We start from the raw sequence: 126,463 nt of genomic DNA, 5'->3' as shown, positions 1-126,463 counted from the left end.
GCAACTCCGGTAATGGTCCCGACCGCGTAGCCGACGAGAAGGCGACCGATGATCACTTGAAATACCGGCTCATCAGCGTATGTTGACATCATGAGACAAGGGAACTTACACATGGCAACATGGGCAGCGCCGGCCATGAGTGCGCCTCCAAGTACGCCCCATATACACCCAAAAGCGATGGCCTTTCGCCTACCCAACCTGTCACTTGTCACACCAACTGACGCACTGCCCAACCAAGCTCCAGCTTGATACACAGACACAATGGCACCGCGAAGCGGCGCGTCGGGCTTGTCAAAGTATGTCACGAACGAACCCAACGCCAAACTCGGGGTGATGATTCCAGAGTCGCTGAAGGGAAGTCAGTCCGCATTACTTTAAGAGACCCAGATCATCAGACTCACTATCCATAAAGAAACCCCCCTATCCCCAAAAAGAGGGAGGCTAGGAAGGGCTTAGTTAACCACGCCGGTCTTGGCAACATGGCGAGCAGAGAAATCGTTACGGTTGTGTTGAAGAGATGGAGTCGATCCAACGAGCGAGGTTGAGTATTGAGGCACCACGAACATTATCATCTATTTCAATGTAACCGGCTCCCACTCTCAGAGTTGAACTGCCGGTGGGGAGCTGTGGGCTAAGGCGAGCTAGTGTGCGGAGAAGACCCTGGATTGTAGGTAATCCATTGCCGGATTCAGGCCTCGTGAGGTTATTCCCGGGCGGTTCGCTTCCGTGTCGGTGGTGCTGGGTACTCTTTTCCCCACGGTGTACCCTGTCCTTGGGATCCCGATCCATGCTCTGCACTTCCCTTGTTCTTGAAGATGAAATCATATCATCTCGGACCGAAGTTGGTTTGCTCACCGCTCAAACTTGTTATGGATCAGTTAGGTCTCCAGATGTCCGTGCCGGAGAGTGCTGCCGCCGTTGCTTTGTTTGTTTGACTTGAAAATGGGACCATCAACTGTTGAGTTCGCTGGCGTTTTGGGGGCCTAACAACTCGAGTTGTTTTGTTAGTCTTGTTCGTTCTTAGAAGCCATCGATCTGTGCAGCAAGCTGATATGGACTGAAAGAAAAAACGTGGCACAGATAAGTTCCGTTCCTATGGTTGGTTCATGAGTCCTGCAGCGTCCCCTGCATGTGTTTTCCAGATCTTGGGAAGCAAAGACAGGGGAGCACAGTCCCTGACAATCGTGCTTCCTGCAACTAATGTATGGTTCCTTCAGGAAAGTGGCTTGCTGCCCCCGCTTAGAGCGCCACACTAGCTCAGTGCCAGGTGGTCCCCGCAGCTTGGTTCAAACATCCTCGGCCCGAAACCTGGGGTCGGGTACTACCCCCCAGCTTGAATGATCTGTCACTCGTTTATCTGATCGGGAATTGTGGCCCGGTGCTATATTTGCTGTTAATTGGGTGTCGATTGTGAGAACGGATGAGGCAAGTATGGACTGTCAGAGAAGACACAATTCCGTTGAAAAAAAGGGGAGAGATCTGAGTCCAAACCACAATCATCTTTTGCTTTTTGCACCTTGTTACTTGCCTGCTTTATTCAGGGTACCGGGTGAGCGTGACGAGCGAATAATCATGCTATATACACCCAGGAGCCTATGACAAGCCATCGAGCAATGCTCCTTTCAATGAACCAACTCATATTGTCATACTAGACACCAAAGGTATTCACTGAACCAAATGCCGGGCTATGAATGTGCCTGGACCTGCCGGGTCTCCATATTGTAGAAAGTAAAAGACTCTGCTTACTCGAGAGATTTGTGCAGGCAGAAATGAGTCAAAGTGAAAGAAGTAAATTCATCTACTAGACAAAGGAAATCTCAGTAAAAAAGACCGTAGAAATCCCACCAATATATTCACACTCCAAAGATCCAAATAGCACTAGAATATCTATAACAAGGCCGAAGGCTGAGTCCCGAGCTCTCACAAAGCCATACCGACTACCAGCCTACTTAGGCAGGTAATCATCGAATCTACCAAACATCCAAATATCACGGTACCGCCTTCGCCACATAAGTCGCCTTGGAGAATTCCTCAAACTTCGAGCCATTCTTTGGAAGTTTGTTGGGATCGTGGTAAATCACATCCACTACGGCTCTATTCGTGTCGTTGTAGACTGCCCGGTGTGCTCCAGGCTTAGTCCCTGGTACATATGGAGTCAAACTCCCAGGTTCGATTGGAGTATGTGTCAGGGGCTTCGAAGCTGCCAAAGGAAGGCCAGCTTTGTCGCCGAAATATGATGGGTATCTCCATCCCCGTGGATGTTGTGGCTGCTCAGCGGCGACCTGCGCCCTGACATCCCTAGCATAATGCCATGACTTGGAACTTGGATAGTTCTTGTTAGCCACTACGCCATCGCAGTCGTACTTTATTCCAGTTAGCCTTTAACATGAAGGGAAACTCTTCGCGATGCTGCGGACGGGGGGTTTTTACATAGGATGAGTCCGTTGGACTGCGTCTCGGTGCGCTTTGTGGTGGATTCGTCGAGTCCGACATGAAGGAGGGATGCCAAGGTAAGGTGGAGATCTAAACTAAAGACTCAAAGCAAGTGATGGCTTCCACAGTTTACCATGATTTATGTGCAAACGGAGACTAGAGATTGGAAATGTCAACCAAAGATATGAGGACTAACGTCTCTATTTATTGTCCTTTACCTCAGTGAGGCTTTGCATACAGCCTGGACACTGCAGCACATGATGACTGGGCTGGTGCCCTCAGCGCCGGTCAGATGGTCCACCAGTAAAGCTGTATGCTCAGTTGATGAGTACGTATCTGTTCCACGTGGGTTTCATTCATCAGACATAATACATTGAATCAAGGCCATTGTGAACAAAGAAAGTGTTGCGGATAGCACCAGATTGCCAGTGCCTTTGTATTCAAGGGGGTATTTATGCGCCAAGCCTCGCAAGGCTTGTTACAGGTAGGTGAGTTGTTGGTGTACTTGGCCCTTACCACCCAGTTGCTGCTACGAGTCCCGGTCTAGGCTAAGTGATGCGGGTGGTTCAAACAAAGCAAGTCTCGCCCTGACGCGGGTCAAAATCAACTCAATTCACATATAGCAGTCGGTGTGGTTGCACGGCGTTGTTCCAAGCCCTTTGATCTGAAGATGGGACGAAAATGCGACCTGTTCTTTGTTCCAGCAGGCGGCGTCAAACAGTAATAACAGCTTATCAAACGCCGTTCTTGGACGTAGTCTGTTCGGGCCCCCAGCTCACAGCGGCCTGGCCTTATTGGCAACTGCTGTTTCCATCTTTCCCATGGCACCCACCATTACTTCCTCCTCATCCTCTTCCTCCTCCTCCCCCCCCCCTTTTCCCCCACGCATCCTCGCCCTCCATCTCCACAACACACACTACTTTCTCTTGACAGTCAATTTTGTCCGACAAACTACCATATGCTCACATCTTCTTCTCGCACATTGAACCACGATGCCAAACATAGATCTCCAGGTTCTAAAGGAACCCAGCATGCCCCAGGGCGAAGCAGATGTTCTCGACACATTGGCCAAAGCATTAAACTCCAGCGATGATTCTGCAGTCGTCGCGGCCAACCTGGAAGACGAGCTACGACAGTTAATTGCCTTAAGCAAGTCAACAAAGGCTGCAGACACCCTGCTTTGGAATCTGTGGGTGATGCTGTTGGAGGTGGTGAGAATCGTGCCCATCGAACATCCATGGCACGCCGCGCTCGCCGCTGGCATGAACAACTTGCGCTCGAGAGGCGGGCTTGTGGTTGAGCTCGAGGTGAGCGGAAACTTGTTCATTATCATCGCATCAGCAGGATATCTGACAGCTTTCTTTTCCATCTAGGGTTGCACGCTGAACTGGGCGGACCTGCCCGATCTGAGCATGTATGTCTTCGATAAGTGGTTTGACGCTACCGAGTTGGACGACTACACCTCGGAGGACATAGACGCCTGGAAACGCTGGAACTCATTTGCGTCACAGCTCCTGAATGAAGAGTACATGAACTGGATTATTTTTCCCTACTTGGAGATACGCTCGGCGCTGGAATTTCCCCCGCCGGAGGACCCAACTATATTCGAGTGCAGACTTTGGATAGCAACTCAGTGGCTGACCCAATGCGCCGAACTTGTGTACAGCGAGATGACTTGTGGGGTAGACTTGGAGGAGAAAACAAAGTCGGCAATCAAACCCGGCCCGCTGTGCGAGGGTGTCTACCCGCGCAGTCTGCAGCGGTGGGAGTTTTGGCGGGAAAGACTTGAAGCGCTGGCGGGAGAGAAGGGTCTGGAGCAGGAGACGGATTCGGGGGATGGCGGTGCAGGGCGGACCATCCCCAGTGCATCGTTATCCCGAATTCAACAGGCGATCAATGCTATGGACGCTGCGAGCAACAACGCCCGAGTCTAGTTAGACAATCTTCTTGTATTACTACTTCCTTTCCAATACTAGATGTTACACTGCAACCAGGTATCAAGATTCGCCCTTGTCTCTCCACCTACAGAGCAACCAAACCCCCAACCCCAACCACAACCCCCATACCCACCCCAACCAACCCCGTACACCTCGCCCCCAACCCCCCATTCGTAGAAGTAGGCCCCACCCCTCCCTGATTAACAACAACACTCCTCGTCACACTAACCGTCGGGTCGGTCCTCGTAACCGTCTCTGTCAAAGGACAAGAAACCGTACAAGGCAAGAACTCCGTCCACGGCGTCGGCGCCCCTGTCCCCGTCACCGTCTCCGTACCCACCACCCTGAAAGCCGGACTCTGCACCACAGCCTCTACATCCGGCCCCTTGGTCCCATTATTCCCCCCCTTCGGATTCAACACATTATCCACCAAATGTACCGCCCCATTTGCAACAAGAATATCAGCCTGCAAAACTTGCGCAGCATCAACAAATATAAAATTGCTGTGCCTCAGTACACGAATCGAGTGCTTATCCTCCGCAGTAACAAGACTAGACTCGTTCCGCAGTTCCCATATCTGAGACACCTGCCCGGGAACGATGTGATACCGGAGCACAGATTTAAGCTCGTCTTTCGACAGGGCAGGGAGCGTGCTCGCCAGTTTTTGAAAGGCAGCGTTGGTGGGGGCAAAGATTGTGACCTCTTTGGCCGGGAGGATGACCTCGTCGTAGAGACCGGTTGCAAAGAGAGCGCCGAGAAAGGAGGTCATGTCATGGTAGGCGTTGCGGGCTGTGGACTCGAGCCCTTCAGGGACGCGCATGACCGAGTCGGTTACCTGGATGAGGCCCTTGGCCCATTCAACGTCTTCCACGACGACGGTGCCGCGGTTGGCGAAGCCAGATGTCAAGACGACCTCCCCGCCGGGTTGCTTGGTCAGGATGATGCGTTGGCCGCCTTTCATGGGGGAGAATTTCGGGTCGGTCAGGAGTGTGGGTGCCCAGATCGAGTCGCCTTTGATGATGGAGGGCATAGAGACTATCGAGGTCATGACGTGGTATTTCAGGATGGCCTCGACGTGGGTTTTGTTTTCGCGCCATTCGTCATAGTTGCCGAGTTTGTCGAAGGCGTCGTCGTTGGGGGCGGCGATGGTGACGCCTGAGGGGAGGTTGACGAAGATGTCGGGGTGGTCCTGATGAGATTGATCAGTGCTGACATTTGAGGATGGAGAGCAAATCGAGGCACACCTTGACTAGCTCACGAAACGTGGTGAGATTTGTTTGTCCAGCGAGGGCACTGTCCAAGTCCGCTGCTCTGACGCCCGACACAGATCCCAAGACAGATATGATGGCGAGAAGGGCGGTTGAAAGGCGTGATGCCGGCCGGAATGATGACAGTCCAAGGACCATCTTGTAAATAGATGCAACTAGCAATGGGAAAATACGTTAATTGCCAATGTCACAAAAGGAAACAATAGCACAAAGTCAATCGTCATCACCACACGTGGGTGATGTGGAAGAGAGTGTCCGGACTCCAACACGGAGGCGGACACGAGGTGGCATTTTAGCTGCCGCCATCTACGCCCTCCCCCAACGCCATCTATGCCACCTTACCCACACCAAATTCATGATGAAATTTGAGCTCTGGACATTTCGGGACACGCGCGACGTTGTCTTCGCTAGCGACCTTCCCCGCGATTGGGCGGTCCAGCTGGCGAGCCACGACGCTGGGGCAATCTGCACCCCTGTTTCCCGATGCACCGGTGCAGGCTGAGCCGCTCAACGGCAGGTGCTCATTAGTCTCGATCTGGGCCGTGTCAGCAACAATTCTTTCCCGTCGGGGCGTCATGGCGACAACCTGGAAATTTATTGTTTTCAGGCATCGCTCAGCCTTGGAGTGGAGGGTCGTACTTTAGCATGGGAAGCCGCTGACCGACGTGGTTTCTTCCAGAACCTAAATTCGACACCATGATATCCACCAGCTGGGTCCGGGGATCGGCCCGCTCATTTGGTCTTGGGATATCAAGACTGGGCAGGCGGATTGGAATAAGGAGCACCAGGAGCTGGTCGACGGTGCATCTCTTTGGAAGGAAGGGCTCCAGAAGCATACACGGACCCTGGGTCTTCAGCTGCCCATCTGTGCCTTGACTGCCCCGGTGAGACGACATGGCAGGATCTCATCAACCATGCCGCCCATTTGCATGCAATGAGGCTTGGTTTAGCGTGAAGCATGTGCCACTGAGCAACCACCCAAAACGGACTTTGCTGGTGGGGTTGGCATCGGGCTGGCTACAAATAGTTAATGTTTAAAGAAAAAGAATTTCTCTAAATTGAGTGCAGCATTAAAGGTGAAGCGTTAACATTTCAGATGTAATCTCGTTCCATTATCTGTCTGAGCTTTACCTTTTACCTTTAAGGCTGGGACTGTTGAACAAAGCTGATCCCTTGGTGATTCTAGAGTGGATGGCACTTAACTCTTCAATCTCACACTGACTAAATATCATAGGCTAGAAATATATATGTGCGTACCTCATGGGCGCAATAAAAAGCCTCGCGACACATCAGACACTAGAGGCTATGTGGCCGTGGACAAAGAATTAGTTACCGCAATATGGTGACAAGCTCACCCCGAAATATGGTTATGAGGCATGACTGTTGAGTTCTTCCTCGAACAGTAGTCAATTAGGCTTATTTTCCGGTTCAAAACATGCAAATCAACAGTTATTACACGGCATGTGCCCATTATGTTGTCAGCGACAGACACCAATCCCTTGGCGAAAACGCTCAATGCCATTAAACTCACTATCCAACCCCACCCCTCAGCTCTCCGTCAAGTTATAAATCTTCTGAATATCCTTCAACATGCCCTCAAAATCAATCTGCAAATCCCTCAACAACCCATCATTAAACCCGAACACCCATCCATGCACAATCGGAAAGCTATTCTCGGCATAACTTTGCTGCACCCCCGCCGTCTTGACCACATTCTTGCACTGTTCAATCACATTCAGCTCCACCAACCGGTTATACCTCTCCTCCTCGTTCGGAATCGCATCCAGCTCCTTCTCATGCAGCCTGTACACATCTCTGATATTTCTCAACCAGGGGTTCAAAATCCCCAGATCCTTGGCCGACATGGCAGCCTTTACACCGCCGCAGCCATAGTGCCCGCACACAACAATGTGCTTCACCTTCAAGTGGCGGACAGCGTAGTTGATGACGGCCATGACGTTAAGATCGGTGTTGCAGACCAGGTTGGCGATGTTGCGGTGGACAAACGCGTCACCGGGTTCGAGGCCGGTGATTTGCTCGGCGGGAATGCGGGAATCGGAACATCCTATCCAGAGGTACTCTGGTGTTTGGCCGGCGGAGAGGTTGGCGAAGAAGTCGGGGTCGGCCTTCTTCTTCTCGGCGGCCCAGGCACGGTTGTGCTCGAACACGCGGTCGTGGGTTTGGCGGAGGTAGCGGCTGATGTCCTTTTCGGCCATGGCGCGCCAGGTGGATTTGTCCGATGAGGGGTTGGCGTTGGGGAGTTTGGACTTTGGGTTTGATGATAATGACGAAGAGTGGGAGTCAGAGGAGCAATGACGCAGGAGGGAAGGGGTTGTGGCTGTTGGTGTGGGAAAGCGCAACGGTCCGGACCTGACAAAAGGAGAAGAGAGAAAAGAGGAGGAAGGGGAGCTGGAACTGGAGATAAAAGCGCGTCGGATAGCGGCGGAGGTTGGATGCTGCAAGAGCGACGTGGTGACACGTGAGTTGAGCATGACCAAGGTTTTTGGGCGGGTTGTCCGGTGTTTTTTTTTTTTTTTTTCCCTCTGGTCTTCCCCTCTTTCCGTCCTTTCTCCCCTCACTTGTCCGGCGGCCGATGGAATGTTGAGCGAGACTAAAAATGCGGTGTGGGTGGGCTCCGTCAGCCTCTAATCCTCATTTTTTTGGGGCTGGGAATTGGTCCCATTCTGTGACGTAGGGAAGCGGAGTTGTGCATCTCTTCATGCAGATGAGAGAAATGTTGTGATGTTTTTGATAGGAGCCCTAACCCCGTTTGCGATTCCGGCGAGTGGGGGGCGTGGGGATCGGATATTGAAGGGATCGACGATCGTGAGCTTGGCGGGAGCTGCAATTCCCTCAACATTTTTGGTCAAGAAGATGGCATTTGTCCATGAATTTGCAAGCTCTTTGGGACATTTTGATCCGAAATCGCATGTCTCAGCACCTTGGCATTAGTTGACTGTGCTAACGTACTGCACTCGACCTGCCAGAACGGGCTTTTTCGGCTGTCAGAATGGATCTGCCAGTGTTGCTAGGCCCGGCAATTGGCGAGTTTTCCCCGCAACCCAGTCCGACCTTGTTTCAACGTCGGTGATAGAAACTTTGTTCACACGACGTGCCAAATCCAAGATTACTTGTTAGGCCTTCAAAATCGGCACTTTGACCAGGCTCCTACCTAGTTAGGTTCCTGAATTCACAAATTCCGGTTGATTCCCAAAGAGTGATTCTTGGCCGCTAACCCTAACCCGGATTTAACGCATATACCACATTTGCAGCTAAAAGGATATTTTACGAAACAACCAGAATTTACGAATTAAGGAACCGAACCATAGTAGAAGCTATAGTTAGTGCTAGTTTTAAAGGCCTAATAAATAGACAGCTTAGCCAGATATTTTATGATAGTTTTCTTAAAATTATAAAGTTAATAAACCTTTGCTTGTTTACCTATCTATTCCTATTAAATTAGGTAATTGCGGGGGAAAATTTAAGCGGTTTTTTTAGTTTATTATCGGATAGCTAAAAGCCTACTCCGTTATATTTACCCAATATATTACGATAGCCTTTTACTAAATACAAAAAAGTAATAAAGCTTTATTAATATAAAATATAGATTAAAACCGAAAAACTATTTAATATATAAAGTGCTCTCGATAATAGACCATTACTCTCTCTATTACTTTTTAAAAGTAAGAAAGCAGACGCTCATAATACTATCTATCTTTCTCCTATAATAGGATATAGAACCTACCCAATCGACTCTAAATAATTAAAACGCTTAGGGTTTCTTCTCTTTCTTTCTACTCTTGCCCTTCCCCTTTTCCTACTTATTATCCTTCTCCGGCTTTTAACTTATCGAGGTTAAGCTAGCAGAAATAATTAATCGGGTAATAATAGTAGGAGCCTCGTTTAAGTAAAAGTCTAGTATAGATCGGACAATTATATCTAAGGTAGTTCTATATATTAATATTAGTAAGTAATAGTATATATACTAGTAAAGTCGTTATTAACGTAGCGATATACTTACGTAACGGTAGTCGAAACCTATAAGGAGTTAGAGCTTATTAATATAATGCTAGCGACGAGAAATATATTTAAAAATAAATAGTATCTCGGATCTTCTAAAAATAGTTTTTAGTATTTATTTTATAATAGAGTATAGAATTATATTTATTTATAAGAGTAGCGGGAATATATAGCCTTTTTATATTCCGAACTCGCTTAAAACATTTTTTCCCATTAAAAGTATTTAGTATATTAAGGCAAGATAATAGGCACTCGCATATAGCCGTTACCTCGATAGGTAAAAGTATACCTATATCGGTTTTAATTAGGTACTTAACTAACTTAACTAAATAAAAGTTATATTTAGCACTACTAACCGGTTACGCACTTACAGCTTATTAGTATAAATATACTAAGTAGGGGTTTATACTATCCTACGTATATACAGCTATATACGTATACCTAACCGGTTAATACTAATATACTCAAAAGGTATATATATATTATACGAGACCTTATATAGGGTTTAAACCACTCTTTTCTATAGATCTTAGGATAAGTTAATACAAACAAACTTCTTTATTCTCCTTCCTTAAATATAGTAATAAGAGGTTAATAATACTATACTTTAGTATCGTAAAATTTAACTTACTTTATATAACCCTCTTAGTTTTATTACCTACCTACTTATATATTAGTTTAGGGTGCGGCTACAGGCCTAAGGGTTTAAGTAAGGAAGTAGGGCTCTCGGAGGATTCGGAGGTTTAGGGGTTATATATATAAGCGGTCTGCTTCGGACATTCTATTTTAGACAGGACATCGACTTTTATTTCTTTATATTTTTGTGCCTTACACGCGTGTAGGCAATTCTGGCCCCCTAATCAGGCCGATTAGGTGCTTATTATATAGTCTGCGAGCCTATAAAGTCTTTTCTTTGTCCTATATAGAGTGCGGCCTACGAGCGAGCTACTATTACGGAAGTGCGTTTATTTATATACTTTATTAAAGGTATATTTATAGTATTATAATTAGTTTATATATTTTTTTATTATTTTAAATAGAGGTTATACCCGGATTAAGTAAAAGCTTAAAGTCTAAACTAAACTTAAAAGCCCTAAGTACTAAAGGAAATACAAAACTATAAACGATAATAAATATTAATAACTTTATTAAACCCCGCGAGGTTCGGTAAAAATAATTTATATCCGTTTAATTAAATATATATTTTTTATTATAAATTAAATACCGAGCTTTTTACCTATATATAAAGAGTTAAATATATAATCTAAGTAGGACTTAGTAATAAACTAAAAGTATTAGTCAAGATTAGTTCGTTAGCGGATTTTATTTCAATAATAATTATTAAAGTTCTCTTTTATTTTTAATTAAGAGGAATCCTCTTAATATATTATTTAACGGTAATAAGTAATTAAGGGGGTTTCTAAATTAATTTAACTTAGAATAACGGAGACTTAAAAGTAAAGAAAGAAAAATATTTTCTTTTTAATTTAAATAAAAGTAATTTATTTTTACTTACTAAAGTTATAAAGGATAACTATCTTTTTATTTCTAATAATATATATAAGGAAAAAACTATATTACTAACGTAAATATAATAATAATTATTAATTATTAATATATTCGATAATATCTTACCTATCGCCTTAACTAGCTTTCCTAATAATAACTAAATATACTAAACTCTTACGGTTCGTTCCGTAGTAAAAACGGTTAGCCTAGTAATTAAGTTCGCGGAATTATCGCTATTTATCTTTTTTTTAAATATAAACTATATTTACTATAAAAATACTAAAACCCTTTACTTTTTTTTTAATTAAGGTAACTTAATTATAAACCTTAATACTTTTAATATATTAAGTAAACTTTATACTAACTTAAATCCTATTATTAAAAACTATATAGCGGCTTCTACTCGGTATACTAAATATCTCGCTCTTTTTCCTAAATTCGTATATTAATTTTAATAACCTAAATACTTTTATCCTATAAAAGCTTACCTTGATTACCGTTACTTCCAGAGGTCCCCTATATTTAATCGGCTAACCTTTTATCCTATAATATTTATATATTTTCTTTAATATAAATTCTTTAATCTAAAGAAAATCGGTTTTAAAAATAATTTTAAAAATAAATATTTTACAGAATATTTAAAGTATTTTAAAAATACTTATAAAGAGTATTAGGTTATAAAATTTACTTTTTACATTTATAAATTTAAATTTTAATATAATTCCGACGTAAAAAAATAAATTAATAAATATATAAACCTATTTATATTTATTAATACTTAGCCTATCTTAATTATCCGCCTTAAATACTTTTTTAAAATATATAACTTTCAGTAAAATAAAGATATTTATAGGAAATTAAATAATTTTTATATTAAAGTTATCCTTAAGGGGGTAAGCGAGTTAAGGAAGGTTATTTTTAATTATTTTAAACTACTTTTTCGAGTACCGACTAAAAAAAAAAAAGTAATAAAAGTTAAAGTTATTAACCGCTTTTAAATAAAATTTTTTAAATTTATAAAAATAATTTTTATTAACCGAGGAGGATCCGAACGTCGTTTAAGATCTATAAATTTTATTACTTAAAGTAATTAAATTAATAATATAATTAAAGATAGGTATAACGTAGGAAGAAAAATCTATAAAGAAAATAAATTAATTATTATACTTTCCTTTACTACTTTTAATTAAGCGGCGGAGGTACTCGATTAATATATAACGGTTAATACTATAGTACATAGAGAGATAATACTATAGTATTTAAAGGCGAATATTTATAGCGGTTTTTCTATACTAAAAAATAATAAATTTAAGGTAATAAAGACCTATATTTAATATTTAAAAGACTAAATACTTTACTTTTTAAATTTCGGTATTAGCTTTAATAGAGAAATAAATTTATTTTTTAATACTTTCTTTATAGTTAATATTAAAACTTAGTTCGGAAAATTAAAAAAGTAATACCGCGATAGTCCTTTACTATTAAGAAGGTACTTTTAATACAGTAAGTTTAATTATTATATTAAATCGACGGAGTATTTAAAAAAGGAATATAATAAAGCTTAAAGATTATACTATATTAAAAAAAGTAAAGTATATATTGGTAAGAAAGAGTAACCGGATAATAAAAAAGCGTAATTTAATTAAAAGGATATAAAGAAGGTATAGTATAAAGGGAAGGTTAGCGATTTAGTTTATACTATAATTTCGCTAAAACTAAAATTAAATAAGGCTTATAAAGCTTATACGAAATAGGTTAAATATTAGGAAGCTTATAAGGGTAAAAAATATAGGTTTAAAATCTTTTTAATTAAAAGGAGGGAATAAATAATTATTTAGATAGTTAGGGCTATAAATATTAAGTTAAATAGGATTTATAAGTACTTTAAACTTTATAAACTATTTAACGAAAATTCGGTTAGTAACTATATTATTAAAAAAATTTTATAACGTTATTTAAAAAAAAAATAATTATTTAAAAATATTTTAAAGCGCTTTAATAAAGTCCTAATAGTTATTTATAATTAAAAGGTAAAAATAAAAGTAAGCGCGTAGGGAGCGAAGAGAGTAAGGATTAAAAATATTTTAAAAAAAAAATATAAATAACTTAGCTTTAGTTAAAAATTCGAAAGTAATACTTATTTTTACGTAGGAGAAGCCGAAGGTAATTAAAGAAGAAGTTTCGTTCGATTAGGAGGATAGAATTTAGAGTAACTTAAAGTTATTTAATAATAAAGTAAAGGACTTTAAAAATTATATTACCGAAAAAGCTAAAAAGTATATTTATAATTAAATTAAATTTATATTAGAAAAGTATTATAAAGTTTTACCTATATTTATTTACTAATTAATAAATTATATAAAGAGTATAGCCGAAGATATTAAAGTAATTAAGTAATATAGATCTTTTAGGAATACCCTAAATAGAAAGAAAGAAATATAAAAAGGAAAAGCTTTACTATTAATAGTCTAAATAAATTTTTAAATAATTAAATATAGCGAGACTTTTTTATTTAATTAAAGGAAAATAATTTCCGTTTTATATAATATTATAACGGATAATAAATATAATATAATTAAAGAAAGTATTTAAAAAAGAATTATCGAGGGTAAGGTTTAACCGGGTAATAGTTTAGAAAAGCGATTATAGACTTTACTATTTACGTTTATTAACCGGCTTTCCGGTAATAAGCGAAATCTCTTAAGAGCCGTTATTTATATTTATAACGTTTTATTACTATATTATAACTTCGTTTTATTAATTTTAAAAAAATTATTAATAATATTAAATATAAATTCTAAATATAATTTAATTAATAAAACTATAGTTAAAAGGTTTTATTTATCGATAATATTAATTAACTTATAATTTAAAAGCCTTTATAGGGATCCGGTTACGTTTATAGGTAAAACCTAAACTCTAATAGTACTAATTAAAGTTTTAATTTTATATTATTTCTTTATTATTAATAATATTAAAGCTTTAGATTTCTATAACCTATTATTAAAGATCCCGTTCTTTACGGATATAAACCTTATCCTTAATTTTATAAAAGGCGGTATAATTAACGCGAATATATTATATAAAGGAAAGCTAATTAAAGCTTATATAGTAAAGAAAGAAATAATTAATAAAATAAAGGTAGAATATAAGAGTAAGGATCGAGGTAATACTTTTCCCGCTAATTAACCTTTATAAGTATTTAAAGGATTAATTAATAATAAAGTACTTATCCTTAAATAAGTAATAGAGGAGCTAGAAAAAGGGAATAAAGTAATTAAAAGACTAAATAAAAAAGCTAAACGTTTTTTACTTAATTTTATTTTAAAAAAATTAAGTTTATTATTATTAAATTATTATTTAACGTTTAATATTATTTTTTATAAAAATAAAGAAAAGGGGAATATTAAAAGTAAGGAAAAAAAGAATATTAGTAATTAAAGGGAAAGAAAAAAAAGATATTAGAAAGAAAAGTCTTTATTTTAGTTTAAAAAAATAAAAATTACGATAAAAACTTTAATTTTAAATAAAATTTTTAAGAAAAAACGACTATTACCGCCGATCTTTATAATAGGTCTATATTTAATATTATTAATACTACCGTCGCTACCGCTATTAAAAATATCGTTACTATCTAATTAAATAACTAATATAATAACCTTATTTAAGCCTAATATTATATCTATATATTTAAAGATATTTAATTAGTTCCTTATTTAATTAGGTTAACGTAGCCTCTTTGCTATATAGCTATATAAACGTCGCTTACTTTTATTTCCTTCTAAAAAAAAAATAATATTAAGATTAGCCTAATTATTATTTTTAAAAAAGCTTAACTAACGCTTATAAAAATTATTATTACTATAATAATATATAAGAAAGTAAATAAAAAGGTAAAATTAATTAATAATATTAAATTAAATAGTAGTATTTTTAAGGAAAACCCGAATTAGAAAGTAAGGAGATAAGCGGTAATTAAGAAATCTCTATAATACGGTTTAAAATTTAATAATATTATAGTTTTTAAGTTTTTTAAAGTAATTAAAGGGTTACGCTTTATTTCGGAACGGTTAGCCGATTTAATTAAATAAATTATTAATTTTTTAATAAACTAAAAAGTTAAGGTATTTATAGTAATTTTATTTATAAAAGAAGCTACTTTAGTTTAAAATTTTACCGAATATAAATAGATTTTTAAAAAGGTTTTCCCTATTTAATATATTAAGATTATCCTTTATAATATATAATAAAGTAAGTTTATTTTAATCCTAAAACTACTTATAAAAAGAATTATCAAACTTTTTAGGAAACGGGTTAAGAAAAATATTATTAAGGAAGCGTATAGTCTTTATTATAATAATTAGTTTTTAATAAAGAAAAAGGATAATAATCTTCGTTTAATTAATAATATTTAAAAATATACTAAAATTATATAATAAAATACCTTTATTCTTTTAAATATTAAGGAGTTTAGCGAAAACTTTAGAGGGTACTTTATTACTTCTTTACTCGACTTTTTTTTTTAAATATAATTAAGTTAAATTAGTTTTAACGAGCCGGAACTTTATTACTTTCGTAATACTTATTAACTTATTTAGAATATATACTTTATTTTAAAAAGCTATTAACTCGGTAGCTTAATTCTAAAGAGCTATAACTAAAGTTTTTTAAAATTTTATTCTATAGGTATATTAACTATACTTAAATAATATTATAATAAAAGGGCTAAGATAAGACTATAATAATAAAGAAAAGAAGTTAGAAGTTAAGAAGTAGGTCCTAAAGTATTTAAAGAATATCGATATAGTTTTACTTAACTATAAGTTTATAGGAACTACTATTATAGCTATAAAATCCTTTTAATATAAACGAAAAACTATTATCTTTAATTATTTTTATATATTAAACAGATATTATTTTAATTAAATAAAAATAGCTAAAATAAAGGAATAGTAAACTTACTATAATTTAAAGGATATTTATACCTTTTTAGGGAATACCGGTTACTATCGATTATAGGTACCGCTTTTTAATTTAATTATAGTCCTATTATATTTTTTAATAAGGAAAGATATAAGATAGAAATAAATAAAAGTTTAATAAAGTACGATAAAGTAGTTTACTTTTTTAATTATAGAAATACTATATTTAACTTCTTTAACGTTTAATAATAACCGTTTTAATAAAATTTTTATTATTTTTAATATAAGCTTAATAAGGTAAGGAACGGTAATTAAATAAGTAAGACTTAATAGAAAACAGTACCTTTATCGGTTTAAAAATAGTATTTAAAGCCCGACTAAATAAAAGTATAATACTATTAAAAGAGAGTTAAGAGGATTATTATATATTTTAAAGAAATTTAAAAGGTATTTTTTCGGGGTATATTTTACGGTAAAAACGGATATTTAAATAGTAATTTATTATTATTTATATCCTTAAAAGTAAAAACTTTATAATAAACGTATTATTAAAAAAGTTATTTAGCCTTTTTAATTTAAAGGAGAAGGAGTTAAAATTAAATATTAATAATAAGGTTAACGTAAGGATTTAGAAAAACGATATTTAGGAAATAAGTATTTAGTAGGTAAATATTAAAAAGAAAAAAAAAATTATTAAGTAAGGCCCCTACTTAAACGGACTATAGTCTCCTTACTTTTATACTATCGCTAAATTCCTCGCGACTAGTACGGAGTTAAAGGCTAAAACGAACTTTAACGTTTAAACTATTAAAAATAATACTTTAAAAATAATTTTCGAAAATAGAATTTTATTTTTTAAATTAAATAAAAAAGGCTTTTCCTTTAAAAAAATTATTAATTCTTTAATCGAGCGAGAAAAAGTTTTTAATACGTATTATAACGAGATAGGCTATAAAGGACGAGAAGCTACTTACGCCCGAGTAGTAGAAAACTATTATTAAAAAGGTATATATATTAATATCGAGGTTTAAATTAAAATATATAAGTAATATTAATAATAAAGCCCGAAACGTTAAAAAGACTAATATTTATATATTAAACCTTTAATTACCTTATTTATAAAATAGTATTTAAACGTTTAATTTTTATTAACGGCTTCCGGAGAAAAAGCTTACTTTTTAGAGGCGAAGGATAACTTAATTAAGTATTTAAAAATTAAGGTTTTAAATTTAAGTAAGGCTTTTAAAGTTAAGAATTTTATTTTATATAATATTATTCTTAAATAGGGTTACCTTTTAATCGTAATAATAAACGGAGGATCGGAATTTAGAAAAGAAGTTATAGAGATTTTAAAGAAGTTAAAAGTTTTCCGGATAATAATCTTACTTTATAACGTAAAAGTAAATAAAGTAATAAAGTTTAATTATATTTTAATTATATTAATATTAATAAAAATAATAGATAGGATAGAAAAGAATTAAAAATAGTAGCTCCTTTATATATTATTTATTAATAGGATTACGATATAAGGTATTTATAAGTATAATACTTTCTATTTAATATATAGGTTTAACCCTATTACGTTAATCGAAAAGAATATATTATTATAAAGAGTTATTTAGTAGGAAAAGATTAGCTTCGATAGATTAAAGAGAGACTAAAAGGAAAAAGCGGCTATAAATTTAATAAACGTAAGGGCGAAACTATTAAAATTATAGGAAATAAATTTAACTTTAGTAATTAAAAAGATTAATATAATAAAATAAAAAGCTATAGCGAAAAAAAATAAAAAAGGGATTTATAATATTAGGCCTAAAAGTAGTATAATTAAAAGGAAAGATTTAGTATTAGTATATAAAATAGATAGAAAGTTAAATATAAATATAGTAAGGAAGTTATAGTACCGCTAAGACGGCCCTTTTAAAATAAAAAAAGTTAAACTAAATAATATTTATTATTTTTTAAAAACGTTAAATAAAGTACCGTTATAAACTTTTTATACGCTAAATAAAGTAAAAAGGTTTTTTAGGTTAAAAAGTATATATATAAATAAAGAGGATATAGATATATAGCTAGGACTAGAGAGAGTTAAGTAAGTATCTAGAAATAAAGTAAAGGAAGGTATAAATATTGTAGAAAATAAAGATAAAGAAAAAAGATAATAGAAGAAATATTAAGGAAGATAATAATTAGAGGGAAGATTAAGATAGAACGGAAGAATATTAAAATATAAAGGAGATTTAAGAAAAGTAAAAGTATAAAGATAGTCTTAAAGAAAAGTAAATTAAAGGACTTTTTAAGTAATTAAAAGGAAACGATAACGAAAACGTTATAATTATTATTCTTTAAAAAAGTATTAAAGTTTATATTATAAAAATAGAGTTATTAAAGCTATTTATTTTTAAAGGAAGGAAAGATATTAAAGGAAATAACTATTTAAAGTAAAGATTATTATATTATATTTTTTTAGTTTTTATTTTTTTTTTATTATTTTTTTTTCCTATTTCTTTTTTTCTTTATACTTCTCCCTCTAATTAAAGGTAAAGGAAGATTATTCCTTTTCTTTTTTTTCTTTTTTTTTATTTAATTATTATTTTTTAAGCGCTTTATACTTAGCCCGCTATTTTTCTTACTCCTAGTCCTAATTAACTTTCTTACTATTAGGAATTAAGCTTATAGTATTATAATTTAATTTCGATAATTTACCATTACCAAGATCCTCGAAGTAATAATTATCTTTATTAATATTAAATTATAAATAATAAATATTTTTATATTAATAATTTTTATATTTTTAATTAAAGTCTTTTCTTCTTACGTAATTAAAGTATAATTATATTACTTTAGTTTTAGTCCTATTAAAAAACGTTACGAAATATTAATAATAACTTTAATCGCACTTATTATAAGGATTAATATAATTAAATTTCGTATATTAATATCGGTTAAAGTTTAATTAAAAAGGCAGTACTTATAATAACCCGGTAGCTTAAATAAATAAGCCTTTAAAATAATAAGCCTATTTAACGATTTCGAAGAGCTAATGCCTAAAGAACTATCTATTAAACCGTTCGATAAAAACCTATTTAACTAAATTACTCGATAATATTTTAAAGATATAATTAGTAATAGTCCTATCCGTATTAATATCTTTAAAAAATATTTACTATTTTTTTTTACCTCCTTTCTTCAATAAATTAAGGAGGAACTACTTAAAATAAAGGGGAGCCGCTACGTAGTTAGGATTTAAAAAGGAAATTTTAAAGTATTAAAAAGTAGTTTAATAAGGGAAAAAGATATTAGAATAAATATTAGCTTTTTTAAATATAATAAAGTTATAAACGTAAGTAAAATATCGGACCTAAACGTACTTTTTATAAATAACGCTTTAATTATTAAGAGCGCGGGTAAAGTTAGTAAAATAATAAATAAAGGTAGTAAGTAAAGGCTCTTAAGGAAAGTTAATAGTAACCTTAAACTAATCGTATACTATAAGGTCGAAGACTCCTTTAATTTAATTAAAAAGTTTTTTAATAAAAGAAATTATAAATATTTAAATAGTAAAATCGTTAACTACTTAATTAAACGGAATAGTAAGTTCTTTAAAAAAAAAGCTATTATAAGGAAGTAATTAATAAATATTAAAAAAAAATAAGGAGTAAGTAAGAGTAAGGAAAATTAATATAGGTATTTATAATTAAAGGATAGAACTATATAACCGGTCTTATAGGCTTTAATAGGAAAGAGATTTAATAAAGTATTTTTTTTTTAAACGGCTTACGTAAATATCGGATAATCGTGCTTTATAAGTTAAGTAAATAGCGAAGAATAAAGATTTACTTTTTACGTAGCTTAAAGTAGGAAAAGGAACGCTAGCTTTTTTTCCTTCTTACTTCCCTCTCGATAACCCTTTAATTATAAATCGTATTATATATTACTTTTTTTTAATTTCTTATAAAATAATATTATTAATATTTTTTTTAAAATCTATTTACGATATATTATGAAAAAAATTTATTATTAATAAAGAATTCGGCCCTCTTAATAATCTCGTTAAGGAAATTATACGGAAAGCGCGCCTTTAAAGTATCAATAAGGTTTATAGCTTTAGTCCCCCGTATAATATCTTCCTTCCTTAAAATAATAATATTCTTTAATTTATTTACTTCGGCTTTAATTTAATTACCGACCTAAAAGATTATATTATAGGAAGACGGCCTAACTAAATTAATATTACTTTCGTAAAATAATTTTCGATTAATATTATTAAATATCTTTTTTTTAGTTTAAAAATAATAATATCCCTTAATCGGACTTATATTTATAATATTTATATAACCTCCCTTACTTATATAATATATAACTTTTAAAATTAATTAAAAATTAAATAGTAGCTTATTAGTTCGGTCCTTACTTATGCTTTTCAGTATTTTTTTTAAGGAATCTTCGAGCGTTATATATAAATCTCTAAAGAACCTTTAAACCTTATTATAATAAAGTCGTCGATATACTTTTTCCTACCTAATAATAATTATAATATCTTTAACCGATAATATTAAGTCTTTCTTAATTATATTAATACCGGAAGTTACTAGATAATAAGTATTTATAATATTATTATTAGTATTTTAATTTATATAGATTCGTTGAAAGATTAAAAGGGGTATTAAGCGGATATTATTTTTTATTTAATATTTTATATCCGTTATACTTTTTAATATAATTTTAACGTAAAAGTAAAAAGGCTAGCCTACGGTAAATAGGGTAGGGTATAGAAATATAGTCTTTAGGTTTTAAAGTCTTACCGTACTTACTTTTAAAAAGGTATTTCGTATAGTAAAGAAAAGGATTTAACGGTAGTAAAGGCTTAAAGAGAGGATCGTTATTATAAAGACTATAAAACTATAGGCGTTATAGGAAAGAAAATAATAAGGTTATAAATAGTTTATATAAAAAGGTTTTTAAAGTATAAATTTAATTAAAAAATATATAATAAAAAATAAAGGAGGAAGGGTTTAAAGGACCTAATAGATATAAAAGGATTTTACTTACTAAGCACCCTCTTATTACTATTTAAATCTCTATTATTTCCCTAATTTACTTTATTTCTTAATTCTTCGTTAACTTTAATTATTATTATTAAGGGAAATAAATATATTATAGGTTTTCCCTTTAATTATAAAGAGTTTAAACTATATAACGTATTAAACGATTTTTAATAATTAAATAGGGTAGTAACTCCTTTTAAGCTCCGTACACCTATAACGATAAACTCGCCGCTTCTTTTTAAGTTAATAATTATTTAGCTCTTTATTTATAATTATTTAAGGTCGTTAATAATATACTTTTCGCTTAATTATATATTTTATTTTATAGGATAGGAGTGGGCTTTTAAAGTTTTTTAAAGACGAAAGGAGGAAATCGTTAAATCGCTAATTATAATAGCTCGATAGGGACGGAAGTATACTTTAAAATCCGAAAAGTAAGGGTACTCCTTTCTCTAATTAAAGGAAAATAAATAAAGGAGTAATAAAATTAAATTATTTTCTTTTTTTTTATTAAATAATATTTTTTTTTCGTTTAGAAAGAATATTTTTTTATATATATATTTACCTACTAATTTATAATAGTTAAATGCGAAAGGAGGTTTGGTTTAAGGTACGGCTATAGGCCTAAGGGTTTAAGTAAAGAAGTAAGGCTCTCGGAAGATTCGGAGGTTCAGGGGTTATATATATAAGCGGTCTACTTCGGATATTCTATTTTAAATAGGATATCGACTTTTATTTCTTTATATTTTTATGCTTTACACGTATATAGGCAATTCTAGCCCCTTAATTAGGCCGATTAGGTGCTTATTATATAGTCTGCAAGCCTATAGAGTCTTTTTTTTATCCTACGTGGAGTGCGGCCTACGAGCGAGCTACTGTTACGGAGGTGCGTTTATTTATATATCCTGTTGAGGGTATATTTGTGGTGTTGTGGTTAGTTTATGTATTTTCTTACTATTTTAATATATATAGCACTTCCTTACTAAGTTATAAATCTTAATAAAAGTAAGCTATTTTAATTATATATTATTTACTTTCCTACCAATCTATTTATTAATAATACTATAGGTAAGTTCTTTTTAATAGACCCGCAAATATATCGATAGAACTTTAGTCTTCGCTAAAATAAACTAATTTTATTATTAAACTTTAATATTCTATATAATGTCCGGCCGCTATCGCTTTAGGTAAATTATCTCTAAATATATTAAAATTATAATAACTGCTATAACCCATAGAGCCCACTATAATATATACTTTAGGATTTAGTAAGTAAGTAAAAAGAGATTTAACATTAGTATAAGGCTGTATTACTTATATATACTAAAATTCTAGAACCAATAGCTAATAATATAGCCCTTTCGACTATTTCGAGACGTATATTTATTACTCCAAACGCCTCAATTAATCTCTTAAAACTATATTAAAGCCGGAGACGCCAGTAAGTAAAGGATAATAAAATATTCGCTTACCCCTTAAATAAATATAATCTGATTAAGTATAAATATTTTTTCGGTTATATTTACGGGGAATTTAATAAATTAAATACTATATTTTACGAACTAAGCCCCTCCCCTATTTCGCTATTTTATAATATTTAAAGTAGTTTAAGTAAAGGTAAAGGAGGAATACCTTAAAAGTAAAGTAGTTTACGGTTTAAAATATTTTATTCGACAGTAAAAATCGTTTAAGATCCCCTTACGTTACAATATAGCTCTCTGTAAACTTATATAATTATACTTCCTTTTTAAAATTTAAGGGAAAGGTTAATTAACTACCGTACTACACAAATATTTTCTAGGAATCTAAAGGAAATATCTTATTTAAACTATAAATTATAAATTTTTAAATACCCTTAACTTAATTATAAACGACTAAGTAGTAGAACATAAGGCTATATATACGGAGGTTAGGATAAAAAATAATATTAGCCTATAACTATATTCCCCTACCGTTACTAGCTCTATAGCCCCGACACCTTCGAATATAATAATATTTATAAAATTAAAAAGTATAAAGTATAAGCTTACTAAAATAGTGAGAAAATATATAAATTAACTACAATACCTTAAATATATCCTTAACAGGGTCTCTAAATAAATATACCTGTAATAGTAGCTTACTTGCAGGCCGCACTCTACGTAGGACAAAGAAAAGACTTTATAGGCTTGCAGGCTATATAATAAGTACCTAATCGGCCTAATTAGAGGGCTAAAATTACTTGCACGCGTGTAAGGCACAAAAATATAAAGAAAAAAAAGTCGATATCCTATTTAAAATAGAATGCCCGAAGTCGACCGCTTATATATATAACCTCTGAACCCCTGAATCCTCCGAGAGCCCCACTTCCTTACTTAAACCTTTAGGCCTGTGGCCGTACTTTAAACTATTACTTATAACTAAGCTATAAAGTAAGCCTCCGGGGTTAGGTAAGTTAATACTTTTAATATCGTATAAACTAAATTTACTTTAGAACCTTAGCCTCTCGTTCTCCTATAATACGTTAGCCCGTCGGATTCTTTAATAATAAAAGGCATTTCTACCGTATTACTAGCGTTTAGTATAGTCGATCTATATTTCCTTCTACATTTTTTATTATTAAACTAAAATTTATTTTTTTAACGGTTACCGAAAACTTAACAGGCGACTTAATACTAGCTCCTAATCTTATATCTATATTATTTCCCTATTTAATAAGTAACCTAGGGACCGTATATAATTAAAGTAGTATTAGTAATTTTATCGATTATTTCTTTAGTTTGGTTTTATACCGCCTAGCCTTTACTAATAACTATCGTTTATAACGCCTAACGTCTCCTTCCCCTAAGTATTTAATAGTACTATAGACTTTATATAACTTTAATAGCTAGGGCTATCCGAAGGTCTTAATACTTTAGCTTATCGTAACTAAAGTAACGTTAGTTATTTTTAAACTACTTTATTTACTACGTTTATTAACTCGAGCTTCTTATTATTTTACCCCTCCCTTCATTAAGCTACTTATTTATAGACCGGCTAGTATATAAGACTTATTATATATATATCTACTAGATAGGTTTACTATTAAAATTACTTTATAGTTTTAATATATGAACCGATAATACCGTTGTAATTTATTTAACGTTAAGGGTACGTCGTTTATATAATAGAGAAGGAAGAGAGCAGGCAATTTAGATACCTTACTTAGTAAGATAGTAAAGTTTATAAAGCGGTTAAGGTTTTATATGAAAAATATATAGGTAGTTAATCTATATAATTTATAGTTAATACTTAATTTATGTAAAAGTACGATATTATTTAGATTTTCACGCTTTAGTCGCCCTAGGCTCTTCTTATATAATTATAATAGCTGCCTTAGAAATAACTTAGCCCTACGTAGTTTAATAAGTATAAGCTTACTTAAATATACTATATAAAGGTTATTAGTATAAAGCTTTATTATATAGTAGTTACACGGCTATACGTAACTATATATATATCTATATACCGAAGTAAATAAGCGTACTATAGGCGGTAGCTAAATATAAGTTATTAAAATATAGCTTTTATTTGTGGATTTTACAGTGTATCTAAGCCCTATATATTATAAGGCCTTAGAGGCAATACGATAGCTTAAATCAGTAGTGTTTAGAGACTGCGGTTGCCGGAGCGGAGGCTCGGCCTCCGGAAGTAATCCGAAGTCCCGGAAGGCCGAGCGCTAAGGCCGGTGCCCTGCAGTGGTTAAACGGTAGCGGTAACGTGGCCTGCAGTAGTTAAAACGGTAGCGGCAACGTGGCCTGTAACTTTATATTTAGCTAGCGCACTTAGCGGGCGTTCGGGCCCGGGAAACGTACGTTTAAGCCCGGAAATAAAATTACCCTCGGGGAGTAAGTAAGAGGCCGATAGCTTATAAGACCTCTACCTCACACCCTATTTACTATAGTATTTTTTAGTCTATAAAGTTCAATTAATATATTAGTTTACTATACTTATTAGTGCCTTACAAGCCTATATTACAGTAATTCTCTTTTATATATTATAGGACGCCGCCCCTATAATCCTCTTTCCTTTAGTGCTACGGCAACTGTCGAATGCTACAGTTAAAGTCTTCTTCGCTCTTAGTATACTACGCTAATAGCTATTTAAGCCTATATTTACAGGCCTTAATAGCACCTATTTTAACATAAGTATATTGCCGCTTATCTACGTAACTTAGGCATTAAAAACTACTTTAATAATTTTTAATTAAAATACCTAACGGAATCGGGGGTTTAAGCACGGGCTATATAATACTAGATATTTTGCCCTGCACTCGACGATATCCTAACATTTACCCCTCGCGACTCCAGCCTAGCCACCTTCCAAATATAAACGCGTTAAGTAATAGTCTTTTAGCGATATAATATAAAGGTATAATACTTATATTTCTCTTATCTTAACGTTCTTACTATTACTCTATAATAATATTAATAACCTATATAGCGACTAAAAGACTAGCTTATCCGCGCGCTCTCGAAAGTTCTACCTTTAGCAATTAATAAAAAATACGTAATAAAAGCGGTTAACTATATTTAAAACGCAGCGGGATAAGTTTTATAGCGGTCCATTATATATACTAGCGCGATCTCGAAGTTAAGCACTAACTGTTTACTATAACAAGTAGAAAAAAACTATTATTTAAAAGCCTAACGCGACCCCAGGAACTAAGCTATAAAGTAAACCTTAAACTAAAGAAAACGTAGTACAGTCGGTTACGCGTCCACTTTTACCCCAGTTATAGTCGCGTTCCGTAAAGTTATTATCAAGCTATTATATTATATCCTTAAATTGGTTCCGGATATTTTAAGTCGATCTTACTACTCGGTATATTAAATTTAATATCTATAATTTAGCGCTAGGTTATTAACGGAGACTAAAGCCTCCTGCGTAAAAGATTAAAAGAGTCTCTCGTTACCTATAACACATTAACTACCTACCTTCTCTATTTTATAAAGCCGAATATAATCCTTAATTCGGAGCTTAAGGCATACCTAATATAAGTTTACAGGAGTCTTACCGTAGTAATAATTAATATAATTAATAAAATAATAGTCTTCGATATAATATCGTATATCTCAAATTATTTTGGAGATTTATTTTTATTAGTGGTAGCTAAATCGGCTCAAAGGGTTCTTTTTAGCCGTAAGGAAGGATATTCAAGGGGCTGCTTAGACTGGAATCCAATAAAGATTAATAAATTACTGTAAAAGTAAGTAATGCGGTACCCGTCTCGGATTCTTCTTTAGAATGAGGCTAATTTACTTATTCTTCAGGTTAACCACCTCCGACATTATGAGGCGGTTTCCTCATTCTTTTACGGCCCTCGTCTTTCCTGAACGTATCGACAACACAACCAGCACACGGAATGAGGGGATCGTGCCGAAATCGATAGCGACAGGCGAGTACACAATTGCCCTGTCGGTACGACAACTTGAAGTCGACAAGAAAGATTGTAATCATCCGCTCTATCACGACGCCATCGCTCATATCGAAGACTTCGACAGCCCTGTCATTCAACTTTACCTCGGTTCCCTGAAAGCTGTGGGAGTGAAATTGCGTAAAGAGGAGGATCATCCTTGGCTGAGGAAGCAGGAATGGACAATGATCACTGTTCCAATCACGGACCGTGAAGAGGACCTTGTCATGGCGTTGGGCAGCCTGACTCGCAGCCAGCATTACCTTGGGCAACCTAAGCTTCGAGAGATGGAAAGGTGCAAAAAAAACCGGGTAGCGCGTTTGTTAACAAGATGCCGTCGTTGGAGGGCAACGCCAGCTGAGAGCCAAGCCTGGCAACCCAATTTCATCGATTTGATGAAGATCATCAAATCCTCGACGATCCAAGTGGGCCAGGGAGACCTTGGCGACATACAGCAAGGCATAAGTAAGACCTGCAACCTCGCGTTTTGGCTAGTTGGCTGTTGCTCGGGCGACGTTGTTACCAAAAGCAAGCAAATGGGGGAACTGCCCGCTATCGGTACGCCAAAGCGCTGTTGCTACCATTCGGATGCTTGTAGTGCCGAAATTGAGGTTCTTGAAGTTGCAAAGCAAGCTGGCTTATACCTTATACGGCGGTGCAACACACGTCGGCAGTTTTCCAGCAATCAGGAGCCCGAAGACATCATAATGCAAAGGCCTTGGAAAAAGTTTCAGCCATCTGCAACCAATTCAGTTCGTCCATTTTGCAATATTGGGTCTCGCATGCATAATGGGAAAAGGGTTGGAATTCGGCCGGATAACTGGGAAGAGTTTGTACAGTGTCCTTGCATGGGAGGTGATGGCATGACTATTCCTGACGGTCCTTCACTGTCATGCATTTTGTCGGAAAGTCATGATACATGTCGCGAATGGATCAACAGCTCTTCGCGTCAGATTCATCAAAGGAGGAAATGTCATGTGTGTTGGATCATGTGGGCAAGTGGCGATAAAAACTTGAAAGCCACCTGCCTAGGCCTATTTCATCGACTGTGCGCGGTTGGTCTGCATCAGGACGTCGACGCAGCAATCGGAAGTAACATAGCCCGGCCAGCTAGTTTTGCTCTACTCAAGGCTGGCCACCTAAACCACAAAATGGGGCTTAAGTCAGAGTCAAGGCTAAGGAACAACAAGCAGCTGACGGATTTCAAAGCAGAACCCGAGGGAAGCATCGCAAGGAATGATTGCTTAGTCCGAAACGCCTTTGGGAGGAATTGGACATCTTTCCTTGATGACAACTCGGTCCTGCATTTGGGAATTCTTCTTGGTCTGGCACAAATCAATCGCTCAATAGTATACTACATGGAGGATGGTTTCAGACATACAGGGACCCAACCCGATGGAGATACCACCGGCACTGCGTCTCCATACCAATCGCCAAAGATGCGGTCGACTGCTGTTGCCAATAAACAGCCTTTTAGTGGCGGAAGGGGCAAAAGATCGGACATGGACGAAGACGATGACGAAGACGGGATGGAGCACAACAGACCTCGTAAACGACCTGCTATTGGCGTTTCAAATCCTGAGCGCACTGGTCGACTGGCGTGCCACTTCTGGAAGTTCAATCCAGTGCAGCATAGAAAATGTTTTCCACTCAATCTTCAGAATGTTTCTCGGATTAAACAACACCTCCGAAGAGCGCACTACCACGAATTCTACTGCGACTTTTGCAACACCACATTTCCTTCTGAGGAGGCTTTAATCGAACATGTCAAGGAGCGACGTTGCGAATATCAAGTGCATCAGCGCGGCTTCCTGACCCATTCTCAAATGAACAGATTGTCAAAAAAGTCCAAAGCTGTTTCGGAGATGGAAAAATGGTACGATGTCTGGGATATTCTATTCCCAACTCACAGCAGGCCAGACTCACCATATGTTGATCGCGCCTTGTCTGAGGACGTCAGTGGTTTGGTTGAGTTTGTGAGGAATCGAGGCCCAAGTCTAATCTCAAACAAACTGCAAGGTCTTACACATGATGCAATTTCTTCATCGGGCGAGGAAGGTTCAAATCTCGAGCAGGCAATCTCTGAAGGGTTAAGCTCTCTTTTGGATGCATGGATGAATACAATAACCGAGACCTCACCTTCACCTGGGTTGGTGTTCGAATCAGAGTTCATTGCAACCCACTCTGAAGATAGTGTCGGCATACCAGGCAACGGAAGGGCTAAATCTGTAGTGCCTGAGCAAAGTGCCTGGCCATCAGTCTTGAGGTCCATTTCAGGATCAGACATACGCTCTCCATAATTATTTATATTCTAAGTGTTAGTGTGGGGGTGCTTGTAATACATAAACGAGGGGTGTATCTTGCATCTTCTCATTATCGTAAAGGCATTGATTTCGGGGGAATATGCTCACATACGTTAGGGTTAGGTGTGAATGGATTGGTTTTACTGCGGCAACGTTTGCTAGTCCGAGAATGCTCTATTCTACAAGGTTCCCGGTGTGTTAAGTTCCCAGAGCAAGCTTTCCCATAGGGATGTAGTTTCAATTAGGATTGATTTACGTATAGCAGTCAAATGTTCGTGGTTCTACGATTTGACCTGTGTCTTTGATTTTCTTGAAGCGAATTGATATAGCGAACGCATCGTGATTCGCAGCTTTTCTGTAGGCCCAGCAACTAACAATACACTTTCAGCCAAGGTAGGTAAGTGATTGTATACATGAAAAGAAGCCAGGAGGCTTGGAAGTTTCCATTATTAAGTCATCTATTGGAAGTCTTCCGTTGTGCGACTGGGGATTTGTCAATGGCATTGGAGTTGGCAACCTCCATCAACCACCCGAAGGGCTGTTGGCTATGATGTGGAGGCTGATAGGTAAGTCACCTACAGGATAAGCTGTTGTTGAGATTGAGTCGACGGTATTACTCAATGCGGCCATATTTAGTGCAGGATCCATATTACAGAAGAACGAGTGCAATGTCACAGCCTCTTTACATAGGATGGAAATTGCGCTCAACAAAACCCGACAAGGCTCTAGCTATGACATGAATGGTCGTCATGTTCGGAGAATGGAGTGAGCTTCTAAGCGACTTGTCAGCCCCATGGTGCAATGTAGACTCAAGTGATTAGCTCCGGGTCCCAAAGCCTCGAAACATCGAGTTAAGCGCCTGCCTAAGACACAGACAACAAGTATCACGTCCAGGACCTCGAGTTCACAATCTGACGAAATTCAGAGGTAGTACTAGGAGACAATTGTTATTCAGGGGTATTAAGGGGCATTATGTATACCGTACCGGGTGTGGGCCAGGGCAATTAGACTCTGCCTATCAAATAGATACATTTAAGTCAACAGAGTCTGCAATAAAACCAGAGTCTACAGGACAGGCCCACTTTCTGACCAAAAGCTACAGTGGTCAGCCCAGTGGTCTTCCACTGAGCCGGCCTCTATTGGATTCCACTGGTGACTGGGCCCAGTGGGTGAGCCAGTGGGTGGTGGTGGGTGGGTGTGAGCCGTGGAAGCGCTGCAAAAGAAGAAGGTTAATGGGTGCGCACCTGGGATCGGACGCAGGGCCTATTTAACAGTGGAAGACTTACTGGGTTGTTGGACGGCCGCGAGGATTTGTTAATGTTGATGGTATTGTTAAGTACTCGAATAAACAACTCCGGAGAGCAAAACCTTTCCTTATCATTTTCCATATTTGTGGGCCCAAGGCCAAAGCCCTAGAGCAACCTGACTGCCAATCCCACAGGAGTATTGCTCCCACATGGGTGGACGGCAGGGTCGTCCATTGAGCCAATGAAGCAGTAGCTAATTGAACGAGCCAAGCGCGAGAAATAGGGACCGTATAGGGGGGTGTACGGCAGGTGCCCCCTATATCTTCAGTGACGATATGTGGGCCTGCCCTGTAGACTTTGTTGGCCTCCTGAAGACTCTGGTGGCCCACTGCAGACTCTATTTGACAAGTCAAATTCCCACTATGGTACCTTCAACCATCACTCTCCTCATTGTATGTCCTGGGTATCTCAACAGCCAGGTGTCATAGCTACGTTGTGTCCTGCATTGTTTAATAGGTCTAATAGAGGTACCCTGCTACTTCTACTAATTTTACCGGACTACTTATACCTCGCGAAATCCAACGGTCCTGCATCTACACATGTTCCCTACCTACACAAGGAGACAGGTTACCTCATGTAACGAACTTAACTCGATCCAAATGCTGAAGAAGATTGTCAGGACCAACTTCTCAATATACCAATCGCCTATATCGATTTAACCTTTTACCACGCGGACCTCAACCCATCAATCGAAAGACGTTACATTCCCTCGGAGCTAGGCTACGGGCGGATGAAGAGGTCATTAATTGACTTTATCCGGATCCGACCAAGTTGTATTGGTGCGGCTGCAATATGCTATCGACCAAGGCTTTTCGACTCCATAGTCACTCAGATCTTGTAATTATCCGGTCGCCCAGGCCATGAAATATGGAACCCTGTTTGATGAAGAACTCATGTCTGTATCACCCATCAAGGGGTTTTTGAGTCCCCACATATCTCCGAATTCCCAGGTAAAGGATTGCGTTTGGGTATATTAGGGCAAAGTCTCCCTCCGGGTAACCGCCATGCTTTCCGGTGCATCTCCATCTTCCGCGTTATCAGTCGCTTTGCCATACAGCCAACGAAGACGGACAAGATGAGATTCCTTCCTTCTGTTGCCCTCGCCCTTGGTGGCTTTGTCACCGCCAATCCGGTGCCCGTTGACCATGAGGCTGTGGAGTAAGTACCAGTCTCGCTGCCCCTGACATGCAGAGAGAACCTAACATCCGCTGCCACAGGCTCTTCCACCGTCAAGTAAGGACCCTCAACCAGGCCATGATTGCCGCCGGCCGCGAGTATATCGGTACCTCTCTCACGGTCCGCAACGACAACTCAGAGCAGAACATCATCCGCAGCGAGTTCGGCTCCATCACGCCGGAGAACGCCCAGAAGTGGGATGCCACCGAGCCTAACCGCGGGCAGTTCAACTGGGGCGCCGCCGATCAGCACATGAACTGGGCACGCCAGAACGGCAAGCACGTTCGCTGCCATACTCTTGTCTGGTACTCTCAGCTCCCTGGTTGGGTGTCCAACAGCCGCTTCAACAACGCCACCTTGATCCAGGTCATGACCAACCACATCAACCAGGTCATGGGACGGTACCGTGGGCAGTGCAACCACTGGGATGTCGTCAACGAAGGTAGATGTCTTGAGAAATTGTAAAAGCCAGTGACGATGCTGACATCTTTGAAGCTCTCAACGAGGACGGCACATACCGCGACAACGTCTTCCTCCGCACCATCGGTGAAGCATACATCCCCATGGCCTTCCGCATTGCCGCTGCCGCCGATCCTTCCGCCAAGCTGTACTACAACGACTACAACCTCGAGTACCTGGGACCCAAGGTCGAAGGTGCCGCTCGTATCGTGAGACTCTGCCAGCAGTACGGAGTCAGAATCGACGGTGTTGGTTACCAAGGCCACTTGGTCACCGAGAGCACCCCAACCCAATCCACCCCCACCCCCTCTGAGGCGGACCTTACTGCCGCCTTGAAGATCACCGCCGACCTTGGTGTTGACGTTGCCTACACTGAGATCGATATCCGCATGAGGACACCATCCAATGCTCAGAAGCTGCAGGCTTTGGCTGATGCTTATGGCCGTGTTGCCCGGTCGTGCATGAATGTCCCCCGCTGCGTTGGCATGACCATTTGGGTACGTCCGCTTGATATGACAAGTCTGGTTTTACAGTTGCTAACAGTGAGAAATAGGGCGTCAGTGACAGGTACTCGTGGGTTCCCCAGACTTTCCAGGGTGAAGGTGACGCGCTTCTTTGGAACAACAACTACCAAAAGAAGGCGGCGTACGACTCTTTCCTGCGGGGTATTTCTGGGCAGTAAATTCGACCTTGGTTGAAAGGATTCTTGTATATAACACCGAAGAACGGCCAGCCCGAGTCCTAGAGTGGCAAACCCACACATCCCGTTGGCGTTCACTATCAATCCGACGACGCACTCGCTGCTGCTTTATAGTATGTTTAACACGTTGCTGGCCGCTTATTTCCTCAAGTTTAGGCATATTGAAGCAGAGAGTTCGGGATAGACAGGCTACGCCGTCGCAATTCCGCCGGGCAGGAACAACTGGTTCGAGTGGATTAGGTTCCTGGATCTTGTTCTCTCTCCAAGAAAATGGTCAGTAATCAAGGAGTAGAGTGTCTTCTCCACATTGTCGACCGTCAATAGCATTGCTGTGACCCTGATGGCGTTCCAAAACACTTCGCACAGAGATGAATTGCAATCGCAAGTAATGTCCTGCCTCTCCTCGGGCATGATCAATCCAAGAAGCGCAAAGATGCTATCCCGAAGGTCAGCGCGCTCGAAATCTTTCGCCGCGTCCATCCAGAATATCAAAGGCCATTGCAGCCCAACCGGAAACGCTTGTCTCCCTGCTAACAAGTTCATCCTCAGCGCCAACAAACCCCACAGCTCAGGTTGGACGATCTGGTCTCCTGATATTCGGTCGAGCCATTCCAGATATGAACTCACAAAATGTCTGGAGCATATCTTTGTCTACAACCTCATGCCCACACAGGAACAAAAGATTTTTCGACACGATAAACTCTTGCAATATCCACATGAGCTGCCACCAAGCTCTGCTGAAGAGTGGCCGGATGGCCAGGGGTGAGTGCTTGACCTCGGGGACTATGACCTTGCGTATATCTCGCAACAACTTATCGCTCCCACCCGCCGAGGGGCCCATCCAGGCGACTGTCCAAGCGGCGTTGGAGAAGACATCGCGCATGTTGGCAACTTGCGCGGACTTTTCGATCGCATCCTGCTGATTGATACACAACGCGTCGATCCAGATTTCGGAATAGGCTAAGACGGGTAGCCAAGTCTCCCCGTGCCGTGGGAAGGGTGTGTCAGAGCCTCATAGAGACTCTCCGTGATGAGAGCTGGCTTCCCGTTGACAATGAGAGATCTCGACAATTATCTTCCTTCGTGCGACAGAGTCTCCTCATGTATATGACAGAGCAACGTATTTCCCTTGACAATCGCCCATGGACCGCTCCGTCAGCGTGCATTCAAGTTTGCGACTGACTGTGTCGCACGGGGACTGGAATTTGAGCAGTCGAATAGATTGTTCAAGCCTGAGAGGCTTGTATGTTACTCCGCAGTTGATCGAGGATACAGCTGGCCCAGCCCACGGTTGTGGGTGTTCCAAGTGCGATCCTGGGGCCACGCCCTTGACCGCGTTGCTATCGTCCGTTGGAAATCTCGTCTTGGGCAGGATTCGTCGTTGATCTGAACAATGATCGCGGCGAGCAATCACCGGAAATAGTGGTCTGACTCGAGATTGTGGATAGAACTAGGTGCCATCGACGTATTCGTAAGTCTGAGTTGCCCCGCATGATGGAAGAGAAAAGAGCTGACAGGCTTCAGCAACGCTTCTGCCTGCCGGCAGCACAATCCTCGGCTCGGACTATTCTCTGCCCGAAAACGCAGAAGTGCGAGCACCCAATAAGACCTCGTTTTTTTGGATAGTTTCATGCATACTACAGCACTCAGGTCTAGCGCAGGCATTCCAGTTCCATGGATGTGGCTCTAGACTATTGATTCAGACGACAGCCCCCAATGATGACATTTATTTCCGGAGCTAAAATGTCAACAATCGCGAGCATAAATAACATTATGCCATTTCCCAAAGTCAACATCCTACTTTTTACCCACCATCTTACCCACCGACAATGAAACTCCTCCTTGCCACCCTCGCCCTCTGGGCATCCTCAGCCCTCACCCAAACACCACCCCCCAACCCCCCCATCCGCAACATCTACACGTTCCCCCCCAACCACTTTATCGAAAACATCGCCGTCCGCTCAAACTCCCGCCTGCTGCTCACCTCCATGAGCGTGCCCCATTTATACTCCATCAACCCCCTCATCCCCAACCCCGCAGCCGACATCATCCACAGCTTCGCCAACCCCAACAACGCAACCGGCATCTCGGGGATAGCCGAGATCGCCCCGGACGTCTTTGCTGTCATCGTCGCAGATTGGGACCTCTTCGCTACCCGTGCCATCCCTGGAACGCTGGCAGTCTGGACAGTCAACTTCAACAAAGCCCCCAGTCAACGCGTCAAGTTCATCACTCAAGTCGCCAACACGACTATCTTTAATGGAATTGCTCGTCACCCTACCAATCCCACCTTGTTGCTCGCTGCGGACTCTGCCTTGGGAGCAGTGTGGAAAGTTAACCTTTTGACAGGTGCCCACAGCGTGGCATTTTCGTCACCTCTTCTCACACCTACTGCCACTGCTCATTTGGGAATTAACGGTCTTAAAGCCCAGGGGCAATACCTCTACTTTACCAACTCCGCTCAGGGGTATTTGGGCAGGGTCAAGATCGGCTGGAACGGCGAGCAAGTTGGGGCCATTGAGGTTCTGTCTAGTGCTTCCGATGCGGGGGCTGATGTGGTGTATGATGATATCGCGCTTGATTTCGGACATGGTGGTAGTGGGAAGGTTTGGATTGCTTCTCATCCCGACTATGCTGTTGGTATTACGCTCCCAGAGGGGTCGCAGTGGGTTGTGAAGAATGTGACGAAACTGTTGAACCCGACTGCGTGTGCTTTTGGGAGGGGGAGTGCAAAGGAGAGGACGACGCTTTATGTGACGAATGGGGGGGAGTTTTTGCCTGACTTTACGCTGGTGAATGAGGGGGTTGTTGCGTTGGATTTGTGAGTCAGTGCATTACAGATATCTAGACCAGAAAAAAGCCACGCGTAAAAGAAACCTGTCTATCAACCACTCTACCACATACTGTCCAAACAATCTCCCTCAACTCAAGCACCATTCCCGTTATAAGTCAACAAGTTAACACTCCCCCTTCCCGCCTCTTTCACCACTCCCTTAGTCCCCAACTCCCTAACCTTATCCACCACCGCCCCCACCAACCCCCCCTGACCTCCCCCCTCCAAACTCCTGAGATACAACACCAACCCCGCAACATGCGGACTAGCCATACTAGTCCCCTCCACCTCAAGATAATCATCATCATCCCAATTCCACGCGCTTCTCACCATCACCCCCGGAGCCCAGATATCCACCCCCGGCCCCCAGTTGCTAAAGCTAGGCCTGACATTCTCCACATCCACCGCACCCACCGCCAACGCCTCAGGAGCTGAGGCTGGACTGCCCCACCCATTGTCAGAGGAACGGCCGTCGTTCCCTGCGGCGACGACGGTGAGAATACCAGCGGAGTATGCCGCTGCAATGGCGGAGTCGACGGCGTCGGATTGGGGACCGCCGAGGGAGAGGTTGATGACTGATTTGGCGGGGGTCGTGATGTTGTTTACTGCCCATAGGTAGCCGTCGAGGACGATGGAGGTTGTCGACTGTGTGAGGTGGTGGTGTTAGCAAAGGCGGGGTAGGAAAAGGGGGAAAAGGGGTAAAAGGGGTGTCAACAAGGTCACCGTACTCCAAAAGAGGGCGTGAGAGAGCGTCACAACAAACCGGGCACTCTTGCAAAGATAGAAAGAAATAACTTACAGAACCCCAATCAAAAACCTTCACCGCCACCACCCTTGCCTTCTTCGCAACCCCGTACGTCTTCCCAGCAATCGTCCCACTGACATGCGTTCCATGTCCAATATTGTCCTCATCGCTGTCCGCGTCAGGGTAGGCATTATACCCAAAGATTGCCCTACCCCCCTCAAACTCATTGTGGGTGGTGCGGATGCCGGTGTCGACGACGTAGGCGGTGTACCCGTCCACGGCATCACCACGGCTGTCGTAGATGTAATCTGTCGAGTTGGGGGCTCGGTGGGAGATACTACCCAGCCCCCAGGGGGCGTCTTTCTGGGTGGTGAGGCCTGTTTGGCGATGGCGGGGTTGGGAGGGGAGGTGGTAGGTTAGGTGGAAGGTTTGGTCTTGTTCTACGGAGGAGACCTGGGAGGGGTTAGTGCTATGAAAAGGTAACGGAGGTGAGAAGGTGGTGGTATGTGTTGGAAGGATGTGGATATGTGTTAAGAAACACTGACATCAGGGTTGGCCCTGATCTGAGCTATGGTCTCCTCGTCAAAGGACCCTGCATAGCCATGGAAATCAAGGGCAGAGTAGACCTTCTCAATTCCAAATTCGTCACGGCGCGAGAGGCTCCGAGTATGCACGTCTCTCACCCAAGACAGGTGGGTCTCAAAAGAGGGTGCCGCTCCCGGCCTGAGGGTGATAATATATTTTCCGGCAATGGGCACTGGTGCGTTGTCCCGTTTGGCTACCGGTAGGGCTAGGGCGATGCCCACGCATAGCAGGAGGTAGGTGATTCTGACCATGTCGTAAGATTTGTATCGCAAGTAGCTGCGCAAGATGATGTTAATGACTTCAAAACACAAAGAATGAGTGAGAAATCAGGGGCTTTTATACTTGCAAAGCTCCTTATTTCGCAGCGGTGTCGGTATGCACTCCCAAGCTCGCTGGCCTAAGCAAATGAGATCAACCATCAGTCTTCCCACCATCATCGTTTAGCATCACGTATCTCCCTTGCTTCTTCTTGTCCGGTCTGACTTGCCGAGACAGTAAGGTATCTAACCACCCTGCAGTAGCAGCCACTGCACACCCTCTTCCTTTTCGTTCTCCTCAACTTCCCTTTCAGACGCAAGCTCACATAATTCCTGCCTGGGCACGACATAGAGTCGGTATCTTGCAAGCAAATGTGGATGTTTGAAGATAAGAGCTGCAAGACGAACAGGAAGGAGGTCGTGACACCTTGGGGGGTGGCCATGCAAGCACCTGAGAAATCCCCGACATGCTGAATGGTGGGTGGTAAGGTTGGCCCATGCAGCCTTGATACAAGCCACAGGTCGGTGTGAGAGAAACGTCGCACGAACCAGTCGTGTTAGACCCTTGGATTACGCTTCATGTGCATGGAAGAACTCAGGTGCAGAGTGGACAACAGTGGCTTGGCCATTACGTTAGGTTGGACGTCTTCTCCTTAAATGCTTATGTTCTAGGTAAATAGAAATCATCTTTATTTCCCGGCGTAGGATGTTCGAGTCAACATTGTCCGTCTGATAGCAAAACCATTGTAGAGGGCTATCTTCCCTCTCAATGTACAGCCTTCCGGCAGGCAGACGATTGCCTGAGTCCAAAAAAAAAAGGTAGTGAACCCAACAACAAATCCCACGCTCCCTCACCCTCCAATCCTGGGAACAAGTGAGATCAGATGGCCCGTAAATCACCTAAACCCGGCAGATCGCATCCCAGCATCCGGGTAGGAAGAGTCGTTGACTAATCCATTCGCCTCAAGACCAGTCGGAACATGCCCGGCTTTGCTGGTGACCGGGAAAGAGCGAGCTTGTGGATATTAACCGTGTGTCTGTTAATATCCCTACAGATGAAATGCAATATCGAGTTGCCATTGCTGTTGGCTTGTCGAGCGTCACATCACAGCGCGGTGGCAGATACGGTAGTATTGTTGTCAGCATACGCCAACGTGAGGAAGAATCCTTCTGGTTCCAGGACTTAGTTGCTTGGATTCATGGCGAAGGTTCGCATATGACTTGGGAAGAATGGTGGGCGAGTTATATCGCTTATCTTTGTGAGAAATGAAATCTTTTGCAAAAAGGGGGAGGGGGGTTCGACAAAGTTGGACAGTGAAGTGATAGAGTCATGATGACATCTGTGCTGGTTGATGGCCGTGTAGGTTGACGCCTCCAAGTCCTAGGCAAATGACGGCCCCAAGCGAAACTCACACGAAGTCTTATCTCTCCCCTGCCGCCGCGGTACTACCCCGCGCTTCCACGCGACGGGACGCGTCACGAGGCCACAGACGTCGATTAATATCAAGCCGGACAATATATCCCGTTCAGAAAGGTGCCGGATGCCGCCGCGGTAAGAATAGAAACCGCAACAGTTCCTACAACCGCATGCGACCTTCCTTGCCGGTTTCCACGGGCGGGTAAGGGGAGCGGGAGAAGACCACGTGGGACGGATAGGTGACATGGCCCGGTTGGGACTTGTACAGCGGGTAAAATCTCTCGGTGAGGATAGGCGAAATGTTTGGCATGATAGGCGAGGTGCAAGAGATCGAACTCAACTATAAGACTCGGGCATCCTGCGAAATGCCATACGAAGGCAAGTATCCGGAACGAAGAGGACTATTCAACGCTCGGCCCGTTTGGCTGTGTCACGGCATGTTGTAATAAATCGAGGCAAGAGATACGAGAAAGTTTGCGACGTGGATGATTGCTCGTGGTAGCGAAGATATCGGTGAGGATGAAGGTGAGGCGTAGTTCTCTTCGTACCTGAACAGCGAGATGCGGTCTCAGTCTACCTCGTGTGAGACATTCATGTCAGAACATTCGTCAGTATCACAACCAATGACAACACGCGAATACCGTATCACCTTCCAGAAAAGTCCCTCCAATGATATGGATCTCCAAGGCGGCTGCCCGTTCTGTCTTTTCTGTGTCTTTCGGTAGCATCCAACCCGACAACTGAATCGTGATTGGTATCATTTACATGCAACTTCAACTACACCACCAAATCCAACAACACCCCGTACTCATCTTCATTCTCCCTCCTGACCTCCACCGTCCCATGCGTCTTTGTCTTCACCGACATCGTGTTCCCCTTAAACCACACCAAAACACTCTTCTTGGCATCATTGCCAGAGATCTTGTACATCGGCCCTTCGGCATGAACGTTTTTCTCAGGCATAAACTGCAAATCATTCTCCTGGCACCACTCCTCCATGACCTGTCTAAACGAAACCTCCCTTGGCGGCTCCCCAACAGGCGTTTCCACCAGTGGTTCAGGTCTCCTTGTCTTATGTTCCCTATCCCGCCTTTCACTCCTGAGAGCAGGGCCATTCTCTGGTGGCTTGAGCTCATCCTTCGCCCTATCACCCAAATCAAGCGCCTTCTCAATGAGACCAGTGCCCTTCTCAAACTCAGCCGTGATGGATGGCAACACTCTAATCTCCTCGGGGAAAACCCCCCCCTGCCACCACTCAAACCACTGACCAATCTCATCATAGTTGGCATCTTCCAGCAAAAGCCATTGGTAAAGCGCCTCATGCCACATGGGGAACACCTCCGCCACCAGCACCTCCCCAATCATGGTCGGACTCACAAACTCCAACCACTCAAACACCCTATCCAACACCTTCATGTACGGCTCTTGGTCTCGCGGATCAACCTTGAAGCTCTTCCCAAGATACCTCGCCAAACCAGGCAAAAGGTGGTTCATCACCAGCGGCCCCCACTGGTCGCTCTTACTACTGCTTCCACGCAGCACTTGTTTCCAGGGTTTCAAGCCGGGAATGACACCCCTCTTGAACTCCCACGAGTCAACGAGCTGTCTGAACTTGCGCTTGACATCTGCCACCAGACCAGACGAGCTTCTTGGGTCCAGATGGACCGAAGGCAAATACGGCAACCAGGGAAAGATCCAAGTGTGAGGGAGGTGCTCGCTGTGTCGTTTTGGTTGCCACTTCCGAACAGCCTCTTCCAGCTTGCGAATGATATCTTGTAGAAGCTGAGTGCGGACAAAGCCAGGCAGGAGGTCATCCCAAGCTTCTAGCACAGCAATGAGCTGGTCTGGTTCCCGGACGTTCCATTCGCGGACTGCGCTGGTGACGGTTCGGTACCACAACTCGTACATCATTGTTTCGTAGGGGTTGGCGGTCGGTCGGCGGTACGTCTTTTTGGTTTGTTGGTCGAGACCGAGCAAGCCTCGGATAGACTTGAGACCGTCGACGAAGCTTGGTTCAGGTTCCTCGAGAGGATCCCAGAGCTGACGGTATTGATTAAAGGCCGGGTGGATGGCAGCTACGACGAGGGATGTGAGCTCTTCCTTGATCTGAGGTAACATCTTGTCGGACAGAGACGAGTAAGTATCACTGAGCCCTGAAATGATGCGACCCAGTCGATAGTTGAGATCAGCCTTGCGATCAATCTCGCCGCTCTCGGTTGGGTTGGACGCTGCAGCGCAGGCACTGGTGAGTGATTGATTGCCTTGCAACGTTGTGGCCAGCTCTTCCATCTCTTGCCTTTCTTGTTTCAACTGCAGCTCAATATATGCCTTGCGCTCTTGTAAGCTCTGCCATTCCTCAAGAATAGCCATGAAGTCGTTTTGGGCACGGCGGACGAGCTTCCGGGATTCGGCCGTTTCAGCAGACTCAACAGGCGCAGTACCACCAGTGGGGGTCATCAAGCCTGACGAGGTGGTCAGCATCTTTTTGCCGGGACCGGTCAGATCCAAGATAGGGGTAAACGCGTCGGGAATATTGAGGCCGGGGGCGGCCTTCTTGATCTCATCCATTGTCAGGTACTTTGGCTTCTGGCGTTTGGGCGTGCTTGCGCCACTACCTGTACCACTGCCCAGTCCACCAGACAGAGCCTTCTTCCTGCGCGCGGCCTTCTTTTTCTTTTCCTCCTCTTCCGAGTCAATAACCTCCTCGCCCCTGAGACGTGCTTGTCGTTTCTCTTCTTGCCTTTCCTGTTCAGTCTTTTCCTTGACAGCACCGAGACCGGCGCCTTGTGGGCGCAGGTTGGCCTCGATGACAATGTTTCGACCCTGGCCCTCTTTTCCAAGACCTTTTCCTTCCTGATAACCCATCTTGGCCATCATTCTCGCCGCGAAAGAATTGGTATTGGTCTTGATCTTCCCACCTTTGCCCTTTGTGAACGCGCTCGCCGCAGGTACACGTGGTTTCGTTGGTTCATCGTCGTCACGGTTTAGAAGAGTTGGACCTCTCGCCGACATTGGCACAAACCCAGTTCCCAGAGGGTTGCTAGGATCTACTTTTGACTTGACGAATGGCATCGGCTTCAAGACGGCGCTTTTTAGAGGCTTCTGTTGTTGCGTCGGGGGGGTCCACCCGAGACCTTGGGCAGCGGCAGCGGCCTCACCACCACCACCAAAGCCCAGGCCGAAGCCTCCCATGTCTTCGTCTTCATCGTCTTCGTCTTCGTCTCCGTCGGCGGCGGTGGCAGTTGAGGTCATCATGGTAGGTTTTCCATCGTCATCCCACTCGGCGTACTCATCATCCTTATCGTCTTCCTTGTCCTCATCATCGTCTTCGTCGTCAACCGGGCCGGGCTTCACGTTGCTCGACGATACGAAGCTAACGCCCTTGTTGCGCAATGGCTTGTGTTTCCATTTTCGACTGGGCCCTTCATCTTCGCTTTCGGATCCGAAAATTCCAAGGGCAGCGCTCTCTTTTGCATCGCGGCCGGTGCGCCTCCGTTTTCGGGGGTTGTGATCGGCGAATTCATCGTCGTGGGGGTTGGTCGAGGGTATCAAATATTCATCATCTTCAGCGTCGGACTCTGAGGAGGAATAATCGGCGGCCGTGGCCTTTGTGAATGTTGTTGGATCAAAGGGCATCTTGCCGTTATCTTGAATGAGGAGGTGTAAAAAAAATAAAAAATAAAAAAAAGGAAATGAAGCGCAACAATTCTTGTCTTGTGTTGTAGTCGGAGTTCGTTGCGCGCTGGAGCATGGAGGACCGAGGACGCATGTGGCCTGTGGCGTCAGAACTTTTGGCGCGGTTCGCTGTTCCCTACTGGGGAGTGTGGCGCGCACTGTGTTTGTCTGGGCTCCTTATCTTATCAGCCCACTGATGCCTGCTGAGCCCCACCGAGCGGGCACTGGAAAGCTTGTCCCGACCTCCTCAACCATCATCATCATCACTGTCATGTCCAGTGAAGAAAATCATTATTTATTTGCATGCAATTTAATCGAGGTTGTCTCGTGTTCTATGTTATTCTATCGAGCTGGGTATCTAGTATCTTCTTTTCGACGCTCCTCGTCCTCCATCGTCCTCCATCGTCCTCCGTTGTTCTCCGTCGCTTGATGATTGCTCGGCTCTCGCTGTCTACGGCCATTCCGACTCATTCCAGTCATGTCTCATTCATCCCGAACGCCAAGATGATCGTTTTTCCCCAATGCCGCCTGTTGCGCCCAAGAAATACATGTACAGAAAGAAACACAGAAAACTACCACCACGCATCAGCAAGCGATGGCGCTGACATTGACCACCACCCGTTGCTTCTTTGGTGCGCTGGAAGACACCATCTGGACCCCTGTCTTCTTGCGCAACCGCAGCTCCAAGAAGTGCTCAACAACATTGATCACCTGGTCCTCGTAGCTGGCAAACTTGAAGCCGAACGTCTCCTCGGTTAAACTTGCGTCGATGGGAAGAGGCGTTGTCTTGACGCTGCCACCCGTCACCAGCAGCTTTGTCTTGATGGCCTCGGGAAACTCCCGCTTGGCGATGGCGATGGCATCGTTCCACCGCGCCGACTGACTGAGAATGTAGCTCTGGTTTCCGAGAACCGTCGGGTCCAGTGCCGACACGTGCGCCCGAGCCACATCAGAGGCATGCACTGTCGCGCCCGCATACGGCCCAAACCGCTTGCCCAGCAGCAGCGCCAGTACCACCGAGTTGGTGCCCTGCATGGCTTGTCCTGCTGTGGTAGCCGTGTCGTTGCGCCCCAACACGAAGCCTGGGTGAAGGTGCACGACATCGAACGGTGGCCTCTCACGCTCCATCCACGCCTCGGCATGGTGCAGCGCTGCAACCTTGGATGCCGCATAGGCCGCAAACTCGGATTCGTACGGTCCAGGGGCAAACGGGATGCGGTCATTGGGAGACACAGGCTTGGAAGGGTCTCGCTTCCGTCTGCCCGTCAGCTCGTCCATGGGAACCAAGGCAATGAAGGAGCTGGTGATCACGACACGACGGACCGTCCCACCGAGGTTGGCTGCTTCCAGGAGGCTGATGGTACCGCGCACAGCTGGCTGGATGAAATGCGCATCGTGTTGACTGAGCGGTACGCCGTTACCACCTGAGGCCAGTGGCGAAGCAATGTGGATGATGTGTGTTGCGCCCTCGACAGCGTTATCGTAAGCACCGGGGACCGTGATATCGGGCACAATGATGAAGGAGAGTCGGTGACCTGGGTTGAGTGCCTGGATTTGTGGTCTTGCAAGAACAGCAGCAGCTTTTGCATGGGATCGAACGGCGGCCCGGACCCGATATCCCTCTCGAAGCAGTTGCACCAGAGTCCACGACCCTACATGGCCCGTGGCCCCTGTTATCAATACCAAATCTTTTGGCGAAACCATATTGTGTGTGTATGTGTGTGTGTGTTGGTGAGTTGGTTGGTATTTGTTGGAATGATGACTGATAGATGGAAGGATCTGGGAGGTATCAGACCAGACAACGAGGGTGTCCGTCGGCGGCATATATACAACAGCAACAAAACCCCCCCCCCGCCGGGGCGTGCCAAGACGATTGGGTACCCTTTCGGAGACAAGGCAGAGAGACCTGGTGTCTCGTTCCAAAGGGCGCGGCTCTCTGGCACCGCCTGTATTGCTGTGGCCAGACCCGCCAACCATGGTACTCAGCTGAGCGCTAGTGGGCGCCAACGGGACAGCCGACCAGTGGCGTGGCGTGAAATCTCAGTCGACCGCATGCTAACATGCGCACCTCAGGAACTTGTGATGATGGAGTCTAGACTCCAGCTGCTCGCCGAGTTTGACGCCTCCTCACTCGTGTCGAGTTGTCGTTATCGCTTCTCCATCCGTCCGCAACACATCAAGAGGCTAGGAGCATCGCTGACGGATCATCGCCCTCTCCTGGGACTGGCCTGCGAGCTAAACCGTCTCATGCCGTCACCGCCCATGCTGGTGGCTCCTGGCAAATTTGGGACGATGTGGCTTGCCAGCCACGCAAGCTTGACATGTGAGGGCTTCATGTCTGAGGGGGAGGGTCGTTTATCGGAGTCTGCCGCTCCGACATCCGACCTGCAAGACATTTTGGTCCCAGCCTGAGACCTCACGCGGGGTGTCAGCTTCTGGTCCCAAGACAGCCATGAGAAATATCTACGCTTCGGCCGAGAGGTGACGCAGTTGTCGCAAATCGGTTCTAGGGAGTGACTGGCCTCGTGGCGTTGGCGTTTGGGTATCTGCATGCTTGGATGAACCACAGCCCCTGTCTTGGAAGCAGCATCTTGACTATGCAAGCCCTCCGATGACTGTTTTGATCCCACAAGAGACCTCCACAGACTTTGCATCAGAGACAGGCGCGGCACCGCAGGCAAGCCCGGGCGCGAGATGTCTCCCCCGGCACCGGCTTCAAACGGCACTTGCTGACACCCACTGTCCACTGTTACACGACCTGCATCCTTCCCAATTTGACAACGGTACGTATGTGGGGGGGTAACAAGACGGGACTTTTGACGCACAGGGGTTGTCCCCCGACTGACAAGGACCACCCCCAGCTCCAAGCACACGCGCGTAAATGGAAAATGTCCGACATGAACGACATCTCTACTGGCACCACTTTGCAGCCGCCAGATCTTGTCCACCCCGATTGAAGGCTCGGTCGGTTATTTCCTCCTCCTTGGCCTCCGAATCGTGCTCTGTTTACGACTCGCAAATTCCCTTCCACACTCTGTTCGTCTTTGCCGGGAGAAATTCTAACCGCCAAAATCACATCATTCATGACTGTCCCATTCCACCTGCTCGGGACCGAAGAGGGGCACACCCCGTTCACATCCCATTCCGCTCCGTCATCGCCATCACGGCAATAGCTGTTGTACTAGACACCCCGATTCTCCTCTCCGAGACCAAGCCGCTTCAACTTTTTTTTGCACCTTCGCCCTACCGTCCAGTCCTAACCCAAGGCTGTTAAAGTCTCCGCCCCCATCAGCTCCGGTGTTAGAGTGATTGGCAGTTGGTCGCGGTCTCACAAAGATCGAGCGAGCCAGTTTGCGCTGCTTGGCGATTATGCTGTTTTGATCGTCAGGGGGGACAGGCGTCATTTGCATCAAACAGCCTCTGAACGGTTGGGCTTGCAGGGTGGCGCGACGCCAGTGGCGGTTGAGGCGTTACCGTTGACGGCCGTAAGGCAATCAATCTGCTCTGGGGGCAGGTTGTATGTTGAGATGGCGTGTGGGATTGATTGATGAATATCAAGGACGGTTGTCCAAGGTCTTCAAGTCGGTGTACGGTTGCTCCAGCCTGGCTAGAATGGGTTCCTGACAGGGCAAGCGGACGGGCCGACTGATGACGGCATCGCCGCCGAAATCACCATGTCTTTTGTTGCTTGCTGGCGTATTCGGAGAGAATGAGGCCATGGAGTGATATCATGCGAGCCCAGCTGGCTCACAGTGGACCTGTTATCAAAGAGCACTGAGGATTGGTCATCTGTCATGCCATACCAACAAGACCTCTGGCTTCCCATCATTTGACGTGCTCTTTCTTTTAACGTGCTTGCAACTCTGGTGTAATTGATACGAGTCCATAGGCAACCTGTCCTTCATGAATAATACACTCCAGGAAACTCCGTTCAGGTTAGAGTGAACCGATGAGTTCGACTGTCAATGTCGAGACTCTTGGTAGCGACTCGCTATCGCCACTAGCGAGCAAGACACCTTTCCAAGCGGAGCTGTAAAGGGGCATATCTTGTGGTACTTCAACCTTGCAGATCGCGTCTGATGTGGCGGAGATTACCTTGAGGCCCATATAGCGATGTTAAGAAACTCAGGGCCAAGCCGCAGCGCAGGGTCATGGTCTCGTCTATGGGTATGTCAGAGGCAAGCTGAGATTCAACGCTGTGTGCGCCGTGGCTTCAGCCCCTTTTGATAGGTACCTACTCGAGTCACCACTGGTGGCAAACCCACATGCTATGCAACGCCGCCCCTCCAGCACGACCCGTGCAGTGTATTCTCCTCACCCTTCAGAATATACAGCCCTTTCCTAAGACACTTGAAATTAACTCTATTTGAGGAATGGCTTGTGATGTTGCTGACGGGGACACGTATCGTGGCAAAAGGCCCACAAAATGGGTTGTTGAAACTGCGCGGAAGAACTTTTGGATTTCCCGTCTTGGATCATATCAAGCCAGGACAACTGTTAACAGGTAAAAAGCACCCTTTAGAGATATATGATGACCATGAGGGACATCAACCAGCTAGAGAAGGCAACTCTGCTCAAAAAGTCTAGGGTTTTCCACATCAAAACTCGCACTCATTTGCTCCGCATTTCATCAGCAACACATATTCTCTGACCGAGCTGTCACACTTCCTCTCCCTACCTACCCTGCACTCACTACCTATTTACACGAATAAAGCCAAATGGTTGATCCCTAAGTAGGTGAATCTGACAGGATCTATAAACGGGGTGCGTGTCTGGTTGGAATTCTGCAACTCCAAAACTGCACGTTGATAAGCCAGCCATGATCATTGGTTGGCTACCACCACAACTCCCCTCTATTTCATACCAACCTCTTGATTGTGAAGAAAAGGCCGTGCTGCAGCCAGCAACTAGTGCGCCATTTATAAACACATCAACCCCAGTTAATTCCTTCAACCCCTCGATGCCATTCCCTGGCGCCAATCGCGCCATATCAACCTTCCTCATTAGGATGGCGTAGTTTCAACGGGACAATAGTTGTGTAGAGCTTACTTCCAGGGGTAAGGCGTGACATGCATACGTAGGTATTCACCTTGGAGCTCGGCGCGGGCCGCCATTGGTATTCTAAAGCCCATAACACCAGGATGCCACACTGAATACACACATAAACACCCAGCCTCATCCATCACCACCCACCCCGTCTCCCCTTTTTCTTTTCCATCTCTTCTCCTCACCCTCTTCCTCCCCCTCGCCTTCCCAAACTAGCAAAATGCACCCCCTCATCCTCCTCCTTTCCCTTTCCCTCCCACTCACCCTCGCCCAACTCCCCTCTTCCCCCCGTTTCGACCTCACCAAACCTTCCTACGACCTCTTCCGCCACAGAACCCTCCACGACTCCACCGTCCAACAATCCTTCACCTTCGACAACACCAACGCGCGCCTCTTCGTCTCCCAGCGCCGCAACGGCGCCGACTCCTCCCTCGGCAACCTCTGCATAACCCAGCTCGACTTTTCCGGCAACCAGGTAGGGTATATGCACCTGACTGGCTTCGGCCACGGCGTGTCTTTCGGCGCGCAAGCAGTCGGAACCTCTACCTACCTCTGGACAGAAGTTGACGCCAACTCCAACGGCTACGGCACCCGCCTAGCCCGTTTCAAATTCACCTCCGGAACCTCCCTCTCAGCCTCAAGTCCCACCCTCCAAAAATTCAAACCCATCCCAGCAGCAACCGAATTCACCTGCTCAATCGACCCAGTAAACAACCGTCTAATAGTGCGTTATCACCTCTCCGGATCAGGCAAGCACATGGCCGTCTACACCCTCGCCGCCGCCACAGCAGGCGACTTTTCGTCCCCCTTGGTAAACTTCAAAATCCCAACAATCACCACGCTCGGCGGCGCGTTTCAGGGGTACGCCGCGCATGGCAGGCACTTGTACCTCTTATGGGGCGACAGCTACGACGTCACAGGGGGCGGCGTCAACTCTCAAGTGGCAACTGTCGACATGAACACTGGGTTGCTGGTGCAAGGACCGACGTTGACAAAGGCGGGAGAGAGTCTTGTTTTCAGGGAAGCAGAAGGCATGGCCGTCTATCGGACGGCAGCGGGCCAGACAAGATTATTTTTGGGCTTCGCGAGCGGTGTTGCGGGGGATAGGAGGTCGAATTTGTTTTTCAAGAATGCTACGATTGGCTAGGAAGGTGTGGCGGGGGGGAGGGTGTTGAGGGGACAAGAGATGGGGCATCATCATCATCACTGTCTATCCTTTTCGTCTTGGAGATGGGGTCGAATAATAGCAAGCTGACCAGATGGTTAACACAAGTTTCAGCTAAGTCTCTCCGACGATGGTGTGATATATCTTTTTGGCTGTGGTCATCGATCTTTTCTTCAAACATCGGGGGTTACCCAGCGTTCTGAGAAAAATAACAAGATTCCTAAATAAAAAAAAGAGAAAAAATAAAAATGCGCCGCAGTGTTAGCCTTCACTTCCCCACAACACTAGTATGCCAACTTCTCCCCCCGTGTCCCCCCATGATGTGACATCAAAGAGACAAAATTCCTGCTCAGTCACCGGCGGCAGCGACCAGTTCAAGCCCTCCAAAAGTTAACGCCATCATACTCACGTGCTCGGCAGCGAAACAAAAAAGAAGCCAGAACCAGACCGACAGCCAAAATGTCCAAAAACCAAACACGCTCGGCCTAGGGTAACTCTAAAAATTACCATGACACCCCCAGAGCCGTGCGCGCAAACATGGGCTATTCCCAGCATCTCTTGCGCGACCCCTACTTGGAAAACCAAAATCTCGGGGGGAGGAAAGTCGAAGAAGAAAAAAAACAAAGGTGGAAAATGGAGCGAGGAGTAACGAGGATGTGGAAGGAAGAGTCGAGTGGGAAATCAATGAAAATGAACAGGTCGGAACTTGGCAGTCGAGAAAGTCGAAGGACAGGATGGAGAGAAGGCCAGCAAAACAAAAAAATAAAATTAAGCAAGTATCAATGGGTGTGGTGGAGGGGTAGTGTGTGATAATGAGGGAGGAAACGAGGGAGTGGAAAACACGAAAAGAGAAAGATTGAAGAGCTCTTCGGCTTTGACAGGAAAGTGGGGGATAGTGCGGTCGTGGACAGCAGGATTGTTATTGATGTTCACATGGAATTTCCATCTCTCTAGGTACCCTTACCCCCTTCCTCGAAACAACCCAGCTGTTTGGGAAGACGCGCCCTCTGGATCAGTACATGTCTACGATTAGACGCATCTCTCCCGTGCGCTGATATGCTCATCAGGGACCCAGTCCCTGACCACGGGGGGAGCATGCCTTGTGGTTCTCGGTCTTTCAACCTCAGTGGTGCCGTTGTTTGCGGCGTTGTTGTAAATGAAATCTGCCCGCACGCAGTATCAGTCCATGTCAACGGCGGACGATGTTGAATCGCCTCGTGCTCTACTCTGCGGGTCAGGCATAACTGATGTGTTGTCGACATTGCTCTTTGTGGAGTTGTTGTGAGACATGTTGTTGATGTTGGCGTAGCATTGCATCCAAATACTTGGACCACATGATGGAGGTGAATTATGAAAGGATGAAAATGAAGAGATGGCAACGGGAGCAGAACAGGCTTGATTTTTACTTGTCTCTGCATGGCCTATGCACGCTAACAAATACTTCGAACTTTCCGGCCCAGAAGCCCGATTCCACTCAACAGAGAAACTGGTCGGCGGCCTGAGGCTCTGGAGCTGGGCACACAGACAAAACCTCGCTGATAAAACTTAAAACGCTGCAGATTTTGGTTGCTTGGATCCAGTTCGGTGCCTGGAAGACTCTGATTCCCGCCTTAACGAGTGGAGCATTGGTCGCCGGGATGGATTGCAGATGAGACGATGAAGACAGCCGCAGTCGTGTGATGGCTTGATCAAGCATTGTCTGAGCTGTTGTCTGGATATTATCGGCTCTGCCTGTTAACAAGTGGCATCAAACGCCTCTAGTTGTGAAATGACGTTTGGTGTCCTTCTGATACGGATAGTTCACGAAAGAGGCCACGAAGCAACTTGTGAGGTCATGGATATTTAAACATGGCTCACTCTATTCTAAGGCTGGTTTAGCCTTCTCCTCATCATCACCATACTCAATCCAACTCAAGAAAAAGAAGCATCATCCATCATGTGCACCATCATAGATACCACCTGCTCCGGCTGCACCAAGAAAATCGGGCAAAGCACGAAGGAATGCGACAAGCCGCTTGGGTGTAGGAAGATCACTAAAAGGAAGGAGACGAGGCTTTGCGATGAGTATAAGGATAAGGAGGAGGCTCGAGAGAGGGGGGAATAGTTACTGCCGAGGATGATGAAGAGGGTTGGGTTGTGTTTTTCGGGATAGTGCGTGGTGGGCAAGACATATCGGCTAGGACTCGGGTGAAACGAGGAGAACGCGACTCTGCTTCCCAGGTTTGTTGCCTTAATATATCAAGTTTCTGCCTTGGAATTGTTCCAGGAGTGGAAGGTGGCTGTGACTGTGACAATTAAGCGTCTCCATGATGGTGTTTGTGAAGTGCTGATCGCTACGCTTACAAGACATGTCGCATTCAGACGAGGTAGTCGATCTTGCTCATATGACACTGGCTTGGTCCATGCTTTAATACTTTTCAACCCTCTGGGTTTCAAGTCACCCACTTCGTGACCTGGACGACAGCCCACAGCCAGCTGTCTGGGTAACACTTGATAGGACACCGTTTGCACAGTCTTCTCCTTCGGCTGATCAGGATGCTTCACTTCCGGGCCCATCGCCAAATCACCCCGTCAGGTAATCCATGAGGGTCGCACGTGCTGGTTAACACCGGGCACGGACAAGCTCATGGTGGCGATATCTTGATCCCCGCTGTTGACGCGGGTGACTACGTGCAACCACAGTCGTCTTTTCCGGACCAGACCCCAAATGCCTAGCTCTATCAACATGGCGACTCCCTTGCCAAACCCACTTCCTCTTCCACAGACACAACCGTTCCGAGGATCCAAAACAAAAACGCACCTTAGACTTCGCGTACACGCCTTACCCAAGTCCTACCTATCTACACAAACGCAAAGATCGACAGTCATATGCAAATGCTGGAACGAGAGTTGCGTGGGATGCAACGTTTTTCTACGGAGACCGACCAATAGAAATGCAGTAATAGCTAACGCCAAGGCTCTAGCCCCACCATAAGGGAAATGCCCGCCGCCACATCACTCTCTCTTTCATTTTACACCACTCTTCAGCAACAACACCACTCCTCCATCGCCGCACCCCACAACCGCAACGACACCATGGACACTTCATTCTATCTGGTCACGATTTTTATCGTACTCTGGGTACCGTCCACCCCCCCGGTTGATATCCTTCTGTGCTGACATCCACGTCCAGATCCTAAAGCGACTCTTTACATCCACCACCCCCATCCCTGAAACCTCGGGCAAAGTCTACAAAATAGCCAATGCCGCCGAGTTCGACGCCCTCCTGTCCTCCGCCAAGCATGTGGTAGTAGACTTTTACGCAGACTGGTGTCCGCCTTGTCGCGCCATTGCACCACACTTCTCCGAGCTGGCCGACAAGCACTCTTCAGACGGCCAGCTTGCTTTCGCCAAGGTGAATGTCGACCACGTTGATAACATTGCCTCGCGGTATGGGGTGTCTGCGATGCCGACTTTTTTGTTCTTTGAGAATGGTGCGCCGAAGGGGGTGGCGGTTCAGGGAATGACAGCTCGCCCGTCGGTGCCTTTGACGGGTGATGGGTTGGTGGAGAGGGTACGGGGTGCTGATCGTGCGGCGTTGAAGGCTGTGGTTGAGGTTTTGGCGGGGAAGGGTGGGGGGGAGTGATGGGGTTGGGTTGGAGGGTGGCTTTGTAAGTGGGCTGGGGGAGATGGCGTGTGGGGAGAGTTTGGTGTTGTGGTGTCTATCTTCCTATAAAATGATTGGCAGGGGAAAAGTAAATTGACCAATTTTATATTGTGAACTGTGCTTCAGAAGTGAATTAAGAGGTCTTAAACTATCATCAACGGCTATTCTGTTTCCTTCAAGACATCTAAAGATAGGGGATACGCGTTCGACAGGTATGCTTTCAGCTTCCATTTACTTTTGTAAGGCCTTTAAAGATAGTCAATATGCACTCGACTATGTTTCCAACTCCTATTCAAGACCAGTAAGGCCTTCTATTTGTTTTAAAAGGCCTAAGAAATGTACTTCGAGCTACACATCACAATATAATAGAGGTTATTTTACTCTTATATGCCAGTAAATTCATAAAGCGGATGATACTCTATTCCCTTGACTTTTTGATAGCAAGTGTGAACTTTTTCCATCCCATAACTTATATTCTTCTTTCTCTGTTTGTACAAATATCTACCAAGTATTATATCTCGAAATCGTCTCAGCATAACCATATTCCCACACGAGCGAGCGTATCTCCCCTCAAGCAAACGCATCCCCATCCCCCCTCCCTCCACCCAGCCCCCGCGAGGAAACGCATCCCCCTCGCGAGGAAACGAATCCCCTCACGCGAGCAAACGAGCACCCCTCCTTGCCACCTCTTTCAAAAAACGGTTCGGGCCCTGGTAGCCCTGGTACTCATCAATGTACCCCCTCGCCGACTTGCCCCTCTCATCCACCGCCCTGTCCAAATCTACCCCCGTCCTGTTCAGAGCAACCGCGCACGCCATCCACCGCGTCAACTGGGAGAACCTCACGCCGAGGCGCGAGGTCCCAGCGACGTGGTGGTACCTGAGATCGGCGACACCGTTGCAGATATCGTGGAGGTTTTTGAGGAGGAAGATCAGGGGATCTTCCGACCTGCAGGCGGGGTTGCGGATGAGGAGGAGGAAGAGGACTTGGACGTCGAGCCTGAGGGTGGCTTCGTTGATGTAGAGGGTTGTGAGGGGGCAGGGGAGGGGGTGGCGGGAGAAGATCGTGAGGGCGGGGAGGTTGGAGGTGCAGATTGCGTATTGGAAGGGGTCGCGGCAGTGGGGGTAGCCTCGGTGACCGGCTAGGCCGCCGAGGTTGGTGTTCTTGTCTTTGGGCTTGCAGGTGGCGTGTTGGAGGAGGCCGGTGGGGGATTCGAGTCTTGGGTTCGTTGGTACAGGGCGGCAGGGAAGCGGGGTGCTTTCCTGGAGAAGCTTCTCCAGGATTGCTGAGCTGACATGGTTGGCTTTGGTTAGGGAGACTGCCATGATGAGTGTCTCTGGTCGGATGATTCCTTCAATATTCAGGTCAAGGAGAGCCGAGACGATTCTGTGCTCGGCCGCGAGGACTGCCTCCTCCAAACAAACTGTGGCTACCAGGATGCGGTGGGATCCGTAACGGGGGTGCCACCGGCGGGCATCTACCATTTCGAGGAGGTGATCCCGGTTAATCCCGAGGGACCAGATGTCCCATGCCAGCTGGGAAACGTCCCGTTGCTTCAAGCCTTTGCACGATCCTCGAAGATCATGTGATGTGGCATCAGTTCCGCTGTAGCAAAGGCAGTTGACATCGTCCGTCTCGAGGATCTTTACCGGGCTCAGAGCACACTCCCGTAGTAGTGACAAAGTCCATGCAAGCGCAATGGGGCTTCGCAGGGCCCGGAACTGTGGTTGTCCCGGCGATAACGCCAGTAGGTTCAACCAATCTGTTCGTCTGAAGTGACAAAAGATTTCCACGGGGCTGGTCATCAGCGAGTAGATCATGCCCTGAAACATCCAGAGAATGTCGGCAGCCGGTGGAACATTGCCGTAGCTCATCAAGATTTCGAACAGAGAAAAGTCTCGCGACCAGAACGCATGCTGGAGGGGCGACCAAGGCCAGGTCTCGGCCGGTCGTGTTGTGGTGGCGACGGGGGATTGCTTGCACAACAACCACGACTCATGGTGCTGCGGCAAGGGGTTTAACACCACCGTTGAGTCCGAGGTGAGGTACGGCATATTCTTCTCGATGCTCGATATCATCGGAATCCTCATTGAGCCTGATCTGAGGTTAGGATTGGCGTGACGGCTCATGAACATGTGAGCCAGGTTCTCCTTGTCTTCCTCGGCAAGATACCAGTCTCGTCTCATCCCAACCTGGGTTACTCGGCCCTTGGATTCAGCGGATCGACGGTATCTCGAGGGCATGGCAAGCCGTAACAGTGCCGAGTCGCTGCCAACAGGACAGATTCGCGCACCGCTGTCAAGGAGCAATGTGACGCATTTCTGGAGACCTCGACAGATGGGTTGGTTGTGGGGGCGCTTCGCCCCGGATGGAAATATATGAAACGGGCAGCTACAGTGGCCATATCCTAGGGTAGCAACCAGGGCTGTGATGCCGTGGGCGTCGGGTTCATCGACTGATGCCCCGCGGTCGAGCAGATAATCAAAAATATCTGGGAGGCTGGATAGGATAATTCTGTTAGCACTAGAGACTACCGCCACCAGATACAAGAGGTAGACATACTGTTCTGCCGCGGCCGCGACCAACGGCGGGGTTTTGTGTACAGATATCATACTGGCGTTCAAGTTGGCTCCAGCTTGAACCAGTCTCTGAACCAACATGAAGCGTTCGTGCTCATAACCGCGATACTCTACTTCCTTCTGGGCAGCAGTCCTGCCCGGAGGCTTCCACATAGTACTTGCTTCTTTGGTCCTGCGTTTCAAGATTCGGAAGCTGATCTTTCCCTGGTTCGGAGAGGAGGCGAGACAAATGTCGAGGGCCCGAAGGCCATAGTACGAGGTGTGATTCGGATTCGAGGCAAACATGCGCTGGGGTGGTCGAGTAATTGTGGTGGTGTTTACGTTGGCGCCGCGGTCGAGCAGCTCTTTGACAGCAGACAAATTGCCAGCAATGGCGGCATGGATTAAAGGGGTGTAACCCCTGCTGAGGTCGTCGTTGATATCGGCTCCGGCCTGTAGGAGACGATCCACGATGTCCCCTTGGAAAGATTGGTTAGCTATTCACCTGAAACTACCAGATGAAAACGGAAGGTTCGGAAGACTTACAGTGGTCTTTGAGATAGGCGTGCCAAATCGGTGTCAGGCATTGCTCGTCTAGATTTTCCACTAGGTAATTGACCTTGTCGTTTCGATTCAGTATCGAATTCAGCAACTTCAGGTGCCCATTCCTTGCCAGCAAGTGAATGGGTGAACATCCTGTCTTAACAGCCCTGGCATGGGTGGGGGGGTCTTTGACGGTCAGTTCCACGTAATAGGTGCTTCTCAATGGGCAATCCACCTCTGGCAGAAGCTTGAAGAAGAAATTGACCATGTCTTCATGACCGATGCACAAGGCCATGTGGAGCGCATTGAGCGATGGCCATGTCGCGTCACCTTGATTTGGCGTCAACCAAATCCCGGGGCCATCGATGACGCAGTGACACAGTCGGTTTGAAGTCTGGTTGTGCCATTCAAACGGGCCGTTGAGCCTGAGGGTGATGTATTTGACCAGCTCCGCGTTGCCTGACAGAATGGCGAGATGGATTGGGTATGCGGTACTATCCGTCCTTGGCTGTTCTTCATCATCCAGGTCGACGTTCGATAGAAAGAGTTTTCTGGGCTTAACCACCTCTTCGCTTGAAGGGAGAAATTACTTGGCCGTGTTTGGTGTCATAACCCAGGTATGAGGCAGACCCAAGCCATGATTCAACTCGCGGATCCGATTCCCGGTGGGTGGCCCATCGTTGAGGGCTAGAAGGCGCCGGACCACAGCCTCACGGCCATACCGACAACCCCAGTAGAAAACTTGTGGTTTCTCTGCTTGTGGATGGTGCCATAGATAGTGGTCGATGATTTCCCGAAAGCCGCGACAGGTCTGACCAAGAGCGGCTAATGATGCCAGCTTGTTGGCGTCCCGTAGCCGTCCGACGATGTCGCGGAGTAACTCGACAGGCAACTTCCGGATGGGACCCGAGGAGGACATGCTTGAACGGCTACAAAAGAGGTGTTCATCAGTACGATCTAGACCCCTGAAACGTTTTAGGCGCTCGTTACATACCTTGCACGGGCGGTCGAGGTGTTGAGGTAACCGCAGGGGAAGAGCGTGGTAAAGTTGCAATCGGATGGGACAGGTTTCTCAAGACAGAAAGTTGTAGTGGAAAAACAAGAAAGGGCGAACAGGTAAACGCGATGGGGTTAGGTCCTGCAACTGTCACGTCCAGTTTAGGTAGTGAATTTGGAAGGACAACAGAGAAGTTGTGGGTCTGCTCCGTGACCCGGGGAATCTATTAGGTTGCTCTAGCTCTGGTTTGCAAGCCCCGTAGGGGAGACGCCTTGGAATAACAGTGATTGGGCTTCCACGGAAAGCTCTGGAAACCTCACCTAGCATGACTATCTCTCAACTGATAGTTGAAAGATTTCGTCGGATAGCTGAACATTTTCTCGGAACGTCACGGTTGCTTCTGGTTCAATCTCTACCTTATTCGGTGCCGTCTATTGCATGCCCCATTTAAAGACGAAAGAGTCCCCAATACGAAGTTCGACACCGTTTTCAAATCAAACCCGGCCTTAATCACAGCTGTTATTCCATGTTGTCGAAACCTAGCTGCTCTCCAACCACCAGCTCACTCTAAACAGGTCTCCGTACCCGTTCTAACCAATACTCTCCTCAAATAGCACTGCAAGATGATACGAGACTTCATGTAGGCACCATGATAGTGATCAAGATTCTGGTCGATGCACTGTGTGAGAGGTGTGGGAAGAGGCCCACTACTAAGATCCTGCTCTTCTTTTGCCAGCCTGAACTATAGCCTGTTTCTTCCTTCCTTCCTTCCCATAAGCACCACCGACAACATCACGTTTTCGAATAAGTTGTCACAATCACTTTCCCCAAGTTTCCAGGTTGCGATCAAGTGAAGATACTGGGCAATTCACTTACAAGTGATTCATCTCCTCTTCGTGTCGGACGTTCTTCTTCGGACGCTGTCCTTCGGACTCTCAGGTGAACTAAACGCCTATCTAGGAATCTGATGACAAACTGAGCTCACGGCAAATAGCTTCAGCAGCTGACCATCCCCAGCTGAAAGCCTTGGCAACATGGACATGTTCTGCGGCTCTTTTCCATGCGTTTACCCCCTTATTCCCACAACAGATGTGTATATTAGCCTACAGACTCCTCGTACAATATGAGCGGTGCAAAAAAGATTGCCGGTGTGCACGGCCCACTCCCTACCTCCCATTTGCGCGGATCTCGCGTCGGCTGCACGATAAATTGCTTGCGCATTCACGACCACCACACCGGTCTCGGGAGTGGCCGACGGAGGAGAATTATCCGTGTAAGTGGACGTCGTGGTGATGAAGCAACAAAGTATAAAACCGGTCATTGGGTATACGATGTGCAGAAGCGCACCAACCAATGTTGTGGCAACTCTCGCACCTTCAGGGCAACATGCGTCACATCATCTGCTCCATTCTAGCAGCTGCCCATGTGGCACAGGGCACACCACTGTCAGCCCTACAGCACCACAGCCCTGAAGCGCGGCAAGATCCAGCGACCAACTTCACAGATTACCTCTACACCTATGTCCCCTCCCCCCTCTCCCCCATGTAGCTAGCCAGAAATGCTAACAGCACCCAGTTCACCGGCGAACGCCTCCCAGACGGCGAACAAGTCTACATGGCCGTCAGCAACAACAACGACCCAACCACCTGGACCACCCTCAACAAAGGTGACCCTGTCCTAACCACCTCCTTCGGCATGGGCGGCATCCGCGACCCATCCCTCATCATCGCGCCCGACCGGTCAAAATTTTGGCTCCTCGCCACAGACCTCAAAGTCTGGGGCCGCGGCTGGAACAATGGGACTTGCTACACCTGCAACGGATCGAAGTCTATCCACGTCTGGGAATCGAACGATCTCGCGAGATGGACCGGGCCGATGTTCACGACGGTGGCTCCCCCTGAAGCAGCGATGGCTTGGGCTCCGGACGCGATTTGGGATCCGGTCAAGAAAAAGTTCTTGGTTTATTTCACGAGCAAGTTGGATGGTCAGCTTGTGCTTATGAAGACGCACACGGAGGATTTCAAGACGTTTACACGGGCGGAGGAGTTTAACCGGTTGGGGATGGATGCTACTATTGCTTTGGAAGGGGAGACGGGGAAGTACTACTGGTTTAGTAAGCATGGGCCTGATGAGTTGATTCAGCAGAATGTGGCGGACAGTCCGGAGGGGCCGTGGAAGACGGTTAGCGAAAGGATCGGTGCTGATGGAGGCATGCCGGCCGGGGAGGGACCATTGGTGTTTAGGGATAACAGGGATCCGAAGAAGGTCAGTCAGTCACTGTGAGGAAGCACAGAGAGGGGGCTCTACTAACTTTGAGACAGTGGCATCTGTGGATCGACGACTACATGCGTGGTGACGGCGGCTACGTTCCATTCACAACAAACGATATTTCCAAGGGCAAGTGGACGGTCGTCAAGAACGCAAAGCTGCCAAAGAATCCCAGGCACGGATACGTAACTCCTATGTGAGTGTCCCATTCCTAGATCAGTCCGTTCCAACGTCGACTAACTGCCATAGTACCGCGACTGAGCGAGCGAGACTTGTCGCTGCCTATGGTGTATAGGTAGCCTTCTATAAACCCCCCATTAGAAATCAGTTACCACCCACCGTGGACCCCTTTCTTTCTTACAATCCCAACATTGCAACACAAACTCAACCCTCTACTGATGATCCCCAACCCAAGCAGGCAAGACCTAGAAATTTATCTTCTGATCTTGCAAGAATTCGCAAAACACCCTATGCATGGCAATCCAAATCATCCACATCCTCCGGCATCAACCTAACCCCATCATCCGCAAGCCAGCTCCGCGCTTCTTCGCTAGCTTCACAGAGAACCACAACCGCGTCCTGCATCCTTGTTCTCAGTTCCCGCCTTTCATCCGACTGGATCAATTGGTTGGCTCGTCCTTCTACATATCGCAAGGCGTAGGCGATTGGGTCGGCTGCTGTGAAGGAGTGCTTCTTGAGGACTGTGCGGGCGACTTCGGTGATCAGGACTGGCGGTTCGTGGGAGGAGTTGAACTCAAAATTAGCGTGGAGGTTTTTGACGAGGGTCATTTTGCCTGTGCATTGAGCGCCGACGATGTAGATGTTTGGTGGTTGGGACATTGTTTGGTAGGGCGCAATTCAACTGTAGGTAGTCGACTGTGCTTGATGGACTTATTCCAGGCTCTCGATGCTGGAACGACGTGGAGATAGATGTGAGGTACTCGTCTTGATGATCTTTGATGTAAGGGATGGTCGAAAATCGGCGCTTTGAGCCAGTCAGGTGAGATATGCACTGAGGCCTGCTGCAGGAGGTGCGGGCACGTATCAACTGCGAGATCCAGCTCCGACAGTTTAGCTGCTCTTGTGTGGCCTGCCCCTCCTCAAAACCCAGCACCTGTGCCCTCGACCTGCCTTCAGTAGACGCCAGTTCTTTTCTTGTTGTCGCTACATCTCCCTTCCAAGGATCTCGACTGCCATGTGTGGCAAACTTGCAAGCTTCAAACACCAACTCTAGGACTGGATGAGGTTAGATGATCAAGAATGGAGGTACACCATCCCCAACCTGCCTGGGCCCGACAAGCTCGACAATGCTCGACTCATCAAAACAGTGAGCTTGGCCATGACCGGTGGCAAGCACGAAATCAACTTCACCCTGGTCAAGGCACAAGACAATCGAGCTATCCGCGGCGAGCCATTCAACAAGCTCCTCGTCGTCTCTCTCGCCGAGCTGCGTGCTCCGCCTGGACGACGACCACCCCGCTCTGCTGCAGCAACATCCACAGACGACTCGCTTCAACCATCCACGCCCCGAGAATGTACCGACTACGCTACTCGACTCCTCAGGACTGGAATCTCCATTCAAGGTGTCCACTACAATTTCTACGGCCACAGCAACAGCCAGCTCAAATCCCAAACCTGCTTTCTCTATGCCGGTTCACCCGAGGAGATCTCCCGTAAGGTCAGCGACTTAGGCGACTTTTCGAAAATGAAGACAGTTGCCAAAAAGGCCAAGCGTATAGGTCTCCTGTTCTCTAACGGATCGGTAGCAATGCTCATCCCGCCCGAACGCGTCGAGGACATCCCCGATATCGAGAAAGCCGATTACATCTTTACCGACGGCTGCGGCCTCATCTCGCCTAGTCTCGCGCGGGAACTGGCAAGACGTGATCAAATCATCTTTTCCAACAGACGCTACACCCCGTCCGTGTTCCAAATACGCTATCGCTGTTACAAGGGCGTTGTGGAAGTCGATCAGACCATGCCGCGACGAAAGAACAAGAGCTCCGACACCCCTCCGATCTGGCTCAAGCTGCGCAAATCAATGAAGAAGTTCTCTGGTGGCGACGATTACTCCTTTTCTGTCGTCGAGTACTCCAAACCATACACCTACGGGTATCTCAACGACGAGTCCATCCTCCTTCTCTCCGCCCTTGGCATCACACACGAAACCTTTCATCAAAAGCAAAACGAACATTTCCAGTTTCTCGAAGAAGCTACCAGAGACCCCCCACTGCGTTTAGGTTCTTGTCTTATGCCAATATGCCTGAAATGGCGGAGAAAATCCTAATGGCAGACAACGTTGAGCAGGCCCAGTCCAAAGTCAAGGCGCTCGTCAAAGGCAGAATACGTCAAGATGTTGAACAAACGAGATGAGCAAAAATGTCGAATCTTGATCCCGCAGTCGAGGCTGCTATTTGGGGTATGTGATGCTTGGGATTGTCTCAAGGAGGGAGAATGCGCAGTCAAAGTCACCCTTTTCGAGGATGGCCAACCGGCGGCGCTGAAAGGGATGGAGGTGTTGTTGACGAGGAACCCGTGTTTACACCCGGGAGATATGCAAAATTTTAGGGTGGTTGAAAGACCAGAGCTGGCGCATCTGACGGATTGCATTGTCTTTTCTTCGGGGGGCAGAAGACCAGGGGCGGATCTGATGTCTGGGGGTGATTTGGATGGTGATAGTTGTATGTTTTCTTAGGTGGAGTCACCCCCCTTAACGTTGCTATGGAGACGCTAACAGGGACAACAGTCTTCGTCTGCTGGGATAAAAGTGTGATTCCCTCGACCATGTCGGAACCCGCCAAGTATCCAGGTGCCAGAGAAGCGATCAGCTTCAAAGCCATCACTGACGACGACCGGTTTGTTTATTTTGCCAAGTACAACCACATGTCTCTTGGGCGAGTCAAGAAGCTTTACTTCGCCTGGGCTCGTGCTCGGGGGCCCATGGCACCAGAGTGTCAAGAGCTGAACCGGCTTTTCTCTCAGTGTGTGGACGGGAACATCATCAGAATTCCTCCCAAGTTGGACCAGGCACCCGACCCCCCCCGGGGATGCGCCACCGTTTATTCTTGATGATTTAAATGAGGCCGCCAAGCAGATCATTCTCAATGACACAGCTCAGATTCATCGCAATGTTTTCGATGGCTATGACCATGACGTTCTGGAGCTGCTCCTCAACCAAGATGACGTCGCCATGTCCGAGTTTGAGTTTATTTGCATGACTCAAACGTGGTGTCGCAGAAACGATGCCCGTCTGGAAGACTTTCTGGACTACTTTGACTTTAATGTCTTGACAGACCATGAGAAGGCATGGGTGTTGCAGAAAATGCCACCCTCACAAGAAATTCCCGCTTTAGTCAGAAACGCGGTGACCTACTCGAGTCTGATTACGGAAGATGCTGCTCGCGGTTTCCAACTCAATCATCACAGCATCCACTGGAAGTGCATTTACAACTCTTCAACAAGAGACCGTCTGGGGACTTTCCTTGATACTACCAGCAAAGCACTGGAAACATTTAACTGATCATCCTCAAAGTCGACAAACGTTTGACCGTATCCATCTACGTTCCCCGCAAGATTGAGACATCCCAAGACTCCCTTGTCTATGACACTGTGCGGTTATATGCCTTTCCACACACCCAGGGCACTGAACGGCAGAGCCGTATGACCCTTCCCACCAAGATGACATATCGTCTGTATTGCGACGAGGGACAGTTTCAACTGTTTGAAGGCCAGCGTGGAAACACCTGGATCTTCATCAACCGCAGCCCCTCGGACGACAGTTCCTACAGGGCCGCAGATAACAAAAGCGACATGCGAAGACAACGCCAAGCGACCATCGACTCCGGAACCAATGTTGACTTCCATGCCAGTATCGCCCCCGACAAGTTCAGCAGGGGTCTGCAGCGACATATCGGCAGAATGAACTGGAATGCAGTGACGGCCGCCGAGGTCTACGTTATCAGCAACAGAGACGTCAAGCCAATGAGGAATCTCGACTTGTGGTTTGAGCATCACGACACGGATACAACACTGCCGCTGTTTGACCAGGAGGCGGAAGATACACCATTCCGACCTTGAAGGATGTTGACTGGGGCTCTGAGCCGGACTTTACTGTGGCGATTGCAAAGGATGGAAAGCTGCCTTGGATGAGGGAATTGACGTCGCGGAAGCAGTTTGAGGAATTGTTTTCCTGGTTGCTGGGCAGGGATCAAAGTCCCATTCTCTTCAAGTGCTTTGACTATCTCTTGCTGGGCATTAGTAGCAACGAACCTAGCCGCCTGACAAGAGTCTCGTCGGCGGATATTCTCCGCGTAATGCTTGGTGTCCTGCGCCTGGCGCCATCACTGACTATTGCCTTTGGCAGAATGCCGTCCATCGAGGCTGTTGACGAGAAGACAGAAGATCTGGTACACATTTTGGAAGCATACGCTCAAGACGCCCTCACCGGGTTCATTCTTTCAGCCAACGATGCCATGGAACTCGTTGTCGCGCCCCTCAAGTCATATCTCTCACGTATCAGAGTCTTATCAATGCACCAGTTCACCGAGCTTGTCAAACTTATCTCATTGAAGGTCATAATACCAGAAGTGGCAATGGATATTCTACTCGAGTGTTTCGAGCCCGAAGCATCGTGTCTCCTTCCCGGTCGGCCAGCTGCCGTCAACCACTTTGTCCAAAACTTGATCGCTACAGCGCTAGAACACATCGGAGAAGCATCAGGAAGGTCAGAGCCAAGAAAAGACCTCCTCAAGTTACACCTCCTCGACAAAGACGAAGACGGCTACCAAGTCGTCGAGGTGAGCTTCCGCATCGACTCAGACAATTCCCGGCTCGACAACGCCGCCCACGTCCGTTTAACCGCTGCCTCAGCGCCCGCAAACTCCCTCCTCGAGAAACGTTACTCCACCGACGCCCTCGTCCTCCAATCCGAGCCCGGCCGTGCAAAATTCCAGTGCTTCCACCCCTTACCGCCATACTACTCCCACTTCCAATGGAAACTCACCCTTTCACAACCGCAAAAATAGCCCTTGACGCTATCCTCCTCTTTGCCACCAAATGAGACGAGTGCTGTCCCATATCCCCCTACCTCCTCGGCCATGAATCCCAACCCTTTTCTCCCCCTCCCCCGGAAAGCGTCACCCCCTACCCCCATCTCAACCCCTCCCAGAACCTCGCCGTCTCCACCTCCCTCAACACCCCCCTTTTTTATGCCTCTGGGGACCCCCGGGAACAAGCAAAACAGAAACCATCCTCCCCATCATCCTGTCTCTCCAATCCCACTTCCCCGACTCCCGCATCCTCCTCACAGCCCCAACCCACAACGCAGTAGATAACGTTCTCCGGCGGTACCTCTCCCTTAACCCCACCCACCCCCCCTTGCGGATCTCGACCGAAATCCGTAAAGTCTCCCCCGACATCACGCCTTACACCCTCGACGCAATGGCCGGAATCGAACTCAACACCCTCCACTCTCGCGCCGAGACCACCAAAGCCAAAAGACGTGTGAAGACTGCCAAAATCGTGTTTTCGACTTGTATAGGCTCAAGTTTGGGACTATTAAGGAATGAAATGTTTGATATTGTCATCATAGACGAAGCCTCCCAGCAGACAGAGGGGTGCGCCCTCGTGCCGTTCGTAAAGGGGTGTCAAAGGGCTGTTTTGGTGGGTGATCACGTCCAACTAAGACCGTCGGTGAGGCCAGAGGTTGTGGCTCTGGGGGGTGATTGTTCCCTTTTTGAGAGGCTGTTCACCTCTTCCAGAGGGGAGGGGTTAGGGAGGTTGATGCTCGACACGCAATACCGGATGCACAGCTCGTTATGTGACGTCCCTTCTACAGAGTTTTACGGAGAGAGGTTGGTTACCGGATTGAGGGACAGTGAGAGGGGGTTGGAAAAGACGGGATTTTCGTGGCCAAAGGGGGATAAAAGGAGGGTGTGGGTTGAGTTTGCTGATCGGGAGGAGGTGAAGGGGAAAAGTAAAGTAAATAAAGGGCAGGCGGGGGTTTGTTTGGGGGTTTGTACGCTTTTGACTACTGCTGCTTATGGGGAAAAGGGGGTCAGCCAAACTGTGGCGGTTTTAACACCGTATGCGAAGCAAGTTGATTTGCTGAAACGGGTGTTGGGTCAGGTTATGGGGTCGGGGCTGGTGGAGGTGAGCAGTATTGATGCTTTTCAGGGGAGGGAGGCGGACGTGGTTGTTTTTGTGACGGTGAGGTGTAATGAGAAGAGGGAGATTGGGTTCTTGACGGATATGAGGAGGTTGAATGTCGCGCTTACGAGGGCCAGGAGGGGATTGTTTGTGATTGGGAATAGGGGGACGTTGACAAATGGGGAAGATGAGGAGAGTGCTGCTGTGTGGAAGGGGTTGGTGGGGGTGTTGGAAGTGGTGACACTGGAATAGGTGCCTTACCTTGCGGTTTCAATTGAATCCATTCTGGGCCACCGCCATCGCTTCATACAGGCACAGGCGGGTGCCATACCCAGCCAGGTTCAGGCTAGGCAAACCGGGAAGTGAGAGTCTACCTGCCAGGCGTATCATCGTACGTCTGATCGGTTACGTACTCTTTCGGCACTCGGGCGGGAAGATATGCAATGATCCGACAATAATGTGGCTGGGCCCGTATACTACATGCATGGTGTAGTGTGTTTGGATGTGGTTACACTGGATAGATACTAGTTTGGATGACAAGGAAGTGAACCACATGGATGTGGCCCAGGTAGGTTTGAACTACCCAAGCCATCTACCCACATTAAACCCTCCACAACCCTGGACCTCCGAAAGCCCCCGATATCAACACACACTTTATATTCCACCCACAAAGACCAAAAATGAAGCTTTTGTTTTACTTTTTTTGCTCCAGGTACCCACCAATGGCCAAATATACCGAGAAGGATATTAAAAATACCTAGAAAGATATTACCGCTAGTATAAGCCAGCGAAAAGCGTCCAATAAGCACAGGATTTTACGTTCTACCCTAAGGTACCGTATTAATAGTACACTACTAAAGAGCCTTACTTCTAAAAACTGATAGCGATTTTTTTCACGGTTAAGAAGACTTTATTTTTTAATAGATCCTTTGTTAGGAAAGCTTTAATTGCGTTTCTACCTATATTAATATAAAAGCTCTAGCGGCTAGTTTACTAATTAAATAAAGCGATTCTAATTACTTTGGTAAGTATTAAGTATTTTAATTTATTAACTATTATCTATATATTAAATAAAAGTTAAAAGAAATATAAATTATATTAAAGTTAACGAAATTACTATAAAGAGTATTAATAAGTTTTTTAATTTATATTTTATTATTAACTAACTTACGGTTAGCTATAGATATAAGTAAAATAAAGTAAGTATAATAAAATACTAGCGCAAAAACGTGTTACGGCTTAACACCTAATGGGGCGCGGGGCGCACTACGGACTAATCGTAGAATCAAGGGTCGAGTTAATCGATATAGGACGGTGCTAGGCTTAGCACGAGGACTATATATACGGAGGAACTGGTTAGCGTAAATAGATAGTTCCGCAGTATATAATTTAAATTATATTTACGGTATTTAGTGTTTATATTAAAATATTTTATTATATATTATTTAGCTATACCGAATTAGGATTATTTAAAAGTGCTTTTAACCGATATCCCTTTTAAAGGTTCTGGATAGAGGTTCGTTATATATTATATATTTACTTTAACTTTATTACAGATAAGTTAAAAGCGTCTTTTTACTATTATAGCCGGACTTAAGAACGTTTAAATGGAAGGCGTCCCGCCTAGCCTAGGCGCCGAAGGACCTTCCACTAAACTTATGCCCTCTACCGTAAAGTAGGTTATTAAGTGTTTTAAAAAGCTTAAGGACGAGGTTTAATAAACCCGGGAATAGATTTTTGCTATTTTAACCGCGTTTAAATCGACTATTAAGTTTCCGGTACCGGAGCGCTATAGAGGAAAAAAGGTAGAGCTTAGAGGGTTCTTAATTTAGTTTAAAATCTATTTTCGTTAATACCTAAATTAGTTTACTAACGAAAAGTCAAAAGTAATTTTCGCGGCTATTAAGCTTAAAGATAAGGCTCTCGCGTAGTTCGAGCTTATCCTCGACGATTATTACGAATAGAAGTTAAAGGACTAAAAAAAAATTATTATAAAGTACTTCGAAAGCTATTATACCTTTAAAGCTAAACTTAAAAAAAGTATTTAGGGAGTACGATAAAGTAAAGCGCGTATAAAGTAGACTTTTAAGTCTACGTTAAACGTATTTAATAACCGATTATATAGTTTAATTTAAAATTAATAATTTATATAGTATTATTAACGATAAAGGGTTAATATAGCTTTTCTATTATAGCCTTAAAGATAAGGTAAAAAATAAATTATATAAAAAGTCGAGGTCCGATACTATCGATAAATATATTATTATAATTATATAGATCGACGATCGGTAATTCGAATATTATATAAAGAAGAAAAAAAGTAACGGTAAGGATAGTTATAATAATAATTATAGGAAATACTTTAATAATAACCGCTTTAACAATAGGTATAAACGGAAATACTTTAATACTAATTACTCCGGTATTATATATTTAGGACCGATAAACGTCGATATTATATAATAGTAAAAGCCGTAAGGCCGAAATTAAAGTAAAGGTAACTTTAAATATTTTAACTATAATAAAGTAAAATACTTTAAGAAAGACTATAAGGTATTTAAACGGCTCGGATAAAAAAAAGAAATTATATTAATTATTATATTAAAGGAACTAAGAATTATAAAAATAATAATTATTAAATATTAATAAAGTAAAGCGGTAAACTCTAAAGAAAATTCTAATTAATATGCCGGATAAGAAAATAAAGAGTTTTAGAAAGTAAAGGAAGTATTAAAAAGGCTAAAGGCAAAGTATAAAGAAAAAGATTTTTAAATATAAGTATTACGGAATTAAATAGTATAGATCGCTATAGAAATTATTATAAAGGTCGCTAAAGGTAAGGGTCTCGCGTAAGGACTTACTAAGTAAACGATATTAAAAAAGTAATATAATAAATATAAAATTACTATTTTATAGGATATATTATAGTTTATAAAGCTCTTATATAAAAGCTAAGAAAAGTACTAGAAAGGCAGGAAGGTCGCTAATATCAGGATTACGAAGCTACTAAAAGATATACTAATACCTATATAATATATATCCTATAAGGGAAATACGGTATAGCTTTATTCTATATATTTAAAGTACCGGAGAGCACCTTAGTTTTAATATATTATATACAGATATATAAAATATTATTAAAGTAAGTCGCTATATAACTATTAGCCGGTATATAAAGTAAATAAAGAAGGTAAACTATAGCTAATTAAAAAGACTATAGTTTAATAGGAAAAGGCTTAATAGGAAAACTTAAATAATTATATTTTATAAAAAGTTTAAAACCCGGTTAAATTAAAGGATAGCCTTTAGGTTATATAGATCGTACTAAAGTATATAAGGTACTATATTAAATATATAAACGGTTAAAATATAAATAATAATATACGTTTATAAAAGAAAATAATATTAAAATAGTACTTAAGCCTAAACTATACTATATATCTATAGAATAAAGTTAAACGATATTATTAAGCTAAGACGTTTAAAACTAAATAAAAAAACCGCTATCGAATATAAATATAAAAAAATATTAAAGATAGAAAATAGGAGGAAGCTAAGTAAATATAATTAAAAGACTTTATATTACTAAATAACCTAAAGTAAAAAAATATTTTTAAATAATATAATTGCTTAGGAAACGACTCGCGGCCTTTCGCGGAAGCTATTAACCTTTAACGAACTATAAATAATATTTTCGAAAGTATCAGTATAAAGTAAAGGTATAAAATAATAATCTAGCGCTCGCTAGCGAGGTTACTACTATATAAAGAAAAAGTAAAAAAGATAAATACCTTTAAGTTACTATATATTAAAGGGATCTCTAAATAATAATATTAGTAAACGGTAATATAAAAATAAATTTAATTTCGTTATAATTCGTATACTAAGCCCGTATACTATAAAAAAAAAGAAGGAATAGATTATTATATAAAAACTATTTTTTACGTAAAAGGTTTATAGGGAAATATTATTTTTAAATATTATAATTAAAAGAAAAATAATATTAATTATATTCGATATTATAAATATAGGACCCTCGAAAAATATAATTTTAAAATAATTATAATATAAAGACTATAACCTAAATATCGATTAGAAGGATAGTAATTACTTATAATTAAAAGAGCTTTAAAAGTATTTAATAAACGATAAAAGATTAGAAGTATATACGGAATAAAGTATAGGATAAGTACCCTCTACGGTACTACCGTAAGGAATATTGGAAGTAATAATATATTTTATCGATATAGGTAGTAAAATCGAAGAAGTAAGGTTATCGACGTTATTAGAAATATCGGAGGTTAATAAATATACTTGTTATAATAATATAGAGAAAGGCGAGAAAAAAATAATATTAGTAAAATATCGAGGATACTTAGCCTTTATAGTTAAGTATTTAAAGAGGTTTTTAAAGCGAGGACTATAAAATTATAAAATTAAGTTAAAAGAAAGAACTAAACTACGATTATTTAAAGTTTATTATATTAATGATAAATAAAGTAAGGAGTTACGGAAATATTTAAAGGAAAATCTAAAAAAAGGATATATTAAAGAGTTTATATCGCTAGTAAAATACCCTGTATTTTTCGTATTAAAGAAGGACGGTAGCCTATAATTATATATAAACTACCGCTAACTAAATAACGAAACGATAAAAAATAACTATTTACTACCGTTAATATCTAAATTATAAAGTTAATTAGTAAAGGCGTAATACTTTATACACTTAAATATATTTATTAAATATATCTATATATAGATTAAAGAAAAAAATAAATAGAAAATAACGTTTTATATATCCTATAGTTATTTCGAGTATCTCGTAATACTATTTAAATTAATTAATATATCTATAATATTTTAATTTCTTATTAATTATATAATACGGAAGTACCTTAATAAAATAGTAATATACTATTTTAACGATATTTTTATTTATTTATATATTTTAAAAAAGTATAAATAATATATATAAAAGATACTCGACGTACTATACGGAGCCGGACTCTTAATTAATAAGGAGAAAAGCGAGTTTTATATATAAAAAATAATATATTTAGGATATTTAATATTATTAAATAAAGTCCGTATAAAGTTTAAAAAAATTGCGGTAGTTAAAGACTAACCTACGCTATAATTATAAATATATATTAAGGAATTTTTAAAGTTTACAAATTTTTATTAGATATTTATCCGGAACTATATAAGTATTATAAAGTTACTTAACTATTTAATTAAAAAAGATATAAAGTTCTGGTAGGGGTAGGAAAAGAAGTAAGCTTTTTAGGAGCTAAAAAAGGCTATTTTAAAGGACTTAATATTTAAATTACTAGACCCTAATCGATTATTTAAAGTTAAAGTAAATATATTAAATTATACGATCGGTAAATAATTAAAATAATAAAATAATAATAGTAAACTATATCCGGTAGCTTTCTTTTCAAAGAAGTTTAAAGGAGTATATTAAAATTACCCGATTTATAATAAAAAATTATTTATTATTATTAAAGCATTTAAGGAATAAAAGTTATACTTTAACGGTATTAAATATAAAATATAAGTCTATATGGATTATAAAAATCTATAATATTTTATTATTATAAACGTCCTTAACGTACGGTAAATATAATAATTAAAGTTTTTTTCGGAATTTAATTTTTAAATTAATTATAAAAAGGGCTCGGAGAACATTAAAGTAAACGTATTTAACCGGTAAGCCGATTACTATAAAGATATACTTAAAGAGTTATTATTATTATTTAAAGAAGCGCCGGATAATACTTTTAAATATTTATTATAGCTGTAAATAAAGTATTATATAGTATATCGTAAAAAAATTACTTTTAATTAATACTAAAAAAAGTTAAGTAACGATATTATAAAGTAATATTAATAAGAAAAGCTAAAGCTATAAGGTATTTAGAAAGATAATTAAGAAAAACTATAATATAGGAATCGAGCGTACGTAAAGTTAGGTAATAGAATAATATTAATAATAAAGATTTACGTATTAAAGTTTAAAGGATATATAAATATCGTTAAAACTATAGAAAAAATTAAATAATACTTTAATTAGCTAAAGATTAAAAACGACGTTAAAAAAACTATTTAATTATACTATATATATATAAAAAATAAAGGTTACGAAATATAAGCTTTATAGATTTCTAAAGCCGCTATTAATAGTAAAACGGCTATAAAGTTTAATTACGATAAACTTTATTATTAAATTATTAAAGTTTAAAAATATAGTAACTAGCGTTAAATATAATAATATATTAATAGTAGTCGATAAACTTATTAAATAAATATATTTCTTACTTTATAAGGAAACTTAATTAGTAAAATAATTAACGAATATAGTATTACGGTATATTATATTAATATATATATAATTAAAGAAATTTATTATAGACCGCGATATTAAGTTTATATCGAAGTTTTAAAAAGTATTAATAACGAAGTTAAAGGTAATAAGTAAAGTATTTTCGGTTTATTACCTTTAAATAGATAATTAAATGGAATAGCTTAATTAAATCGTAAAATAATATTTATAGAATTATATTAATTTCGAATAAAACGATTAGGTTAAATTATTATTTATAGTATAATTAATATATAATATATCGTTAACCAAAACGATTAAAGCTATATTGTTTTTTACGAATTTCGGCTACGAGGTAAACTTACGGTAAGGACCTATAATTAAAATACTTAGGGCTAAAGTTAAAGTAAATAAAATATATATATTTTATAATAAGCTTAAATAAAAACTAAAGTTTATAAGGGAAAGGATATAGAAATATTATAATATTAAAAGGCTCGAAGGACCTTACTTTAAAGGGAAAAATATAATATTTTTTTATACGTAATTTATATATTAAAAGACTTAGTAAAAAGCTAGACTATAAGAGAGTAAAACTATTTAAAGTTAAAAGGAAAATATTAAAGACGGTATTCGAATTAAAATTACCTAATATAATATATTTACGGTTATATACTTTTTATATTTTATTTTTAAAACCCGTATTATACGTAAGAAAAGCTAATATATAGGTAATAGCGAAGGACGAAAAAGAGAAGTACGATATAAAAGAAATATTAAATTTACGGTTTAATAAAAGTTAATTAAAGTATTTAGTTAGTTAATTAGGATATCCGGTTATAAATAATTTATAAGAACTATAGGTATACCTTAACTGCCTAAATAAATAAAAAAAATTCTATTAACGATATCCGGACCGACTAAAATCTAAATAAGTAAAAAGATTCGGCTCCGGTTTATAGCTAAATAGCTATAAGACGGAGCTAGAACTTTAATAGGAATCGAACCTGCACTTTCGACGTAATAGTCAACGTACTACATACTATACTACGAGGTTAAAAAGTATAAAAAGAACGAGATATAAATAGTATTACGCGTTTTAAGTACTTTAGAAAGTGGAAAGCGCACTACTAGCGGTATCTAACGCGGCTAGGAAGGAAGGACCGGCTACGCCTAAATTTAGAGAGAAGTTAGGCGGCTAGTCAAAGCTTAAAGTAGGATTTAGGAAGGAAAAGTCGGGCGGGATAAGAGCGGAAGACTCCGCTATAAAACGGCTTCGGAGATCTAGAGAAGCGGGAGCCAGAAGAGGTAAAGAGGCGTCGTTAAGTAGTAAAGTAGACTATACGGCTAGCGCGGCTTCTTTCTATTTAATACGCTCCAGCTCTTCTATATTATTAAAACTACGGAAGACAGCCGTAACTATTCGCTTAACCTATATTCGTTTTTATAGGCGTAAACGGTTAATTTTCTAATTTAAGGTAACGCGCTAGGACTTAGCCTCTACTATCTTTATCTCTATCTAATTATATTAAATAATAACCTTACGGAGCTATTAAACGGATAATCTATAAGCGTTATAAAGGAACTAATTATATTATATATAAGTAGCATAACGATCGGAAACGGAGGAAGAGATTTTATAAAAGAAATTACGTTTTTCGTAAAAGGAATAGATATGCTTTATAATAATAATAAATCGTAATATTAAAGTAAGTAGTTTATTACGATTCGTTATTTTCGGGTGCGGAGGTTTAGTACCAGGTCGCGCCTTACTTATACGGTTAAATATTATAGAGTATAGGGGAATAGGGGAAAAAGGAAAGAACTTATAAGTATTAGTAAACGTAGAAAAGTAAATTAGGCCGACGGGACTTCGGTTTAAAAAGGAAAGTATCGTATTATAGCTTAATACCTAGTAAGGCGTAAAGCGTATTATAAATTAATTATTAATATATAAGTAAGGACTAATTAAGATAGGATTATTAGGATCGAGGATCGATTTAAAAAAGTTAATTTTAAAGGGAATAATATCGATAAAATCGAGGGTCGAGTTAATTAATATAGGACGGTATTAAGCTTAGTATAAAGACTATATATACGGAGAAACTAGCTAGCGTAAATAGATAGTTCCGCAGTATATAATTTAAGTTATATTTACGGTATTTAGTATTTACATTAAGATATTTTATTATGTACTATTTAGCTACACCGAATTAAAATTATTTAGAAGTGCCTTTAACTAATATCCCTTTTAGAGGTTCTGGATAGAGGTTCGTTACAAAACGGCTTAATTATTAAGTTTTTAAAGTATAATAAAAAGTTTATATACGTTAAATAAAACTAAAAAAGGACCTAAACTACTATACTTAATTGTATTTTATAAAACACGACGGTCCTTTCCCCTAGGGTTATCTTTAAAAGTAAAGACCTTTAAAAGTAATAATTTAAGCATTAATTAAATAAAGATTAATATATAATTATATTAAAGAATAATTAAACTAGTTATATCTTTATCGTTAATTAATTTAAAATAGCTTTTATATTAAAACCTACACTTAAAGATTTATTAAAACTATATATTTTTATTTATAATAATTATAATTTATATATTAGTAGCGACTTTGTAATTCGGTACTATAGGAATAATATTTAGTTTTTTTTCCTACCCTCTTACTACTTTTATATCCTTTAACCCCTTAATAATAATTACTTTTCTAGTATAAATTAACTACGTCACGCTTAAAACTTTTGTCCGCCGCTAGTCTGGGACGCCGTCGTGGTTCGGGCAGGATAGGAATCTATATACCTACCGAGATGGTCTCTGCGAGATAATAGATAAGTTAGTGTAGGTTATGCGTAAGGCTGCTAGGGCGTTTGTGAAGTATCCTAGGTAGGTCTATTCCCCGTGACTATATGCTAGAAGAGCGCTAACTGTTAATGCTACGGGCATTGCAGTGAAGAGCAGCGCCGTCTGTGGAGCATGGACCAGGCTACTCGAGCGTGGATAGCATATATGAACGGGCACATAAGGATGCATATTAACTCTCCGCGGCGGAGTACGGCGAGTTTAAAGACCGCCGTCCAGGACAGAGAGGTATGGGTGAAGTTAAAGGCTAACATACGTAAAAACATAGGGCAGGCGCGCATATAATGCTGCTATCGGTTCCCATCATCTTTATCTTTTACACGAGTGTAAAAGCGGTATAACGAAGACTAGATACTTACCTTAGAGATTAGACCTTTAACTCCGTTTAAAATACTTATTTGGAGGCTATTTATCGTAACTATTACTTACAACAGTCTGATTATCCTTACGTTTATTGCGCTAGAGCCGCTAATATATCCCTAATAATAGTCCCAGTTATTACTATCGGTTACAGCTAATAGGTTAGGTTTAACTTTAAAAGCCTCTATATATTCCTCGTCCGAGGCTAATTAATTATAAGTATCGTTATACTTAGGGTAATATAAATCGTATTAGAGGTTCTATAGGAAATAAATGTACCCGTAAGCCTCTTTTATAGTATTAAAGCGGCCTATATTAAAAATAGCTTTAATAGAATTAATAAATTATAATAAGTAAACTCTAAACAGGAGGAGTGGGGTTAGCGCGGCGGTAATTAAAATATTTAAAGTAGGAATCGTCGATACGCTTTTTTAGCTCATTAAATATGGCCTTGGGCGACCGTTCCTGGTGTTTGTACTATGGATCTAAGAGCTGGAGGGAGGTCTGAAATGACGGGTCAATAATCGTGTAAATCTCGAACGCAAGAAACAGGTTACGCCTAGCCTTTGACCTTTGTGGGTTGCTCAGTAATGAACCGGACCGTGAGCCGTTTTATAGATTTCACATCCCGTATGTCTGTTAAGGTCCTCTGGCGCCTACTGGGTCTGGACCGCCACTCGGGCCGAATTATAACCTGAATGTGCGGCGGAAGGTCTGAGAAAGGCAAGGTTAGCTGTCGAGGGATGCCATCAACATAAGCCGTACGAAGTCTACCTAATGTAGGTGCACAGAAACTTACCACAGAATAGGTTGTTCTTAATGATAAAAGATCCGAAAATATCATGAATCTGGGAGATCAAACGAAAGTGCTACCTCTTTCCAACGAAGCGACGAATGGACGAGGGGACGTTTCGGACGTAGTTGTAGTGCATCCATTCTTCCGCAGTCTTCCTCCTGAGCCGTCTGGCTGCCAACTTTTGGTTTGGAGGTCCTTTCGTATGGAGAATTGGTCCATAAACTAGAGGAAAGACTGAGGGTGGGCACTGGCGACCAGGGCTGATAGTATTGGCTTCTCCCCATCGTTGGTATGCATTAAATGATGCGGAAAAGCTTAGACTGTTGAACGAGAAAGGAATGTTGTTGGCCGTGGGTGGGGGAATGATTACCCCTTTGCCTAGAAAATATAGAAATGGGATCTGCAATGTTTGTTGACGGTGAGGTCTATGTATGAGCCAGTTGCTTCGACTTAGATAGGTACCTTGATTGCCCCGTAAGTTTTATATTTCAGTTAAGTAATGCTTAGTCTCGTGTGTTTTCCTCAAGATACTTTAGCCGCTGCTGGCGGGTGTCTAGACGAGCTTGGAACGTTTCTCCATTCTATCCTGCTAGTCATTGTTTCTATTGCGCAAGTCTTTTCGAGCTTGTCCACCCTTGTCTTCATGGTGTTGATACACAACACTCGCAATGAAGACCGCAATGAAGACCGCAATGAAGACCGCCACGTTAAGAGGTATCACCATCCTCGTTCTCTCCTTCCTCAGTATACCATCATTGCTTCGCTTCAAAAAGCAAGCCATACACCCCAGCAAGGGCGTCTTTGTGATCAATTTCGGAAATCTCTCGAATGGGCTCGACGAACCACGCGGTTTCTTTGGGCTATGTCGTCGTTACTGACACCGCTATGCGTGTAATCGTAGTTTTCTACGTTTTTTCGCTGGCATGAAATCTTCATCACGAGGACCAACCTGGTCCACAAGCCCTTTCAGCGCCTGGCGTATTGCAACAACCACCGCTCTGTTCCCTTATCAGCCCGCATCTTGGCTTCTTCCTCGAGCCTTTCCAGCTCAGCTTTCCACCGCCAGCGATGTCTGGCTTCCTTTCTTTTCCCAATCAACTCGGTTATCAACTCGTCAAGCTGAACATCTCTGTCGGCAGAGCCATAGAAATCATGACAGACGGAGGCCTCGTTGAAACACCAAGCCCGGAGCTCCAAAGCAAGCATGTAAGCCTGCTTGAGAGAGTTCGCATGATCAATATCGGCAATCTTTCGGATTGGTTCTATGAACTTCGACATGGCGAAGCACAGGTCATCGTTGGAAATTTCGGTCTTTTTAGGCCAAAACATTTTGGTTTAAAGTGGTGACGCGACGATGGCCATGCTTTTGAGCAGTGATTTGGCTAAAGTTCGAGGGCTGGGGCGGGATACGAAGAGGTCTTGAAGGGAAGAGGGTGCATCTGATACACTCCGTCAGTTCAAAATGGTCAAGGAGAGTCAAACATGAAGTTTGGTCGTGCGTACTCGCTGCAACAAACTGCTGGTCAACAAGGCCAATAACCTGAGCAAGTTGAGCTTTTAGGAGAGCATTTTCTTCATCAAGTCTTTCATGTCCCTCGGTTCGTTTTTGTCTTGCCAAAAATCTTTGAACCGCTTCGTCTTTTCTGAGCCGGACCAGCTGCCGCGGTCCTTGAAACTGGAGTGTTCTTCGGTGCCAGCCTGTCTAGATCCATGTCTGGAGGTAGCCTGAGGCGGACTTAGTCTTGCTGATCGATCAGTGAATGTAGCTGGCTGAACAGAAAAGGAGAAGAGGGCAGCGCGGAGGGAAAATGCGAGCACATCTCATCATGTATTAAGCTTTCTCTTGGTGTGTGTTCCGCCCGATACCATGTTCAATTCAATCACCTGCCAACAAAAAAGTTGACTCAAGCCCAACTCAGTTCAGATCAGCCACCAAATCCTCATTTTCTTTCTTTGGCTTCAGCGTGACAAATCCCATTTCCACCAAGGTGAGTGCCCCCCCAGCTATTCGGGGGTGGATCTGCAAGCAAGTCCAACGCCTTGCTTTCAGGAAGCCAATCCGTAATCCCCATATCCTCACTGTCCTCTTGCCACTCACGGAAGTCCTACGCCGCTTGCCGGTACTTTAGGCCGCCGTTTTCCTGACTCGGAGTCTCCGAGTCTGCACACTTTTTGATAACTTCGGCACACAACTCATCAAGAATATGGTCTTACTTTCTGATGGACTCGGGACAGCGGCCATCATCCTCAACACTAACATCATCCTCAACACTAACATCATCCTCAACACTAACAGCTACCTCCTCCTCCACGGGCTTCTCCTCGCTGCTAATTTGAGACATGATCCGCTGAGCTGCAATTGCTGCAGACCCCGTACTAGAGCAGAGTATGTGAGGGCTTTGAAAGACTGAGCAGGTTCTGAAAGGTCAACAGGTTAGTCTGATAGGATCTGATAAGATGGCTTTGACGGTATACCTTTGGCGAGGTAATCCTCGGGACTGGACCGGGGTTCGCGTTTCTTCTTCGTCGAATCTGACATATCCATCGGCTGGGAGGGGCTGTCGTCATTGGGTTTTGTGTTTTCGGCGAGAAGGGCCATCAAGAATGCAGGGGGCGTTCTAATCGTCGTCGGTGCATGTGTGTTCCACAAGACGCGTGACCGGGGTTGTCCAAAGCAACAAGTGGCCCTCTCACCATTTTATTTTACTGTCGTGTTCCTTTGAACCGTGTCAAATGACGTCCGGTTGAGATATGTGTTGTTGGGTTGAGGGCTTTGGCTGGTTGTTGGTCAGCTGGATGCTAAGCAGGTTGGCGGCACATGAGAGCTGGAAGAGGTCATGGTCTTGGCAGGACGCTCACAGAATATATCCCATCCACTGTCATACAACTCGCAGCAAACTCAACTTTTATTCTTGAGCTAACATGGAAGATTACCTGTGAAGGTGTGGCGTATGGCTTGGCCCGCCTTGGCTCCTGCAGGCTCGCAAGAGCAGCGTGGCTTACGGGTATACCAATATAGCCTCAGACGGAGAAAGAGGTCTACGCTCTTTTATCTGGCTTTGACGCAATTTTCTGGCTCTCATAGAGTATTATAAAGCTCAAGAGAGCTTACGGAAGGCCTTTGAAGCTCTTGGAAGGATACGGTCTTTTTAGGGGTGCTCTCGGTCTATATAAGCTGCCTTTCTTACGCTCTCTAGGGTAGGCTTTTCTTCTTCAGACAGACATTAATCAATGTACTAATACAACTGGGATCTCCAAGTTCCACATTACCCAACGTGGTAGCTTACTCAGCCTCATTTCTTACTCCCAAGTCATCGCAACGACAACGGCTCAGCATAACACGCCTCATCACACCGAACCTCCCGTTCCTTTGATCGTTCCAGCAAAATAGAGTAGCACTCATGGACCTTCCAGTCACGAAGGTGATGTCCAGCTTCCATCCTCCGTCGGATGAGACTTGCTGGAAAATAATCATAGTTTTCTATTGTGCTGGTCGATAGGCAACTTTTGTCACTAGCCTCGGATATTTCACGGATCCCAGGGATGAATCGCCACGTGGCGTGTTTCAGGGTGTGGTTGTTGTACAGGCCGAACGGGTCCACCACGGGCTTCAAAGTTAAGAATTGAGAAACTCTAGGGGGGCATTACCCTAAGTATCGATGAGCAGCAATGGGAAACAAGAGAAAGTGATGCGACGCTCTGCAGATTCTAACGCCACCTCAGAACCAGGATCTTTACATCAGCCATTCGAAGCTGTCAAGCCATTGCCCACATACAATCTCAGTTATAGCGCGAGCGGCCTGACTCCGGAGAGCTCTCTAGCCTTGGAAAAACTCCACACATGATCCCCAACAGTCGCCGTGATTCGTCTAACCACGATTCTGAGGTGTGTTCCCCCAAACAGGAGACCTGTCGTGCTCGCCATTCCGCAGTCATTTTGTCCAAGTCGCCTTTCACATCCCAGCAGGGTCCCAAATTGTCTCTAACGACCGATAATCCCTCCCAGTACCTGATCAAACCAACGGACGGCCCAGTCCGAGCCACCAGACAATCGGTCAGTTTCCACCGCTTCTTCCCGGGACACCATCAGTAACCCTTCAGAACCATTGCAAACTCGTAGCTTTCTTTGTAAACATGCTCCTCCTCGAAGCTCAGAAAGAGTCTGCACAAGGGAAGTAAACTTCTCTAGCCCTTGGGTCAGAGTCGAATTGTATATACCAGCTGTTGAAGACACCCCTTCATAGAGAGGTGCTGCTGCAGCATGGATGCGCAATCTGAATTGGTTGGCAAGGGACAACGACCCAATATGTTGGCGAAGAAGCATCATGAGTCGAGGTTTTGGCGCCAGTATATCCATGCGATGTCATTAGTGATCGATGAGCAAATTGGCGGTTTATCAAGCAAGGGAGATACAGCATGCTACTACTCACATTCAATATCGTGATCCTTTTTGCAAGCTCCTTCTCACCGAGCTCCTGGAAAGAGAGTGAATAGAAGGTAGCCATACCCATGGCGTCTGCCAGGTTGCTCGGGATTTCGTCGCGCGAAAGGTTCCATTTTTTTTCGAGGCCAAGAACAGCATCAGGACCGCCCGGGCCGTGCTTTGGTGAGGCAAACGGTGGATTGTCGCTTTGGGTGACTTGTGATGTAGCGACCAGCTGTCGGTTGTCCTCGTCCTCTGATGGGTGCCCCGCCGGGCTTGTGGGTGAGGCTACTCGCTTGCTACTGCTAATGCTGAGTTATCGTCATTGAGAGAGGCTTTGCGCTTTCGGGAGTAGGGGGGGCATGATGCCGATGAAGTCACGACCAGTTGCGTCGTGTTTTGATTTGTCAAGAACGCGCCTTGCAAACGGGGACAAATAGACGGCGATCGTGCACAGGCAAAAAACAAAAAGGACGAAAACGGAGTGGATGATAGAGTGGCACTAAGCCGAATTGAACATGTATGAATCTGACTGATATGTAGTCACAGTGGGATCGCGGTGTTTCTCTACGAAGCCAACACAATTGCCCAACACTTCCTAACTGTCTTGCTACGACATCTCCTGAGGTGCAGCAAATATGCCAGTCCTTAACTGCTTGTAAATGATAAACACCATCATCCTCGTCTCACTTACACATAGACAAAACAGAACGGGCTTCCCGCAACCGTACTCATCAACTCCTTCAACTTCCTCGGCGGCTGATGAGGCAACACATCGATGCTGTCTTCCACAGTAACATTAGGACTAGGCGGGATGTTGAGCCACGTGCCAGTCCCAAAGACGTCCTGTGCGAAGCCAAGTCAGCTTTCATATCACACAACAAACGACTCCGCTCAGCAGAACTCACACTCCGACTCTCCAAATCCAACATCTGCCAAATCCAATAAACCCTATCCAACTGTCCATGCGTCAACCAAAAAGCAGGATCATACGGCGAAATCACCGGATCAGCAGCATGCCCGCCCACCCCGCCAATCGACGAATGCCCACCACCATGAACACCCATCGGCTTGGTCGGTACCCATCTCGGATCCCCTTCCTATACCACTCGGCATGTCAGCAGCACTCCCCCTTCCTGTTACCTTTCAATCCAGTCAGAAGCACTCACAGCATTGACGTGAAACTCAAAGATATCCCCACTCCCCAAAATCAACTCAGTACTATTCCTAAAACTCGCCCACCTCTCAATCCCCCCCTTGTTCAAATCCCTAATCAAACACCTCTCATTGTCCCCCCTCCCATCCTCCGGCTCGACAGGGAACGTCTCCGTCATGTTGAACGGCCCAAGTCTGACTTTATGATGGACAAACGGACCGGTCTTGACGCATCCACCTCCCGTCCCGGGTGGGATGATGATTTCCGGTGTGAGGGGGTCGATCCAAGGGATTGAAAAAGGGGGGCGGTTAGGGATGAACTCGCCGTCACCACCTAACGATGTGTCGGAACCGTCAAAGACGGGGGAGAGATGGGGCCCGGTTATGTCGAGGCCCCATTCCCAGTAGGGGAGCCCTGCGGTCCAGCCGCAGGCGGAGAGTTCCGTTTCGTAGGTGTGGAGGTAGTAGCGGTGGAAGAGGAGGAAGGTTCCCTGTGAGGATCAGTAAAGTGGGAAAAAGGGGGGCGGAGGAGAAGGGCAGCGAACGCTGTTGTGAACGAGACCGCTTCTTCGCGCATGGGCCCAGACGATATCATCGTATAATGACTTGGCGCCGGGGACTTCCCCCGGAGGGAGCGTGCTGGGTTTTGCCATGATGCACTTGACCGCGGCGATGAACTTTCTGCGGTCGGACTTGGAGATGGTGCGCCATTCGCGGCGGTATTTCACTTTGGAGGGGGTGCATGTGCCGCTGAATTTGGTGAGGGCTTTGGCGAGGGCGATACCATTGAGGGCTTTGAGGGCGACGCCGGAGTCGATTGCTTTTTGCTTGAAGTCCTCGAGCTTGGGGTGCAGGGCCGTGGCTAGGCCGGCAGTTTGGAGGAGAAGGTAGCCTGTGAGGAGCTTCATGATGGCTGTGTGTGAAGATTGGGGACGAGGTGCCGTGGAAGCTCTGTCTGAACAATTCCCGCGAGGAGCTTGTGTTATTTATGCTTGCCACAATCTCAACTTTTTCTCCTGCCGGGATGTTGGCCCGCGCATCTTTGGCACCATCCAATAGTCCATGTAAGCACATGCAAGTTCTTCATGATGCCTCCACGTTGGTTGGGTGCCACTGAGAGGTTCGGTTCTGCGAGGGTCTTGCCGCCCAGCCATCTCCAACTCGATAGTGTGTATGATAATGGGCACTCCGTGTGGCAATTCGTACTGTCGGCCCTATGAGGAGTCCATCCGATAGGACCTGCTCACTCGCTACCCGGCAGCCAATGCTGATACCGGGATTAATTTCTACGGTACATCTGCAGTCAGCAGCATTGGCAGGGTCTCTTGGCAGCCACAACGTGGGATTGAGCTCTTAGCCGGCATTTCAGTTCTGATGGTGGGTGTCACGACAGTGCCTATTGTTTCTAGACCACGCCTCAGGAGCGGGGTGGTAGGACAAATGTAGAGTTCATGAGGTTTATCTCCATGGAACTGGTGCTTTTTGGCCCGCTTATCTAATGTTGCATTTGCTGTTCTGTCAGTCTTATATGCTGATTCGTCAACACTCGGTTGACACCTTGCATAAGCTGGCGCCAGTCAGAACAAGCGCGGCCGGCGCTCAGTCAAGCTCGGCAGGTAACATCAAGGAAAATGGGGCCTGGGTTACCCCTAGAGTCCAATTTACCACGGCATCGGACGCTCAAGCTCGGGTCGGCACATCCTGCGTGACTGGCCCGGTCGGTCCCACTATACACACGGGTGATAATGACTGTGACAGTTCTCATCGTTAAGCAGATCTCATCATTAGGTTCTTATATACAATGTTGCACAAATCCCCCTTTTGACCCCGTTACTCAATCGTGATGGGAATCTTGCCAGTGTGCTTCTTGGCCCACATGTACTCATAAGCCTCCTTCGCCTTTTCAAGAGTAAAGACTGTCTTGTCCATGACAGGGTGGATGTCATGCTTCTCAATCTCGGCACACATGGCCTCAAGCTGCTCGCGAGAGCCGACGTATACACCACGGACAGTGCAGACACGAGAAAGGGTCTCGAGAATGTTGTCCTTGGGAGCCGCGCCGCCGAGGAATCCAATGACGGAGATGACACCCTCCATCTTAACAGCGCTCAAGCTCTGGGTGAAAGTGTCGGCACCGCCAACCTCAATAACATGCTCAACACCCTCACCACCGGGGGTCAACTTACGGGCAGTCTCACCCCAGTTGACATCTTCCCTGTAGTTAATGACGTGGTCGGCGCCCAACTTCTTAAGCATCTCGGCCTTCTCGGCGGTAGATGTCGTCGCGATGACATGCGCGCCAGCAGCCTTGGCAAACTGTTTTCTGTTAGCACGCCCCCATGTTTCATTTGTTGAAAGAGAAATTCTTACCTGCAGAGCAAACAAACTAACACCACCAGTACCCTGGGTGACAACCCACTGGCCCTTCTTCAACGGCTTCAGACCATAAAGAGCGTTCCAGCTCGTAAGACCAGCACAGACAAGCGAAGCAGACTCGACGTAGTTCAAGTTGCTGGGCATCTTGGCGACACCAGTCTCGGCAAAAGTACCATACTGCCTCAAGGTGCCGTCGAAGCAGCCGCCAAGACCGGTCTTGCTGGCCGCAATGTCCATATCACCTCTCTGATGGCCCTGGTTAAAGAGGGTGAGGACCTTGTCGCCCTTTTTCCACTTTGTGACCTTGGACCCAACAGCGACAACCTCGCCGGCGCCGTCGGAGCAGGCTACTACTGGGAGGTTGAGCGGGAAGGGATACATTCCCCTGGGGATGATGAGATCGCGGTAGTTGAGTGAGGCGCCGCGAAGGTGGACGAGGACCTCATGGTCGCCGGGGGTGGGGACGGGAGCGTCTTGGTAGACGAGGCCGTCGAGGCCCTTGTCGGCTCCGGTGATGAGCCACTGCTTCTGGGTCTTTGGGATGGACATTGTGATGACTGGTGATGAATCGTGTGAAAGCTGAGATTGGAGACGTGATAGGGGGTGAAAGGGGGTTGTGGGGTATGAATTGAGAATGAGAGAGTAAAATAGATGAACAGGTTCTAGGTCGAGACGAGCCAGAGGGCTTTTATATCTGTTCAAGCAAAACAAGCTCCTACCTCCTCTGGGGTCACAATTTGGTCGGTTGTCGTCCGGGTCCCGCAGATATGCAACGTCATAGCTACGATACCACGATGCCATGTGGAGACATTTTCTCTTGGGAGAATCCCCGGTCGAGCCCCAGAGTGTTGTTGGTCATCAGCATGATGAGTAAGCTCTAAAGTTAATGTCTGGGTTGTTAGAGTGCATGCATAATGGCAAACAGTCAGCAGAGAGTGGTCTGCCCATGTTTTTTTGATGTCGCCAATGCTCACATCACACCTCATGAATAACGCCCATCCCTGACAATGCTTTCTAATTGCTTTTGCTTAGGTACAAATTTTAACTCAATGCCATATCGCTGATGTTGTTGTCAGCATCGAGCTACACGGGCAATTGGGAAAAGGTTTCGCCGACAAAAACAGACCCACCATTATCGACATCTAGAAAATGAAGAGTTTTCCCCATTCTTCGACTCCAGTCTTGCTTTGTAAGACCGGTTTTGCTATCTTCCAGAAGAAAAAAGGTGGCCCACTAGCACGGTTCTGGAATATTCTTTGTGATTGCTTGGTGGAGCCACCATGAGAGTTCTTCGATTCGATTGTAACTATGCCAAGCCTTGCACTTCTCTTAAACAATAACACCATGGTGTTCCATCACTGCTGGACATAGAGTTACACCATCTCCATCGCAAAACTCTTGACCTTCACCTCGCCTCCCAGTGCCTTGGTCGCAAAGTTGAAAACGCCATATCTATATCCAGTAAAGTATCGCCAAGAGTTGCTCATGGCGAAGGCGGGTCCAAGATTCGTGAAAGTCCTGCCATCGGTGCTGTAAGAGAAGATGACTTGTCGTCCAGTGTTCGTCCCGAAGGCGGGCGTGATATCGGCTTGAATTCGGAGCCAGATCTCTCCGGTGACAGACGGCCCAGTCGCCGCCACTCGACCGGTAGAACTTGTTGTCCATGAACCCTCAACCAAGTTCAAGTTGTCAACCATGACGATCGACGCAGTGTTTCCGGTCTTGTGAATGCCAATGTAGGCAGCCTTGTCCCGGAAGAGCACAGCGCCAGCTCGATCGCCATCCCTCATAGCTCCAACATCAATCCTAAAAGTACCCCTCGACTTCGGCCCAACAATCCGATGTGTAAGAGTGTTCCTCGCGGCAAACAAATCCCCCGTCACCGTCGCCGTCTTCAAAACCAGCCCATCACTCAACGACCACTTCCCATTATCAGGATTATGATTCCATTCCCACTCCGGGCCCAACTTCCCCCCCTTAAACTCATCAACCCTCGGCCCCAACACATTCACCTTTCTAGTCGTGTTCACAGGCAAAGGATACGTCCTCCCCCATCCATTCCCCCCATCCCTAACCACAATCGGCCACCCATCACCCCCCCACGTCAACGGCGCGGCTACAGGAATCCTCCCTCCGGGATAAGCATCCAAAAACCCCAAATAAAACCACCTCCCATCCTCCGTATCCACAATCCCCCCCTGATGCGCAAACCCCGCACTCGACAAAGGCCCCCCAATCCTATCAACCAACACCCGTCTCTCGAACGGCCCCCACGGACTCTTGCCCCTAAGTACAAACTGCGCATCCGCCGGTCTGGTAACCCAAACATAGTACTCCCCGTTCCGCTTATACAACCTCGCCCCTTCCAGCGTCATATCACCACTAGTATAAACAACCTGATTCCTCACCTCTTTCAAATCCCCATTCTGGTCCACCACTAACTGCGCCATCCTAATCTGGGTGTTTCCATAAGCGACGTAAACTTGCGAGTCGTCATTGTCATCAAAAAACAGCCCCGCGTCGTAGTAGCAGTTGCTAATCACCGGCCGGGGGGACCAGTTCCATGCTTGGGGGGGAACCTCCCCCCCGTTTTGGCGCGCGTTGCCGCCCGGGCTGGTCCAGATGTGGGTTTTGGATCCGTCGATGCAGCCGAGCCAGTAGAAGGTGTCGGTTGAGGGGCGATAGCGGAGGGTGCTGGCCCAAATGCCTTTTACGTAGGCTCTTGAGCCCGAGGTCAAATTGTAGGCGTTGGCGGGGGAAAAGTTGAGGTAGGGGACTGAGTGGGTGACTGCTTCCCAGTTGGCGAGGTCAAAGGAGCGGAGCAGGGGGGCGCCGGGGGAGTACGCAAAGGTGGAGGAGGAGTAGTAGAATGTGTGGCCGATGCGGAAGACGTCGAGGTCGGGGTGGTCTTGCCAGATGACGGGGTTGGTGAGGGTTGTTTGGGAGAGGGCTTGACGGGGAAGGAGGAGGAGGAGGAGGGTGGTGATGAGCGTGTGGAGGAACATTGTGATGGTTTGGAGGGCCGTGGTGGTGGACGAGACATCTTGGTTCTTGATGGATGGTTCAGGGGGTGTTTAAGTATCTCCAAGATGGAACAACCCCAAAAACAGGACGGAGGATACAGAGTGGAAAAAAAGAAAAAAGATCGTCATTGACGGGAATTGAGCCCGACGTGGGGGTCGAACCCACAACCTTGAGATTTGGGAGTACTCCATAAGAGTCTCACGCTCTACCGATTGAGCTAGCCGGGCGGCTAGGTAATTGTTAGTGCACTGCCGCGCATTTAGCACTCATGTAAGCCGGACCAGACGACTCCGCAAGGTAGTCCCTGAGAGACACTCAAAGATATTAGTTGACATTGCCATTCAAATTCTCCGTGGTCTTATGCCCTTTGGTTTTTTTGGGCACTTGCGAGCCCTAGAATATTTCTCCGCCAGTCGTGGGAATTCATTCACCTCTTGCAAGCGCGCCAATCACTGGCAATGCTACGGCAGATCAACCTGCCCCTCTTCGCGCTCGTTAACGCTAGGCGACCCGGCAAGTTGTTTCCATGTGGTGTAAAAACCGATGCATCTGAGCCGTCCAGGGAGGGGTTCAGGTTGTTGTGTTCCCTCGGCATGGCGATAAAGTCCCGTTGTTGAACAGCTTCAATAGCTTCGGTTAGGCGGGGTAGTTGTGATCGGACAATGTCCCGCCCGGCCTTTAACAAAGAATAGCGTGCCTTTGCCACCACGTCGGAGTAGTTCCCGCTCCCTTGCCGCTGCAGCTATGTACGGAGCTTGATCATATCTGAAAACTTTCCGGTTTGCAATAGCCTCTTATAGTTCTGTTGTTGTTGAATATTCCTCGGAATATCACAACATATGTTTCATTCAGCTACCTGTAGTCTAGCGAGGCTGGTTCTCAAGCCACGTATACTTTGTAGACAAGAGTATGGCGGTTTGCAGAACGATGCTGCTGCTTGGCTTTCGTCCTCGTGAGGAGACGTCGTTGTTGTGTCTTGCTTGCGTCCAGAAGCTTGCTGACCGATCTTCACCATGGACAAAGACCTTTGACACTTTAATGACAGTCAGCTGCAATGATCTTGCACGGGATTGGTCGGTCTTGCCTTTCCGGACCAGTGAGATTGATGAGCTGCTGACGAGTCTCTTTGTTTCAGGCCTACCCCACCGATGGAAGCTTGCTATCCCCGAAGGTGAGCATCTAGAACTTGGGGTGGCATTTCCAGTGTCGCTTCTTTGTGACGGATCCCCTGCTTTATAGCCAAGACGATGCTTCTGTGGAGCAAAAAGAACAGGCGCCATGCCCTGAACCTGTTCAGGATCTTGCACCACGCCATTCCGTATCACCGTCTCAATCTCGCCGTCTAGTCACCATGTCTGAAGCCGCTGTATCCAAGGGTGGCTATGGAGAGGCTCTCATCCCCTGGCAGGCCTTCCACGGCGTCGTCTGGACTCTGACGGGAGTCAACTTGATCACCCTGAGCGTCCGGCTCGTGACAAGATGGAGGACGTTCCGCAAGCTCTTCTGGGACGACATCCTGGTTATTTTTGCTTGGCTTATAATCTTTGTAAACTCGGTGGTGTGGGCAACACAGTGGTGGAATATGTATGCCATCGTTTGGTGGGGATCTGGGAAGCAGCCACTCCCGCCTCCGCTCAAGGATATCAGACAGTGGATGGATTGCATGCTGGCCATGCAGCTGCTCGTCTTCGTCTGCATCTTCATTGTCAAGCTCGCCCTCCTGCTCTTCTTCAAGCGACTCTACGGTAATTCCGAAACGAGGCGACAGCGAATATACTGGTGGAGCTGCGTAGTCGCTTGCGCAATCGTCTTCATCCTCTCCATGACTATTATTCAGTACAAGTGTTACATGAACGACTTTATATATCAAAATGACCACTGCAATAGCGGTTGGTTCGTCACTGAATCCCTCATCATCTCGACCATTCTCACAGCCTTCAGCATCATAACTGATTTCATGATTCTGGTCATTCCTGTCAGTATGGTCTGGAATCTCAAAATCCGGCGGAAGAAGAAGGCAGCGTTGATTGGCTTGTTTTCTCTCACCATCATCACCGTATTTGTGGGCATCGTACGCGTCTCCATCCTTTACACGACTCGCTTCAATCAGGGCGCTATCGACCCTGTAGCCTTCATCTTCTGGTGGTCGGTGGAAGCCTATATCAATTTGTTGATCGCCTGTCTTTCCTCTTTCCCTCAACTTTTTGTCCGCTCCAAGCCCCGGCAAGCAGAAAAGCCAGCTCCGACGGCAAGCATGATTGAGCGTGTCCGACGACGCATGGCGAGGGGCGGAAGACCACCGACTCGACCTGACCCAATCTTGTTCACAAAAGACACCGACTTCACTAAAACTACCAGCGGAGCTACTGGGACAACCTCGAACATAATCCACACGGCATCTCGAGTGAGGCCTGAGCTGGAGGTGGAGACTGGCGACACTTCGGTCCCTAATCTGGTGCCCAAGCAGGGATGGACTGGAGCAGCCACCACCACTACGCAGATATCATCTCCTGTGGGAAATGACGATAGAGTGAGCGAGCCCGAGTCAGGAGTCATGCAGAGACTCGAGTACAAGGTCGATCGAACCAATGAAAAGGCAACCAAGTAAGTTCTTCAACAAGAGCAGATTGCTAAGAGTCTTTAGATTGTATGCTGACTGGAAAACAGGCCCCAGCAAAACGATAGCCCTGTCTAGCCGCGACTTTCCCTGATTGGGCCTCTCTTGTTTTCTTTAGGCAGTAAATATGGAGACATCAATGAGGCGAGGTTCTTACCAGATCACCACGACGCTTCAAACTCAGCCTACAATATCTTGCTCCTTTTTCTATCTCTGGTTGTATCTTTGGATTTTAAGTTACACTGAAGCATGCCTTGATTTCATATCAGATTTGTGACCGGAACGGCGTGACTTGTACATAACCCAATCGTTCAACGGTATAATATTACTGAATAAACGCTTGACAGAGACCTGTTTGTGTGGCAAACCGCGGCAATGGGAGGGGTTGAGATCGGGCATCCTATCAAGCCCCTGGTATCATCAGCACAAACGCCGTTGACGCTATTTGGTTGGTCAAGTGAAATCATTCATGTGATGTACTTGCTTCTTCTGCCAACTTTCTCAACACCTCACGAATCTGCCAACTCTTGCCTCAATAGCGTGCCCATGAATCTCAGCAAAAAAAAAAAAAAAAAAAAAAAAAGAAGAAGGACTACACCGCAAAGATTCAAACTTACCTCGACCGCGCGCGCCATCAACACATCTCCAAAAGACAATCTCGAGAATAGATATCCCAGGGTAGGCAATAAGTCAAGCCAAGACAAGTCTAGGGTCTTCTTTACCTTGACTTAACTAAACTTACTTTTTACTTACTTAATACCCTTACTGGCTTGGGGTGCGGCTACAGGCCTAAGGTCTTCCCGATCAGAGGGTGATGAAGTGGGACTCTCGGAGGATTCGGGGGTTCAAAGGTCATGTATATAAGCGGTCTGCTTTGGACATTCTATTTTAGACAGGACATCGACTTCTATTTTCTTCGCATTTCAAGCCTTGCACGCGTGCAGGCAATTCTGGCCCTCTTATCAGGCCATTACGGTGCTTATTATGTGGCCTGCGAGCCCAGAGTGTCTTTTCTTTGTCTTGCGTGAAGTGCGGTTGTGACAAACTCCTATCTAGAACCTCTAAAAGGGATACTAGTTAAAGGCAGTTCTGAACAATCTGGGTTCGGTATAGCTAAACAGTATACAATAAATAGCTTATTTTAATCATAATAGTTTAGATACAAACGATTATAATTTAAAATTATTATATATTACGGAACTATCTATCTACACTAGCCAGTTCCTTTGTATATACCTCAATCCTCCAGGTACCTCCGTACCTGGCTCACCACGCTCAGTTGCTGAGCTTACTGAGCCGGCTCAGCTCTGCTAAGAGGTGAGCGACCCGTCGTTGCATCTTACTTGGTTGGTTCTCTACGGCCTGCTGCAGTCTCTACTCTGCCTTGCAATATGGTTGGTCTGTGACAGCGGCCTGCGAGCGAGCCACTGTCACGCAGGTGTGTTCATTCAAGGACCTGTTGAGGGTATATTTTGTGGTGTTGTAGTTGCTTCTTTGTGTTTTCTCAGCATTTCAATATACATCATTACGCAGCTAATATTATAACTTGTATGAAACCTAAACATCGTTTTTCTAATCAAAGGTATTGTATGACGAACCCCTATCCAGAACCTCTGAAAGGGATACTGGTTGAAGGCACTTCTGAATAATCCTGGTTCGGTACAGCTAAACAGTGTACAACAATGGCTTGTCTCAATCACAACAGTCTGATACCAACGATTGTGACTTGTATTGCATACTGCGGAACTGTCTATCTACACCAGCCAGTTCCTCCGTATATATAGTCCTTGTGCCAAGCCGTGACCAGTCTCCCAAGGCCACTGATTCCCTCTGCTTAGTCTGCTCAGTGCCCTGATCACACTGATCACTCGTCCTTCACTGTGATTGGTTCCCCCATACGTTCTCCTGATTGGCCCCTATTCCCGTGGCTCCACAACCGTCCTGCACCAGGGTTGTGACATATTGCTTCTAATTTACTAATGGCATTTAAATATTAATTAACGATAGTTATTAAAGTTACTACAGAACTTAATAATATTAAATTCAGCAATAAATTTGCTTGCAATATAAACAAAAATACAGTAAAATTAAAAATTATATACAAATAATAAAAGTAATAACGGCCAAATAATACGCAAAAAGAAAGAAAAGATAAAACGGTCCAAATTTGATAAAGCTTTGATAAGGATTAGATAAGGACGTATGTTAGCTGCTGTGAGCAAGCACAAGCTAGTCGCTTGTTATTTGACTGGCTTGCCAAGCACCCACTATATCTAAGGTATGGGTCCCACATTTTTTTAGGTAGGATGCTTGCTCGACAGCCTCTTTTAATTTTGATCATTTTTTTCACATACTTTTACAGTATACCCACCGGTAGAGTATTACTAAAGAAACGTAAGTGATAAAGCAAATTCGAATAATTTTAAAAAAAACTATAATACAAGCTATTTGAAAAAGAACTAATTAGTGTAATTTAACATATTAAAATATAAAATCCTTACTTTAGGTAAAGCCAAATAATTAGTCGCAGTACCTTTAACTATAAGTCTAATAGTAATAACTTTAATATTATATCTACTATATTACGGCTTTTTATAAAAAGTTAAAAATAGCAAAGCTTACCGAATTTACAAGTTAAACTAATAGGAACGCTTAATTTGGCTTAACCAAAAATGGGCTTTACTTAACTTAACTTATGTACTTAACGAGTACAACTACTTCATCCGCGACAAGGGCCTCTTCAACTCGGCATTTCTCGAACTCCTCCGCCCCATCCGAGCCGCCATGGGGATGGACGATCCTGACGCGATAAAGGAGGCATACAAGCTTACCTGTTTCCTACGTGGTCGGTGGTATCATGGTATTGTGATCGAGGGGATAGGTTCATGTTTCTTAGCAGCGATCATGAGCATGAGGACGGTGACGATTTGAAATCCGAGGCCAAAGAATAGGTACGGCCGTGGAAAGGACTCGGTCGGAAAGTACGATCATCTGCTTGATGAATTGTGTGTGGAGGTTGTCCAGAGGTATGCGGAAGTGGAGAATGATCCCCGGTGGGACGCAGAGGCGATGAGGTTCTGGGAGCAGCAGGAGGAGCCATTCCATGCAACTTGCCGAGTTCTGGGATGCCTTCGCACGCCGACTAAACTTTGCCGAAACCATCAAGGAATTGGACTTTGCTAGAGTACAATTGGATAAACAAATTGGATTTGTGCATGACCAGGCTTTAAACCAGGCTATTAGACTTATCGGAGCTGTTAGAGAGTGCTTATTGTGTCGAAGAAGGAGGTAACGAGCTTCCATAAGAGGTCGGACAGAAAGTTTGATGAGCTGCTTAAGGACTTGATTCACTCAGCCAATGTGGAGGGTGTGGGGATAAACAGGACGAATCTTCAGCACTCGTTGGAATATGAGGCCGAGGCCCCTGCTGAAAGGGGTCTTCACGACTGGTTTTTACAGACGCGCTAGTATTTGGATAAGATGATGGAGCTTTGATGAATGTGGTGTAGATTTCAGGTTGTGAACGTCGATATAGGGGTTGGAAACGAGAGGGTTGATGTCGAATTGCTTGCGAATACTTCATTGTAGCATTCTCTTCGGAGATACAGTCGACTGTCTTCAACGTCGACCCCATTCTGTGATATCGCTCTTGACTTGGACACGAAAAGGCTTCTCTGCGCTGTTGGCATAGGTTACGGTGGGATTTAGCCAGCCAATAATTATTTGGCTGTGCGACTGCATGTTTTGGGCACCAACCTCGTCTCTCGTCATCAACAGCACTGTCCGTTTGTCTCTGGACTCTATTTCCCACATCACAAAACTGAACGTTCCATTCAAGAAGATCAATCCACCATGTCTTCCATTGACAAGACAGTCATGGAGCCCAACAATGGCACCGCAACAGCGGATGAGGGGCATCCCATTCCCACCATCACATCCTACCGCGACCTCACCATCATCGAGTCCCTTTGAGATCCAGTCACTGGCATAGAAAAATCCTGCATGTTCTACCATGTCACCGCTGATGAAAGTGTACATTACGGATGACCACGAGAACCAAGAGAGACCCGCATTTGATGAGTTCACCCAGCTCCTGCAGCGAATCGGAGACGAAGTGATTTTCCCTCAAATCCCACGCGACGTCAAGCTCAAAATCGCGCCTGACCACCTCGATGACTTCAACGCTCCCGATGGGTTTGGGGCTGCGCGCCGTAGATTACAGTCGTGCGGAACGCCGGGATAGTATGAGGAGGTTTTTCGTCGTTCGCAGAAGAAACATGATGAGTATGCATTCCGGAAATTGGATGAGTGGTTAAAGGAGAAGCAGGATGGAAACAAATGGGGGAAGGTGAACGAGTCTCCGGCAGAGACTGATAGCTCTGTACCACAGATCTAGGGTAGTCAGGGGCTCGGGGTAAGCGGGTTCTGCATTGAACTTGCTTGGTCATAATGACCTCTCCCTGGCAGTCTCGATGAGGTTCGAATCAATGTCTTCTTTCCCGCCGCATTTGGTCCGTTACTAGTATTCGGCTGACATGTGAGTTGTATGTCGGTGTGCACAGTCAGCATTATTCCCATAGTGCCGCTGTTACCTCTCCTTTGAGGCATGTTCAGCGATGATCATGCACTGCCGAGAGACCCACAGACTCCGATTCTCCGAATCATATCAACACTTCTGATTTGTCAAACGTGGTCTGATGAAACAGTATGCAAGGCATTTGGGCTGTGCGGGATGGAACCTAATCACTGGCGAGATAACCAGATTTGTGACATGAATCGAGACATTTAAATGCTCCTGTCTTCGCAAAACCCTCAGGACTTCCTAATGTCTTTTACTCCTAAGACGAAAATGGATCTCTTGCTAGACAAACGCCTGACCATGAGTTGGACTCTGGCCATCCAGATACTCTTAGCAACCATCACCTCCATCATCATCTACCGCCGCCACCTCCACCCCCTCTCCTCCATCCCCGGCCCACCCTTCGCCTCCATCTCCCGCCTCTGGCACATCTACCACATCCTCAAAGGTGACCAAAACCTTCAGCTCGTCTCTCTCCACAACAAACACGGACACTTTGTCCGCCTCGCCCACAATGAAGTCTCCGTTTCCCATCCCGAAGCCATCAAGAAAATCCTCGGGAGTCAGCTCAAGAAAGGTCCCTGGTACCGCATGACTGCCATTCCAGACTATCGCTTCCAGAGTCCCATGGCGATCACCGACCCAAAAAAGAAAATGGAGAAAAGCAAGGCTTTTGCTTCGGGGTATGCCCTCACCAACGTGCTGCGGTCAGAGCCTCAGCTCGACAACGTCATCTCTTTGCTTCTTGGCCATCTTGATGGTTTTGCCAGGACGGGGAGGGAGGTGGGTTTGGATAAGTATTTTACGTTCACTTCGTTCGATGTAGCGGGGGAGGTCCTCTTTTCGAGTCAATTCGGTTTCCTCGAGACAGGGACTGATGTCGGTAATGCGATTGCGAATGGATACTGGCTGTCAATGTACGCGTCTGCCATGGCGTTTTTTTATCACATCCACGTCGCGTTATTGGGGAACCCGTTTATCACCTGGCTTAATATTCTACCGTATGGACATCTCTTTGATACAGCCATCAAAGCGATGAAAGCCCGTTTACAGGACAAGAGAGACGAATCAAGGTTTGATAGTGTGGAGTATTGGTTTAGGGCGATGGAAAAGCATCCTGAGAAGATAAAGTGGAGGGATGTACAGGCTGTTACTGTCAGTACGGTGGGAGCGGCAAGTGAGACTGTTAGTTGCGCGTTGCAGAGTTTTGTGTACTACATGATACGGACTCCTGGGGCTTGGGAAAGGGCTAGGAAAGAGGTGATCGAGCTGCAAGAGAAGGAAGGGGGACGAGAGAAAAGGGTGGTTAGCTGGGGGCAGGCGAAGAGGTTGGTTTATCTGCAGGCTTGTTTGAAGGAGGGGCTGAGGATGTTTGCACCTGTGCCGATGAACTTGCCTAGGGTGGTGGGACCTGAGGGATTGGAGATCGGAGGGAGGCGCTTTGAGAAGGGGTCGATTTTGTCTGTGAATTCTTGGGTTATGCATTTGTCGGACGAGATATGGGGGAAGGACGCCGGGGAGTTCAAGCCAGAGAGGTGGTTGACAGAGGATACAGGAGAATTGGACAAGTGGTTTATGCCTGTGAGTGAAAGCCTTTAGTGATGTTGTTATAAAAACTGACTGACTGATGTGTACAGTGGGGTTATGGCTACAACTCTTGCCCCGGACAAAATATTGCAAGACTTGAAATGAGCAAGATTGCGGCCACACTGGTCAGGGACTATGACATCTCACAGGTAAATCCGGAGCAGGAGTGGAAGTGGCAAGCCTTTTTCACGGTTGTCCAACACTCGTGGCCTTGTTACATCAAAGCCAGGAAGACCACAACTAATGAATCAGGTTGTAAGGTACCATGGCATTAAAATAGTGAAGACAGTATACTAGCAATACAAACAGCTGGTATTTACCTAGGTACTAGGTACCTAAGTTGCGTTTTCTATGAGCATACTAAGAACGCTATGGCAAAAGCTAACTGCCTATTCATCAACAAAACCTCCTGTGGCCGTCTGCCTTCAATCTGTGTACCAATTGAATGCCATTAGGCATCTAATCCTTTAAATCTTTCGTCAGCTGAATCAACACTTGGGCGTCTTTGGAGGCTATTTGCTCCGGCCTCCCGATGCTGTTCTTCATCCTAGACAGAAATTCGTGCAGGTCGAAAGAGTCCGAATCCTGTATGGATTCCAAGTCCTCCACCAGCGAAAACAGAAAAATTAGTAGTGCCCAGTCAAACCTGCCAGATGCTACTGCCTCGAAGAAATTGCAATGCCCGTTGAAACAGCTCGTAAACAAATCGAGACTTTCTTGGGGCACCAAATATGTTCCTTGTAGGTCTTGCAGAGCCCTGATACTTTTGTGTGAAAGAGAAGACGGATCGGGCAGGATGTTTTTCAGTCTCTGAAGGCTCTCATAATGTCCGATCTCAGCAGATAGCTTCAAATGTCTATCCGCTAGCTCGTACAAGAACTTGTCCCAGATCAGGATTTGAGGTTTATCATGATCCTGGTTCTCGGGGTGGAGTGAACAAAGTCGAATCAGCTGAATAAAGTTCTCGAGGGGGTAATCCAACCACGTTGTTATACCATCATGCGTACCCCATATGGCCCGCAGGGTGTTGAAGTCAATCACGTTTTCCAAAGGAGCCAGCCATCTCTTCCGTGCTGATTTTCTTTCAGGTAGTTGTGTCAGGTCTGGCACAGCCTCGGTAGGGGGATCCTCACCGTTCGGCAGTTTGCCTGTTTGGTGCAAGACGCCAAAACAACCATCGCAACAAGTGATGGGGAAAATGGAAGGCACAAATCTCTCCCTACGCTCGTGATCCATACCATAACTTCTATGGGGTCGAAGCAAAAACATCTGTAAACATTTCTGCTCACCACAGACGCAGCAGTCGTGAAGGTCTTGCGCGTCTACCTGGAAGTCGTCCCAATTGGGTCGCAACAGAATGGATTTCTCATCCAAGACGGAGTGCTTACATCCTTACATGGACGTAGCTATCCCCGTCACCTGAATTTGACTCATGATCCAAGGTAACGGATGATGCTGACCTCCCGACGGTCGCCGGCGAGGATGGATCACGTCGTGCCGACTTCCCGTTCGCTAACTTTCCGCCTTTCTCGGGAGGCGATGTGATATATCTAAAAGGAGTTGAACACTCATCAAAGTCATCGGACTTGGTAGGCCTCAGAGAAGCGGCCTCAGCATGCCAGTGTCTCTGTTTTTCTTGCCACTTTCCCTTTTGTGACATTTTTTCCAGAAAGGTGACGGATTGCGCAGAAGTCGAACAAGCCTTGACACGCACTCGAGTGTCTCGGTGTTCCTGTCGTAAATGTGCCTTCATGGATTCAATATCAATCGTCTGGGTGAACTTATGTTGCTTCAATGCAAGCCACAGGGCATCGGGCTTCTGGGCATCAGCACCGCTGGCATCGAATGCGTCTTGGAAAATGGTCCTGAGGTAAACAGAGCTCAGATTGATGCCGGCTTGGGCAGAATCTACTCCCTTCGCCAGGGCTGTTCGGAGCGCTTCAGAAAGCCTCTCTCCCTCCCCTGCGGTCTCGGAAGTAATAATTATGGCGTCAAGGGCAGTGGCGGAGCCAAGAAAATCAAAAATTTCGTCAGATGGCAGCGAGTGACTGTAATGATCCTCCATGTTGATGGTCTCGCCGTCACGAAGCTTGATGACATGACGGTCTGGTAACTCTGGCTTGGGAATGGAGACCTTGACCAAGTCATCATACGTGATTTCAACCAGATCCTCCCATTTCGTATCTTTACACAGTCGAGTGACCCGCCGCTCATTAGGAATAACTCTCGAAAAATAACCCTTGGCCTCGAAGACTCAGACGATGCCGGTCTGAATATCATGAAACAAGAAGATGGCGTGGGGCGCAATCCCATAAACGGATATGCCGACTGAGACATTACAATGGAAGGGTGACGAGTGACGGTGTCTGTGTCCAAAGACAATGACTACTGCAGCAATACCGTGGACCATTTTCGCGAAAGTGGTTGGTGAATTTCTGTAGCTCATCCCTTCCAATCTCTCCATCCGTCATAAGGAACCATACCAGGGAATTCGGTAGTATCTTTAGACTTTCTGTGCCCTCAAACAAGGCAGCCGGTCTGGTCCCATACATGTGCTTCAGTGTACCGATGGTCCTCCGATCACACGGAGGGTGGGCAATATAGTTTCAAGGGAGAATGGGGGATGACCCTTGATCCTCAAGAAGGTCGGAGATATTGATTATGGCGTTCTTCTCTGCAACTAGAGCTCCATTCGGGTAGGTACTCCCAGAGACATCAACTGCAAAAGTCGGTATGAGCTTGGAGAGAGGCTTGTCCCCACCAGTATCATCTCTGGTTTGGAGTGTGAGGGATCTGAAAGAACTTGAGGGTTGAGGGGAAGTGGCAGAAGGAGGAATTGAAATTGGAACTTGCATCTTAATGTCTCCTGAGGAACCAGCGCAGAGCTTCTGACGTGACGCGGAGCGAAGATACTGAAGGGAACAAGATATGAATAAAACTCCACATCCAGTGGTGAACCCATTTATGGGTCCCGGTGTCTGCAATGAACAACAAGGAGGGCAAGAAAAACTTCCACATGGCTAGACTCACGAAAACCGAAACCAAGCATAAAATTGGGGAAAACACCCAAACATGACCCCTGAAACCCTGAATCATCTGTGGACCCACTACCACACCCATACCCCCTATGCTTGATCACACCACAAACCAACATTGATCTCACAATCATCCTGCCACACATGTTTAGGCAGTCATCTCTGCAGAGCAACACTTTTTTTGTTCTACAAACTAAGATACACTGACAAGCATCTCCTTGACATTCTTGCCTCCCACACGAACACTCGCCGGCTGCCACCCTCGTGAACCAACCGACTTGGCAACCAAACGTATCTTCTCCCCCGGCCACAAAGTGACATAATTATCCTCCCAAGTCAACGGCAAAACATCATTCCCATTCCCATCCAACAACTCCAAACCAACAAAAAACGCCGGCACACTAGCCCGATTCTCCAAATTAACCACAACCTCTTTCTCACCCCTCCTCTCCACCGCAACTGTCACCTCCGCCTCCTTGAGTGTATTAAACTCTTTGTAATCCGCATACCTCCCCACCGGCGTCACAAACCAAGTCGTCTCCCCCCAATCCAACCGATCCAGCTCCTTACTCAACCAGTACACATTCCGACTCAGCACCCTCCCATCCCCATCCCTGAGCACCAGCCGTAAAAACACCCCCCCCGTCAAATAACCCAACGCCCCCTCCCCGCCTAACCCCGCCACCCTCCCACTCCCATTAGGCAAACTCTCCACCTTCACCAAACTCCCAAACTTCACCCCCCCATCCAACCCCACAACCTGTATCTCCACCTCCCTCTCGCGATATAAATCATCAACCGTCCTATCAACTATCCAAACCTCCTTCGTGATATAATCATAAACAACATGCTCCCTCCTAGCCCCAGCTTTCGCACCATAATAACTCCCCCCCGGCTTCATGTAATAATCCCAAAAATTCCAATGCAGCGACGGCCACGCATTATTCAGCATCCAATATATCAATCCCGTTGCCGGTCTGTTCCTATCACTCCATTTCACCGCAAAAGCTTCAAACTGCGCTCTTGTAGCCTCGTAATCCATTATTTGCGATTTCATGATATAATCCTCCAATGATGTCGGACTACCCCACCGGGCGGAAAGGGCAGAGTGGTAGATTTGTCGTGTGGTGAACTCTGATCCTTCACGGGACATGTGATATAAAGGTTTTGTCGGGTTTTTCCAGAGGTCGTCAAGGTCAGAAGGGGAGAGGAATTTCGTTAGGGAGGATACGGTGGGGGTTCCCACTCCGGCGCCGAGTTCTGACCCGAAACCGAAAGCTGAGCCTGCGCGGGCAGGGGAGGTCTCGTACCAGTAGTTCGGGGGGACCCAGTCGTAGGGTCCTTCCATTTTCATGCCCGAGGGGCCGGTGAGGGGGGAGTACCCCCTTTTGGAAGCCGACCCGATGATGGGAGTCTGCCAGTCGTAGTGTTTCAAGGCGTTGAGGTAGATGGGTGTGGCGCGTGCGTCAGGCCAATAGTCTGATCCGATAAGGTAGGTCAGGACGGAGGGGTGGGTTTGGAGCATGGCTGCTTCGTGGAGCATCGAGTTGTTGGCGATGGTGTAATCGGCGTTTGACCAGACTGGTGGTGGGTTGAGGAAGAGGTCGTGGTTGTAGGACCACGACTCCCACTTGTCGCAGCATTCCCAGCCTGGCATGAGGAATATCCCGAGGCGGTTGGCGATTTCGTAAAGGATGGGGTGCTCGTTTTTGCCTTCGAGGCGGACGGTGTTGAGGCCGAGGTCGAGGACGTACTGGAGTTCGGCTTCCCATCTGGAGGGATCGAATTGGAGGAAGATGTTAGGGGTGTAGCCTGCGCCAATGACTTGGAAGGGGATGTGGTTGACGATGTAGGTGACGTCTTGGTGGGAGTTGAGCTTGGAGGTGACGCTGCGGAGGCCGAATTGTTGGGTGATGGAGTCGGAGAGGGTGTTGTTGACGGTGATGGCGAGGGCTCCGCTGTAGAGGGGTTGATCGCCCCATTGTTTTGGCCACCATATGGCTGGGTCGGTCACAGTGGTTTCGAGGACGATGTCGGTGATGGATCGTGGTGGAAGGGTGAGCTGTTTGCTCCATGTTATCGGGGCGGCCTTCCGTCCAAACGGTGCAAAGACGGAACCATGAGCTGTCACAACCAGGGGTTTGTCCTCCAAATTCTCAGCACGAGACTTGAGCGTGACAGTTGCTGGGTCCTTTAGTCTCTCAACCGTCGGCCCAACTTTTGTGATGATCCGCAAGCTCTCCAGCGCTACAGGTCCCGTTTGCTTGACTTCAACGTCTCTCCACACGCCGGTCCCGTTGTCGGCCGGCCATGGGTTCCAATCCACCCACCCAAGAGCAAAATCGTGGTAGTAGCTTGTAGGGTGCACCTGAATAGCAAGAGCATTCTGTTTAGCGACTAGCTTGGTGATGTCATAGTTCTTGCCAGCAAACGAACCGGCTTGCTGATCTTTTGACGTGACTTGCTTTCCGTTCAAGAAGATGTCGGCTCGTGAAGTTATTCCATGCGTCTTGAGGAAGAAGTGCTTCCCAGGGCCAGGTTCGAGCGAATATTCCTGTCGGTACGTCCATGGGACTGAGAACTGCCTGTCATCCACCCTCTTCATGTTTTCTGAGTAGAACAGATCATCCTCACTGTAAACCCCGGCGTTGATCAGGCAGCCCATTAGAGTGCACTTCGATGTGGTGATGTGGCGCCATGATGAGGTGTCGACCCCTGTTTTCGACAGAGCCGCAAGGTCTGTACCGATCTCTGCTGATGACTGGAGGTCCCACGATGGGATGGCCGTGACCTGGCCATTCAGGAATACCAACGGGTCGGCCGCGACCGAATGCAATTTCGCGGCAGCAGAAACGCCAATGGTTAACGGTTGGAGGCGCATGGTGGGTGTTTGTGCCGCAAGCTGACACTTCGGGATGTTTTAGGATCAACACCGAAGAGATGAGCGGAGGAGCAAAAGATCAAAAGTCATGTCATCATCCCATCCATGCCTGACATGCACGTGAAGGTAAAATCGGGATCCTGCATTCAGATATGAAGATTGAGATCGTCACAATGTCTCTGATATTCCCCGCATTCCACTCAACGTTACCCGGTACAGTTACATATCAGGATTCACCCATTGCTATGCAACCAGCCGTCAAGACTTGGCGTAGGTTTAACCTCCGACCTTCCCAGAACGGTGGCTAGTATTTACCAGCTTTCTGGGATTCCCTCCGTCCGGCTAAAAGGCATTTGCATTCCAGAAGCGGGTCTTTCGGGGGAGTTTCCAAGACATTGAAACCCCAATTCCAGTAACTCGTAAGTGGCTGAGAAAGTCTCAGTCGACAGTAACAACGGGATTATGCAACATAATGTTGTGTCATGTCGTACGTCAGTGGTGGCAGTCCGGGCTGTTTCGACCATGTCAGCGACTCATGACCACAACAACCGCTGGGAAACAGTGACACTTGCATTTGGAGGGCCGCCCCTCTCAAGCTTCTTGTCGGGATTCTGCATCTCCCTCACCAGCTTGTACAACGGATCCTTGTCGACAAACTCATTCGCGTTTTGGTACTGGAAGAGACGTTGCATGTTTTCCGTAGAAATAGGATTAATGACTTCGTGCCAGATCCTCCGTCTTACTTCATCGTATTTGTCGAGAATAGAGTCCTCTGCCTTCTTGTTGTCAATGCCGCGAAGGGAGTCATACAAACTGCCAACATCTGCGATGCCTCCAGTCAAACCCATGCCTCCACTGGTTTGCAGTCAGCAACGGGTCTTCTGCTAGGACCTGTGGCCGAATAATGACTTACAATGGATTGCAAAGATGGGCTGCGTCAGCCGCAAGCAAGAAGCGTCCAACTCTCATCCTGTCAACACATCGCTGATGGACTTTGTACGGACTGAAGTCGACAAGCTGATATTTCTCAGGGGTTGGATTGCCGGGTAAGATTGCTCGAAATTTGGCTGGTTGTCTCTCCTTGAGTTGGTCATAGGTGAGTCCACCGATCTCGCCATAAGTTACGCGATAAAGCCCATCAGGCTGTATCCTTGCAACCATGTGCCTAAAGTCATATCAGAACCAGTTGACGGCAACGCTCGATATCAAGAAAGTTGATGACTCACCAATGTTCAGGATGCACAAAGAACTGACTGTCATCAAAGTCAACGTCTTTGAACCCATCATAATAGATGTTTGTCGCAACAATCTGCTTGTCCCAGGTATACCCTGGATACACCCAGTCACCAAACAATTTCCGCCGAATGATGCTATTCGCGCCATCACAGCCAACAACGTAATCTGCCTCGCGTATCGCGGTGCTTCCATCGGCCTTTTCAACCTTGACCCAAGCCTTGCCTTTGTCAGCATCCTCGCCAATCTCGACAACCTTCCGACCATACTTGATCTCAGCTGTGCCTTGACTCTTCACATGTGTCTCCAATATTTTCCCCAGTTTGTGCAACGGAAGGCAGACCATGCGATGTCTGAAGGCGGCTGATTCTGGGTCATCCCCGGGTTTGAGGGCCGGGTTGGTGATTTTGATGAGTCGACTCTTGTCCTCGCCTTCCAGTCTTCGCCATGATACTCCGTCAGGGATGAATCCTGCTTCTCGGACATCGTCGAGGATACCAGCACGGTCGAATTCGTGGCAGGACTCGGGGCTGTAGTGGCTGGCGCGGGGGTTGGTGTCGAGGCCTTCGGTCTGTTCGATGAGCTCGACGGGGATGGAGGCCCGGGAGAGGAGGAGGGTCAAGAGGAGGCCGGAGGGGCCGGCACCGACGACTATTACTTTATCAAGGGCCATTGTGGGTCAATGGCGAAGATAGATGTAGTGCAAGAATCTGTGGCTGCTGTCTTTGACTTGATAACTTGACTTTGCTTTAAGTTTCTACCACCTAGATAGGCAGGCCTGTTGATAACAAAGGTCTTCTGGAATTTCGGGATCTTGAATTATGTCCCGAGCAGGAATTCAGTCATCCCCGCTTCTCCGCACCCATATCTCTATTGCCATGGCACCACCGACACGGCAGCGGCTTTCCCTGCTCCAACCGTCCCGTTCTGTTTGACAGGCGGATAATTTGGAAGTGATTCAGACCTGATAGCTCATATATCCGAATGAAGTTGCTAGCATGGACAGCAACACATAATCACTGCCTTCTCTGTGCTGCTTCCAGATCAGATGGATTTTGCCCCTGAACACCTGACGCCTGTTGGATCGAGACCAGTCCAAGTGATGATTACAACAACTTCACAAAAACAACCCCCCATACCCATCCCCCTCCCCAACCTGCACATCAACCACGGTACTATTCCCAAACTCCAGCCCACTAACCACAAACCTCTCCCCCTCCCCCGGCAACCCAACCCCCGCCTCAACAACCCTATCCTGCACCCGTCTCGCAACCTCCGCAAACTTCATTTTCACGTCCTCAAACCTCTCATCCGTCAACTTCCCACCCCTCTTCTTCCACCTCCCATCCACCACCACCCCCTCCACATCCCCAATATTCCCATGCAACACCACCGCCGCAACCGGGTCCCTCCACCCCCACATATTCGGCCCCGTCCCTCCATCCCAAATCACCAAATCAGCCTTCGCCCCAGGGGCAATAATCCCCAGATCCTCTCTTCTCAGCGACAGCCCCCCGTTCCGCGTGGCAAGTAAAAAAGCCTGGTTCGCAGACATGGGGTTGTTAACTGGCACCTGCCAACGGTTTAGTACTTCTGCGTAGAGGAGCCGTCGGACAGATTGCAGCCACATGCGTGTTTGGGTTAGGATATCGGTCGAGAAAGTGAAATGCGTGTCCACCCCGATCGAGGCACGGTCGAGGATTAGATGGGAGGTGGGGTGGGTATGTCCGTAGTGCATCTCTGACTCGGGTGTTATGCTGATGGTGTGATTGTATGTGCGGAGGAGCTGGGCACCGACGGCGGAGAGGAATGATGCGTGGGAGAAGACGATCGGTGTGGTTGGGGGGATGGAGGTGAATAAAGACTGGGCGGCGAAGTCCTCAGGGGAGTTTGTGATTCCATATGGTCCCTGGACGGAGTGTGTTGTCAAGACAGAGGCGTTGGTTTCGTGGGTGAGGGAGATGATGGTGGAGATTATTTCTTGGTTTGGGTTGGGACCGAAGCCGTCGTACGCTATCCCGAGGGTGGTTGGGGTGTTAAGGTGGGGGGCTTCGGTGAAAATGGAGCGGTAGTGGGCGAATTGTTCAGAGAGGGGGTAGTTTTCTAGTTCGTGGAAAGCGTAGGCCCAAAAGACGCGAGCGCCGCTGTCGATGGAGGCTTGGAAGCTGGCTGAGGAGGTGGCGTTGGAAAAGGTGCCGTGGGCGTGGTCGAGGGTGGTGGTCACGCCTGCGTTGAGGGCTTCGTACAGGCCGGCGAGTTGGCTGTAGTAGATTTCTTCTGGGGTGAAGGGGTAGTTGGCTGCGGTGGGGAACTCGCCGAAGCGGTTGAAGTAATCAACAAGGGAGGTGTTGCTGCCGAGGGTTTTGTAGGCTGTTTGCCAGCCGTGACGGTGGGTGTCGATGAAGCCGGGAGTGAGGATTTTGTTTGTGATGTCTACCTCTTCCACGTCTGACGGGATGGAGACCGAAGAGGGTGGAATTGACCCAGCAAAGACGCTGGTGATGCGGTCGTCGGTTACCAAGACAGAGCCATTGCGGATGACATCGAGAGAGTTTGTTGCACGGTCAAAGGCAATGATTGTGCCTCCGGAGAATAGGATCGATGAAGCTGAGGCGCTCTTGGCTGAGACAAGAAGTCCCGAGAGGAGGACCCCAAGATGACTGGCGTGCATGGTGTTACCAAGACCGTCACTTGTTGAAAAGATAGGTCTGCGAATAAAAGCCAGTCATCGGGTCGTCAAGACAACCGTCTGCCACATCTCTTATATCTCCCAACATGAGGCTGATGTACATGCTCACAGCGACGTTGCATTGCCCAGCACCTTCGGGATTTACAGCGTCATCGCGAAGAATAATTCCGATCGGGCGGGTTTACAACCAATATTTTGCATCGCCCCACAGAATGAACGCAACCATTCTTCGCTTTCTAATGGTTGGTAATCTGGTTGGACCTGGTGATGCTGATCCAAGACTTCGCAACCGACAGCTTGGTTCGGTCTATTGGCCACGTGCTGAGCGGCGTTGGGGAATTACTTTGAGGAAATCCGATGACATGCTGACGGGAACAGCTGTTGGCTTGTGTGCGTCCAGTCATGATGAAAAGGTTGGAGAAAACACGGGATCGCACATCTCACCTCATCAACATTGTGACTGGTTGATCATGCATAGCATCTTTTCCGATCAAATGAGGAGATATCTTACCACATGGCTGGCATTCGGTACCACCGAAGATCCCTGAATATGCTCTTGGTGTATGTGAGCCATGAGTGCAGAGGTCACTGGGGAGGTTGCCGCGGGAATCCTTCATTCGCTCCTTGGGAGCTATGTCCAGCGCGGAGAAACAACAACATTGGTTGGCCTGCCCGGCTAGCTCAATCGGTAGAGCGTGAGACTCTTATGGAGTACTCCGAAATCTCAAGGTTGTGGGTTCGACCCCCACGTCGGGCTCAAATCCCGTCCTAGACGATTCTTTTTCTTTTTTGATTTAAAAGTCACCTGCCAACTTTCTGTTTTGTTTTTGTTTTGTTTATCTCTTGCGCAGGAGAGTCATTCCGCTGGCTAATGCGAAATCGGAGGGCAAGAAAAGAAGTTGGCTTTTATTAGCCAGCCCTGAGCCCCTCTATCTACCAAAAACCGCATTAATAACTAACATCTGACCCCGTCATCTCCCATTTAGACGATGCACTTAGCGGCATGTGTAACCGCCATCAATGACGATATCCGCACCCGTGGTGTAACTGCTCGCATCGCTAACCAGATAGACATAAGCCCCCTTCAGCTCCTTGGCATTCCCTGGACGGTTGAGGGGAATCATGCTGTTCCACAGATCCTGAGTCTTTTGGTCGATAAAGTCTGACAGTCCCGTGTCGATGTAGCCAGGGGAGATGCTGTTGACGCGAGCAAAGCCGCGCCACTCGTTGGCAAGAGACCGGGCCATGTGAATGCAGCCGGCCTTGGCGACGTTGTAAGAGGTCTGTTCCTGAGGGTAGTTGGCGATGTGGCCGGACATGGAGGCCGTGATGACAAAGGATCCTGTGCCGCGCTCCTTGAAATGGGGTCCCACTGCCTTGGCGCAGTAGGCTGTCCCGCTGAGGTCGGTTTGGACAACGCGATCCCATTCTTCCTTGGAGTCGTCGAGGAGTCCCCCGTTTGCTGTGGCGCCGGCACTGTTGTGAATGTTAGTTTGTGTTCAATGGCCCAAAGGTTGGATAATAAAGCCTACTTGGCGATAAAGGCGTCAATCTTCCCAAAGTCCTTGATGACGTCACTGACCAGACGTTGGCAGTCGGAATAGTCGTCAATCTGAAGCTTGTAGCACTTGGCCTTGATGCCGTACTCTTTTTCGAGCTCGGCCACGTTCTTCTCGGCGCCCTCTTTCCTGGAGGCGTATGTGATGGCGACATTGGCTCCCATCTCGGCGCAACCGCGGGCAGCTTCAATGCCCATGCCTCGGGGGCCCGAAGCTCCTGTCACGACAACTACCTTTCCCTTGAGGCTGAACAGGTCGCTCAGCTTCTCAGCCTTGGGGACAGCATTGCCTGTTTGCGCAGTCATTGTGATATGGGTGTGTGGTTGTTGTGTATAAGTGAGCTAAAGCGTGGGAAAAGGGTGGAATGCAGTTGGAAGTGGGTGTGACAAACAAGAGGGGGGAAAGAGTGATATATCAACATGTCGGCGGTTTGTTAAGGCATCGGGATGTGGCAACACTAAGCGTCGACTGCTGATGTCATTGTCCGTTTTTGACATGAGATTTCTTGGGTGAGGATGCAGCAGGAGGACGGGACTGGAGTAAGAAGGAGTGGAGGGGTCGGTGGACATGTCATTGTGTGCTAGCAGTGGTGTGGTGGGGAATGGGGGTTATGTTAGTGAACAAGCACTGAAGCAACGCAGCTGTGCAACATGGCCGCGAGGATACAGTGAAACAAAAGGGATTCCCATCATCGACACAGGAATACCAGCCAGCACAAACAATAATATTCCGTCGGATGTTTTAAGCATACATTCCCGACCACTGGATGATGCTCTGCTGATGTTTTTCCCAGGCTGCGGCCAGCTCAGCGGCCTGGGGCCATGTAACAACAGAAGTGGGGGCGTCTCACAAACAGAAGAGTCGCTGACTGACAGTGAACAAGTGGCCGGGCTTCCAGGCAGTGCCGCCAAACCCAGCGACCGGCCGTCGCTATTATTGAACACGATGTTTGCTATGGACCTGTGGACTTCATTCCGGATGATCGCCATCGTCCTCCGAACCGACCGACTTCATCTGCCGACATCAACGTCACACGGGGCCACATCAACATTTCCACTTTGCTCCATTCTGATCCGCCCAGAGCCGCCAAATGCCAACATCAAGACTCGGAATGACGACAGCCAGGAACCTCCAAGCAAGTGCTTCCCAGTGATGTCCCGCGCAATGTTCTCGTCCAAGACACCCTGTGTACACACACATCGACAAGAACCGGCCGTGTTTCTCAAACATCGCCTACCGAGCTTCGCCCCGACCGCCAAGATGACAGACCAACGGAAGAACTTTGCTGTGCCGTGATGGGGTTAGGGTTGGATATGGAACACGGCACTTGTCACGGTCATCACTTGGGCCAACACGCCGCTCTCGAAGCTGTTCAACTCCGAAAAGAGCCATGTCATGGCCTCAATGTTTTGAAACGCGGGTATTATTGGGAAGCCCTCTCAATGTTTCGACCACGGGCAACCGACAGGTCGGGTCGCCCACACACCAGCCCCACCCCATCGCCACCACCGTCTCATTGTATTAGTCCAACAAAGCGTTGTTGTTGTTGTTGTTGTTGTTGATGGCTCTCTTAAAACACTTTTCATGGCCGTTCACGGTCGCACCTTTTGAATTTCTTTTCCCTTTCGTCATATCCTCTGACATCCGAATGACCCTGGCTTGGTTTGGGCCATTCATCCCGTTGTTGTTGTTGTTGTTGTTGCTGCTGCTTGACTAACACCAGGTTTTACGAGCGATCGAAGAGAGAGAGAGAGAGAGAGAGAGAATAACACGCCAAACAGACGAAAGAACGCACGCTCGGTAGTTGAGGGTGGAATTACTCACACAGAAGGACAAGATGGGACCCACACGACGATCTCCGAACCTCATCGAGTATGTCTGGCCTTGTGGTCACCACGACAATGTTTTGGTGGAAAAGGCACCGGGGATCTCTTTTGTGAGAGGGGACTTTTCACTTCCTATCGCCAAATCACCAGAGGAGTTTACAGAAGAAGAGAGGAAGGGCGTGCCCGGGCGGCGGAAATGCTGCAGGTGCTGGGCATCGAGCAGTTTGTTCAAGCCGCTCGAGGTGTGCGGGGAGTGTGATCATGCCTTTGTCGACTGCTCAAACTGCATGATTGTGAACTCTTCTGGGTCACGGGAGATTGCCACCAGCGACAAGAAGGTTGTGGGAGAGTTTGATCAGACTCCCGAGGCGTGGAGGTGTGGGGAGTGTGAGGCCATTAATGCTTTTGATGATGATGGGGCTTTTAATGGGTTTTTGGCGCCAAAGGTGGCGGATTATGCGGAGGACACGGCCTGCAAGAAATGTAATGCTCCGTTCAGCGAGGAGAATTGGGTTATTAGCCCGTTTAGCATTTATCTTGGCACGTGGAATGGGAGGAAGGTTGCTGAGGGAGGGCCATGGCATTGGAATTTGGAGTGGCACCGGGATAGGGTTGGGAAAGATCACAAAAAGGAGGACTGCTACGGGCCGAGGAAGAATGGGAGGCGGAGACGGGAAAATCCATGCATCAAGAAGGATTTCACCGTCGAGGCACCAAAAAAGAATGAGGTTGTTCCAGTCCCCGTTGCTGTTCCAACGGAGCCAGAACAGACAGAGCCATCAATCCTGTCTACACCACCAGACTCGCCATCACCATCACCGCAACCGCCAGTCGATGAGCCTCCAGGAGAATACCAACCCCCGGCATCCCCACAACTAGAGGTCGAAGGTGACGAACCACTAGACTCACCTGGTTTCACGATCGGGGACTACGGAGATGATGGCATTCCAGAGGACCACTCACTGTATCAAGAACGACATCTTTCCAACCCATACGATGATCAAACAACAGCTGATCTCGGCTCATACTACAACCCTCCACCGACTATCCCGTACGGCGAAGACGAAGAAGATGGGCAGACACTTGATGACTACTACCAAGAAAACCCGCCATTGGAAGATGAGCCTGATTTCGAGCCAGAGAGTCTCGAAGGTCAACCACGGTTCGAGTTTGTCGTTTCTGGACCGCAGGAACATGCTGCCGATGAAGAGAATGACGATCCCCAGTCAGGCGATATTACCTCAGGAGCGGATGATGCGGAAGAGCAAGGTCTTGAGTCTGATGAGCTTGACCTAGGAGATGTTGGCCTTAAAGTCTCCACTGGTGATCAATCCGTCGCTGGTGATGAATCGGCATCCTTGCAAGATGAAGAGGCTGGTCTGGACCAAGATATGCCCGTTGAGGATAACCTTGACGAAAAAGAAGAGCATGATGGCCAAGAACAGGTTTCTGATGGCGAGGGTGTTGAGTCAGGGCTGGATCAAGAGCTAGATCAGGAGCAGGTTGATCATGAAGAGCCTGTTCAGGACGACGAGGTGGACCAAGACGAGGCTCAGCAGGACGACCAGCACGAGCAAGTTGAGCAAGACGGCGATCAAGACGAGGAGGTTGAACAGGAAGAGTTTGATCACGGCGAGGTCCACGAAGACGAGGATATCGCAGTCGACGACGATGTCATCTCCCAGCCTCAAACCCCCATCATTGAAGATGCATCAAATGACGAAGACACTCGGGCCGATGTCGACCAGGTGCTGGACTCCCCTCTTCCTTCAACGGAACCAGAGGACTTGGTTCAGGACGACGACGACACCGTCGATTCTCAGAGCATCCCAGAAGATGAAAAAACCCAGGAGCTCGCCGATGCCGAGACCCTTTCCGCGCACCAAGAACATGACGCGGTCGACGATGACCTCGCCCAAGAGCACATCTCCGACTCTGAGCAGTATAACCAAGCTTCCGAGGATGGAAGCTTCCAAGACATCAACCAGGATGAGGTGATTTCTGACAACTTTGAGGAGGTGGAATACAGCCTGAAAGATCCCGAGTCCTCTGATGAGAATGGAGAGCGCCCCATGGGGACCGACCACGAGGATTTTCAGCCTGGCCAGGGCGAGGTCAATGATGATGGGCTTTACGAGCAGGATTCCCCTGAGGAGGATTTCTCTTGCGAGGACCGACAGGAAAGCGAATACGTCGCCGAGGATGAGGAGGCGAACGTAGAGGTGGATCGGTATCCCGACCCGGTTGATGAGGCTGTAGAGGAGGAAGCCGTCCATCAAGAGGATGTAAACCTACCAGAAACCAACACCTCCGAAAACCTTGCCCATGCCGAGCTTTCAGAAGACGACTGCGCTGAAGACGACTACGAGCAAGGTCAGGCTACCCCTACCTCAGACGACGCTTTTCCAGAAGATACCCTCAAAACTGAAGACGGTGCCTCAGATGACGAGGCTCGTTCTCCACATGCTGAATCGTTTGATGACGAGTTTCCCGACGAGGCGGAGACATCATATGAGAACGCCTCTGACGGCAAGGAGGAATTATTGGGGCAAGACGCTGATGAATGCACCTCTGCTGCCTCGGACGACGAGCAAGTTGTGGATGAAGATGGCGCCGAGATGACAACTGAAGACCAAGAAGAGGATCTTCCAGCGGAAGACTGCCCCGCCGACGAAGATCAAGTCCAATACGGAGAGGAGGAGGCCCTTGCTGTGGAAGATGATGATTATCCTCTGGAAGATGCCGATGAAGCAATTGAGGCTGATCGCTCATTCGAAAACAGTTCTGTCGACGGAGGGTTCACGCCCCAGGATTTGACTCCTGTTGAGAGCCCCATTCGTGACGAGTTCCCAGAGGGTCGAGTTCAGTCTGACCGTGAATATCTCGACGAGGACGATTCTCAGTCCGTTGATGACGGTCAGGTCCAATCCGAGAAGGAAGCAGCATTGGAAGACGAGCATATCGTTGAGGAGGCTGTTGCTGGCCAAGAAGTCAACTATTCCTCTGGAACCCAGGATTTCACTGATGAAGAGGCACCTGTTGATGAAGCCCTCTACGATGAAGATGCCCAAGACAATCCCCCGGACAACGATAATTTCGTCGACGAAGATGGATACGCATCTGAAGTATCTCCCGCTGAAGACGAGATTTGCAATGAAGAGTACCAACACAGCGACCAGGAATACTTCGACGAAGATGCCGAGTTTACTGCTGACAATCAATACGACGAGGAGCCTGCTCCGGAAAATGATGAATACCCCGAAGATGACGAGCAGCAGTTCACCAATGGCGAGGAAGAACTCAACACCGAGGCCCTCGACAACGATGCTCCGCCATACGACGAAGATCTCCCCCTTCAGGAAAATGAGTATCAGCCGGAGGAAGAGAACTTAATTGACGGGGAGCGCTCTCTACCTGAGGATTTCGTCGAAGAAGCTGACGGTGAAGGTTTCGTTGATCACGACGACTCGGAGCATGACGACGAAGAAATCCCTGTTGAAGGCCAAGAATACGAAGAAGACCCCGCCTACGAACAGGAAGAGTATCCGTCTCAAAACGGCGACAACCAGTTTGACGAAGTGGAGCCTGTCGAGGACGGCGAGTACCCTGAGGATGACGCTCAGTATCAGGAGGAAGCACCCGTCGATGACGGCGAATATGCCGGAGAAGACAACGCCCTGTACGATGAAGAGGCTCCTTTAGAAGATGGCGAGTACACCCCACAAAATGACGAATTTGTCGACGGTCAACGCTCGCTTGATGATGAGGTCTTTGAGGGCGATGGCATCCCTGTTGATGATCAGCCACTTGAGGACAGGGAGGATGAGTACTACGACGACGAGCACGCTATTGACGACGAGGCTTTTGACAAGGAGCTCCTTCAAGAAGAACCCCTTGACGAGGAGCCGACTGACCAAGAAACCCTTGATGAAGAGCCGATTGACAAAGAGCTGCTTGAGGAAGAGCCCCTTGGTGACGAACAGGTCGACGAAGAGGGCTTCGAGGAAGAAGTCTCTGAAGAAGTTGTTCTCGAAGACAACGCTCAGCCTGAAGAACCTCGAATGACCGAAGAAGAGCTCCGTGAACTTGAGGAAGCCTTTGACGCCGACTTTCTCAACACCATCTCTGGTGACTTGGGTGTTCTCGAGATCCCTACCGCTGACGATCACATCACCTTTGAAGAGCTTCACAATCAGAAATGTGCAGAGTCAGAAGGAGATGGAGAGCTAGATCCCGAGGCTGAGGAGGTCTTTGAGTGCGAAGCCGACCTCGAAGAGCAACAAGACTTCGACGGCCAGGAAGAGTTTGAGGGTCAAGACGAGGAGGAGCACGAAAGCCAAGACAACTTTGATGGGCAAGAAGACTTCGAAGGCCAAGAGGATCTCGACGGCGACGGCGAACGCTCCCTGGATATTGAAGATGAGCAGGAATATCTTGAAGATCAAGAACACTTTGGCGACCAGGGTGAACTTGATGGGAATGAGGACCTCGATCAGCAAGAGGACTTTGACAACCAAGACGAGTCCCAAGACCAGGAAGAGCCCCAAGACGATCAGCATTTCGACGACGATGGTGAGCGTGGGTCGGATCTTGAGGAGGACCAAGAAGATTTCGACCGTCAGCAAGATTATGACGACCAACCGGAATTTGATGGCCAAGAGGGCGTTGAAGGTCGGGAGGAACTCGACGCACATCCAGAATTCAATGACCAGGAAGAGGACTTTGAAGGCCAAGAAGAATATCAAGGCGAAGATGGCAAACGCGATATCTTCCTCGAAGCCGAGGAAGGACAAGACCTGCTTGAAGAAGATCAAGAAGGTGAATATCTCTCCAGTCAAGACGAAGCTGCTGAGTTCGAAGACGACTTCAACGAGGACGAGCTTCTCTCTGAGTTGCTCGACGAAGAAGATGACGACGACCTCTTCACCGTCTACGATGACGACGAGGAAAAGTTTGCTGTTGAGAAGAATATGTATGCTGTTCTTGATACTCCTGCGGCGGCGATGTATGGTCCACCTGGTATGACTCACGACCTTGGCTGGGATGAGGATGAGGATGAGGAGGAGTATGATGAGGGAGAGGAGGGAGAGGAGGTGTATGGGGAGGGAGAGGAGGTTTATGTTGAGGGTGAGTCGTTGGAAGAACCAGAGTATCTCGAGGATGGTGAGGGTGAAGTTGAAGAGGGGGAATTCCTTGACGAGGAAGATGGTGAGCGGGAGCTTGATGAGGACGAGATTGCAGAGGACGAGGAGGAGTATGTTGAGGAGGGTGAAGAGGAGGAGCTCTCTGAAGAAGAATACCTCGAAGGCGAGGAAGAGTACGCTGAAGAGGAAGGCTTTGAAGGGGAGGAGCAAGGTGAGGGCTATGATGAAGAGGATGGCGAGCGCGGCTTGGATGAGGAGATGGAAGAAGGTGAGTTCGCCGAGGAGGGTGAGTACATGGACGATGAGGAGGAAGGTGAGTATGCTGAAGGTGAAGAAGAAGATGGGTACGTGGAAGGCAAGGAGGGTGAATATGGGGAAGGTGAAGAGGGTGAGGGCGAATTTGATCCAGAAATGGACGGCGAGTTTGAGGATGGTGAGCGTGGTTTGGATGATGACGAGTTTATGGACGGCGAGGGAGAATATGTTGAGGAGGGAGAATTTGAAGATGAAGGTGCAGAGTTTGCCGAAGGCGACGAATTTGGCGAAGAAGGAGAGTTTGCTGAGGAGGGTGAATTTGGTGAGGAGGGCGACTTTGAAGACGGTGAGCGCGGTCTGGACGAAGACTTCGATGGCGAGGGTGCGGAAGGGGAACAAGAGTTTGCCGAAGGTGAGTACCAGGAAGATGGTGAGCTCGCCAATAGTGAGGAATTCGGGGATGAATTCGCAGATGGCGAGGCTGCTGAGGGTGAATATGCTGAGGGTGGATATGCTGAGGATGGTTTGCTGGAAGAAGACTTCGCCGAGGATGGCGAGCGCGGTTTCGACGATGGAGAGGCCGGCGAACCGTTCGAGGAGGAGCTTGCGGAGGAGGAATTCGCCCAAGACTATCCTGAAGGCGAGCTCACCATCATTTCACACATGACGAAAGACAACTTTGCTAACAATTCCACAGGTGATGAGTTCGACGAAGAGATGGGCGAGGATGTGGGCGAAGAGCTTGGAGAAGGCGACGAATATGCTGAGATGGGTGATGAGTTTGGCGAAGAGGGTGATCGGGGCGAAGACATGGAGTTTGGAGAGGAGGAAGAGGAAGCCCCATTCGGAGAGGAAGCCCCATTTGAAGAGGAGCCTCCATTTGAGGAAGAACCCCTGTTTGAGGAGGAGGCTCCAGTGGAGGAGGAGGTATATGAGGAGCAGATCATGGAAGAGGGGTTTGACGAAGACCCAGTTGAAGAGTTTGGTGAACCAGAAGAAGCCATGTACGAGGATGCCACTCAGGACGAAATGTATGACGAAGGCGACCGCACCTTGGAGCCCATGGATACCGGTTTTGAAGATGGCTACAGGCCAGAGCCCGCGGACGAACCAGCATTGGAAGAGCCCTCATACGACCCGGAGTCCGCCTACGAGCCGGAGCCTGAGCCAGCATCTGAAGCTGAGTTTGACCGTACATTCGAAGCAGAGCCTGAACCTGAAGAAGTCTATGAGACTGAACCAGAGCCGGTATATGAACCGGAGCCAGAGCCTGAAGTGTATGTAGAGGAGGAGATTGGTGACTATGAGCCAGAACTGGAACCAGAACCAGAACTTGAACCCGAACAGCCCATGGAAGAGGAATTTGGCGATGCGGAAGGCGAAGCATTTGCGGAAGACGTTGACTTCGTGCAAGAGGATGATGTGGTATTCGACGAGGGCTTTCAAGATGAGGAGCCAGTCGAAGAAGCATTTGAAGAGCCAGCTGCGGAGTTCTATGAGGAGCCAGTTGAGGAGTTTTACGAAGAACCAGTGGACGAGTTTTACGAGGAACTGGCTGAGGAGGTGTACGAAGAACCGGCTGAGGAGGTGTATGAAGAACCGGCTGAGGAGGTGTATGAAGAACCCCTTGTTGAAGAGGCGTATGAAGAACCAGTTGAGGAGGTTTACGAAGAGCAAGTGGAGGAGGTGTACGAAGAGCCGGTTGTTGAAGAGGTGCACGAAGAACCCGTTGCTGAAGAGATGTATGAGCAGCCTGCTGCAGAGGAGCCTGCTGCAGAGGAGCCTGCTGCAGAGGAGCCTGTTACAGAGGAGCCTGCTGCAGAAGATGCGTATGATAAGCCTCAAGAGGAGTTTGGAGAGCCGATTCAGGAGGTATATGAGGAACAGGGGCCAGAGGTGTACGGGGAGTTGAATGAGGAGCCTGTTCAAGATCTATATGAAGAGCCGGCTCAGGATGTGTATGAGGAGCTGGCCGAGGAATCCTACGAGGGGCCAATTCAGCAGGAGAGTGAGGAGCCGGCGCAGTATTTCTCTGAGGAGCCAAGTGAGGAGGTATACGCGCAACCTGATGGGGAGGCATATGAGGAGCATATTTCACAGCCCATTGAAGAGGCTGCTGACGAACCTGTCTATGATGATTCTTCCGCGGAGGTTTACGAGGAGCCGGCATCTCAAGAGGAAGACGGTGAGCCGACATACGATGAGCCATCCCACCACGAACCAGGATATGAGGAGCCAGCTTCCGAGGAAGAGATTGTCCAAGCAAACGAGCAAGCCGCTGCAGAAGTATACCAGGAACAGACCTACGAAGAACCAGACAATGAACCAGCAGTCGAGCAGGTATCGGAACAATACGTCGAAGACCAAATATACAACGAAGCGACAGATGAATATATCCAGGAGGACCTCGAAGAGCAACCGCAAGATGCGACATACGACGAACCAGCCCAAGAGGATTTCAATGAGCCAATTGCTCCAGATTCCCAAGAGGAGTGTCAGAATATGGTCCAAGAGCCAAATCAGGAACATGGCCAAGTCCCAGTGGAACAAAGCTACGAGGAACCAGGGCAAGACCTGTATTCTGGACAAGGCTGGGGAGGTGATCTGACAGAAGACGAAGCTCCATACACTGACGAGCAGCCCGAATATCATGAAGAACTTCATTCTCAACCAGAGAATGACGTTCTGCCCGTCCACCCCGAGCCCACGCCGTCTTATCAAGGGCCAATTGACAATCTCTCGCCTCCCCCATCCCCACCGCTAAACCAACCACAGCTGGAACCCGAGATCCGGGAGGATGAGAGCGAGACAATCATCGTTTATTCTGATGAAGAGGTGGTCTATTCCGTGGCACAAGGGATTCATCAAGCCTTAGATGAAGAATCTTACAATCCCGAGGAGACCTCTGGAAAGCCCCATCACACAGACGAGCAGTTCCCTCGCCCAATCACCCCAGATGATGACACCTACGGATCCAATGCACTCTCTCCATCCTTCAACAACCATCTGAAGAGCCCTGCAGTTGCTTCTAACTGGGGACGTGACTCGCAGCTACTATCTCCAAGACCGCTCACCCCGCCACCCGAAGATATGCAACAAGATGTCGAGTATGTCTCGAGCCCAGTGCCTGGATGGGATACAAGCCAACACAGACCCGTGACGCCGCCTGATGACCCTCACGATCACGAGATGCTCTCACCTCTTACCTTTCAGCAAAGCCCACTGGTCAATAGTCGATTCACTTCCACCGAGCTCTATCACCAGGAACAGGACATCGAGGAACAAGATGATGCTTACGACCATACGGGCTGGGCTGGTGAGAACACAATGAGTTTGCCACAAGCCCCTGCGGAGGTTGACCACATATACCCTGCTGCTTGGCCTAGACCACCAAAGTTTCCCGTTCAACAAAGCACCCGTGGATTTGCCGCACCCCCCAGCCCGATGGAAAGCGCTCAGTCCCCCGCAGTTGATACTAACACTTACTTGTCGGAACCTGATTCCATTGGCGACGATCGACGACTCTCGGAACCTGAGTTTGAGATCATAAATGCGGATGCCAGAAATCTCGACACATACGCCCCGGTTGAGCGTTCTCAAGTCTCCCACCAAATGCCACCTCAGTCACCACAACGTGTTTCCAAAGACTATTCTGCCCGCCAAACATCAGTGTCTTCGGTGCGAGTGGAATCGGTGGATTACCAAGTTCCTCATGGTCGGCCATCCATAGAAGAGTGCATGCAAGATGAACCAGCAAGCCCATACGAAGATTACACCTATGTCCAACCAGAGCAGATTGCGCAGGATGGCTACGACCAACAGCAGCCAGAGTATCATAGCTACACATCATCACCCGCCATTATCGTGCAGGAGGAGAGAGTTGTCGAGCAACAACAATATCAACCTCCCCCTCCCCCTCCACCTCCAAGCCGCCCACTGAGTCTCTTTCCCAAGCAAACGCACCCAACGGAGCAACAGACTCGAAGTGCCAACCCAGGGCTAAGATCCAACAGTCAGGACGCATATCAGGCCAACGAACCAATGCAGCTGAACAGTGTCTCGGATAACAACACTCAGGACGCGGCAACAGCCAATGTCACTGCTAAGCACGGCGGCAACACCCAAAAGTACTTGTGGCTGCTTCCTCTCATGGCTACAGCAACGCTTGGATTTGGCTTGGAATCACTCGAGGAGCAGTATCATACCTCCACCGGCAAATCATCTGGGTGGACATTTAAGGGTCTCTTTGGATTTGGCAAGCAAAAGCAGAGTACCACAGAAACGCCCGGGAGCAGCGGCAACTCTCCGATTGTCGAGCAGACGGAGCAATCTCGGCCAGTTTCTCAACCAACGCCTCCCAACGCGACAAGTTCTCGCGGACTGAATGTCGTGCAAAACAACACTTCACGGACACCTAACCTAGCGCCTCAGCCGACCAACGAGTGGAACGTTGCCAACGACACCAACGTTGAGGAGCCTGCGCCGAAGAAAAAGGGCTTCTTCGCATGGTTCGGCCGACGCGATAATACTGTGGTCACCGATGTTGAAGCCCCCAGTCCGATCCCTCAAGAGTCATATGAAATGCGGAACACTCGCCAGGCCCGCGCCATGGAGCCTACACGACAGAGCGCCATCTACGGCAACATGGCAACAGTCGAGCGTGGCGCACAGAATTTCCAGTCGCCTCACATGATGGCAGCCGAACGGCTACCCGCCGACAAGGTTGACGAAGCATCTAAAAAGCGAGGATTCTGGGCCCGGTTATTTGGTAAGAAGTCTCAACTACAAAAACAGTCACCACGAGCCAGCCCGCGCGAGGCCGTCTCGGGTGGTTCACCTGATATCGACGCTCAGAAACCGGAGAAAAGGAAGGGCTTCTGGGCCAGACTGTTCTCTCGTTCCAAGAAAAAGACCCAGTCTACGGACGACATTGAAATGGGCAAGATGAACACCCAGGAGGACCAAATAGCCCGTGTGGGTCGTGTCAAGTCTGGCAGCCCGCAACTCATGCAAGGTCCAAACAGACGCACTTCCGCGGTTGGGGCCATTGTTGGACTTAATGCTCGCCAGCAGCAGACACCTCGGCAATGGCAACAGACCATCCCTGAATACAACGAAGCTGAGTTTGACGAGCCACCCAAACCTAAGAAGAAGAGGGGCTTGTTCACTCGTTCAAGAGCGAAGAAAGCAGCTACTGTCAAGAACAAAAACAAGGACAAAGGAAAGGGGAAGGCAGCGCAGAAAACTGACGGGGAGTGGGAAGATATCGACGAGCAGAGACACAAGATGACTCCCCGTCCACCAACTCAACCTAAGCCTGCTAGAGTGAAGAAGTATGGAGCGGTTGTGGGTAACAGTGAGGGACTTGCGCAGCAGCATGTCACTGGTCCGAGACAGAAGGAGAGAGGGAGGGCTAGGACGGGTGCGGCGGCTGTTAATCCGAAGAACTGGTTTTGGATGGATGTTTACTGGAAGTAAAGACGGGAGTTAATGGGGGTATTTCTTTTGTCAGATTTTTAAGTGATTCATGTATAATGTTTTCTCCTGATGACGGGTGAGGAGATACCCGGGTATACACATCAAGGCGTTGGGATTGGGCATATAAAAATCGGAGAAGAGGTGTTTGGAGTTGGTGGTAATTTATTGTTTGATATTACGCAAGGAGTACATGAGAGACCGTTGCTGGGACGGCTTCATGTCGGAATATATTTTATCTTCTTCAACTTCTCACTTTGCGCTCATTCGTACCAGTTGACCAACTCAGCCTCCTGTTAAACCTGCAACAAGACTCTTAAAAACAATCCCAACACCGTCACGAGTTTATGGTAAGCCCCTTGAAGTCTTCCCCCATGAGAGGAAGGTATATGACACAAAAAAACGACGTCTAATGCCAGGCAATCCTAATCCCAGTAATTCAACAGTATATCGTCAATCCCTGTAGTCATCCCATATAAAACAACCACATCGGGATATTCCCAGCTAACAACCCAGCCATGAGGCCGGGCTAAACCTGCGGCTTATGGTGAAGGGCGAGGAAAAGGTTGTTGCGGTGGTTAGGCAGGTTGCTGCCCGTGGGCTGGCTGCTGCAGGTGGTGGGGTGTTTGGTACTGATAGACAGACGGCTGCCCATGGGCTTGTTGGTGCTGATGGAGGGTTTGCTGCTGGCAGCATGGGTTTTGCCCGTTGCTTGGTTGTTGCTCATAGCCTGGCAGCTGCTCATGATCATGTTGCTGTTGATAATCATGTTGCTGTGGGCGAACTGATTGCTGTCAAGCCGTGACGTTGCCCAACGTACCTAACCAACTCTGCTTTGGCATCAAAGCTCTGGGACATCAACCAAAGGTCGGATGACCATGACAATTTCTGCGGCTGAATGCCCTAATACATGGCAATGTTTAGATCACGAACACAGGAACTTTAACGAGGTATGTTCGGATTAGAGGAATCAATGTCGATTTTTCCTCCATCAGAGTCGCAGGGATTTCTACAAAATATCTACCAGTCGATCATCACTGGTCGACTGGCTTACACAAAAGCTGCCAACATCATCAGGAGAGCAGTGAAGCCTGAAGAGCCACTGAGAAGAGTATTAGAAGAGGCGCCTGCGGTGACGACAGGTGGGCGTGAGGTGGTTGGTGTAGGGCCTTGGGGCTCGTCGTCATCTCCGGGTCCATCACCACCGTCACCACCATCATCGCCATCACCTCCATCACTGTCCCCATCCCCATCTCCAACACCGCCACCTCCATCACCACCATCTCCATCACCACTATCTCCAGGCTGAGACGTCTCAACCGGCCCTCCACCACCACCCCCAGTCTTAGTAACACTCACAAACCCACTCCCAGGCTGACCCCCCCCAGGGGTAGTAGTAACAAACTCCCCATCATTATCACCATCCCCAACCGTAATCGTCTTCGTAGTCGTCTCACAAGAACTCAGCCGGCTAGCACTAACACAACCGCACATAGCAGCAACCGACTCAACAACCTTCACCGCTCCAGGAATACCCCCACAAGCCCCAAGCACACAGTTGACAGCAGTCGCCTGAATGGCATCGCTCGACGCGCACTGGCAATTGTGGTCACCCCTTTCGCAGCCGACGGCACCACCGGCGGACTCGATGCAGGCTGTTGCGCAGACGGGAATGGCGGATGCTTGGCCAGCGCAGGGGGTGTGGCAGATCACTGCTGTGGTGGTGGTGACGATAGATGGTGTGGTGATGGAGGGTATAGGCGGTGTAGAGATGTCCAAGGTGGTCGATTCTTCGGGGCAGTCAGATGTCGGGGTGGAGGATGGCTCGACCGTCGAGGTTTCTACCGTCGAGGTCTCGGCGGTGGATGTCTCTACAGCGGTGGTCTCGACGGTGGAGGTTTCAACGGTGCTGGTCTCCACGGTGGAGGTCTCAACGGCGCTGGTTTCCTCAGTCGACGTCTCAGCTGTCGACGTAGTCCCCACAGTGCTCGTCGTCGGGCAAGCAGTCGGCAGCGGCGTGTTTCTCGCTACACACTGACACATGGCCACGGCAGAGTACACGACGGGAATAGCATTGTCGAAGCCACCACAAGCATCGATAACGCACAGTACGGCATCGCCTTGGATAGCATCTAGGTTTTGGCATTGGCAGCCGTATTCTGTCCTGCCGCAACCAAACTTCTCGCCCGAGTTCTCAATGCATGGTATAGCACAGCTGGGAATGGCTTCAAGTTCGGCGGAGCAAGGGAAGTCACCGCAGGGAGCCTCGGTGATGATTGGCTCCTCGCTTGTGGTTGTGGTCGATGGGCAGGGTGTAGGCAGGGGGCTGTTGGAGCCCACACACTGGCACATGGCCACAGCAGAGTACACCACCGTGATAGCATTGTCGAAACCACCACAGCCTTCGATTACACAGTTGACCGCAGCTCCTTGAAGGGCGTCGAGGTTGTCACACTGGCATCCGTAGTCGGCCGTCGCGCAGCCTAGACCCAAGCCCGCTGACTCGATACAAGGGATGGCACAGCTGGGGATGGCTGCTAGTTCTGAGCCGCAGGGGAACTCGCCGCAGGACGGACCGGGTGTGATTTCAGATCGGCCATTGTGCTGAAGAACGGGAGTGGGAACAAGAGCGAGGACGCCGCATGCTGCTGCCAAGAGGATGGGCACAGTTGCGGTAGAAGATACCATCATAGCCTAGGTCCCTATGAAACCTGTAAATGAAAGGAGGGGGTGACCAAAGACTCTTCTTCTTGAATGGCGTGATCAGCGTCGAGAGCTTTTATACCAGGCCTCAAGGTCTTTCCGCCTGTTGGTTCTGACAGCGTAGCAACGAGCAGCCATCACGAGCTTCTCCGCATGTACCACGTCTTGGCCCGCAGCAATATTAGTAGTAGATTAAACCAGAAGCTGTAGATGCTTGTGATAGATGTATATCAAGGATTTCATTCGTTCAAGAGATGGCTGCGGAGAACGACAAGCCCTGCTTCCCCGGATTTGCTGTCTTGTGGAGGGTGACACCGAGATACCTCTGCAGCCCAACATGCAGGAACTTGCCAGAAGGGTCATCATGCAGTCTTCTAGTGTGTAGAAATAACCTGTATCGTGCAGGGCAAAAGTGTGTCATGGGTGGGAATATTGAATGTTGGTCCATGCAATATCATCGGCATCTTCTCGAGACATATGCTTGAATTTCAGGTGGGCATGCGCATGGCTTCATCCTTCTGGGCTCTGGGTTGTTGGTAGCCTGAAGTACACCAGAGGTAGGACGATTTCCATGAGTGTTAACACCCGGCTTTGCTCCCAAGCAGGCCGGCTCGGGTGGTAGTCATGAGTAACACCGAGTGGTTGCTACTCCATAGTGCGACCTCGCTCCAGGGTAACTCACAACCAAGATCGCAAAACATCCTTTTCCCCGCAAAGACAACTGTTCTCGCAAACCCAGTGTGACTGCTGATTCTGACCACCAAGCAGACAAAACCGGAAGTTCCCCCGATCCACATGCTTGACTTTGTGCTGCTTTCCGTATCTCTAATTTGCCGTCAACCTGAGAAGATAGGCATCAGGCCCAAAATCGCAGTTTTGACTTCAACTCTGTTCCAGATGCTCTGGGCTGTCCTATGGCCGTGTAGGCTGTCAAGTTAGTCCAGCCACCAAAGCTACCATCAGGAGCCATACTAGTGAGTGTCCAGCCACCGAATCTACCGACAGAGCGCATAGATGTTCCCTTCTCTGTTTCCAAAATCAAATGTCAAACCCCTCCCTCCTCCCAACGTCCTAGAGCCTCGGCAATCCTCCCCTGATCCTTGTCATGCATCGCGAAAGCTGCGGGGTCGATGTGACTTGGCGTCTGGGGAAATCGGAAATCGTGCGCGGCCCGCTTTCGAGCTGCGGAAGGAAAATCCGGGGAGGTCGGTGGGGAGGAATGACGGTCGGGAGGTCGGTGGTTGCTTGGTGAGAAAAGAGAGAAGAAGGATGAGTTGAGAATGTGGTCAGTGCCGTTCTACATGGATGTGATTGCTGTCTATTGCAGGCGACGCGCGGACGTGTCTGGGCGAGAGGCACAGTGCGTGCCGGGGGCAGGGAGCTCATCCTAGACTTCAGCGCTCCCATCTCACCCCTGTAACACTTGCCATCCAGCAGGTTGGCTGTTCTCTCTCTGTCTCCAGCGCATCCAACACGCTACTTCGTATCACATCATGATCTGCGTCAAGAACTGGTGCAAATCTGAGGCAATCCTTCGCGCCTGACATGCCTGCTGGGTTTTCACATTCGTCCCCTTTCCTTCGTGCAGACCACCACCCAATGCGAGTTTGAGTTTGAGGAACTGTCTGCTCTCCACAGCCTACGGCGTATCAGCATCACCCCGAGTGCACTCAAACAACGGCTTGAAATCACTCACCTCTTCGATACTCTTCTTCATCACATATAGAATCACCGTCACTTCTCTCGTCTGACTGAGCCGCGACACGCGACCGATGGCTTGGTTCTCGACAGACGGGTTCCATTGCGGTTCGAGGATGTGGACGCGGCGCGCCACATTCAGGTCGTTGAGCCTGAATGAGTGTTAGCTAACAACAAGTGTTCAAGGTTTCAAGGTGACAGGTCGTGTTCATACCCCATCGATCCCGTTCCAAATGTCATCAAGAGCACCGGCACATCTTTCGTTCGAAAGTCGTGCAGCGAGGCCCTCCCGTCGTTCTTTGATCTCGAGCCGTCGACGCGTCGAAAGGCGATATTGTGTTTCTTGAGGAGGTTCTCGACAAGGTCAAGAGATTTCATCCAGAAAGAAAATACGATACTGGGTGGATTAGCGGTTGATTTGGTAGCGTTGTAACAGGGTCGGGACATACCTCTTCTCGTGCCGCGCCATCTTGCAAAGATCTTCCATCAATGCCTCGAGTTTTGACGGGCACGGGACGTCGGCCCCTATGCTATTTGAGCTGACCGATTGCTGGTTCGGTAGGAGGTTCTCGCCATTGTCATATTCTCCACAGAATGGACAGGTCCCACTGACGCCACTGGACGAGCGACTCTCAAGCAGCTCATCGTGAAATTTGATACAGCATTCAGAACATACCAACGCATGGCAATTGGTCAGATGGGTATCTTCCACCCTGGCCGCCATTTTGTCGTTACCGTATTCCCCGCATCTCGAGATGCCCTTCTGCTGCAGAAGGCTGAGAGCCTCATCGAGTGTCGAGGGGAGCCCCCCCTTGGGCGGTCCCAAAGCTAGCCCTCGATCGCAGAAAAGACGGAGCCGGAGAAGTGATTCAAGTACTCTGTTTGAAGACTCCAAACCAAGTCCTTTCTGAAACGCAACAGCTTTGTTCGGGTTGCCGAGAACAGACCGATCAATGGCTTCCTGGCAAGCGAGAATGAACTTGGTATGTGCCTCCTTTTCCACCGCACTGAAGTGCGGCCGTTGGTATTCGTATTTGACCGCTGGCAGTTGTAGAACAGAGGTGTTTCGTCTCAGGCAGATAGAGGATAGGAGAAGGCGCAGGTTGTCAAAGTCATGGCTTGATGACTCGAGAGAGGTGAGTTTGGTCTTGTCTAGGATGTGCTTCCGGAAGTTGGCGACGTCTCCCATTACTGGGACACGAAGAAACGGCACTAGTGACCCGACATCGCCAACGCCATTCTGTACCGGGGTGCCGGTCATGCACCATCGGATATGGGATGATAGGCTGTTCATGGCCCGGAACTGCTTGGTGGACCAGTTACGTATGATGTGTGCTGGTTTCTGAGGGTTAGTTGTGGAGTTTGCGGAAGCTTAAGCATGAGGCCGTGTCCAGGACTTACCTTCGTCCAGGACTATCCGATACCAGAGTATCTGTCTCAAAATACTCTTGGCTCGTGTGGTCTCTGTGTTCACTGTTCCGTATGTCGGTATTACCACTGATGGCAAATTGGACGGATCCAGCCGCCTGTCGGGCCCATGATACTTGTAGTGGGTGATGACGCCAGGTTTGACATGCTAAGTGGTCTGTGAGCGACTATCACGGCCGGTAACACTAATAGATGATGAAAAGATGAAGAAGATGAAGGAAGAGGCATCCCCGGAGCGCAAATGCGCACGCTCGTTGGGTCTACAGAACTGGCTGACAACGAAACGGCCGATTCTTTAGGCCCAGCGAGTAGCTGTCATATTGGCCACTGCAAAAGACTTCGGTGGCGCAATCAGATGAAACTCACTTTTCTATCTCTTAAACCCATCCTTCCAGAAGAACTGGTTTCTGCTGTTAGTTTTCCTGATTCTTGATGCTGGTACCAACGCGGCTTACGCGAAGAGGGCACTATCACAAGTGTGGAGAGGGTTGGTGTCACCCCTGATCTAGTTTGGGTTGTCCTTGCATAGCTCTCGGCGCATGACATGGCGGTGACGACGGCAGAGATCATGCTGAGTGTTTTCCCCAAGCCATCTCGTCTGCCAGTAGGCCACCCGGAACATCATCTGGAGACGGGCTCTTGGAGCCAGTAATGACGTGTTGGAATCTGCATTCATAATGAGTAAAGTGCAACAAAGGTAACATGGGACCCGGAACCTGCATTGAAGAACGGCCTTCCTCGGTTTCCTTCCACAAAGGTGTGACCTTGGTGTGGTCACCGTTTTCCCTGCCGATGATGAAGTCTACTGCCTTGCTTTGACGCCTACCACTCGGCCGGTTACATGGACCAGGAGTGGTGTAACCCGGGCGGATATACTCTAGTAGTGGTGTTTGTATGCGCGAGTCTACCTGTGCCGGACCGAGCCTGCTATTCTCCGGTAGGTTGTCAATTGCAGCTAGGATCAACTCCAGATGCGACGGCTCCGAGCTATCGACATTTTCATCTTGACTGGGATGATCAAGACATTGCTCCGTATCTAGAGAGGGCTGTTGCTCATTGTGTTCAATTTCGAGATACTACGGATTGCGGTAGGGGTACTGCTCAAGCATGAAATAGGGCTCTTGCCAGTACAGGCTGTGCGCAGACAGACTTCTGGCGATTTCTTCGCTTTCTGACTCTGGTCCAATGACCATGAAATCAAGGTCAAAATTGAACATTGCCGGTGCTGGTCTGTAACTTTTCCGGACCCGCTTGCAATTGGTTCCGGTGAGCATAAGTCAAATATTTGACGTCTTCAGCGATTTCCTGAAGTTTTGCGAGACCTGCTGAGGACTTTTTGTTGAGGACCGCAATCAAGTGGCTGGACAAGGTGGATAATCCACCATATGCCTCTTCCAGAGAGAGGTTCAGCGGTATCCATTCCTCTTCATGATCAGCCAAAACGACTGTAATATGGCGTACTAGACCCTGGACCGCGTGTGCGGTGAAATTGTGCTTTCACATCACAAAGCTGTCGGTACACAAGGTTGGATTAGTTCGAGCCATCAACACCGTCAAGAACTAGCCACATCTTCATTACCATTCCAAAGCATACCGTCTGCTCCTCATCAACATCCATCTGATCCAGGTCATCTTCACCACTTGTGGGTGTCAGTGTTGGGGTCTCGGCGGTCGAGAAAAAGCAAAGAAGTCGTGCATCCTCCATGATTGCTTACAACAATGATGATCATGGCCTGTAAATTCCAGATCCGCTGAAAACAACGAGAATTCCGGAAACTTGTAACTCAATGTTCGTCCAAACCCAGAGCCTCGTCTGGATTTGGAATGGTCTTGTATGGCATTGGGGGCGGAAAATGTACCCCGCAGACCAGCCGGCGGGGAGGTGTGGCCATGCAGATGCACCGCCCCTCTCCACGCTGCAAGGCACCACCACTGGCGTATTCTGTTTTGTGCATCTTAACACTGACAGAAAACAATTTAATTCGAATCCAATTTGGTTCCCATTCGTCTCTATGATTCACATCGCCTTTT

General features: G+C 46.2%; 30 protein-coding genes and 2 non-coding genes across 32 annotated transcripts; 12 read left to right on the top strand and 20 right to left on the bottom strand.

The window, feature by feature from the left end:
- Positions 1-1,988: 1,988 nt before the first annotated feature.
- QC763_510244 (uncharacterized protein) lies at positions 1,989-2,716 on the bottom strand (the record flags this gene model as incomplete). Its single annotated transcript, XM_062913613.1, has 2 exons — positions 2,431-2,716; positions 1,989-2,363 (listed from the first exon to the last, which is right to left on the bottom strand). Exons 1-2 carry the CDS (start codon positions 2,491-2,493, stop codon positions 1,989-1,991), a joined length of 438 nt encoding a protein of 145 aa, XP_062765175.1. The 5' UTR covers positions 2,494-2,716.
- Positions 2,717-3,118: 402 nt separating this feature from the next.
- Positions 3,119-4,423, top strand: QC763_510247 (uncharacterized protein). Its single transcript, XM_062913614.1, has 2 exons — positions 3,119-3,740; positions 3,807-4,423. The coding sequence occupies exons 1-2, from the start codon at positions 3,426-3,428 to the stop codon at positions 4,365-4,367; spliced, it is 876 nt and encodes a 291-aa protein (XP_062765174.1). The 5' UTR covers positions 3,119-3,425; the 3' UTR covers positions 4,368-4,423.
- A 32-nt stretch (positions 4,424-4,455) lies between these two features.
- On the bottom strand, positions 4,456-5,776 carry QC763_510250 (uncharacterized protein; the record flags this gene model as incomplete). The annotated part of the gene is made up of 2 exons (XM_062913615.1): positions 4,456-5,559; positions 5,615-5,776. The coding sequence occupies 2 exons, from the start codon at positions 5,774-5,776 to the stop codon at positions 4,456-4,458; spliced, it is 1,266 nt and encodes a 421-aa protein (XP_062765173.1).
- Positions 5,777-5,966: 190 nt separating this feature from the next.
- On the bottom strand, positions 5,967-6,534 carry QC763_0078680 (uncharacterized protein; the record flags this gene model as incomplete). The annotated part of the gene is made up of 2 exons (XM_062906076.1): positions 5,967-6,173; positions 6,304-6,534. 2 exons carry the CDS (start codon positions 6,532-6,534, stop codon positions 5,967-5,969), a joined length of 438 nt encoding a protein of 145 aa, XP_062765172.1.
- A 651-nt stretch (positions 6,535-7,185) lies between these two features.
- QC763_510260 (uncharacterized protein) lies at positions 7,186-8,510 on the bottom strand (the record flags this gene model as incomplete). Its single annotated transcript, XM_062913616.1, has 1 exon — positions 7,186-8,510. Exon 1 carries the CDS (start codon positions 8,128-8,130, stop codon positions 7,186-7,188), a length of 945 nt encoding a protein of 314 aa, XP_062765171.1. The 5' UTR covers positions 8,131-8,510.
- Positions 8,511-31,083: 22,573 nt separating this feature from the next.
- QC763_510290 (uncharacterized protein) lies at positions 31,084-32,649 on the top strand. Its single transcript, XM_062913617.1, has 4 exons — positions 31,084-31,339; positions 31,399-31,799; positions 31,853-32,313; positions 32,370-32,649. Exons 1-4 carry the CDS (start codon positions 31,257-31,259, stop codon positions 32,496-32,498), a joined length of 1,074 nt encoding a protein of 357 aa, XP_062765170.1. The 5' UTR covers positions 31,084-31,256; the 3' UTR covers positions 32,499-32,649.
- Positions 32,650-34,345: 1,696 nt separating this feature from the next.
- On the top strand, positions 34,346-35,341 carry QC763_510300 (uncharacterized protein; the record flags this gene model as incomplete). The annotated part of the gene is made up of 1 exon (XM_062913618.1): positions 34,346-35,341. The coding sequence occupies one exon, from the start codon at positions 34,346-34,348 to the stop codon at positions 35,339-35,341; it is 996 nt and encodes a 331-aa protein (XP_062765169.1).
- Positions 35,342-35,442: 101 nt separating this feature from the next.
- SUB2_3 (Suppressor of the cold-sensitive snRNP biogenesis mutant brr1-1) lies at positions 35,443-36,930 on the bottom strand (the record flags this gene model as incomplete). Its single annotated transcript, XM_062913619.1, has 3 exons — positions 35,443-35,994; positions 36,149-36,547; positions 36,640-36,930. 3 exons carry the CDS (start codon positions 36,928-36,930, stop codon positions 35,443-35,445), a joined length of 1,242 nt encoding a protein of 413 aa, XP_062765168.1.
- Positions 36,931-39,130: 2,200 nt separating this feature from the next.
- Positions 39,131-42,095, bottom strand: QC763_510320 (uncharacterized protein; the record flags this gene model as incomplete). The annotated part of the gene is made up of 1 exon (XM_062913620.1): positions 39,131-42,095. A coding segment is annotated over one exon (2,964 nt), but the record flags the coding sequence as incomplete, so codon positions are not given.
- Positions 42,096-42,613: 518 nt separating this feature from the next.
- QC763_0078620 (uncharacterized protein) lies at positions 42,614-43,732 on the bottom strand (the record flags this gene model as incomplete). Its single annotated transcript, XM_062906075.1, has 1 exon — positions 42,614-43,732. One exon carries the CDS (start codon positions 43,730-43,732, stop codon positions 42,614-42,616), a length of 1,119 nt encoding a protein of 372 aa, XP_062765166.1.
- Positions 42,986-44,440, top strand: QC763_0078610 (uncharacterized protein; the record flags this gene model as incomplete). Its single annotated transcript, XM_062906074.1, has 3 exons — positions 42,986-43,437; positions 43,504-43,741; positions 43,805-44,440. The coding sequence occupies 3 exons, from the start codon at positions 42,986-42,988 to the stop codon at positions 44,438-44,440; spliced, it is 1,326 nt and encodes a 441-aa protein (XP_062765165.1).
- Positions 44,441-44,639: 199 nt separating this feature from the next.
- QC763_510335 (uncharacterized protein) lies at positions 44,640-45,302 on the top strand (the record flags this gene model as incomplete). The annotated part of the gene is made up of 2 exons (XM_062913621.1): positions 44,640-44,811; positions 44,959-45,302. 2 exons carry the CDS (start codon positions 44,640-44,642, stop codon positions 45,300-45,302), a joined length of 516 nt encoding a protein of 171 aa, XP_062765164.1.
- Positions 45,303-47,248: 1,946 nt separating this feature from the next.
- On the top strand, positions 47,249-48,221 carry QC763_510340 (uncharacterized protein; the record flags this gene model as incomplete). The annotated part of the gene is made up of 1 exon (XM_062913622.1): positions 47,249-48,221. The coding sequence occupies exon 1, from the start codon at positions 47,295-47,297 to the stop codon at positions 48,219-48,221; it is 927 nt and encodes a 308-aa protein (XP_062765163.1). The 5' UTR covers positions 47,249-47,294.
- A 3,000-nt stretch (positions 48,222-51,221) lies between these two features.
- Positions 51,222-51,864, top strand: QC763_510350 (uncharacterized protein; the record flags this gene model as incomplete). Its single annotated transcript, XM_062913623.1, has 2 exons — positions 51,222-51,359; positions 51,412-51,864. The coding sequence occupies exons 1-2, from the start codon at positions 51,315-51,317 to the stop codon at positions 51,862-51,864; spliced, it is 498 nt and encodes a 165-aa protein (XP_062765162.1). The 5' UTR covers positions 51,222-51,314.
- A 674-nt stretch (positions 51,865-52,538) lies between these two features.
- Positions 52,539-54,071, bottom strand: QC763_510360 (uncharacterized protein; the record flags this gene model as incomplete). Its single annotated transcript, XM_062913624.1, has 1 exon — positions 52,539-54,071. One exon carries the CDS (start codon positions 54,069-54,071, stop codon positions 52,539-52,541), a length of 1,533 nt encoding a protein of 510 aa, XP_062765161.1.
- Positions 54,072-57,292: 3,221 nt separating this feature from the next.
- On the top strand, positions 57,293-59,329 carry QC763_510380 (uncharacterized protein). Its single transcript, XM_062913625.1, has 3 exons — positions 57,293-58,248; positions 58,305-58,447; positions 58,501-59,329. The coding sequence occupies exons 1-3, from the start codon at positions 57,598-57,600 to the stop codon at positions 58,544-58,546; spliced, it is 840 nt and encodes a 279-aa protein (XP_062765159.1). The 5' UTR covers positions 57,293-57,597; the 3' UTR covers positions 58,547-59,329.
- On the bottom strand, positions 58,720-59,091 carry QC763_510390 (uncharacterized protein; the record flags this gene model as incomplete). Its single annotated transcript, XM_062913626.1, has 1 exon — positions 58,720-59,091. One exon carries the CDS (start codon positions 59,089-59,091, stop codon positions 58,720-58,722), a length of 372 nt encoding a protein of 123 aa, XP_062765160.1.
- Positions 59,330-60,630: 1,301 nt separating the features above from the next.
- Positions 60,631-64,650, top strand: QC763_510400 (uncharacterized protein; the record flags this gene model as incomplete). Its single annotated transcript, XM_062913627.1, has 7 exons — positions 60,631-60,670; positions 60,714-60,932; positions 60,998-61,232; positions 61,279-61,718; positions 61,784-62,288; positions 62,309-63,189; positions 63,578-64,650. The coding sequence occupies 7 exons, from the start codon at positions 60,631-60,633 to the stop codon at positions 64,648-64,650; spliced, it is 3,393 nt and encodes a 1,130-aa protein (XP_062765158.1).
- A 15,003-nt stretch (positions 64,651-79,653) lies between these two features.
- On the bottom strand, positions 79,654-81,482 carry QC763_510410 (uncharacterized protein). The gene is made up of 4 exons (XM_062913628.1): positions 80,869-81,482; positions 80,338-80,814; positions 80,077-80,268; positions 79,654-80,014 (listed from the first exon to the last, which is right to left on the bottom strand). Exons 1-4 carry the CDS (start codon positions 81,229-81,231, stop codon positions 79,859-79,861), a joined length of 1,188 nt encoding a protein of 395 aa, XP_062765157.1. The 5' UTR covers positions 81,232-81,482; the 3' UTR covers positions 79,654-79,858.
- A 605-nt stretch (positions 81,483-82,087) lies between these two features.
- On the bottom strand, positions 82,088-83,529 carry QC763_510420 (uncharacterized protein). Its single transcript, XM_062913629.1, has 2 exons — positions 82,694-83,529; positions 82,088-82,639 (listed from the first exon to the last, which is right to left on the bottom strand). Exons 1-2 carry the CDS (start codon positions 83,498-83,500, stop codon positions 82,154-82,156), a joined length of 1,293 nt encoding a protein of 430 aa, XP_062765156.1. The 5' UTR covers positions 83,501-83,529; the 3' UTR covers positions 82,088-82,153.
- Positions 83,530-84,072: 543 nt separating this feature from the next.
- Positions 84,073-86,061, bottom strand: QC763_510430 (uncharacterized protein; the record flags this gene model as incomplete). The annotated part of the gene is made up of 1 exon (XM_062913630.1): positions 84,073-86,061. The coding sequence occupies exon 1, from the start codon at positions 85,702-85,704 to the stop codon at positions 84,073-84,075; it is 1,632 nt and encodes a 543-aa protein (XP_062765155.1). The 5' UTR covers positions 85,705-86,061.
- On the bottom strand, positions 85,864-85,950 carry QC763_0078510. Its single transcript has one exon. It is a non-coding gene; the product is annotated as a tRNA-Lys (tRNA).
- A 931-nt stretch (positions 86,062-86,992) lies between the features above and the next one.
- On the top strand, positions 86,993-88,712 carry QC763_510440 (uncharacterized protein). The gene is made up of 2 exons (XM_062913631.1): positions 86,993-88,327; positions 88,391-88,712. Exons 1-2 carry the CDS (start codon positions 87,075-87,077, stop codon positions 88,416-88,418), a joined length of 1,281 nt encoding a protein of 426 aa, XP_062765154.1. The 5' UTR covers positions 86,993-87,074; the 3' UTR covers positions 88,419-88,712.
- A 4,300-nt stretch (positions 88,713-93,012) lies between these two features.
- On the top strand, positions 93,013-94,989 carry QC763_0078480 (uncharacterized protein). Its single transcript, XM_062906073.1, has 2 exons — positions 93,013-94,500; positions 94,557-94,989. The coding sequence occupies exons 1-2, from the start codon at positions 93,130-93,132 to the stop codon at positions 94,779-94,781; spliced, it is 1,596 nt and encodes a 531-aa protein (XP_062765153.1). The 5' UTR covers positions 93,013-93,129; the 3' UTR covers positions 94,782-94,989.
- Positions 94,990-97,734: 2,745 nt separating this feature from the next.
- QC763_510470 (uncharacterized protein) lies at positions 97,735-100,422 on the bottom strand (the record flags this gene model as incomplete). Its single annotated transcript, XM_062913632.1, has 1 exon — positions 97,735-100,422. One exon carries the CDS (start codon positions 100,420-100,422, stop codon positions 97,735-97,737), a length of 2,688 nt encoding a protein of 895 aa, XP_062765152.1.
- A 209-nt stretch (positions 100,423-100,631) lies between these two features.
- QC763_510480 (uncharacterized protein) lies at positions 100,632-102,503 on the bottom strand. The gene is made up of 3 exons (XM_062913633.1): positions 101,649-102,503; positions 101,336-101,587; positions 100,632-101,277 (listed from the first exon to the last, which is right to left on the bottom strand). Exons 1-3 carry the CDS (start codon positions 102,326-102,328, stop codon positions 100,956-100,958), a joined length of 1,254 nt encoding a protein of 417 aa, XP_062765151.1. The 5' UTR covers positions 102,329-102,503; the 3' UTR covers positions 100,632-100,955.
- Positions 102,504-102,772: 269 nt separating this feature from the next.
- On the bottom strand, positions 102,773-104,326 carry QC763_510490 (uncharacterized protein; the record flags this gene model as incomplete). The annotated part of the gene is made up of 1 exon (XM_062913634.1): positions 102,773-104,326. The coding sequence occupies one exon, from the start codon at positions 104,324-104,326 to the stop codon at positions 102,773-102,775; it is 1,554 nt and encodes a 517-aa protein (XP_062765150.1).
- Positions 104,327-105,014: 688 nt separating this feature from the next.
- Positions 105,015-105,101, bottom strand: QC763_0078440. Its single transcript has one exon. It is a non-coding gene; the product is annotated as a tRNA-Lys (tRNA).
- A 52-nt stretch (positions 105,102-105,153) lies between these two features.
- On the bottom strand, positions 105,154-106,663 carry LXR1 (L-xylulose reductase). The gene is made up of 2 exons (XM_062913635.1): positions 105,877-106,663; positions 105,154-105,820 (listed from the first exon to the last, which is right to left on the bottom strand). Exons 1-2 carry the CDS (start codon positions 106,206-106,208, stop codon positions 105,340-105,342), a joined length of 813 nt encoding a protein of 270 aa, XP_062765149.1. The 5' UTR covers positions 106,209-106,663; the 3' UTR covers positions 105,154-105,339.
- A 1,077-nt stretch (positions 106,664-107,740) lies between these two features.
- Positions 107,741-114,207, top strand: QC763_510520 (uncharacterized protein; the record flags this gene model as incomplete). The annotated part of the gene is given in 3 exon segments (XM_062913636.1): positions 107,741-112,547; positions 112,809-114,159; positions 114,171-114,207. 3 exon segments carry the CDS (start codon positions 107,741-107,743, stop codon positions 114,205-114,207), a joined length of 6,195 nt encoding a protein of 2,064 aa, XP_062765148.1.
- Positions 114,208-119,653: 5,446 nt separating this feature from the next.
- Positions 119,654-121,291, bottom strand: QC763_510530 (uncharacterized protein; the record flags this gene model as incomplete). Its single annotated transcript, XM_062913637.1, has 1 exon — positions 119,654-121,291. The coding sequence occupies one exon, from the start codon at positions 121,289-121,291 to the stop codon at positions 119,654-119,656; it is 1,638 nt and encodes a 545-aa protein (XP_062765147.1).
- Positions 121,292-122,351: 1,060 nt separating this feature from the next.
- On the bottom strand, positions 122,352-123,473 carry QC763_510532 (uncharacterized protein; the record flags this gene model as incomplete). The annotated part of the gene is made up of 4 exons (XM_062913638.1): positions 122,352-122,553; positions 122,950-123,156; positions 123,219-123,401; positions 123,454-123,473. 4 exons carry the CDS (start codon positions 123,471-123,473, stop codon positions 122,352-122,354), a joined length of 612 nt encoding a protein of 203 aa, XP_062765146.1.
- Between the last annotated feature and the right edge of the window lie 2,990 nt (positions 123,474-126,463).

The sequence above is a fragment of the Podospora pseudopauciseta genome (assembly GCF_035222475.1).
Source record: "Podospora pseudopauciseta strain CBS 411.78 chromosome 5 map unlocalized CBS411.78m_5, whole genome shotgun sequence".
Taxonomy (NCBI): domain Eukaryota; kingdom Fungi; phylum Ascomycota; class Sordariomycetes; order Sordariales; family Podosporaceae; genus Podospora; species Podospora pseudopauciseta.
This window is presented reverse-complemented; position numbering and strand designations above follow the sequence as displayed.

What these genes read in the sequence shown, in the direction of transcription:
- QC763_510480 (XM_062913633.1), bottom strand. Translation starts at nt 102,328, where the DNA reads ATGGCCCTTGATAAAGTAATAGTCGTCGGTGCCGGCCCCTCCGGCCTC. An exon ending in TTTGTGCATCCTGAACATTG is followed by an intron (nt 101,588 to 101,648) that starts GTGAGTCATCAA and finishes ATATGACTTTAG; the next exon opens with GCACATGGTTGCAAGGATAC. An exon ending in GCCCATCTTTGCAATCCATT is followed by an intron (nt 101,278 to 101,335) that starts GTAAGTCATTAT and finishes ACTGCAAACCAG; the next exon opens with TGGAGGCATGGGTTTGACTG.
- QC763_0078480 (XM_062906073.1), top strand. Translation starts at nt 93,130, where the DNA reads ATGCTCCTGTCTTCGCAAAACCCTCAGGACTTCCTAATGTCTTTTACT. An exon ending in TGGACAAGTGGTTTATGCCT is followed by an intron (nt 94,501 to 94,556) that starts GTGAGTGAAAGC and finishes TGATGTGTACAG; the next exon opens with TGGGGTTATGGCTACAACTC.
- LXR1 (XM_062913635.1), bottom strand. Translation starts at nt 106,208, where the DNA reads ATGACTGCGCAAACAGGCAATGCTGTCCCCAAGGCTGAGAAGCTGAGC. An exon ending in ATTGACGCCTTTATCGCCAA is followed by an intron (nt 105,821 to 105,876) that starts GTAGGCTTTATT and finishes CATTCACAACAG; the next exon opens with TGCCGGCGCCACAGCAAACG.
- QC763_510290 (XM_062913617.1), top strand. Translation starts at nt 31,257, where the DNA reads ATGAGATTCCTTCCTTCTGTTGCCCTCGCCCTTGGTGGCTTTGTCACC. An exon ending in CTGGGATGTCGTCAACGAAG is followed by an intron (nt 31,800 to 31,852) that starts GTAGATGTCTTG and finishes ACATCTTTGAAG; the next exon opens with CTCTCAACGAGGACGGCACA. An exon ending in GCGTTGGCATGACCATTTGG is followed by an intron (nt 32,314 to 32,369) that starts GTACGTCCGCTT and finishes AGTGAGAAATAG; the next exon opens with GGCGTCAGTGACAGGTACTC.
- QC763_510440 (XM_062913631.1), top strand. Translation starts at nt 87,075, where the DNA reads ATGTCTGAAGCCGCTGTATCCAAGGGTGGCTATGGAGAGGCTCTCATC. An exon ending in ACCAATGAAAAGGCAACCAA is followed by an intron (nt 88,328 to 88,390) that starts GTAAGTTCTTCA and finishes ACTGGAAAACAG; the next exon opens with GCCCCAGCAAAACGATAGCC.
- QC763_510380 (XM_062913625.1), top strand. Translation starts at nt 57,598, where the DNA reads ATGGCCGTCAGCAACAACAACGACCCAACCACCTGGACCACCCTCAAC. An exon ending in ATAACAGGGATCCGAAGAAG is followed by an intron (nt 58,249 to 58,304) that starts GTCAGTCAGTCA and finishes ACTTTGAGACAG; the next exon opens with TGGCATCTGTGGATCGACGA. An exon ending in CACGGATACGTAACTCCTAT is followed by an intron (nt 58,448 to 58,500) that starts GTGAGTGTCCCA and finishes TAACTGCCATAG; the next exon opens with TACCGCGACTGAGCGAGCGA.
- QC763_510420 (XM_062913629.1), bottom strand. Translation starts at nt 83,500, where the DNA reads ATGGCATCGTGGTATCGTAGCTATGACGTTGCATATCTGCGGGACCCG. An exon ending in TTAGTTTGTTTGCTCTGCAG is followed by an intron (nt 82,640 to 82,693) that starts GTAAGAATTTCT and finishes AACAGAAAACAG; the next exon opens with TTTGCCAAGGCTGCTGGCGC.
- QC763_510247 (XM_062913614.1), top strand. Translation starts at nt 3,426, where the DNA reads ATGCCAAACATAGATCTCCAGGTTCTAAAGGAACCCAGCATGCCCCAG. An exon ending in GGCTTGTGGTTGAGCTCGAG is followed by an intron (nt 3,741 to 3,806) that starts GTGAGCGGAAAC and finishes TTTTCCATCTAG; the next exon opens with GGTTGCACGCTGAACTGGGC.
- QC763_510410 (XM_062913628.1), bottom strand. Translation starts at nt 81,231, where the DNA reads ATGAAGCTCCTCACAGGCTACCTTCTCCTCCAAACTGCCGGCCTAGCC. An exon ending in GCGGTCTCGTTCACAACAGC is followed by an intron (nt 80,815 to 80,868) that starts GTTCGCTGCCCT and finishes TGATCCTCACAG; the next exon opens with GGAACCTTCCTCCTCTTCCA. An exon ending in TTGAGTTTCACGTCAATGCT is followed by an intron (nt 80,269 to 80,337) that starts GTGAGTGCTTCT and finishes CGAGTGGTATAG; the next exon opens with GAAGGGGATCCGAGATGGGT.